The sequence below is a fragment of the Nymphaea colorata genome, chromosome 11 (assembly GCF_008831285.2).
Source record: "Nymphaea colorata isolate Beijing-Zhang1983 chromosome 11, ASM883128v2, whole genome shotgun sequence".
NCBI lineage: Eukaryota > Viridiplantae > Streptophyta > Magnoliopsida > Nymphaeales > Nymphaeaceae > Nymphaea > Nymphaea colorata.
In genome coordinates, this window is record NC_045148.1 from 20832243 (window position 1) to 20962449 (window position 130207).

Below are 130207 nucleotides of genomic sequence, written 5' to 3' on the forward strand. Positions count from 1 at the left end.
GCATGAAAGAATAAGCATTTAAACCTCAGCAAGCAAAACTCAATGGAAATGTAGCTCAACAGAAATTTAACCAGTAGTTGCACACGCCCGCAAGCATTTTAAAATGGAAGCCATGCTCGGAATCCTATCAATACTCTTTAAACAGAAAATGAAAAATCACCACAGAATAGACATACCCACAACAAACTTTTCAGCACAGAATATAACCAAAAGGCTTACACCAGGATATTTCTTACCACTCTTCTGGAAGACTGGAAATTACTCAGAAAGATTGCAAGGCGTAAATTAGTAACCAATCAAAAACATAATACATCAAGCTAAGGGCATGGAACACGGTGAAAGAAGAGAAAACTCACCTGGACTTTAGATTTCCCGAAGTGGGTAGAGAAGAAAGCAAGATTGGGCTCGCCATTTGGCTTTACCCAATCCTTGCAAGCCTGCCATCCATCCATCAAACCTGTCAGGAGCACTGGCTGATTTCTCTTCATATAGTTCTCGACGAAATCATGGTAACTCAGTTGCTTAGCGTCCAATCTCTCTATCTCCCCGACAATCTTGACAACCATTTTTCTCCAATGTTTGGAAATTCACACATCAGAGATCGGCGGCCGAGTAAACGGTGTAGCCCTCCGGAACCATTTTATTGCGTCTGGGGCTGACACCCGGTGGGACTTCTCGGCAGGCTGCGGACACCACGACTGGACCCAGACGTTGTCAACTGGTCGGACCAGCAGCGTCAGGCCCAAGCCGCAGGGGAAAAAAACACATTTATTTGAGAAACCACATCAATTCATTTTGAAACACACGTTTCTAATAATAATAATCCTAATGAAATGGAACACTTACGTTTGATAGCCTCAAATTATTTGAGATGACAGATTTGTCTGAATTTTTTTTTTTGTATAAGACACAAAATAAACAAACACCATACCTACCGCCAAAGATAGGATTTGAGATCTTGATTTGCTCGGAATCAATGGGATTTAAGAATTATTGTTCTCGTTCTTTGAAAATCGAAATTGTATTATCAAACAGATTTTTGGTTCAGGAATTATATGCTCATTTCAGAATCAAAATTTCATTATTATGATTCCACCTTGAAGGTTGAAATTATAATTCCAGATTGTAGAAATTTTTTGACCTTTCTTTAAAGTACAAGGCATAAAGATTTTAATTCACAAATTTTGGAATTTTAAGCCTTTTCTCATCAAGCAGGTCATTTTTAATTCTACAATCAAGAATTCCAAACTATCAAACATAAATGGAAACGGGAACTGAAATATTCATTTCAGGTCTGAGATCCTATGGATCTCAAATCATTTTAGGTTTGAAACGTATGCCGCCTTTGGTATTTCCACTATGGTTTCTAATGTCCTTTCTTACGAGTGATCGAGGAAAATAAACGATCTTTTACTCATGTCCGTGTGCTCGTCAGCCTATGCATCGTGAAATCTGATTCTCCTTATGATCTCCAAGAAGAAACATCTAAAATTTACCATATTATCGCCTTTTGAAAATATCAAGATAACTTCATTCTATTTTCCCAAATTATGGAGAATACTTGTGGTGAAAATCAAACGCATGGTAGCTTGGAAGACCAGTTAGTTGTGGAGATAAGAACTTGAGACTCTTGGCAACATCTGCTAATTGAAACGGCTGGATGGCTAGAATATTTGACCTGGTTGTCATAATTAAGAAGAGGCTTCAGGTTCGAATACGTAGAAGCTATCTCCCGACCTTGACAAGTCGAAACACATACATCTTCAAGATTGTGCTCAATCCGAATGGAATTTTCATGGCCCAGGGAAATTATCTGAGTTCTATGATCTATCCTGCATTATGGAAAAGAACAATTGATACACTGCATAACCGGAAAACTGGGAAAGAATAAAAAAAAAAAAATCATCCCATGCCCTTTACTAAAGATCCTCCAAAATCGTCGTGTAATCGAGGAACAGATTAAAAAGCCCAGATAAGTCGGAGGAACTGCCAATTGGTTTTATTGCAAAGTTACACAGGACTAATGTCACGAAAGGTCATTGACTACAAACTGTGTCAAGCAATTTCTCAGCTTCAGGAGCCACCTCTATGTTCTCCATCTTCAATCTTCGACGCATTGCTGGACTATTTTTCCCAGCAACAAAGTAAGTTCGAATCAACGACTCGTAAACTGCACTGTCAACACATTCAACCTTCTTCAGAATCTCAAAGAAGTTTTCAGCCCCATCTACATCCTTCTGCTCTTCGAAATATGTCATAACTGCCTCCACTGTTTCTTTGGTTGGCAACCATTTAACTTTTACACTCTTCCTTGATGCAGAAATTGCATTTTCAATGCACTTGACTACCTCATCGATTTGTTTAGTTCTTAAATAGTAATCAGCAAAAATCTCCCATGTTTTTGTGTTAGGTGCCGCACCTCGCTTTCTTGCTCTCTCGCGCATTGCCTCTGCCTTCCGTAGTCTATTGGCTTTTGCATATGCACCAATCAAGACATTAGGCAATCTAATATCATACGTTGAACAACCAGCTTCCCACTCCTTGAAGCAGTTCTCTGCACCTGATATATCACCAAGCTTAACCAATACCTGTATCATGTTGAGATAGCTCAGATTGACTGTTTTCGGGAATGCCAACTTTAGAGATCGCCAGACACGGTATACTTCCACTAAATTACCCGTTCTACCATAGAGTGTGATCAGATACTGGAATGCAGGAAGACAGTGAAGATCCATTCTATTCTCGAGTTCTTTCAGTGCCTTCTCTGCTTTATCATTCATACCTGCATCTACATATATGGAAGCAAGATTGCTGTAAGTAGTCCAATCAGCACCTACTCTGCCATCTCTCTTCATCTCATCCAATACTCTCTCTACTCCAGGAATGTCACCAACAGCAGCAAGACTCCTCATCCACACGTTGTATGAGAATACATCTGGCATAACCTCATTGGCTTTCATATCTTGAATTACTGCCGGAATCTTTTCAGGCTTCCCAGTCTCTGAGTAGAGGGTCATCAGGCTATTATACTCCATGGGGCTAGAAGCAAAATTAAGCTCCTTCATCTTCTCCAAGAGAGCTTCGGCATTTTCAGTCATTTTCTCCTTGCAATAACAGTTAAGAAGAGCTCCATATGAAAGATGGTTTTTTGATGGTTCAGGCAGATCCATAAAATATTTCTCAGCAGCAACAATCCCCTTGGTTTTGGATATAAGATCTAGATGAATTGCTTGATCACTCACAGTCAAATTCATACCCCTCCTGGTGGCTGTTTCCAGAAGCTGCACAATAATAGACAATGAGTATTAATATTTGAAGAAAGAAATGCTACGGAGAATAATTCTGTGTAATTGTAAGCTATTGACGGAAGAACCAGACATCAGGGAAAATATTTGGTAACCTTTACATAAATGTCATCAGGTTGCAACAAGTTGCACAAAATATCACTAGATGCTTGTGGGACAATTACAGCATAAAAACGATAATCTATAAAAAAAACTGTGCTCACCATTCACCATCGTTGAAAGGAGGGAAATAATTTGAGCCAACAAATAAGCGACTACTATTAAAAACACACACAAGGCAAGCATTTTTCATAAGAGGAAAACTCACACAAGATTTTGTCTGTTAGGTCAAACAAGAAATCAACCTTACCACAGGCTATCCACCACTAGAAGAAGATTATCAAGGAACCAACATTAACACACTTTTAAGTTGTATTAAAAAAATTACATGAAAATTTTTCACTTCACAGCATATGCATAGTTAGTTTGAGAGGCAGAACAAATAAAAATTCCAAATCAGAAAAGAACAAGCATGCAATTTTCCCAGAAATAATAACCCACCTTCACAACAAACTATTAGACTAAATGGCCAAGGCTAACAGTCATTTTATAATTCAGAGACCAGTTTAGTACATAGCATCACTAATCGCTGGGTTACTACTGGAATTTTAAAACGTCCTTGTCCATGAGTCTTTTTTACAGATTGACAGATGTAAGTTCTATCCACTCAATATCACACTCGAACTTCACTAAAAGGCTTTACATTCACCATCCAATGCCTTAAGGGGGTGTTTCCCTCGAATTTTGATTCTAGGATTAAAATTCTAGAAACAAAATTTCATCTCAAACTAGAATTGGAATGAAAATCCTTGTTCTAGTTTCCCTTTGTGTTTGATAGTCAGGAGTTTTGATTCCAAAATTGAAAATGATGTGTTTGATAAAACAGGAACTAAAATTTTAGAATTGATGAATTAAAACCACCATGACATATGCCTTAAAGAGAGATAAAAAAATTCTAAAATTCTGGAATCATAATTCCACCACCTAAGGTAGAATCATACTTCCAAAATTCTGATTCAAGAATAAGTTTATAATTCCTGAATCAAAACTTTTGTTTGATACCGCAATTCCCATTTCATAAAAAATAATAATTTTAATTCTAGAAGTCTACAATTCCAGCCTCATCAGTCTTCAAACACCTCTTAATGAATTCATCTTCCATACACCTCGGTGTCAGTCAACAGGCTTGCAGTTCCATAATTCTCATCTGGCAAGCATAATAGTGATAAAGGAAACATTATTTCCTTTTGTTCAACAAGAAAAAATATCATTTTAACGCCAAGTTATCTTTTCAAGAGAGCTTCACGGTACGGTAGCTGTTTGTTATGTCTTGAGTCTCAGCACATCTAACAGTTGTCCAGATAGGGTTCTGTCCATCCTTATCCAGACAATCAAATAAATATGTGCATAACTGTGATAAATCTTAGCACTCGCTCAGGGCTTCAAGGTGCATGTGTACAGTTAGACAAAGACATTGACCTACTGATTTTTATGCTCACATGAGATGCATATTGGAGGCTTAATGTCTAAATGTGAAACAACCTCATTTATCCCATTTTCCTTTTTCCACATACTCTATCACCTAACCCTCAGTCCATTCTTACGTTTCCGTACCCATCGGTTTCTCCCTTGGGCTAGAATCCCCTTATGAGATTTTTTTCTTTTTCACTTCCTTTGTATCTCCAACATTATTCTACTTCCTTGTACCCTTTCATAAGCATGATATTTTAAAAACATGCAAGTTTAAACTTTTTGACATAATGTATAATTCTCTTATATTTCCTTTTACATCACAAGTATTGCAGCTTCTGGCGCACAATGTAGTGAGCAGGCTTATTACATTTTCTCGATCTCTGGTGTATCAGAACACCCAGTAGAAGTACTCGATAGACAAAGAAACGAAAAGAACAAAACTTCAACATAGCTCCTGATGGAAATGATTTTTTCTTTAAAAAAAATTACCAACCCCAAAGAAAAGAACAGCCTAATCATTCTTAAGAAAGAACGATAAACAAGATTAAAGGAGTACATCCATAGCAGATGAGCAAGCCCAAACAGACACCATCATTCCCGTTGACATTCCATAAAGCCTAAACAACCAGACAAATTCTAAAAAAAGTAATCAGCAACAGAAATGCAGCGTGTCGACCAAGATCTCTTAATGTATCATCTGAAGAACAGAACGAGAAAGAGAAAGAGGGAAACGGGAAAAAGAAAACCAAAGCAAAGAAAGTTATATAAGGCGATGCACCTTGAGGGCAGGGTTGAATAGTTTGCGTTTCCTGAGATCCTTCACGGATTTGCCGACGTCCCATTTCTTGAAACGCCTGGAATCTTTCAGCCACTTGTTGATCTCCCCACCAACGCTCCTCTCAGAGGTCCCTCCCTTGAACAGCCTACGGTAGAGAGCCTCCCTCACCAGCCTCGCCGTTGGCCTCGCTAGCTTCTCTGTGGCCTGTGCCGCCATCGCAAAGCTCTCCCTCTCCCTCCCACTTGGGGTTGCCCATTTAAACTTGCAATAAATCGTCCTTGTCGGGAAAATATCGGACGAAATTAACTAAATAAAGATTACTCGGAGAGTCAGAGTAATAATTTTCAGCCTTCTTTTTTTTTTCAGATATTCTGCTCTGGGCAAAGACGCCTCTACCAAATACACTATAATTTTCATACAGAGATACATTTGAAAATTCATCAAATTAATTGCACTATTTGTTGCATTGTGCTAAAAACACAAATATTTCGTTCCTTTTTCAGATTTTTGTACAGAGTGATCCAAGTCACCAAATACACTATGTATCATTCTTCAATTAGGTATTTACTAGCCGTGTATATGTCAAAATCACTTGTTAGAATTTATCTCCAACCATAAGATTACCTTCATATGAAAAAGTAGGGATTACTTGAGTCATGAAAATTTTATAAAAGAAGACACTCAACGCACTCGAACAAAAGGCAAAGCAAATTCAAGTTTCAAGGTTTCCTCTTTACATACTTGAACTGTGGAATACGTCCAAAAAAAATAAAATAATGGTTAACATATTTTCTGTCACTTACTCAAAACGCCATTTGAAAGTGACATCCAAACATGACCTAAATGTTCTCACATTTAACCACACATTTATCTTTGAGAAGTCACTTGCTTCCATACATTGGACAACATTTTTTTTTGGACAACATTTAAAAAAATGTGTTGCAAAAACAAATTTTATGAGGTAACTAAGATGCCTCAAATGGCATAGCGTAGCAGGTTATGCTAAGGGCTTGTATAAAGACAGGTCCCTAATTTGATTCTCATGAACACTATGTTCCTGTGTCTTAGTGTTTAAGGTGGTAGAACACGATTGCTTTCGTTGACACCAACTGCAGTAGAATTAATACCTCTTGCTCACCTGAAAGAGGTAACTAAGACAAGCTTAGTTATGTCTTAAGGGGGGTTGTAAAACCAAGCGGTAAAGCGGGTCACACTCAAGGGGTCTAAGGTTCAAATCCTGTGTGCTACTTTTTTGGACCGCAAAAAATAAAGTGCAACATACAAGTTGAAGGATATAGGGTACGTCCACTTTGGCTCCTAAGTAACAGAAAACCTTAATTGTATAAAGGTTTACCACGAGAGCTTTATATAGAAAAGCAGCTTCCCTTAAGTAAACGTTAAGAAAAAAAAAAAAAAAACCCAAGACAAGCTTAGTTTAGCTTTTTTATTTTTGATTTCACAGGCTCCATCGATGCTGCCAGTATCAAAATCCATCTTGTTTCAGAAACCGGAAGAAATTATTCTAAATCAAAATTTAAACTAGTTTTCCTGTTATTTTGTTCAAATATTCTGCTGATTTAGGGAAGGATCGGCTGATATTGCTTAAATCGATTTTATATCGTCCGATATTTGAAAAAGCCTTGTCTTCTGTGCTCTTACCTGCATCTTTCATTTTGTTATTGTTATAATACATTGGTCTAGGCAAGCTTTTGTTGCAGTTGCAGATACAGTTCAATATGCACCAACATTGATAGCACTGGTCTTCAATACACTTGTGGTCAACAATTTTTTTAGTAACCACCAAAGATTGAGCATTTCCTTTTTCAGTTTTCATAAAGTATTATTTGCTACTGTGTACAAGTGAGAGTCTTACATGGCTTCATCTCACAAACCCCTAAAAGTCAAACTCAGAGGCCATTTGACAACGAAAGAATTGTGTTCCTGCAACAACTGTTTTTAAAATACACGGTACACTTCGTTTGGTTCTAGAAAACGTTATGCAAGTAATTCAACAAGTAAACATTAAACATAACATATTATATTTTATAAAACAAGAATAAGGTGCTTTTTGAAACATACATTATAGGAATATGTACTTTAACGATATAAAATCTTCTTACCAAACATTCTCTCATAGCCTCCACACAAAAGCACATGGTAAAGAACTTATCGACAAAGTGTGTGCATTTTTAATATAAGACAGGAGAGGAAAAAACGGGAAGAACAAGTCTGGTCACGCTGCTAAAACTGGGGGCTTGGTGGAGAGGAGCTATGGGGGAGGCGGCGAACCGGCAGTCAATCACAATTTCCCAAAGTACTAAGTGTAGTGTGGAGCACAAATCTCCATCAAGTTGCAGAGACTGTGGTGGAGCATGCACCGTCTCGTCAACTTGTGATTTCCCTGTTAAACTAATAGCTGAAAACATGAAAGCAGCCGGTGTCTCTGTATTATCCACGGAGACATCGGATAAAATTGGAACGATAACAAGAAGATTAGAATCGCCCCTGCACAAGGATGACACACACATATCCCTCTCTCTCTCTCTCTCTCTCTCTCTCTCTTTTCCAGTTACCCATGTGGTGTTCGACCAAGGTTTCCTGCCCCAAGCGCAATACAATTATACAGCAGACAGGAAAAGCACTGCGGGAAAGATATTAAAACTTAAAGAAACTTAAAGATGCAGGCGTTTTTTAAAAATATCTATGCGGTCCTTATAGAAAAGAATCCAGTACTTTAAATATGAAGCTTGTTTCAACACAACAATGACATGGCCCAAACACCAATCTCAGGGGTACAGAACAACCAGAACATGGTGCGCTAAGCATGTGGGTTGGCAAGTCGGAAATGGATAGACAACTGGGCACTTATGCTCATCATTAAGAGGGGAAGAAAGAAACAAAGAAAAGAACCATTAGCATCCTGATGAGGAAATGGCCAGATGCTTAAATAATATCTGACTGTGAGTCCAAGTCCCAGTTGTTAAAGCTCTTATCAGACTCATGAATTTGGTCATGGAAGACATACGTATCAGACAAAAAAATTAAGAACCTTCGTTTTGTCACTTGTGGTTGTTTACTAACTATTTCTTGGCAAACGTATCCTTTAGCATGGTTCACGGTTCAGAGACTGACAGCCGGAGCATGGGGTGGCCCCTAATGTCTCACAAGTTATGGACCTTTTGCCCGACTATGGAAGGCCCTGAACGAAAAATCCAAAAACCACATATCCGTGCGAGGAATCCTATTACAGGCTTTATATCATACTAAATATGCATCATGCAGATATAGTCATGGACGTAGTTTTGATAAATGAAGCAATAGCTTAAGAGGAAACTGACGGCCAACCCAGAACCTACAACTATCAACCATTAAATCTAGGCCAAAACAGGCTTAAGGAGTAAGAAAAACTGTTAAATGGGTCATATCCCTCTCTCATTCACCATCTCCTCCCCAAAAGCCAGTTGGATCATGCTTCTGTAACATGTGCACAATGAAAAATCCAAAACTATGGGAACACGACTTATAGTTGTCATAAAACTTGGTGAAGCAGAATCCTTTTGGTGACAAATGCATCCTTACAGCACTTGATGTTATCAACGGAGAAGAGAAAAACCAGAACACGATAAAAACCAAGCTAAAAGCCATGAATGAATTAGACAGCATGTTCAGATACAATTTGCAAAAGTTGGTAAATCAATAAAGCAATATAGGAGGAAGTAAAAATGTCACGCGAGCCTCAATTCATATTCACCAGCCATGGTTATGTATCTCACCCAAGGAAGGGCTTGATATCCACTCTTTTCAATGATTTTAAGGTACCGAACCTACAACATCAACAACAGGAAAAAAAAAAGATTAAACCATATTTCAAACAGATGGACAAAGAATCAGAATCATTTTCCATGATTTTGAACAGATTAGCAGATCATTCAGCTCCATTATCACCAACTTTTTTCTCAGATTATTAGTGGTGTTTATAATTTTACACTACTCCATGAACACTTAAAACTTTCATCAACCAGTTTGCTGGATGAGTCATGGCCAAACACCACTGATTACACACGAATACACAGAAACAAATATTCCTATATCAGTTCAGGAACATCCATGCACATGCACACATACAGAGGCATGAGAAGAGATACCTAGAAATAGAAACTATTGTGCTTCAAGCCATTTATATTTTCCCTATCTTCCTGGATGTGTGAGATGGGGATAAAAGAACCAATTTAAGAGAAATCAACACTTAGATGGATCATCACAAAGTCAAGACAAAAGAAATACAAGAATGTCAATATTTTGAATATATGGAAATATTTACTTGAGATATTCATAAAGTTGGGTTGCCAACAGAGGCCGTACTATCAACAATACATGGTTATATCTGATTTTAAATTTGTTCAGGAGGTTGATGTTTAACTGTTATAAAAACGCAGCTGCTCTTTTAACCTTACTTCCTTTGAGAAGGTTCTGAGTATATCAAGCAATTATTTAACTGTACACTTCCCAAACATTGTTCTAGCCGGTTTGACGATCCTATAACTGTAGGACTACACACGATATTGAATCCAACTCTAACTGGCACACAATAAGTGCTTATCATGGCTCTGGGTGATTCTGCAAGCAGGAAATTGAACACTATCAATAACAATAATTTGCCAAATTGTGAGAGTCATATGAATGGTTACTCCATGATTGGGATGAGCACATCTTTTTCCCTTATTCTGGTAAAGTTTTTCCTTCACTGATCATGTCCTTAGTAGAAAAATTAGTGAACTAGATGTGGCATTTTAACAAGGAACTAATAAATGCTTGTATGGAAATAATGAAACACAATTTACTGAGGTATGTCTTCTAAATAATGAATAATTTCTAACACCATGTTTGAGTAGTAATTGTCCTGCTATCTATATCTTTCCTGCCTGTTCAATATTTGCTATGTTATCATGCAGAAATAATCAGAGGAAATTCTATCTCCATTGAAAAAGTTGGAGTACCTGTGCCTTCAAGTCGGTGGAAGAAGATGTTGCTCTACATATACAACTATAACATACTCAATCTTGAGAAGCTAAGAACCTCGAGTCAATAGGCTCATGGAAACCAACTTAGTTCATTTCAGAATAATTATATAACCATTAAAAACATGAAATAAAATCCTCTCGAGATGTATCCATGGATTATTGTCCACAATTCGTGAGGTCAATAAGATACCAACAAGAGGCAAAATCCACACAGGGACAAGAAAAAACCTGTATTCCTGAGACTGTGAAGTATGGAATCTCAAACTTCACACGAATAGGAGCCTTTTTCTCTGGTGTTGCTTCTTCTGAAGTTATACTTGGCAAACTGAACTCTGCACGCAACATATACTCCTAGACGACCAAATAAAAGATCAATGTAAAACTAAAATGAGAACTTAATATTGCAGATGATTACATGGAAAAAAACCTCCAAACAGAGCCTAGAACAATGTGATTCAACCAAACATAACACACCTTTCCACCAGGAAATGACTTTATTTTCCATACAAATGCATCATTTTCAGGAGCATATGAAGCAGATCCCATAGAAGTCCGTACATTAGGGTTGGTGGCATCTGAGGGCACAGGAAGCTCAATTTCAACATTTGTTGCAGTGCTGCAGACAATCATTCCAGCAATACCATGAAGCAATCAGGATTGAATACTAGAACCAAAAGAGAATGCAAGCAAGAACTATCAAAGAACCTACCTACGTTCCTTGAATTGACTCCTGGCCTTAACCATGAATTCTATTCGGCTTCTTGAATGCCTCTCTACTTGAGCTTCCACCCATATCAAAGGTTTTACCTAGAACAGCTAACAGTTCAAGTTTCATGTGCAGGGGAAGGAAAGAGAGAGGGAGAGAGTGAGGGAGGGAGAGACAGAGGGAGAGAGGGAGAGAGAGAGAGAGAGAGAGGGAGGAAGAGAGAGAGAGAGAGAGAGAGAGAGAGAGAGAGAGAGAGACACCTGAGTGCTAAGCCTGTATGTCATCAGATCGAAAGATCCATCAGGAGGTATAAAGGATATTGTTCGGTCATTCTCAAAACGAGCCAAACGCACACATCTAGAAAAAAGACAAACTATGAGGTTAGAAATTTATGTTCCTTGTTATCTACTGAAACAAACATGCATGAGCCAAAATAGCTCTTAAGGAAAAGGAAAGGAGGGAAAAAAAAAATCTACATACTGGTGGAACTTTATGTCATCCAGATCAATTGCTTTGCCCTTTGTCGTTCGACCTTGAGCCTCCAAAAGTACACGATCATTCAGCCCTAGCTTACACTCTGGCATTCCACTGAGAAAATAAGGATACATTAGTTCTTGTTTAGACTTGCAAAGGATGGAGAGAAAAGTGGCACTTGTTATATGCTGACTATTCAATTAAAATTGAAAGTACTCTCAAATAAGCCACTGTCTATTCCTTTGTACAGCACAGATATATGCATAGACATATATGCACCCTCTTCAGGATAACATATTTGACAGAGACACTATTCTGCAGAAACAATCTCACTCATTTCTTAAAGCAGCAACCAGATGACCTTCACTAAGATGCATAGTGATATGATATATCCTCCAACAACTGTAAGAGGATCTTCTCTAACTTGGCAGATAAAAGAAGTGCTATGAGAAATCCAAGCACCACAGACAGCCCGACTGCTGCGACTCATTGGTAAGGGACATACATGGGTCTCTGCAATGTGCAGATTATGCATAAGTTTCCGCTCCAGCTCCCCCAGCACATAAGAAAGAGTCATATGTGAAAAGGTATTGGTTTGCAGAGATACTTTGGGCTTGACTCGGATGTGTCTAATACAAAGTCACCAATGGCTAACTGGAAACAAATGGCTGGAAAGAGAAGGATAAAAGGCTTGATGCTTATGATCCAGGCTATGATCATCAAATGTCTCAAATCTCATCGAAAAGGAAAAATTATAATGTTTTCTTTTTCTCAGGTTACATGAAAAAGAAAAATCGTTACATTATCTATGAGGGAAAGATTGGAAGATGCCATGCACAAACCAAGAGAATGATATACCTCAAATATGTTCTCATTTTCAAGGCACCAACAACATCAGATCGAATAATCTGGCCATTGCTATTTACAAGTATGTTGACACTTTCCACCACATCCAAAAACACCTGAAATGTGATAGGCTCTAAGAGCTTAAAATACAGTATCACTAATCAAATTTAAACAAATACTCATAGAGGAAATAGAAATTAGACCCACTTCATTTTTCTTGTATCTTATTCCCTCACTGCGCCATGATACAGCATTAGTGACAGCCATGGGAGGGCGTTGCATGACTTCCATCCTATAAGCATCCGTTTTGATAAACTCACTAAGAATCTTTGCCTCAGTATACTGAGGATAGCCAAAATCCATCATTTCATCAAGCAATTCATACTGCAAATAGGACCCAAATCAGTACATGCAAAGCAAGTGTGCTTCTGTAGGAAATGTGTGGAGCATCTATCATGTATTCATGTTTAATACTTCCAATTTTAGCTTGACTTGACATGGCAGAATTGCAGATACAGCTCAAGTTTCATGTATATATAAACAAGTTAACATTCCTAGTGAGAATGTACCTTTTTTGTATAGTTTTAGAGGATGATGAAGATAATAAAGAAAAGGGCTTACCACAACAACAAAATTATCTCTAAGAGATTCTTCTTCTAACTCCTCAAAGTAATGCTTGAAAACCTAGCACAGTGCAAACATGAACAGAAACGTCAAGGGATTGATCATAAATATTAAGCAAATACACTGTGAGATACAGAATACCAACTCATTTCAAGATGTTCTTGAACTACATTTTCTATATATGGTGTGTCCTTAAAACATTCTATTAAATGAAAGCAGAAAAAATGGAATACAAACTGTGAAATGCGAATGAAGGCTAATACCAAGAATCTAGAAAGAATTTGTATCAAGAAACCTTACATCAACCAGCCTATGCAGAAACAGGAGAAGACTTGCTGCATTACAATTCTGTCTGGCAGCTGTCATGAGATAAACATTATTATGTTGAATGAACATGTATGTAACACCATCATCATAAACAACTGGATTGTGAGAGTCAGGGTCCCCCTGTCATATGTAATAAAGAAAAAAAGAGTACATCACCATAAAGATGTAATTGAATTTGCCTTTTGGAGAGTGAACCTAGTAATCAGTTTAAATTTGTATAAAGAACCAAAGCAGCAAAGCAAATCCAAGAGAATAAAATGAAACAGGAACATAAAACTTTCTGAATGAGTTTGACATATTGTGCCAGAAAATGAAAGAGAACCATAACTACAAATAAGTAAACTAAAAGCAACAGTTACAGGTTACAAGAGGAATGTGTACTTGTATCAAAATCGTTAACCATTCTTTTGCAAAAGTGGACCATGTTAACATGATTGACTAGTTGTTAATCATATCTGCACATCAACATCACACCAGATCATAACCATGATGGGATTGTGTCTTCTACTTCTATGCTTGAGTGCTGAATATACATGTGCAGATAGCAAAATTTTGACACAGATGTCAGTTAGGGATTTTGACCATGATAAGCAGTTCACAGCATCACCTTAGAGACAAGATAATTGTGCACTTATTCATTGTATTTCAAAGTAATCATTATATAGTCAGTAGTAGAAAGGAAGCATAAATTTTTCTAGTATAGAAAATGTAATTCTGGGGAAAGGTAAAACGCCAGTAATGTGCAAGTTTTTTAATGTTTTCTTCTTTTACAATGAGCGGACCACTTAATGTCCCTGCTCCAGATAGGCAACCACGAGTAAGCAACGAGTCAACAACACCACGCGATACCACGACTTATGGGGGCAACACCGTGGACAATGTCCGGGTTCAGAGAAGATTTTCAGAAACAGCAAATGCATGAAATCGACTTTCTTGAAGCAAACCACGCTGTTCTCCTTTTAGCATGCGCTTCTACCGAGATGGTCTATCAGCTCTCAAAAAAGTTTCCTTCGCTATGGCGAAAACAAATATGTACATCATAAGCAAGATCTTAGAAATGAGTAGGACAGAGGTGGTTATTGATTGAGGAATGTTCTCCTGATCAGCAGTAGAGATAAAATAGATCTGAATTCCAGGAAAGCCTCCGACAGCTGGCAAACAAGAGAAGTAAAGACGAAAGTAGAATACTCTAAATCAATATACAGTAGATCGAAAAATATTGAAGAACCAGGGATGCAAATCATGAAGAACAAAATTCAGCATCAGAATTGCAACCGGCGAATCTAGGTGCAGCAAAACAAAAGGAAACGGAACGGAGCACAATTTAGACCATGATGCATTAAAAGTTACCATAGTTTCAATTGCAAATGAGATCCCAATCACAAACCAACAACAAAGATCCAACATATCGAAAGAAACCACCTCAATCTCGCCACTGCCCATCAACTAATCAGCAAAAGAACCTAAATTTTAAGCCAAAAAAAATAACAGAATATCCGCAGAATTCACCTCCTTCTCGATGAGCTTCATGAAAAAACGCTCTGCCTGCGTCGCCGAGACATCTCCGCGGTAGTCGCGCCACACTAACACTCTTCCCTTGATGTCGAGAAGGAAGAGCGCTGAGGTGGCCCCAGCCATTGATCCTCAGAAATTCTTTTCTTTTCACTTCCCTCTACCTCTCCTGCTCGATCAGATCGAAGGAGAAGGGTGTAAAGGAAAGCAACTGCTTTCGATGGCAAAATCCTGATAGACGGGCAGTTCAAGTGAAAGCACCCTCATTGGAACGCCTTCGATCACCCGTCAGTAGAGAAATGGAGCATTAGTAGACGCAGCAAAGAGAGGCAAGCAGCTTCAATCTACGCATGGCCAAACTGCAGAGAGAAAGAGAGAGAGAGAAAGAAGGGGGGGGGGGGGGGGGTCATGAGAGAGTATCTCGTATTTTTTTCACAGTGACTTTTCGTGTTTCTTCATTTGCGCAGAATAATTTAGAGAAGTTTCGTTTAACCGCAGAATGTTTTATCCCCATTCCATGACGGCCTTCTTTGTTCTAAATTTTTGACATAGCTCCTGCTCTCCTTTATAATTATTGCTGCTCGAAGGTGTCCGGAATTTCTTTCAACGACGACTCGACGAGTAGAATTAACAAGTAAAAACCAGACTACTCCATTGTTTTTTAGCTCCATCATTCGCAAAAATATTTATTTACATTTATCTTTTTCATTTTCTTTAGTTTTTTAGTGTCTTAATAGCATTTGCTAAAGGAAAATTTAATTTTAGTGGCCAATTTGGAAGTATTAATTTGTCACTCGCTATAACTAGGGCATGAAAATATAAATACTTCATAAGGTAGGTTTAATGTGAAAATTCCAAAATAAAAAACACGGCCGTCTCATTGTTTTCTTTTGCTTCCCGACGAGACGCTTGCAAGGGTGGAGAGCAGCCATCTTCCGGTGGCGGACGGCAGGCTTCCGGCGGCTCAACAATCTTGTTGTGTCCTACGAGAGGTAATCTCTCTTTCTGACTCTCTCTCTCTCTCTCTCTATCTATCTCTCTGACTCTCTCTCGCTCGCTCTCTTGAAAAGCGTATGGTGGTGACTTGTTTAACGTTGATTTCTTGTTAATGTGTAGACAAAGGGGATGAGTATGGCTGTCATCGAATTGAATGATGACATGGTCAGAAGCATGGCCGTGGGGGCGGTTTTCTCTGACTACGTGAGTTTTCCCTTTCTCTCTCTGCCTCCGCAAACTGCAATTTCTATGCAGTGGTAGTTTTCTTTTGATTCTCTGTGTTTTGGTACTGAAAGTATAATATACGGAATTCTAACGAAGAGCTGAAAGCTTCACTTAGTAAGAAGTAGAATCTTCCTTAGTGGAATATGCTTGCTGGATCTTTGCTGCGATTTCTCAACCGAGGATTACGCAAGGTTGGGTCTCTAAAAGAATAGAAGTCACACAGGGAGAAAATTTTCTTATTTCTTCTAGTGCTCTAAGGGAACAGAGGGCAAAAAAATGGGAAACTCGTTTTGGGAAGAAAATTTGCTATAACTAAGTTAATTGTCTAGGAACAGCTAAGGTTCACAGCTTGGAAATGTGGAGATCAAATTCCACCTCCAGTTTTATTATGACTTCTTTTTTATTAATACTTTGAGGTGTATAACTGTTGTTCTTCAAGTATCCACGATATTAGGAGAATTCTTTAATGTTTATTTTTTGGGTGAAGGCGAAGTTCCTTCTGCGGGTAGATTTACTCCTTTGCTGTTTGGAACAAATGGTCAGGATGGCAAATGGTGAGGGTGTTAGGAAAAGCAACCCGGACCTACACCAAGATAGGGACCAAAAAAGCAAAACGCCAAAGTGAAAGCACACAAAATGACATGGGGATTTACTTGGTTGGAAACTTGGATGAAAGCCCTTCTACTTCCACTGTCTAGACCTTTTGCTGTTTTTTGGGATGATCCTACGTCTGCAGCTGTACTACATACTTCTTTTTCTTTTTTCTAACAAGATATGAACTCTTTTCCTTTTAATGTATGAAAATGCTAATTCAAAATCATATATATGTCCCTCAAAAATTTGCCATCGGAGATCCACCTTGACCCCTGAGCAGAGTGTGCTTCTCCCTACAAGACCTGCTAACTAACTGCAAAGTTGGGACCGTGCAAATTTAGGAAACATTCATGAAAAAGAATTATACTTCATATTTCAATGTCAACATATCTCCCTCACAAATTTTTCTTGTTAGTCACAAATTTGATCTCCCACGTACTTCTTCCATTTAAGTATAGGCTTGCACCCACGTCTAGTTTTTACCATCTTTGCTTAATGAATTCATCTTGAGCTAAATAGCATGCATTCTCTTTTTTGGTTCTAAGAAAATGATTGTTTTTTTCTGTTTTTTTTTCTTCAGATAGGTTTCCTCCTGTACTTAATGGTTACTTTTCCTTTTTATTATCTCTTTTTCATGTTGTACAGGCTGGGAAAATTAGCTCAGTTGATTTTCATCGGAAAGAAGATCTATTGGTTACAGCTAGTGAGGATGATTCTGTGCGGCTCTATGATATTGCTAATGCCACGTGAGTCATTCTCTCTGGCAAGGCTGTTTTTTCATCTGTGCTTCATGTATCTTACTTATTTCGTACATTGATAACATTAGGTTTTTCATTCGGAAATTTTCCTGTTTTAATTAATATTGCATTTTTATTGGTTGACTTTTTATTTTCACCACGTAATGCACCTAGTCCTGCCTAGGTTCGAGGACGTTAGTCTGTTAAAGAAAAAAGCCTAATCTGTTGAGTGCTTAGGTGAGCCTAGGCACCCTAAGTGATGGCTTATGCACTTTTAAGTGGCTGTGGCCTAGACATTCTCAAGTGGCAAGTTGCTTAGGGACAACCAACATAAGTGACCAAAAAAGCCTATGGGGGCCTATCACCTAGGTTTGTTTTTAACAAAATAGTATGTATATGTGTATTTATGTGTCTATCATTTATCTGATATGTATTTCATTCTACTGTTAGAAATCTAGATATCCATTATCCTCTTGATAGAGGACTTGCTTCTCTTCATAGGATTGTTGATCCCATATGCTTCTTATTGAAATCAGGCTGCTGAAAATGACATACAACAAAAAACATGGTGTTGATAGAATATGCTTCACACATCATCCAAGCTCGATTATATGCTCTTCAAGGTACAATTTTGCTGCAACAAATGGTAAGCTTCACAATGCCCAACTTTATGGTATAGAATCTATATACTTTCATGTTTTATGGACAAATGACCATTTTTCTTCTTGGACTAGAATCACTGCGTTATCTTTCTCTGTATGACAATCGGTGTTTGCGTAACTTCAAAGGCCATAGAGAGAGGTATTATGCTGGAAAATCTTCATTTCTTTCTTTCCAATGCTGATTTTTTTTTTCTTATTCTCATTTCTCTTTTCTGGCTGCAGGGTGGTTTCTCTCTGCATGTCACCTGTCAATGATAGCTTCATGTCAGGTTCAGTTGATCACACTGTGCGACTGTGGGATCTTCGGGTGAATGCTTGCCAGGTTAATGTTTTATTGCTATATTTTTCCATTTTGCATTGCAGCTGCCTTGAGTTATCTTTATTTCCTGCCCATATTAACGTTCCCATAATTAAGGAAAGGGAAAATCGTGGGTCTTACAATCTTTGCTGTTAAGAGTGACGAAAAGCATCATCTTCAGATTGGTCCTTCCAATATTTCGTATCACCTGATTGTTATTCATGGATTCTGCTATAGTGTGCAGGGACTTCTACGATTGCGTGGCCGGCCTACTGTTGCTTATGATCAGCAAGGACTTGTATTTGCAGTGGCCATGGAAGGAGGGGCTATTAAGTTATTTGATTCACGGTCTTATGACAAGGTCTGTAACTAGATTGAATGGTGCACAACTCTTTTATAGTATTCCAGACTCATTGCTGCTATTTCACAAATCACAGGGCCCATTTGATACTTTTCTTGTTGGTGGAGATAGAGCAGAGGTCTGTGACATCAAATTCAGTAATGATGGCAAGTCAATGCTCCTGACTACGACAAACAACCACATTTATGTTCTTGACGCATATGGTGGGGAGAAGGTCTGTCGTGCATCTGCTAAGTAGCCTTTGGGTGTAATGTCTAGCTGAAACTTATCTGTCTGCTATGGTATCTTACTTTTTATGTAGTTCCTGTGGACCTGATGCTTACACGTGCTCTAGTTTCATTTTTGCTCATATTTGTTATGTTTGTGACATGTGACTCTGATGGTAATATTGGATTAAATGAATACAAGGTCTTCATAATAGGCAAGGATGGTGTCTGACATAACTTAGGTCTAATACATTCTATGATTGAGATACCTCTGTCAGTGTTAACTGTTAAGTACATTAGGTACATACGCATATGTGATTAGAAAGTAAGATCACCCTATAAAGTTTGATATGTTAAAAAATGTATGTAACAGGGACTCTTCGAAACAGTTGCAGCACTTGGGTGCGGCAACATACAATTTTTTTTTCTTTTTCATTAGATCACTGATATAATCATAGGTTTCCAATTGTTTTTTTTTTTTTGGTTTGTGGAATATATATATATATATATATATATATATATATATATATATATATATATATATATATATATATATATATATATATATCATCACGAAAAGCATGTATTTTTTCAGAAAAAGCACATTAAAAATGTGGAAAATAAGTTAACCGAAAAAGGCAAAAAACATGTTTTTTTTTTGTAAAAAAATGCCAAAACGAAAAGAACACATTTTTTTTTGTGTTTTTTCATTTTGGATGTTTTTATTTGTTTTTTCATGTATTCTTATCTTGTTCTATTTTTTTTTTGTATTTTTCACTTTTTTACATTTTCTACTACCACATCTTAATTCTTGCATTTTTCTTTTAAGATCTTCCTTTTTTATTGTTTAAAATTTATGCACATTTTCCCGAGAAAAATAACTCTGCCATATTATATCCGAGAAAACCCAAGTTTGTATCAACTGTATCTCGGGCTATAATTAGAAAAGAGGTAATGGTTAATGAAAGTTGAAACATGGTTCTCTTAGCTGTTGATAAACAGAAATAGATGGAAGGTAAAGTAAGATGTCAAAGCACTTGGCCATTCACAAACCAAAGCATTAAGGTTTTGCTCATTGGGACATAACTATCCTTGTTTCGTAAACATAACAACACCTTTCCTCACTTCTAATGTTTCTGAGTCTTCTGATTCATACCCCATTTCTTGTGCATAATGTCCTCTTCTAGTTACAAATGTAGATTGACTGATAGTTTCTTATTCCTCAAATGGTCCAAATTGCTAACCTTATTCATCAGTACCATCTGGATCTGCGATCTGGCTGTCTTGATGTATATGTGTTGTCTGGATTCTGTCCTATGCTTCCATTGTATATCTTGTTTCAACAACTCTCATAATGTTATCACGTGGCAATTTGCTAGAACTTCATTTATGTATGCACTCTCTTTGTTCTGTTGTGTTACTTCTCAAATAAAAGGTTTGCTCGGTGTTGAAGTAATGTTGTTTCTTTTAACCCTTGTGATGGCTAAGGAAGCTTCTAATGTTTTGTTGTTTATGTCCAGAAATGTGGATTCAGCTTGGAATCATGTCGTGATTCCACAATAGAAGCAACTTTTACTCCAGACGGACATTATGTTGTTTCAGGTAGCATATAATACTGGTTATGATTTGTCAGTTTCTCGCTGTTGATATTGGCTCTATGGCGTATTCTTATCCATAATTTGTTCTCTTTAATTGTTCTCTGAGCAGCATCCTGTGATTTCCTGCAAAGTAAGTTTGATGAAGAATCAGAGCTAGATTGAGAAATACTAGTCTTATGTCGTTTAAGTTTTATTTACATGCCCTGGTTATACTTTTTTCATGACATCTATGGACTGTTTGCTGCTTTCAGCAATTTTCTGTGGCGTACATTTTCTATACTTTCAAATTACCAGAAACCTTTTCTTCTGTTTTTCTAGGGAGATCATCAATAAGATTGCATGAATATTAATGTGAACGTTATACAGTTTTCTTTACCTTATTTGCCATGACTGTTTTGTTCAAAAGCTTGTGAGTCGTACAACTGTAACTGGCAAAAACCCATGAGAAAATGAGAAATAGGACTGTTCATCTTCTGGTAGGTTTTTGATGTCAAAAGTTTGAAGGTTGCAGTAAACTTACGTTGAATCAGAAGCTTGTTGAGTTCGTAAGATATGAATGGAGCAATCAGTTTGGTCATATCATTAGTGCTGTATTAATAGTGGGAAATTCTGTACATGATACTGTTTTCTTTTTTTTTTTGTTAAAGCTGCATGATTAGTAGTCCATTTCAGTTTCTTTAAGCCTGCTACGTTGCAGCTGCAATTTTAATTTGAGTAGCTAATCCTTCTTTGTAGAATCTAGGTTCTTGTGCTATGTTAAGATTTGCTTATCTTTGTGAAACTTACAACAATTGAAGGTCCCTGGAGATAATCTTGGACATAAAAAGTTACTTTTTGTACCTGATGCAGGATCTGGAGATGGAACACTTCATGCTTGGAGCATTGACACAAAAAATGAGGTAATGATGAACTAAATGTACCTGAAGCATGAAGTTCCATTAATATATTTGCACAAAGTTTATGGCCTAGGTCCCCAACCCTCCTCCTCGTCCCCCACCACCCCAGCCCACCACCCACCCTCTCCTCTTTCTGCTTGCTTCCTAAATCCTAAACATGGGTGAGATGGAATTAAGTGCATGGCTACATTTCTCTGCATCGGTACATTATCTGGGTTTGTGATTAATCAGGTCATTTGTGAACCAGTCCGAAACTGCTGGTCAAGGCCTTTAAACGCTATAACAGCAGTCTGGTTGTTCGGTGGTTCAACTAAACGGATGCATGGTAAGGAAGGGTATCATCATATGCCTAAGCAAGATTTAGGATGTCATAGTTGGAGATATGCTTCAATTGGATGACATTATAGTACTCTCTATGTCAGCCCATGCTGTGCAAGTGATCTCATCTTTGAGTTGGGTTTATATTTGACACTGATGACATTTTGGAAAATTTTAATGATGCCACCGTGTTGTTTCTTTTGCAGGTGGCCTGCTGGAATAATCATATCGGTGTCACACCTTCTGTGAAGTGGGCACCACGTCGGGTTATGTTTGTCACTGCATCTACAATTTTAGCTTTCTGGATTCCTGATCACTCAAAGATGAATTCTGGATCGACTAGCAATGATGTGGACAGTAGAGTATGACTCTGGTTATTGTTTCCCATAACAAGTCACAGTCGCGTGCCCCTGTCAGAGGCAAAACACAACACTGGCAAGTGGAAGATTAGAAATTCACTCCAACTGTCGGTTGTTTCCGTACATTCTGCTTGCTGAGGGATGGAATGAATAGCAAATAGTGCTATAAGAAAATCACAGAGCTCATGAAGCAAGCTCATCCCTCACCAAGAAGAAAAAAGAGAAGTAAAGGAACTCATGTTTATATGATTTGCCGTTTCTGTTTTTTGTTTTCCTTTTTCTCCAGCAGGCCCCCGTCAAAGAATATGTGAGTATTTAGAGGAGACACCGGGGTATGGAATTTGATCAGGTGATTAATTTTTGCATTACATAGCGTTGCGTCTTATGTGCAGAGTTAATAGCAGAAGAGTTATTTGGGTGTGCCGACTGTAACTGTTGGCAGGAATGTTGATCTTATGGTGAATGATTCTGTGCATTTTTGTCTCCATCCCCTTTCTTTTCATGAAACTGTGCATCGTCCTTCGCGTTTCCGCATCTTGGCACAGTATCATCATCATTTCATTAAAATGCCTGTGGACAAAGATACCTTTATGCACACATCCTTATTTTTATACTGGACAGTCGGAATAGTTCATCCAGGAGCTTGACCGTGTTTTTGCCTCTGCAGTTGTTCGTGCAGGTTGATTGAACCAACAGTACATGTTGGTTGAGATGTGTAAATAGACAAAAAAAAATTATCATATTTCCTTTGAAAAATCAATGAGACTAATAATAATGATAATAATAATAATAATAATGCCTGGAACCGCTGTATGGATCACTGAACTGAATTGGTTTCTTACTGGTTCTTGCAGAAAGAAGTCACCTTAAATTCCCGTTTGATGATTTTGTTTCATTCTCCTGTCCACCTTCAGCACGAGTTGAAAGTTATGCCTTTGTCCTGTAGTTCCCGCTGCACGAGACCAGAAAACAGAGAAATATAGAGCATAAACTATATTTTGTTAGGATAAAAAATAAAAGTAAAAACTAACCGCTTTCTTGAGGGGAAAATCCCTCCTTTTGGAACATGGGTGTTTGTCTTGATTCATGCACTGAAAAGGTAGACTCCAAATGGTTATTTTTCCTGTAAAAAATAGCCTTTTATACTTGAGGTTCATGCTTCAGGACTTTTTTATTTACAGTACAATACAAAAAAATAGTGCATTAAATCATAACAACAACCACAGGTTTTATAACATTGACCCTCCTTTCGAAAGGACTGCATCACTGCCCTGTGTGCGCCACCCCTCGTCACTTCAATTGATTACTCAAGTGACATGTCTGGTGTGCGCAGACAGGTGAGATCGGTAAGAAGCAAATGCTAGACAATAGGCAAGGCCTTAAACAGCCAACAGTTGCGAAACGCCATTCGTGGATCTGACCAGTTGGGTGTTCAGATCCATATTATAACACCCCACAAAGGGTCAAAGCCTGACATCAAGTATAGATCCTATGCATCCAAACATAACAAGCCCTGCAGATCTTTGATTTTATTCGTATTCTTTGCCCATAAAGGTAGGGAGACCTCTCCCTCAAGCACGCTTTTGCAGAAGAAACCCACCGGATCTACCCACGTTTCCCATCCCAATACAGCGTAATAGATTTTGGAGACATGAATTTGGATCCTGTCGTGTCCAACGAGATCAAAATCCATGAATGAGACCGTAGTTGGCATAGGACACTATGGTAACGGCAATCACTTGTCTTGGATAAGGACACAAATAAAAAACATTTGATAAAGAAAACAGACAGAGAGAATTGTCATATACCTTTCACTGAATTATATATAAGTTCCTTAGTTTATGTGTTCTTCAAATATGACGCCCAACGTGCTGTACGGCAACTTTAAGCTTTCTTTAACAAATAAATTGCACCAAGATGGACCTAAAAAAATATAAAATTCTGGAAAGAATCATAAAAAATCTGTTGTGTAAACTGATCCTTATGAAGATTTGATGAGTTGATATGGCTAAGAGATTGATATGAAACTCCTAGAAAGTTCATGCATTTTGAAACTTAATGATTTTTGTTAGACCTTATATTTCTAAAAGTCTAAAACCCATCCTCGGTTAGATTCATCAAGGAGATATTTATATGTATATAGTATCCGAATCAGATTTTTCAAATTCACAATCCGAATCTGGTATGAATCTGACTTTTAAATTCACACTGGAAGCCAATTTTTAAATACACAACCGAATTTGAACCACACTATGACATGTTAAGACTGAATTTTAAATTGAATTCAAATCCGAACCCAAATCCAATCAGATACTTATGTAAAACAAAATCTGAATCTGAATTCAACCAGATGTCATTACTTAAACCCAAATCCTATCCCATTTAACTTAAACCTTTTTTCCCTACCGATTTTTTAACGCAGTTTGATTGGAAATCTGATCCGAATTCAAGACATCCATTAACGCAACTCTTCTTCATTCCTCTCTCTCTCTCTCTCTTTCTCTCTCTCTCCTTTTTTTTTTTCTGCCATTACTACGCCCTGTACTCATGGACCCACCTGCCATGGTGGCAACTTTCATTCATGAAAATTTGTCTGATCGCTCCCTGGTCATCCCAATACATCATTGATGAGTGGTTGTTGACAGGACCCACTTCACGAGTAAGTGTGGGATCCATTTCCTGCCCAATCTACTTCACTGTGGATGACTCAGTGCGAGACCCCCACAAATCTTCTGGTCCTTTCCTCTATGATACATCATTTTACCTTCAGGCCTTGATTCAAATCTCATATGCGGACTGTCCATTGATTAACATTCCTTCTGCTCATTCTGTAGGGTCGCTCCAACTACAGTGGCATCACCCAAAAACAAAATCGTAAGGGCCAGTTGCATAGATTTATGGGTGCCCTCCTCTGAAGGTGGTAACCCCACAAAACTTTGTCCATCATCAATTTGTTTTTTTGCTCTAATTTGTTATCTGGTTTGAGTTTCCATTGCGTGTTTCCTTCTTATGGGGATGCAGATGAGTGGACTTCATGTTGGGAAGACCGATCATGTGATCTTTCGAAATCATCTAGATATGAAGATCTAGCAGGCATCTAACAGAAATTACCATAATGTTCCTTCAATGGCACATTCTGCCTTTTCTCCCCCATGTGATTGATGGAACTGAAGGATTTGGAAGCTCCTTTCATCGTCCGTTCATCATTTTAATGGCAGCATTCTTCTTTTCACTCCCTTTTGTCATTGATGAAACTGCAGGATTTGGAAGACCCTTTCGTCTACTTATGGAAGAAAGGGATCATTCTGACATATTGGCACATCGGCAATAATTTGGAAATAAGACATTTTTTGAAAAAACCTGCTCTTCTTCCCCTTATCTGCTCCCCAAGACAACAACGTTCTTGGAAATAAAGATTGATAACCAAATGGCTTTTAGTAGAAATTTATTCCTTCCCTCCTGCCTGTAGCGCGTCATTCAATTGAAGTATTTGGTCGAGCTTGTTTTCGGAGAAACGACTACGTTTCATCTTCCTCTCTCCATTGTTCAGAGAGAGAGAGAGAGAGAGAGAGAGAGAGAGAGAGAGAGAGAGAGAGAGAGAGGCCAAGTTGGGTTCAAATCACAGGACAGAATTTCTGGGTTGGTATCATTTTGGCCCCGATTCCCACGTCCCTCCTCTCTCTGACTAGTTTCATTACTTCGTTACAGTTCACGTACAGCAAGCAGAGGATGTCTCTCTTCCCTGAATCTCTAGTAATGTTGAAATAAAAATCCCTCTCTCTCTCTTTCTGTGCATGTGCATTTATGATGTACTCTCATGAGCGACTTGAAGAATATTGATGCAATTCACCGCTCTCGTGAGTCATGCCGTAAGGGCATTTTTTATCATAAATGGACTGTACTGGCCGGCTCTGAAACGTTTGGTGTGGTAAGTGTGGATTATCTCACCACAAGATAAGAACAGAAGAGGCACAGGGTGAGGGTAAAGCAATCTCTAGAAGGTCGAATTGTGATTCCCACATGAATCAAGAAACTATGTGCCGTAGGATGACTTTCACATGGTGGGAATGCAACAAAAGCAAGTATAATAACTGCTGGTTGTTACTGCTTGAGCAGAAAAGACAGTATCGCCCACTGCAGTTGCGGACAGGCTTGATCAGAAGATAAAAGACACAGTGCCACCATCACTTCCTTCTCCATTCGTTCTTGGAACCAGCAAAAGAAAATTGCAGTTTTAATTAGAAACTGGAGATCGCCTACGATTTTGTTTGGCTAGAGAATCACATGATGTTCAGTTTCGATCAGAATAGAAAAAGTCATCGTCTTTATAATAAAAAAGTGGAAAAGAAAAAAGGGGGTACGTGCAAACATCCAAAAGATGCGTTCCCTTCTTTTATGATAACTGGGACGCGACCTTTTTCCTATTCGACATTGAGAAAATAAGTGTAAATGATGGATCGACGATGGTTTGCATGATCTTTAGTTCTATTTATGCTTGACGAAGTGAAATCATCATTCATTTCTTACAAGCAGTCTGATGGTTCTAGATGGTTGGGGTGCTTTTTCTTAAATTAATTAAAACATTTTTGTGGGGAAATGTAGAAGTTGAAAGATTGCTGAGATGATAATGAAAATCTTCCAGTGTCTTGAAAGGTAGCAAATGGAATGATGCACAGTGCGATCTGCTAATAATTATTCTGCAGGAAAACAAAGAGCTCAGCCCGATTTTCTTTTAATGCCTCGAGACGGTCAGTAAAATGAAGCACATATATTTAATTAAGCACAACCATGTTTCAGATTTTGATTCTTATGTAACGTTCATAATCAATCTCGTGACATACAGACACATATACACACACCAGACGACCAAATCTAAGTTCTTTTTGTCTCTGCATGTGTTATATACATATAGAAAGTGAGAGAGAGAGAGAGCAAGTGGAAATGGTTAAATCTATATATCATTAATCCTTAACAAAGACAAATGCATGGAAATTGAACTCATTTGTCGTTGTTGTTGGGATTTTTTTTTTTTTTTTTTTTTTTTTTTTTTTTTAATGCAATGACGAAGTCACAAAACCGTTGCTGAAATTCTTTGCTTGGCTTTATGCTTGCATGAAACAGGCAAGTAATGCATCTGGTGCCAATGAGAATAGAAACAGGAACAGACTAAATGCTGTGCTAAGTTCTAACACTTTAGCTTGCAAGAAAATGGAGGACCCAATTCAGTGCTTGCAAAAGTACTTGGATTAAGTGGAGCTTTAGAACCATACCATTTGGTGCAAGCGTTGGCGAAACCAGAAGAGAAAACCATAAAATTTTCTATATTGGCGCAAAACAAGTCTTCTGTTTCAGCAAAACTGGAAAAACACGAATCTATATAATACTAACAAATTGCCGTCTTGTTGGTGTCTGCTCAGGCCACTGATCGCACACAGAAGCGGCATAAAAAGCAATGACAAACAGAAAAGACGAATGTTTTCTACTATATTTACAGCTGCATGATAGTCCAAGATAAATGAAGGTGAAGATTCTTTTTGCACGAGTAAATCAAACTGGGGAGTCATGATTGTTGATATTTATGGAAACGGGCCAGCCACAGTTAAATTACTGTAGCATATAAAGATGCAAGGACACTCGTGAAATAGCAATTTAAAAAAAAAAGAAGTAGCAACGATGGAAGTGATTGTCTGCAGATGTTACATAAATACCATGACATTCAATAGAAAATGACCATGAAAGCAATAAGCTATTAATGGTGGCTATGTGCAAGCTTTACAAATATTTCGGGCATTTTCAGGCAACTGAATCTGTGCAGAGAAAATGGCAGACCTCCATAGGCTATCCCTCTCTTCATTGCTTCACAAGGTCCTGGTAACCACAAGTAGTAACACGAAAGTGGTTAATTATACACAGTACAAAACTAATCTTAGAGAACACATTCCCGAGTTTGTATTAGTGATGTATCAGCTATAAGCAACGACGATTAAACCGTCTGAAGCATCATGAAAGAGAATAGTAACGTCTGTGCTCTTTAAAGTTTAATCTGTTCATAAAGAATCATATATTTAATATATTTAGCAAAGTACTTTACAAGCTGTGGGTTATTTTTGTGCTTAGGTGCGATAAAGAACAGTGGTGAATATCACACTGAAAAATGTTTGTGAAGAGAATCAACTTTCGGTCAAAAGTTTCAAGCCAAAACTTGAAGTTTATCTTACTAAATGCATGTAAAAGTTTCAGTGCAACGAGAAGATTACGGTGTCCTTTGAAGGTTGAAGTGTTTCACCTTCAAGAGATGAAATCTAGGAATAGCGAATTCTCAGATGCCTATGACTGCTTGCTGTGTAAGCGCGTGTAATGTACATGCCATGCCCTTTGGGTTGGGTTGGGGGGGGGGGGGGGGGGGGGGAGAGAGAGAGAGAGAGAGAGAGAGAGAGAGTTCACATGTCTCTTCCACTGCCATCTCTGGTGCTTCTCCAAGATGCATATGGCGGTGGATAATAAGAAGCTTGGTAATTGGGGCTCCCATTTGCAATCATCCTTGCAAGATCAGTGTGCCTACTCCTGGACTGTGCCATAGGAAGCGCGGCTGCCATGGATGGTGAAGGTATGGCTCTGGGGATTTCAGTTGGTATGCAAGCGTAGCGCATGAGGTCGGCGTTGGCTGCATCTAATTCCTTCTGCAACTGGTGAACTTGCCTGATGAGAAGCATTAGATCATTGCTTAGCCTTTCAAAGTTTGATCTAGCTCTTTTTCCTGTAATTTGTCTCTTATTCGCACCTTTGATTAGGATTTAATGCATGAGCTCATAAATTAAGTGAAAAAGTTTGAGAAAAAAGGGAAGGAAGAAAGAGAGGCGCATGCCTTTGAAGCACGGAGATGGCACCAACGCAACCATAGACGGGATCCTTCATCCTCGCTTCAGCCTCATAGGCAAGAGAATTCACTGCATCTTCTCTTTGATGAGGCATCAATTCATTCAACAGCTTGCTTACGTTGCTTGCGCCGAAGATCTTGTGAACATTAGCAAACTTCTGGGGCTCTTCTGGAGGGAAGTACGGTGCAAAAGTGCATCCTTGGATGCATTTCCTCCTCAAGAATTTGCAAGCAGCACATGGGGAGTTAGGGTTTGATGATGAGGAAGAAGATGTCGTTGTTGTTGTTATTAAAGATGATGGTGATGATGAAGACGACGATGCCATTTGGTACTGCAAAAGTTTGTCAAATCTTAGAATACTGGTCTGGATTATCTTGGAAAAGTGTTGGAACTCAAGAGTGACTTAAGACTATCGCAACCTTTCTTCTGAAACAACAGCATGCCTTGTGGGATAGTTTGCTTATAGAGTAGTTGAAACTGCATATGTATAACAGATTATACTAGTTGTAGCATTCAAAATCCCCTCCCAAACCGCGAAAGAAAGCAAGAACCAGCTTCATTATTTTCTTTTCAAAGAAGTGATAAAGTACAGAAGATCAGCACAGTAGAAAAGCACAAAAGAGAAACTCCATACCTCCCCTTGGTGCAGCCTGTGAACTCCCAAAATGGAATTTCCCCCACTCTCGCTATCTCTCTGTCTCTCTCATGCATACACACACACACAAACTCACACAGAAAGAGATGGAGAAGAACTTATAACCAGGAGGGGTTTAGGTTCAGAAGAAGAGAACAAGACGCAGATGGGGACTGGGGTTTGTGGTCAATGGAGGAAAGAGTGGGGTCAAGGGTTAAGCAAAGGAATCTTAATTGGAAAGGAAGACCTGCAACTGAGGGACAAATGGGGAGGCAACACCAACCAAGAAGGCCAAACGCATTTCTTGTAGGGAGAGAACCGAAGGAGAGAGAAAGGACAAAGCCTAATAAATGGTGGGTACACTAAAAAGCAGGACTATGACACTGCACTCATATCAGCAGCATAAAGACTCAACAGTCGCCATGCCCTCAGAGTTTTCATCGCACAACCCCCACCACTACCAACTACATCACAGAGTCTCCATCATCATCAACAACAAAAGCCCAATAATTGAATTACTAATTGGCCATGATGGTATCTTATTACTTTTTCTTTTGATAAGCAGTTTTGGATTATGCAGACGCGTACGTCTGGGGGGTTCGGGAACGAAACCGTCCAGCCCCTGCAACAGTTTTGGATTAACTTGGAAGAGCCTGTTCGAAGTCATCAAGCAGTAGGGTTCGCAAGCTAAACATTTATAGAGACCTACTGTTTCCTTTTATATAAGGATTGCAGTTGCACATACCGGGCTAGGTTCACGAGCTAGAAATCTTCCTGTTCGAGGATATCTTGGCGTTTCGGGTGTACGCTCTTCTCTGAGAAGTCAAAGCAACGAAATGACCTTTCTTGTAAGCAAAGTAAGGGTTTTTGTGTTTAAATTTACACTGAGGGATGAACCACACACTGTGCAAATTGCCAATGAACTTATACATATATAATCTTTCAAACCTCCATCCAATGACAGGCATCTAATATCAAACGGGTATGATTAAACATAATGTCTTATGCAATGCATTGGACAGTGTGTTGTGAAAGGTTGAAGGGTTTTTCTGTTCAAACTCAAGTGAAGAAATTGAAGGATTGTATATATGTATATATACAGTTAAAGGCTTTGGCGCACCATGGTGAGTGATAACTTTGAAACCAAGATTTTTTACTTCCTACTGTTAGGACTTGCAGTAGGTAAACATAAAAAAGTCCACGTGTTTTTCAGTGAAAACCAAGTTCAAGGTCAGTTTATTATCGAGCATCATCATGAGTTCGGGTTATGAGCTCAGACAGATCATCCTGGAAGGTCGCTGTCTGGCCATTACTGGTAGCAGCTTATTTTTTACAGAATGACAAAAAGATGTCTTTATGTCAAGATCCAGACTTCCAGTACAAAGTCATTTTACTTACAACATGAACATCGACCCTCGCTATCTTTGATATGATCTTTTTAATTGATCTATCTTCCTTTTTCAGGACAAGATATGCGAAGAAAAATTTGGCGGCCAACATGAAGTTGGTCAAAGCTGTAAACACCGGTCCCGCACGGCGATGAGTTCGAATACTCTGACCAAGCACCTGGAGTACCATCTTAATGCCTGATCAGGCTGTACTTGATGTGTTAGAATCCCATGCAACAGGTGGGCAACAAATATACACCAAAGAGGAATGCAGCCATTTTTGAAATTTTTTATAATAAAGGAGTAAACATTTTAGACATTTTCACTTTTTTACAATCATTTCTTACTATTTTTAAAAGTTTATTTTATTATTTTAATGAAGATATTTTAGTCATTTCCATCCCTGTGCACCAATTTTTCTGCACATGAAGTTTTTTATGGTAAAATTATTAATCTATGAAAGGAAAAAAATTTCGTGGAAAAAAGTGGACTTTTTTGTGTGGGAAGTTTTTTGGAATTCAATGAAAAACGCAAAATAAATTTCCTATGTTTAAAAAAAATCTATTGTGCATAGTATTTTTCTTGTGCATCAAACGAGGCTAATTTCCGAATTTAATGAATATGTTCCGTACAAACTTAAAAAAAATTCTATTTTGCATAGTATTTTTTTTTTTTGTGCATCAAACGAGGCTGAGGCTATACACATTGTCGAAGTTTCAACGTCATAGCCTAGCATTAGCGAGGTGATAATCCAGAGTTGCTCCTAAAAAAAACGGAGTAGCACAAGGTGCGTGTTTTGGGATTGAACACAAGTGTTTCAATGCACCAAGTTGCCTTTGACTGAATAAAATGGAAAAACAATTTTATCTGTTCATTTTATTTTTGTGGAAAAGGGGGGGAGGTAGTCCGCCTTTCTTTTTCAAGGGCTATAATGTAATTTGAGGTACTGAACATGTTCGAAGTAAAATATTCAACCAGCGGAGATAATGCAGTTGGCCATTTGTAAGGGTGTTTGGCCGAAACTGGTTATATGCATCTTTCTGTGTACCAGAGCGTATAATAGCCATAGTACCTTTGATAAGTAAAAAGAGAAAGGTAATGAGGAATTAAAAGCTTAAAAATGACATTTCTTTTTTAAAAATCTCCAAAATATCTCAACTTCAACCTTTTTTCAGTGCATATCCATATCATGCGCCACCTTAGTGCATGCAACGGATTTACTAGCTCTAATAAAGAAAAATATGTTTAAATGTCAACTAAACCTACATTCCAAGGTGTGCTTTGGAAGGTCTTCAACTTAAGCAAACTAAGTTTCTCAATAACGTGAATCTTAAATCTATGTTACATGTAAAAGACTGTGAATTTAAGGTCGGGTTTGAGGGGGTGTTCACTATTAAATTCATGGATCTCAAATCCTAGTGATCAATGTCTGCAGTGAAACAAACACACCATTAGAAAGGCCACAATTCAACTGCTCAATAACTAGCTTGGGTCGCCAATCTGTTGTTCCTGATAGGAAAAATCAAGTAGACCAGTGAGAACCTACGCCTAAGTGGAAATGGAGTAGGACAAGGGATCGAGGGTTAGGTTGTTTTCCTTGAGTCACCGATCGTGTGGTTAAACTCTTAGAGGCCGAGTTCTATGCAGCTGTCCCTTTTCAACACACTGTAGCAACAACGCATGCATAATGAATATGGAATTGCTTCGTACCTTTACTTAATTAAGAGGTTGGCTTTTCCAAACCTACAAAGAACAGTTTTAAGTCATGCATCCACAGAATATGGCCTTTTCAACTTATAAATGATAGGAATCTGACAAAAACTAAAAATCTCTTTCCCTCTCTGACACGCAAACAAAACTTTCATTCACCATCACTAAACGATGCTTTTATAGATAGGCGGGCTCACTAATCATGAAAAAGTAAACTTTTGATTAGGAGTAAAGGACAATGAATGGCTCTTCTCTCTCTCTCTTTTTAAATCCTCCTGTCCTGCCTCGATTGATAATACGCAAGTTGAGAAGTCTGGCTTTCTCACAGACGTTCTCTACCACTTTGTTATTGGAGGATGCAGTAATGAAGGAATGAAAGTCTACGACCTAGCAGTATCTGAATCGCCCTAGGGCTAAAGCTACTTGCAAGGCATTACATACCACTTATAGGAATCGTTCCCATCTTTTCTTTACCAAATGATAATGCAGAATATCTTTTGCTGCGTTCGTGTCCACCACCAAACACACCACATAAGCAGGACAAAGGGAAAACAAATATATCAAAAGGCAGATGGCGATAATGATTCTCCTTGCATAAACCAGGTTCATGCCTAACATATTCATGCACCTTCTTCCCTTCCAATCAGCAATAAATAATCATGGGTTGATGCGGCTGAGATCTGCCTTCATCTCGATCTTATTTAATAAACTAAGAACATTGTGGCGCGCAGGTTTTTGCTTTTCCTCAAGCAATGAACTTTGCGTGTATATTATGACAATTAGGTGGTAGGAATCTAAGGCAGATTATGTTATATGCCATAAGCTGCATTATATGTCGACATCATCTTAAAAAGTCATGAGGACAGAGGATGTTATAGTTATCCTTGTGTGTGTGTGTGCGAGCGCACCCGTGTGTGTGAGAGAGCTAGATCCCCTTATCCTTGTCACCCTCCTCACCGTGCGTGATCATTTCCTACTGAAAACTCGTTCTTGTGCATCAAACATTTCAATGGAGTGCCACACAGATGGATTCAGACGATTCAAGTAATTGAACAACAAGAATCAATGTTAAACCCACGTGAACGCACATCTGCGTGCCAATTTTTTTGGTCGACTACAAGCAAAATCTGCTGTAATTTTTCTAAGGACTGTGTACTCGTATGATGCATCTTGACCCAAACAAGGTGCAAGGAGAATAGCCGGTTGACAGATCAGTGAGGATGACGTCGAAGATAAACTAAGTCACATGGTACTTTAGAAAGATTCCCTTCCCATACCGACACATACCAACACAGTAAAACAACACAGCAAAACAGATACACTTGGTTACTTTTTAGATCAAAACAAATTCAAACTGCTTACTTCAATTTACTTGGTTTTGCTTGTTTTCAATTTAGCTTTCATTTGGATTATCTTTATTTATATTAATTCTTATTTAACTGTTGTTTTCATTTACTTGGTTTTGCTTGCTTTCAATTTAGCATTCATTTGGATTATTTTTATTTATATTGCTTGTTATTTAGATGTTGCTTTTATTTTGGACTTTTTTATGGTATATATATGTATACACACACTCTCTGTGCTTTTGAACACATATTTTTTAAAATTATCATGCTCGTACTTACATCTTTATAGCTATACTCAAAACCATACCTGCATCCATATAACTTAGACAATAAAGATCTCTCTCCTTCTCCATCTCTCTCCAATGCCAGCCCACGGGAGATAGAATGAGAGTACACAGGATGAACTTAGGATTTACAGAGGCAGGCTAATGGTTGGCCTCTACCTTGAAGAGATGGTAGTGATGGCAAGGCAGGCTAATGGTTGGCCTCTACCTTGAAGAGATGGTAGTGATGGCAAGGCAGGCTAATGGTTGGCCTCTACCTTGAAGAGATGGTAGTGATGGCAAGGCAGGCTAATGGTTGGCCTCTACCTTGAAGAGATGGTAGTGATGGCAAGGATGACATCAGACTGGCCCAGCCTGATAAGTCGGACTAGGGCAGGGCTGCAGCCCGTGTCCATGGCCTAAGCTCAGCTTTACAGTAGCTTAGATCCGGCCCAGCCTAGCCTGGTCATGGCGATGCTAGGACTGGGATCTGTCATACCATGTCCGTCTTTTCTAATAAGTGGATATCAAGAATAGATTTACTAAGGCCCTTTACATATGAGGAGACTTAAAAATAATTATCTCTTTAAATACAGACAAACATGGTACCAGCCTTTAAAATTTTGAACTGAAAGGGGCATGTGTCCGTCATCTAAAAAAGCAGACGTGAATTTGAAGGACACAAAAGAATCGCTGGTTTAGAAAAACTGCAATATCAAAGAAGAAAACAACACATGAAAAATTTATAGAGATGTTAGTGTCAAATCATCCCAGGTACACGTAACATGACCACAGGCCTTATCCCAGCAAAAGTAGCATGTGGTATGTCTGGAGAAGCACATTTATGCTACCTTTGATACCATTGCTTTGCCATCTCTATTTTGAAGCGACCACCTGGACTTTTTGTCTGATGTCATGATTTACCAAACACTATATTGGGTGTGTGTGTGTTGACAATGCAGCATTCTTTGATACCAACACTCAAACCTTGATTTAAAGGATGAAATCACCTCAACTTTGATCTTCAAAGGCCGAATTATAGTTTCAAAATTTTGACAAGAGTCAAAATATCATTTTTCAAAATTTTTATGTAGAATAAATGATTTTATTTTAAATTTACATGTGAAATTTTGAACAAATATTTTTTGAACACCGCCCCCCTCTCCCCCCTGCTTAACATCATTACGAGGCTAAAACTGCATGGTGAAAATTACACAAAATCATTGAAAAGCAAGAAAATTAGGTCATTAAACGGCAGGGGCAATAAAATGTTTCATCTACTCATCACCATCGACCTGATGTTGATAACTTAGGAAGCTGGTAATAAGGTTCAAAGATGGGGTCGCAGGTGAACTCTAACTGCTTGGTGACTAAAAGAATTTTAAATATGACACTGAAAACACCATAAATCATTGCTGCACCATAAACCGTCGCTAATGCCGCTTGTAGTGTCTGTCTTTTAGTGATCAATTTTTAACTTTTAATCATCTCGTAGATTTGTTTAAAGTGGGTGCTGCATGCAGCGTTCTACCTAGTAGATGATAACTAGACTGCTAGGCCGAGTTGGCTACTACAATTCGAAAGAAAAGCACAAGCATCACTGTGGCTAGTTCTGCTAAGCTTGATTGGAAGATGAAGGTGAAAGTTGCTTCAAGTCAAGGGTTATACTGTAGCTAGTGGGGTTAGAGTTGCGTGAAAAGGTAGGTTTCTAGTACGATTTTCATGAGCGCTGTACCCCTATACCTTAAGTGGTGCAACATGGTTTTGCATAAAGGCAGTCAGGCAGGTGGTAATAATGAACATTGATGCCTTTACATAAAGGACCTCTAAAACTGTGACCTCATTGGTTTCATATCATTAAGGTTGTAAGACATTTGATCATTACGCTGGTGGGTGTTTCCTTTTAGAACCTCTCACAATTAGGTTGCACCTACCCTCGCCATCGATGGCATTGGAGCTTTAATTTTGCTCAATTTTAATTCCTTTATAATTTCAAATAATAAACATGCTGTTTTTTTTAGCAATAATTGTAATTTTTAACTATTGACATTGGAATTTTCTTATATATATATATTATCATGCTCTTAGATATGACTTCTCAGGGATGCAAACAGTGGCAAACACAACACTTGAATTAGAAGACATACAATAGGACTGCCTATGCTCTAAAATAAGTTAGAACCCTGGAGGCATAAGAATGTAATCTTTGAGGTTTTGCGATGAAGGCAGTTTATCTTAAGTAAACATTACTTCTCTTTCCTCAATCTCATCACTTCTTATGCTTCGAGAACAGGAAGCTGCTGAGCTCAAAAGAAAATCTACAAATTTTCCATTAATGTGAAATGAAAGAAACACGGAAAGGTGTTTGAGCTGGACACAAGTGGGATTCACACTTATTTCACCTCCATCTCATGCTGGACGCAAGCATGAATCACACTTAAGCCTCATGCCTTTTCATATATTTTTATTATTTAAAAAAAAAATTTATTGGTTGTGAGAAACTGAGAGCCTCTTTATTCAACCTCAGATTCTTATTAGCCCCTTATTTTGATGTTTGTTTCATCCAATGGTGTGGAAAGTTCAAATTTTCCTTCAATCACAGCATTTTCCTGACATTTCAGTTTGAAAAATGTGAACCCAAAAAAATGGCACTATCATTTAATTTTTTCTTGAGAAAAAAAAAAGACATTTAGGCGGGGTGTTTATTTACATTGGATTTGAGATCAAATTAACGTGATTTGAAATCACTTTCATATGAGGATTTGAAGACAAACTTCTTGCAACCAAACATATATGAGGATCTGAGGTCAGACTATCTCATCCCTTTCAAATATGATATTTTGGCTACGTACGTTCAGATAATCGTGAAATCCGATACTGGTTTACCATATGGGTCTTATATAAAAGGGATTTAAGATTAACTTTGCATCTAAGAAAGAAGGCAATTAACCACACCCTTACTTTCAAGTGCCAATATAAAGTTATAAACCCCATGGGAGGGGCGTCTTCAAATTTTTTCAATTGCTGGGCTCTTAGAGAAGGCTGTCTATATGTTGTTCGTTGCATGTGCTACTGACTTCTATGGTTGCCGAATGATTAAACTGATTATGAAACTTGAGACCACCGGAAAGTAGCTTGCGAAATGCAATTCCTCAGTGTTTGGCAACACCACACAACGCATTGCCAAGCGCCAAGCCAACATTGATTGGCATCCACAATAGCCCTCTTACTCTAAGATCTCCACACGGGAGAGGGAAATGCTAATTCTCAAAGAATTGCAACAAGTTTGGGAAGAAGACTATCTATTGTAGAAACAGAGAGCCAGAAAGGATTGGTTTCAGGATGGTGATAGGAATATCAGATTTTTCCAGATGCGTGCAAGTGCGCGGCAAAAAAGGAACATGACCACTTCCTAACCATTGGTAGCCATACAATACAATCAATTCTTCTGAGTAGTTACATCTTGCTTTTGCTGATTTTATCGAGGACTTCTATACTACAGATGACTCTGATGGTATCATGATGAATGTGTGCAGATGATGGTTTTGCTGTCGCTGTTCATGAGACCCAAATGCTGAATAATCCTGTAAGAGATGAGGAAATAAAAAAAAAGGCAGTATTGGAATCCAAGAGTGGCAAAGCCGCGGAGGCATACGGTTTTCCATCTGGCTTTTTCAAAACCTACTAGGAGGTAATTGGGAAGGATGTACGTGATGCTGTCAAAGAATCTTTCAGGACAGGTAGGCTTGTGAAGAAGATTAACAGAACTAATCCAGTTCTCATACCTAGATTCTCGAGTGTAGAGAACACCAATGAATTTAGACCGATTGCATTGCGTAATAGCATCTATAAGTTCATGGGCAAATCATGGTTAATCGTATGCGAAACATTGTTTCACTTCCTTAACAATTATTGTTAGTCCTATCCAAAAAAGAAAATTAATTTATAAGCAGTTGCCAAAAGAAAAGGCTAAAAAATTGGTTTTATGAAAACTAGTTTTCTAAAGATTGGTTTTTTAGTTGGCTTCCCAAGACTACTAGTTTGGGTAACATGACGAAAACCCAGTTTTATTTATTTTTTTTGCTGTTATTTAGTCCCTTTTGAAAAACAGTTTTTGTCAAAAACTCAGCACTCATTTTTGGTGTCATCCAAACAAGCTTGAAGTATATAGTGTATTGAAGGAAACCCATTTTCTAAATCCAAAAAGTGACTTGGCGATGTCATTCAAGTTTTCCGGCAATTTTTCAGAACAAGAATTCCTTTAAAAGGGCAAACTGTGGTCTACAGTTTAGGAGACAAAAAGCCATGCTCCTTCTCTTTAAAAAAAATTTACGATCCTCTGTGATTCTATGTAGCCTGAATGAAGCAAGAATACCTCCATGTTTTTCTTCCTGAAGCAGCTATGAAGGTCGATAGGCCGAGCTTAATTTTATGAGCTCGAATGGCGTGGAAGCCACATGCAGCTGGTCATTTCTTTGCCCACCACATGCTGGCCCAGATTTGTCGGGTCAGAAAGGCCAGCACCACCTTTTGGTGGTTTCCTCTGCTAGACTGGTTCTTCCAGATCCCTTGTGGACCATGGCTGCCGGGTAGAAACATTCAAGACATGAACAATTCTTCAAAAAAAAAAAAAAACCCAACTTTGAGAGTAACCGGAAAGGGTGCTTAAATTTGGAGTTTTTTCATCTGAATAACTCTTCTACTTGTTATTCACACCACAGACTAAATCAAAGAAACTGAAGATTAAGCGTCTTTTCAGTTAACCATTCTACCAACTTTCTTGCCTTTCCTTCTTGTTGCGTTTATGAAGATGATGTTACTCAAATACAAAGATCCATAGGTGTACTAATTCATAACGTGAAGGGTGGGTTGGGACTCAAAACATCATATACAATCTCGTGATATTGGTCCTTTTTTTGCTGTGCCAAATTGGATTAAGTACTGAGATTGCCTAAATTTGAGTCTTCTACTAACAATAAGAGCTTTTGAAAAATGTTCCTCGGGCAATTAAATGTCTTCATGCTGTACACCACATCGACCAAATCTGATTTGAAGAGATTTGCACGAATGAAGTTGAATAATGCCAGGAAGTGGTTGATCGATAGAAAACAAGGCAAAAGAAAAGGGAAGTGGATAGTTCACAATATTGAAAAATCTAGATGCTTCCAGTGAATATCCTGAAAAGCGATGACCTTGTTATAAACAAAACTTTCCGAAACTGATTCTTGGGAGTTCATGCAAGCCACACAAAACCAATTACAAGCCAAGCCAACGGATCCATTGAAGCTGAACAAGAACAGCTAAGCCGAGCTAAAAAAAGGGGAAGGGCGGGTTCATGGTTGGGCCCATTATAAATAACCCTCCACCCCACCTCACAAATTTGAGGCGAAGCAGAGGTTCAGCCACATATCGGCTCAGCTGCTAGGGCTCAGCTGCTAGCCCCGTGTGGCTGAGCCATCGGTGGAGCCTTCTGCACCGGCTCCATGTCTGCCGTACTGTTATTGTTCTCCATCGTGTTCGTGCTTCCGCTCGCCATCCATGGTGACCTACGTGTTGGGTTCTATCAAGAGACATGCCCTTTAGCTGAAGCTATCACTAGAGGAACCGTTTTTGCAGCAACCGTATTGAATCCCGGTATCGTTCCGGGTCTCGTCCGGCTTCATTTCCACGATTGCTTTGTCCGGGTAAGTAGTCGTTTTTATGATTCTGATTGCTATGGCAAGCGACCAGGTTTATGCGACCAGGTTTATGGGGAATCTAATGAGCCTCGAGAACGACCTGATGTATCAGCTGCCGTTGGACCAGTGAACGGCTGAGGCCTGGATTGACCCACAAAGCAAGATACTAAAAATAGGCTTATGAACCGAATGGGAGGATTATCAACAAGATTGGTGCCTCGGGTGGGCTTAGCTGATAAGTAGCTAGTCTTTGTTTCAAATCTCCAAAAGGTGCAACGCGGATCTAACTGGCTAGAAATATTTAAAATTTATTTTTTAAGAAAAATAAAAAAATCATTAAAGTATTTTTAAATATATCAAAAATTCGCTAAGACACATGGCATTACTAAAATGGCCACGAAAATAAATTCGATTCAAATTAGCGATTCAGGACGATTCTAATAGCACTAGCACAAAGACCTCGCGCATTTGCATCTCTTACACTTACTTTGCGCATAAAAAAATTATGCATTTGTTTCTTCTTACAAGTTAATGTCTCTTATGTTTGGGATATACATTTAAAAAATTTTTAACTAACCTTTTACATGAAGCAAATGTGCATGGACACTTGTTCAGTGTTGCTTTCCCGTGATGCGTGTGAACAGTTCGTTTATTGTCCTACTATGGCGAGTAAAACCATTGAATTATAGAACCGGTCATATTGCCTGTTCTAGGTTATAGAATATCGGTTGGTATGAAACACCAACCTTCTTTCTGTTGCAGTATACAGGTCCACCATCTGGTTCAACAGCAAAGAATATGTATCCTGATTGTCAAACCTCACACCCCTTCCACCTTGAAGGCTTTACTAACCAATCCACCTAGCCAGGCGTGTGGAATCCCTGCAGACGATGGCAATTTACGAGACAGTGATGATCACTATGACCACTCTAGGGTCATATGTTGGCAACCCATCTTTCATCCTGCCTATACCTGCATGTTCGCACCTCATCCTAAAAGCTCATGATCACCTTCTTCTGGAAACTCATGATTATCAGTAGTTAGGATCAAATGAACGACGTAGATACATGCAGCATAGTCAAAACTTCAATTCTAGTTTTTCTCCAAAAGACTTGAATTTTTTGCTTTTCCAAAAGAGTGTCTTGCCGTTACAGCAGACTTTAACTTTTGATCAGAAGTTCGACACTTCTTATACTTGGCCTACAACTGGATCACAACCATGGGAGAGGGGATCTTTCATCTTCTAGGATCGTATCGTCTCCTCAAATGCTTCCTAAGTCCACCTATCCCTAAAATGAACTGTACGCGATCACTACTGCTATTACCATGGAAATATTGACCTGCATTTGCACGACAGGGTTGCGATGGCTCAATTCTTCTGGACAGCCCTACCGAAGCGGAAGGGGATACTGCGGAGAAGGATTCCCCATTAAATGGCGCCTCCCTCCGCGGCCTCGAAGTTCTGGACGACGTGAAGGCTCAGCTGGAAATAGCGTGTCCAGGAACCGTCTCCTGTGCAGACATCTTAGCTTTCGCTGCCCGTGATGCTGCCTCCTTCGCCGGCATACCGTACTACGAGGTACCATCGGGTCGGCTAGACGGCCGCATATCACTGGCTGACGAAGTTCCGCACAACCTTCCCATGCCCTTCTACAACCTGTCCACCCTGGCCAACCTTTTCGCTTCGAAAGGCCTAAACCTGGAAGACTTGGTTGTTCTTTCCGGTGCACACTCCATGGGACGAGCCCATTGCCCATCCTTCCACTATCGCCTCTACCATTTCTCACCAACACAACCGCAAGACCCTTCTCTCGACCCATCATACGCAAACTATCTCAAGTCGATCTGTCCGCCGACGGTAAAGCCACTTGGTGAAAGCTCGGCGGTGCCGCTGGATGCAATAAGTTCGAACATGATGACTAACACGTTCTACGTGGCGCTCACACAACACAAAGGGCTGCTAGGCACAGATCAGTTACTCATGAGCTCTTTGCCAACAAGAAAGATGGTAAGAAGATTAGCGCACAGCCCACACCTTTGGCCGAAGATGTTTGCAGAGGCAATGGTAAAAGTGGGAAGACTGACAACCAATGAACCAGGGGAGGTGAGGAAATATTGCCGATCTATTAATGGCTGACGCCTGCCGGGCAGTCTCCGGCTTCTCGGTCTCCAAGCTGGTGTAAGGGAAGATGCATATCAATTAAGCGGATATCCTCTTTTTTCTTTTTAGCTTCAGTACTTATTTTCGGTCATCAAGGTGTTCGTCCAGAAAGCAAAACTCGATGGTCATCTGTATTTTGTTGGAATCATTTTGTCTTAGTATATATGCTATGACGGCAGAACTTCAAAGACCAATTTGTGTAAACACAATCTTGTTTTTCTATATGTACAACTCGTCTTTTAGCCACCGTCTCTTACTAACAAAAAGCAGAAGACACCTCACCCAGGCCTATGGCTTGTAGATGCCCCCCATTTCGTCCAGTGCTTGCTCCACGCTGTGCAGGACATCTGATAAAACGCCACAAAAGAACTAGCTTCAGCACTGATAATTAGGCCCGTCAAAACACAAGGCAAGTTTTCATTTGATTCATATGGAACTGATTGGTAAACCAATTAATGCATACCTTGAAAAGAAGGATCCATCATGTAATCCTGCATATAAATATGACAAGGAAGATGCTTCACTGAACCTAGAAGTAAACCGAGAAGAAACAGGAGATGACATGAAACTGAGATCTCATGAATACCACAATCTTTGATTTGAGACCAGGCTTTTCAAGACATTTCATCTCCTCCATAACATTTTTTGCACTGTCAGCTGGAGTCAAACCTGCACCAGAAGATTCTATTTAGGGCATGATTGAGGGTAATCAATCATACCTCAGCGCCCGATGAGCAGCCAAAGTGGTTGGTTGGAAGCACTAGGATTGGTAAGCAAGCCTCCTCATGAACAACTAGAAGTGTTCATTTATTTCAACGGGATGAACGCATCTCATGATTACCACCAAAGCAATAAGTAATGCACCATCAGATTCTTGAGATCGCAACACAGTAGGGGAATAGAGGGCTCAGTCAAGGGTGGACGATACTGAAACTACCTCAGTGAAATATGAGTGGGAAAATACAAACAAAAAAATTGAAAAAAGAGAGCAATTGGATAGGCCAACAAGCAACTACTCCGCCTTGTAACAATAACCTCGATCCCATAAAAAATTTTTCTCATAGAAGTTGAGGAGAAACAGATAGAGTTATGTACCTGTAGGAGATCCACTACAGTAGCTGTTCAGCAAGGCAGCAAAACTAGGAGGCAAGGCTCCAAAGATCGATTCTAGGTCATCAACTGCATTCAGATTCCCAGGAGCAGAAACACATGGTGGTTTTTCTGTTGCTAAAGGTGATAAATGAGGATGATAGGCATCAACATGGCTTCCAAAGCTGGGTTCCTCTTCTGCCCTGCAAAATTTATGATAGTAATGTTAGCAGTAGTTACATTGCAAAACATTGTTAATTTTGGAATATGTTGTTGAAATTGCCAAGGAACTTACTAAATATAATTTAATCCTGAAGTTATCATGAACAAGTTCGACTTTGAACTGACAAACCTTCGGGCTTCAACTATGTAACGTTCTCAGGTTGTTGCACACCACAAGGTGAATGTTCACCCTGCCTATTGAATTGATAACATGGGCTTCACCAGGCCCAGATCCTTATTATACACAAGGGCATGAGAGAAGTTCCCATCGTTTTTAGTGACCAATAAGTGTATTTCCTTGCAACAATGTTAAACACCGACTTGATAATAGAGGAGAAAAGATACAATATTTAAAGAATCTTACCTATAACGTGGTCCAGTAGAAACAGAAAATTCAGTAGGACATGAATTTTCACATAGAAGACTGTTCCCTCCATAATCATTTGAGACTTCGATACCAACTTTTAAGCACTCCTGAAATAATACAGAATTTTTACACTAAAGAAACCATATGAAATTCACTTACGCTACCTCAGATTCTTATACAAAAAACTAATCACAGAATAATGATCATCATAGACCAAGACTGGTTCAAGAGGGTTCTGACATTCTATATTGCTAGTAGAATTTACAAGAATTTGGACCAAAGCCAAACTTTCTCCACACAGTGCAAGTGTATCCATGGATTGGGACCTTTGTCCTTTATAGAAAGCTCCAGTTAGAAATAGAAGAAGATCAAATACACCTTGTAAGGGATAAGGAGTAGATCAATTATAAGGAATTAAGGAATGACACTATATTTGGGTTCTTCAACGACTGAGAAAGAGTTCCAGAGTACGAGAGCTTTGCTATATTACGTTTCATAAGTTCATACAGAAAAGGAAATGTATCAATTACCTTCAAAGAGATCAAAAATGAGTGTGCATCGGAAGCTGTTGGGAATCTTAGTCCAAATTTTTGAACCTGCATAGTTCGTTGAAATTTCAAACAATATTAAATGCTTGGCTTGGAAATAAGAAATTTATCTAATAGCTTTGGTGGCATCTGATCCAACAGCTGACATGTCAAAATAAAAAGTGCTGTGATGGGTTAATCTCAGATTCTCCATAAAAGGGCTTCAATCAATTTCTCACTAGAAAATTTTTAGGTGCACGTTCATCTAAACATTGGTGGTAAATCAGAGTTTGTGTGGACTTGGTAAAGATGTAGATTCGCTCATCTCCTGTCATCTGAGTTGATGAGAGTGACAAACTTCTTTCATTCTTTTACATCTTCATGAATGTAATGGCACGCATTTTCAGAAAACATCTTGGTGCACGTTCATCTAAACATTGGTGGTAAATCAGAGTTTCTGTGGACTTGGTAAAGATGTAGATTCGCTCATCTCCTGTCATCTGAGTTGATGAGAGTGACAAACTTCTTTCATTCTTTTACATCTTCATGAATGTAATGGCAAGCATTTTCAGAAAACATCTAGAGTGCCCATTATCTTTTCTACAATTTGGGTTTCTCAATGATTTGAATGCAGAGGCACCTCTGTACAAAACTAAGGAGAAGCAGAGGAAAGCACCTGCATGATCATGTATGACAAGAGTAGAGAATAAGGAGAAACATCCTTTAAACCCCTCCTCTCCCCCCCCACCCGGGTCTTCATACTTCCTCAAGAAAAATGAAAAATAAAAGCATTTATAGTTTGATGGTGTCTCACATGGATATAGTGAACTACTCTGCAAAAAATTCACATAAAGGGACTGATTTCTAAAACAGAAATTTTTTAGCCCAAATATAGAATGGGGAAATTTTTCTTAATTTGAAACAGAAAAGTATGGGTTTCATATGATAGCTTGTGACATCCTTGAACCAAAAGTCACTTTCTTAATGGTTGATTTGAGGATAATAGCAGCCACCTTTCTTTGTGTAACTAAAAGTAGGTTCAATGAAATTGAAAACTTGCTTGGATCTGTTGAGTCAATTTGTTAAAGCCAAATGTAGACATGCATTAATCATGTGCTTCACCCTCAAAATTTTCACCTCTTATGGCAAAAGTTTCTATAGAAATTTCCATGCTCTTTTGAACATATTAAGATGGACAAAGAGATAAGAACTGATATTCTTAGTTGTCAAGGCCTAAAGTTTAATGATTTTGATCACATTCATGATCAAGAAATGTGTGCTTCACAAATAATCCTAACTTCATCATCACGAAACATAAACAACAGAAACAAGAAACTAAAATAATCTTCAAAACTTGCCTCATCAGTATGGTCTCTGTAGCTTGCAAATACAAGTCTACTTCCTCGGCAACATGATATTTTCGGCCAGCAAAAGTGAAGATTGGACACATAGTGTTCCTCCTGAACAAATAGATAAAAACAAGGAGATGAGATGATATTTCCGGCTTATCATAAAATTACAAGTAAGCTATATACTAATCCACACAGTAGTTAACTTGCAAATACAAATAAATATTCCGAAAGAGCCCAACTAACATGTCATGTAACTCACGAAAGTGCTACATTGCTATTGAGCCAAAATGAACATAAAGAATAAATTAAAAAACAATAAAAAAGATAATATTTAATGCAAAATATGTAAAAACTACAACGTTCCTTTTTCATCGTAAAATACATGCATAAACCTACTATTCCAAAAGCCAATGAGGACACTACCTACAGATGTGCCAGCAAATGTGGATGGATAAATCTGCTAAATTAGGATGTCCAACTGCACATAGAAATGGGACGAAATGCCAGTCATTTTACAAATGAAACGCAGAGAAAGAAACCGTCTTCTAATGGCTTGTTTAGTCCAAATAACAATAGAACAACTTCCCTGCCTCTTACGATCGACTAACCCAGTGCAAGTGCCGTAAAAAACTAAAGATGCGTTACAACAAAATCGATCCGTTTTCCCTACAGCATCCAAAAAAAGTTCAAATATACAAAGGTGCACACTGCTTCGAATTACATATTAGATAAGACAAGGTAACTATGGGATACAGAACCTGACCAACTGATAAAGACTGAAAAACAAAAAATAACTAACACAGCAACTTAAACCCTTTCAGGAGCAGCTGAAGAACGTGGAATTTATCTTAAAATCAAGAAACGAACAATAACTCGTTATGCATCGGAAACAAGAAAAAGAAGCAAATAAGTATCTAACCTGTGGTTACTATGTTGGAAAAGACGGATAAAAGAAGCAAAGAAAAAAAAAAGTAAAAAGATTAGAGGCCGGAATGTCCTCCAGTAAGCAAAGAACAAGAAAAGTGAAAGGTGAATTGAGAAATATTTCTAGAAATGGCAAGACTATACCATGTTTTTTCTCTCAAAAGAAAATAAATGAAAAAATAGGAGTAAATACTTCATAGAGAAATCAATTATATCAGGAAACCACAAAAGACAAACAAGAATATGAAGTGAAACCAGTACAACGAACAGACGATGAAGAAGAAGTGTAATTCAACATTTCGACTGTACAGTAATTGAAAGCGGTACCTCATTTTTAGAGGAGAAAAAAAGAGGAAGACAGAGAGAAAAACAGAGGAAAGTAGAACCCGTCTCCATTCATTCTTCAATTCCAGGCAAGAAACCACCGGAGCTATTCGTCTAAAACAAAATTTCGTCAAGACAGAGACTATAACGATACATAGCGAGCTTCGCACAAAAGCAAGAGATCAAACAAAAAGTCCATCAGTGAAAAATCTCTAGAAAGAATCCTCGAACTTTAAAGAAAAAGAAAAATTAAACAATTTCAATCAACGTTCGGAGCCAAAGTTCACCGAAAAAGAAGAACCAGAACAAAGAACTCGGAGAACCACGCGGATCATATCATGTAAGAAGAAGAGGAGGAAGGACGCCGGAGAAGTGAATCTCTATTTAAGGAGCTAATAAGAGAGCAAGTTCTTACGTGGATGTTTCCCTTGAGAGAGACAACGAGTACGGCGCCGGCCTGCTGCTGCAAGAGGAGGAGAGTGGCGGAGGAGGAGGACGCCAGCCATGTCCTCCTCCCCGACCGTCGGTTCGTCGCTCTCAGGTGAGGCGAGACGGGAAGCGTCACGGGAACCACCGGAGGGACGGTGATGAGCTGCGCCAGCTGCGCATGCCACCGGTTTCCGTTCCCTAACTCGCGCGTGCGGAGATCGTCAGTCGGCACGAGAGCAAGCACCTGATTCATCTCCTCTCACCCTCTTCTGCCACTCTCGGCGCCCCTTCAATTTATACAGACCAAAGAAACGCGCGGCATCAAGCAGCAGGTGTGAAATGGTGCGTGCGCATCCGTTGGGAGAAACCGCACGTCCTCCATGGGGACCACAATCCTACCTGGCATGTTTCTGCGGGGCCCACCCATCCGAATCGGTTGGGAGAAGCCGTCCTCAGGGGGGACCACAGTCCTAGCTGGCATGATTCGTGCCGGGGCCCACGTATGAAGCTAAAGAAAACGATTGAGGCCGAAGTTCGCGCCTTGCAAGCCTTTACAGGACCGAGACCGAGCTGTTGATCAGATTCTACGTATTATATTAAATTTCTTAGCAATTATGCATTTATTAAGCTGTTGAAATATTTATTTTGCATATTAAGTTTTATATAAGCTTAGTAGGCCTAGGCTCTAAACTTTTACTACTTTTAATCTTTAAAACATTGTGGTTCATGTGAATGGAAGCTAGTTCAAGATCAGCACGCTTAGTTCAATTTTCTTAATGATCTTCCTTGCTGTGACTGGTGAAGATGAGTAAAGTTTGTTAAGCTCAGTTAGTTAGTTTATTGACCAGCGACGTACGTAGTTAATTGAATGGCAGGGACTGCTCTTGCATCTTGGCTCAACGCTTGAAAATATCGCTTCGACAAGTAAAGCTAATTAACAGGTGTGCAGTCTCTGATGCTATTTCAAGTTAAAAAAAAAAAATTATTCAGAAACGATTTTGATTTGCTTAAGTGGTTATTTATAGCCGGAACTAATCTTCAACGAACACCTGTTTGCATGTTTTTTAACATTATCTATATATATATATATATGCTTGAATACGGAGAAATTAGGGTTCTTTCAGCCTCGATAGAACATACACGTAATGTGTTGTATACATTCATATTTTGGAGCTGCGATTCAATAGCAGTGCTACTTAAGCAAATTACATCCTCAAACAATTTTAGGAGCATTAAGAGCGATTGCATTTCAAATAGACCAAGTATCTTGTTAACATAAATTTCACTCCTGATAGGAAATTAATATTTGTTTCTCAAGGACACTAAAAAAGTATGAATGGTTGATCAGGATTTTAGGATACAAATTAAAGAAATGAAGTTGATCAGTTCAACTTCTCATCCAAGGTATCGAGGTGGCATAAAAGATTTTTTGGAAAATTTGTTGGAACTTGCACCACTGACTGAAATATATCGAGGGGCACATCTAGCTGGTCGGGCAAGCTTAGCCGTCAGAGCATTAACTTATTTATTAAACTGCAAACGTCAATCTAACCACCTGGAGAAATATATAAAGCTCCAAGGGACATAGTGTAGCTGGTTAGGTTTGCGGGTTGTGTGAGCCTATTCATCCAGCTCAATTCTCATAGGTGTTATTTCTCTCGACTGCAAATGAAGGGATTGCGACACTCTACTTAACAAGTATATCATACCCTAAAGCAGCGTTTGATCCAGAGAGCAAAGAGAAGAGAGGAGGACTTGGGTGCTTCTTAGGGCAGCTCGTGCTCACCCATGATGATATATAATACAATGGAAAAGCTGAAGCTGGAGAAGGACATGACTCGAATGAGGTCAATTATTTCTCAGCTCGTTACAACTCCCCCCTTACCATTTCTCTACCAGTAGGGACGATGTCGTGTTTTATTTTCGATTGAGAATATGTTCCTTTAGATCGTATTAAACGCTTGCATTTCATGGCCGTCGACTTTCTTGATGCTGTCAAAATCCTGAACTCAAGATTAATCTCAAGAGTTAGATGCCTATTGAAGCAACCATGTAATTCACATCGAGAAGACAAAACTTGACTAAAACAACTTGAAACCGTGAGACCTTAGGGGTGCTCTCACACATAACCTTGCGGATGGATTTTTGCCACATTTCACCTGTGAATTCTCCGGCATTTTATGTCTTTAATTCTATCAAAACTCCCTTATACCTCATAAAAAACTGATTTCACAAGTACAAGTTGAGATTCGAAAGAAATTCAGAGGTATATTCCAAGATCATTTACACCCAATACAACACATCCTGTTGCCATGTTCATTCTTGCTCCCAACATCAAAAAATATTCAACATATGAAAACAACCACTAATATCATGAGAAGAACAGGAATGTCTTTTCAAGATTTGCATACATTGTTTTACCTGTTCTATTATTCTCCACTGTAACACCGCTCAACATTTTCGCTCTTCCAACTCTAATATCTGCAATGGCAGGAGACAAAACCTTTCATCGGATACCATCCTTTTCAATCGGACACATTGAGCTCAAGCAGAATTCCTTCTGCTCTTACTCCCTCTTGATCTTTGGCGGGTCTTCTTCGATCCTGGACCTGGCGGAACTTTCTCTGATTCCTTGGAGGACAACACCGACAAAGATGATGATGGCGATGATGAATCCTAAAAGCACCTCCATCAATTTTCTTTTGATGCCACAGGAAAGGCAGTATACGAAACAATCACTTTCCGTCTGTCTCTCTCTCTCTGTGGCTAAGAGAAGAGAGAGCCCTGTTCTGACATCTGATTCACCAGTGCGTGGTATTGCAGAAGAGGCGGCTGATGAATGCGGGCGCTAAGAAAACAGCTGCTCGTTCGTCATTTGACGTGCTCCTTAGTTGAAGCCTCGTCAATTCCCGCTTCCTGCTCCCAACGTGCAGCCAAGTTCTTGATCTTCTCTTGAGAAGGAAGCCAAATTCTACGGCTACTTGTCCCTTAAAGGGGATGATCAATCATCTTGATCAGTTATACATGTCTGATGACTCTTGGCATGCTCCATATGTGGATGATTATTGGGTGTTCATAGAGAAACCCCTTTATTTATATATATATATATATATATATATATATAGCAGACTAATAAGCCAATAACAAAAATCAATATGATATGTAAAATGTCCTTTTTTACTTTAAGTTTATCAAGATGATGCTACAAAATATATATTAAGTTGATTGTTTTTTAGATTTTTATAGTACTTTTATAATAAAATAAATAAATAACTTTCACAGCAGCGATATTTTGATAGAAAGAACTTGATTCAAGCTCATGTTTTATATCAAAATAGCTTTTATAAAATTATATTAAAATGTTTATATTTTATTTAAAATAAATTTGCAAAAAAATAAATATTGTATATACATATATATTTGTAAATTGGAGCGTTTTAACGAGTCACCCAATGAGCCAAAGAAACTTACGAAAGTTGAACTGACAAATAACACGGACAACTAAGAACGCGTTTTCCAGAATTACGACGGAAAAGTAGGGCTCAAAAGAAATTTCTGACGCAGTGAAGGCCGGGTAGCTCCCGGTGGCTGGAGCGGTAGTAGCAGCGGCCTTTCCGGGAGCGAAAGGGCAACCTTCCGTCATCTTCGCGTGTGCGAGCGCGAGTTCACTAGTTCAGGCGTGAAACAGCCCCGTTTAAGAAGAAGAAGAAGAAGAAGGAGGAGGAGGGGCGGGAGTGTGTAGCAAAGTGGGACGACGCCATGGCCTCTGCAATCTTTCGCTCCCCGTTTCTTTCCTCCTCTTCTTCTTTACGTTTTCTAAGTTCCGGCGCTGGAAGATCTGTCGACTACCGAAGCCCGTCCACTGTTCGCTTTTCAGCTAAGATTGGAGGCCCAGCTGTTGCCAGGAGACGGCCGGAGCGCATTGTCAAGGTTGCGTTCGATGAAGCCGCCACGGCAGACGAGTTGGGAATTCTCGAGGTCGGAGCTCTGAATCCAGCAGTATCTTCGTCTTACCGGAACCCAGAGATCCCGAAGCCGAACCAGACAGTACTGGAGGCTCAGGCGAGGGTATGCACTGGGCCGACACAGACGAGGCCGCTATCGGAGGAGCAAGCTTTCCGCGTCCTCGATACGATCCTAAGATCAGGTCCTTGGAGTTCAGGGCTATAGATTTCTTCATTGTTCATCTTTGTTTCTCCTGCAATTAGTCATCGTTTCTCAGATTAAGGATTTATGTTTTCGCTTCATGTTCCTCTTCTTACGGATAAAATGTCGCAGGACCTGAAGCACCGATTCTTAAATTATGAATTTGAATCTTTATGTAGTCAATGGGCTGCTAGAAACCCCTGGTTCACACAGAATTAGGTGGAGGTGATCTTTTATGTAAACCTTTCATGTACGCTTTTCTTCGTTACGACTTGCACTCGTAATGCTTTGCACTTCACTAACAAGATACCTAGTGATCTCTTTCTTCTTGCGACTTATGAATGTGTTGTTATGCCGATAATCATTTAGTCAGATTTGTGTGTTTATTGTTTTGGTGGGCCAGTTGACCTCCAATTCCTTGTATGGTCATTTTTCTGCAAGGTCAAACCAATGGGTTAGATTTTCCTAGTGCGCACGAGAAGCATCACCCAAGGTTTCACACTAAGAAACAACTGGGAACAATGCATGGTAAATGTGCTCCTACTGTACTTGGTCCAAAAGTCTCTGCGGTTCCCTCCATTCTAAAAAGAGCACAATAAAAGCAAAGAAAACCTAGCCAAGTTAAACTTTTCTATTCTCATCTTAGGCTTTGAAATTTGGATTTTATGCACTAGGTTCCCATATAATTGTATATGGAAATATAGAAAAGAGAAAAGAGCAGAGTTGGTTGGCATCTTGAACAGCACACATTTAATTCTAAGTCGGAAGGTTCTGCGGTGAGTGGAACTGACCTAGCTCGTGTCTGCAGTAAGTGTGTACTGTGTTGATTAAGATATCAGCCTTTTGCTTTGATAAGTCAGTTTTTGGTAATGTGGAGAATAGAAAGTAAAGTTCATTGCGTGAAGTCATACTGCTTAATTAGCTTGATTTATTTTTTCCATTTTTATATTTTATATTTATTTATTATTTTCTGATGTTATTTAAGCTAGAGGAGAACTGGGAGATGAAGAGGAAGTATCTAAAGCACAACTTGGAGCATTTTTTGCTGGGATGACAATACGTGCAAATTCTTTTCCAGAGGCTACTCAATGGAGTGAAGGAGAAAGAAATGCTATGAATACTTTCTGGCCGCTTCTGGTGCAGTGTTTGCCACCAGATGTTCTTTTTATAGCAGATCCTGAAGGCACAATTATGGGGGGATCCAGTTCAGTTGGGCCTTTATATACTGGCCAAGGAACTACTGAGATGAGATTGGTAGGTGCCCTACGAGAAGTCTTGGCAGGTGGTCACCTTGGTTATGAGGAGGTTCAGGGGGTACTTCGGGATACTCTTCCTTTAAGATCAGATGATGTGGACCTAAGAAGTGTCAAAGATTCATTGTTATCAGCATTTCTTATTGGTCAAAGAATGAATGGAGAAACAGACAGGGAAATAAAGGCTTATTGCCTGGCTTTCGATAATGAACATGGTAATGCTTTTGTCCCTTTCCCGGTTTAGTATCTTTTACCCACGGAACAGGTGAAAAGATATTACATCATATGTTCAAGTTTGAGATTTTTTTTCTTTGACCAATTTGGAAGTTTCAGATTAGTATGTCACTACAGAAACGTCATAATGTGAATCTGTCAAAAATGTTTCTTGATCAGGTTTCCTTATGTTATATTGCAGACTTCTGTGTTCAGATTCTAGGTGTTCCCTTCAGTGGTCACAAAGTTATTAAAATAGTTCCTCTTTTTGTTTACATTCTTTTGTGATGGTTTATAGGCAGACTAAAAGATATAATTATAAAAGTAGTGTAAAGAGACATTCCATGCAGAACACAGTTTTCTGTTGCCTGTGTTTTTTGAGTTCTTATATATTGTTGTATTATCAATAACTGGTTGCACAATTATTTAGCATGTCACACATGGATATCACTGCTTCATATTTTCAATTATAATGTCAATCCTACTTTGTGGAATGCATTCTTTTTTACGAGGGCTCGAGAGTTCTCTCTGAAGATGCATATTGGAATGTAGCACTTTTCACTTGTGGGCCAAGTGAATTGTCAAATGGTACAAGTGAATTCAGTCTTGGGAAGCTATCCTGGGTGCATCTGTGGGTGCACAAGATTATATATATATATATATTTATTTATTTATATATTATGGGTACGTTTTAAGCCAAAATTGAACGAAAAAAAAAGTTATACTTACCAACACAAAAGAACAAGTTATTTAAAAGACTAACTAAACAACAAATTTATGACTGAACAACACCAAACCCTAGTCAATGGCAAGTTACTAATAAGCTTACACATGGTTGAACTTCTCATAATTGACAATTAAATTTAGTGGGTTGGAGCAGCACCAGCACTTGGTGCAGGTAAGACATGGATGCAGCTACCTCTTTTAATATTCTATGTTACTCAGAAAGTATCCTGAAAATTAATCTTTTTTATAGTAGAAACTTTTATATGGGGATATGCTGTAATTCTTGTTAGACCTATTTCATGTATTTAGGTTGAGTCTGGTGATTGAAGCTTTCTTCTGCGACCATTGCTTATGTTTCCAATTTTATCAGGTGCTTTACCAATGGCTGATGTTAGCTCTTTAACACACTATGGTGAACCCTATGATGGAAATACTAGATTCTTCAAAAGTACACTTTTTGTTGCTGCAGTTAGATCCTGCTATGGAGAATGCTGCCTGCTTCATGGGGCAGAATGGATGCCACCTAAGGTCAGAAAGTACTTTGTTTGGTGACTGTTTCGAAACAAAAGTTAATTTTGGTCTCTCATAAGACGTTTTACTTGAACTTCTTTAGTTTATCATGCCGTCTTGCCTTGGTATTTTCATAATTGTTCCCTGTATAATGCAAAAGTAAGCTTTGATATGCTAAAGGTTGTTTTGCTCCAAGGTTTCTAGGGGGGTGTCACTGATGAACAAATGCTTATGTTCATGGGAGCTAGTACTAGCTTGACCCCTATTGAGGCTAGAATGCTTCTTGAGGTATGTTTATGGAATTAAAGGCGCTCCATCTTGAAGCATCATTTTTCTTGATTTTCAAATGTTGTGCTATTACATAAACACAGGCTTTTCTGTTTCAGGATGAGGATGTTGGTTTTGCGTACATAAGTCAACGTGAAGCTTGCCCATCCTTGTATGCATATCTAACCATAATTCTCTGTTGAATTGACTATTGATTTTTATATTTGTTGACTTAAAAATTTTACGCTTCTGACTTGAAAATTTGGAAAAAATTCGTAAAAGTGCCTTATGTTCGCGGGTTCTGTACCATATTCAATCGAAGCATATGTTTTGGGTATGATTGAGTTTATCTTGTTAGTAGGTTCTATCACTTCCAATGCATCTCAAAATCAAATTCTCTGATTGTGAAAAATGTGTCATGGTACATGAGCATGAAAGTGTTAACCATGTTGACTTCGCTTCACCGTTAACACAGGAAGCAGTAAGTAAATCTTACTGAAAATGACCAGAAGGTAATATCTCCTTTTTGTGGTTCAAGATATATATATATATATATATATATATATATATATATATATATATATATATATATATATATATATATATATATATATATGTATTGACACACACACACGGAAAAGCTTTTTCTGAAAGCAAACATTCAACGATGGGAAAATAAGGGAAAACGTGAAAAAAAGGAAAAAGTCATGATATTTTTAAGTTCGTTTTAACATGTTATTAAATATTTTAAATTTAATCAATGTTTTGTAGCATATTAGAAGAAAAATCAAATTTCATGTTTTTCTATGTTTCAAAATATTGATGTTTTGAGTTCCGTAGATTTACCTTCAAAAACAAGCTTCTTGATTTACATTGAAAAAAAACCTTGCTGTTAAAAACCTGAGAACAACATTTTTTACATTGGTATTTGTAAAGTTACAAACTTGCAAATAATTTTCATGAGTGCAGAGAGAAAAAAAAAAGAGGCAAAGAGAGAACCAATAAAGAAGGAGATTTAGCATAGTACAGAAAGAGCATGTCTTAACTATCTTATGCTTTAAAATATTAATGAGTTCAGATGGAGCTTCAACCTTTTCTTACTATGTAAAAGAAGATGTAAACTTTGTAAATGTACCTTGCAGATATTCACTTGTTGGATTGAGGGAGCATATAAAAAAGCGTCCACCAATTGCTACTTCTGAGAAAGTTCAGCAGTATGTGCGGGTGAGCTGATATTCCTTTACATCGTTGTGTACAAATCAGGTGGATAACTAATAGTGATGCTATGACTGCACGTTGTTTGAGCCAATACTCTGACATTGGTAGGAAATTTATGTAGGATGATACAGGACGTTTACATGTGTTTTTTGGAAAAATATTTATAACGAAACTTGGACACTTCTAACTGTATCTATTTCATGTTGGTTGGCTCATGGTTAAGAAAATTACCTTTAGTAGTATCAGAAGCATGAACTACAACATGCTTTGCCACCATACTGGTTTGCTCATGGTTAAGAAAATTACACTTACTATTATCAGAAGCATGAACTACAATGTTCTTTGCAACCATACTAGTTTGCTCATGGCTAAGAAAATTACGTTTAGTAGTATCAGAAGCATGAACTACAACATCATTTGCAACCATACTATGTTTCTTCTCGAGAGGTGCTCGCTGCATCTCAGTAGTTGCATTATTCCACGTGAGGCATGTCCCAGCCTTTTCTCTGGTATCCTTTTCACAAGCCTCATTCTCGTGCTTCATCAAACATACAACTGTCTGTACTGGCACTTTGACTTATCATGTTCAAAAGATAATCATACTACAAATTTATGCACACACACACACACACAGACATTTGTATATCTGTTTATTTATTAGCTGCATAGCCATTTTGGAAAATATGTACGGTTCAAAAGCAGATGATAAAGAATGTCACTTTTACATTTTGTATGAAGCATGAAGATATATGAAATGTGCATGTTGCCACGAAAAAAATGCTATACTAGTTCAGTTATTATTAGCTTTATTTTTAAACTGTATGCAGACACATATCTAGGATTTTTTGCTGATTAGTCATATCTTCCATGCATGCTTTATAATTTCTTGGAATTAATGTTACTTGTATTGTGCTTCTTTTTAATCTTCCTATCCCCCAAATATATTGTCTTGAAAATGCTACTAAATATGTTGATGGAGATGATTTTAATCATAGGCACGGGGGAAGGAGTCCATTGTTGCTGGCTTTTACCATGAGGGTTATCTAGATAAACTGCTGACTCTTATGAGAAGACGAGGAGTTCATTCTGGTCTAGTGGTGAAGGTATAGTGTTATTTTTTAGCAAACTTAAGCACATTCCATAAGCCGTATACATCAGGATAACTACCTAGACGTGTGTGGATGTCCCCTATTTGAGTAACAGGGTTAGATTATGGCGTTGGAATAATCTGTCACCAGTACCTTTCAAGCTCTTTCATGGTTTTGAGTTTTAACTGTTTATTATGGTCATCTACATGCATCTTCATGTAAGTATGTATTTTGCCTTGGAGTCTTGTGTCCAAGTCTTATTAACTATGTTTGTGGCACAAACAGGGTGAGGAAGGTGGAATTTCAATGACAACAAAGCCACGCTCACTAGCAGCATCAAAAGGTCTGCCAGTAAACTACTGTGCAGGGTTTCGTTCACTTCAAGTCAGTGGAAGTAATTCAGAAGCCGATGGTAGGTAGTGATAGTACATATAAATGAACTTGAACATGTGAATTTTCCTTTTTGCCATGCTTTGGCTCGTCTAGTAAGTTCTTCTTCTGAAACAAATATAGCACAATATGGTGCATATGATATAACTTAAAAAATATGGGAATAATTTTGTCTATGTTATTAATATCAAGAAATCCTGATCAGTCTGCATTTTCAGGGGTTTCTCGTGAAAGTTTCAGTATTGAAGTCAATGCTAAGGATTACGGTTTTCAGCCAAGTGATACCCCAAGAACTGATAGATCGGTTAGTTCCTTTGCTTTATGGTCCTTCATTTTAATTGACGTAACAGCTGGTGCATGGAATGTTGCTCAGGACTTCATAAATTTACCAGAGCCATTGTTCTAATTTTTTATTCATCTCTTGGTGTATTTCACCAATCTAAGCTGTCAACAGCTTCCAAGCTTCTCATATAAGTCTTCCATGAGAATACATTTCCTTTTTCTGCTCTGATGGTAGAATAAGTTTGCCTAACCTGCATGAGCGCTCAGGCCTTAATTGTCCAAAAGAAATGCATTCACTTGGTTAATTGTCTCTTCAAATTGGTGCTATGCTGCCTAGAGGCTAGAGTTACAATGGATATTGTGGATGAATGCTGATAGCTGATCTCATTGATGCCCTTATGAACTAAAAGCCCTTTCTGGCACGGTTTCCTGTCACTTGTGCAGGTAACTGCTTTATCTTCATCATGAGGAACCCAAATATGTGGTGGACAATCTTGTTTTTGGTGATGCTATGATTTTGTGTTATCTTGTCCACATCTTTAAGTTCTTGGCCATTGAAAACTCGCTTCTTAGCCCTCCCATCACCATTTTTCTGCCTCTTTCTTGCTGAACTCGAACTGGTATCTTGTAAGATGCCCAGCTTTAATCAGTGAAAATTTCCAGGTTTTGCGATGTAGGTAACAGATCTTCAGTGTTTCTAGCTGCCTTGGGGAGAAACAAATATTTAACATGTTTATGTCGTCTCTCCACGTTGTGCATTTGGCATAAGCCATTACCATTTTGTTTCTGACATAGCGTGAAATAACTTGAGCACCTTGGGGAATTGCAAAATAGGTTTCGAAGAACATCGAATTGGGTATAGCTGCTCTTCGTGGAGAAAAAGGACCAGTCTATGACCGGATTGTGCTGAATGCCGGATTGGTAGACCACTTGCTTGGCTGCCCTGGTGCAGAGGATGCTTTGTCAGCAATGGAGAGAGCTAGAGAAGCAATTGACAGCGGCAAGGCTTTGAAGAGGTTAATGGCGTACATAAAGGCTACTCACCAAATGAAGTGATTTATCAGTTTTTCTTCTTTCGTATCATGAACGTGGAACGGAGGGTGGGGTTGGCTTTGCGATTTCCTCGGGGAAGGAACAATGTTTAAAATAATGTTCTCATCCAGACATCATGTGGCTGTCTTCCTTAAAGAGTGTAATTATGTCTTAAAGATGGTAATCTGTTTGTTGATTAATGACAAGAAACAAAAAATGTGCATACAAAATTGTACTTTTGGTAAAGAATGGGAATAATTTCCAGGTTGATAAAAATATGACTACATTTAAAAATATTTTTTTTTCAGGTTGTGCCTTGATTTAAATCTACAACCGAAATTCTGAACGGGGAGGCGATCAGTCCATTCTGAGGGAGAATAGTTAGTTTAAGAATTCCCTTACCTGCAAGTTGTCTATTACGTTTCGTTGCCTGTAGTCAACCTAGTTGCTTAAATATCATACGGTGCTCACTTAATGGTTTTGGAGAGATGAACCACCTGATTGGAACCTCTAACTTCGGTTGTGGATGATGTACATCTTATACTTAGGAGTTACAGGATTGCATATTTCTGCCACCAAACTCCATATGGCCATAGGGTGAGGAGTGACTGAAATCGGACGACAAACAAGAACACTGGAAAAACATAATCACGTTTACCGACCAGGTTGCTACCGTGAGCACAGGTACGGGAATAACGGGACAAGGTATCGACATATATTGAGGGTACACATGATAACGCGAATTTGTCAATTACAGCCTCGCAGAGGTGGAGGTTTCAGCTGCCAATAAGCCAGGGAATTTGGAGGAAACCAAGAAAAGAGAAAAAGGAACCTTAAATCTGCAACCAGACACGTCAAGTTCCATACAAGTTTTTGATGGGCATTATCGCCACCCTTTGTCCTTGCATTACAAAAGCAAAAATTGAATAAATTTTTATTCCCTGCAGGGAATTTTAAAACCTCTCATAAAGTCATACAGGAGCCGGCTTCAACTTCCCAATTGTCATACAAGAAAACAGAGCAAGTGAACAGACGAAATTCCTATGTCTGAAGTCCTACATTTTTACAAGGATTAAATTTGCAGGGAGGATGCAATTGCCTTGGCCAAGCTCAATATCTCAAAAGGTCGTCTGCTACTCACCTCCTTGACGGTGAATGGGCAAGAGTCCGTAATCCAAAAATAGGTGAAGCCATTCGCTGGACCAACTGTAAACACACACACACAGGGAGTGAATACGCATAGGTGCTTGAATTCACAAATTTTTGGTACATACAAGAACTCCAAATGGTCATAGAATAGAGAGAAAGAAATTCCAAACGGATTGGAGCTTCAAATCACCAGAGCTCGTCTAAGTTTGGTAAATCAGTGGCAATTTTAAGAAATGTGATATGCTTACCTCCACTGTCATGTTGAAATCTTTCCCATGACCTATTTGGGAAAACACCATGTGTAACATAAGCACTGATTTTTCCTGCTCCATGTGCCGCCAACATTTTCTACACATGCACGATAAAACAATCACATTCTATTTCCGGATAAGAACATCTGCATAAGTAAACAATCATAAACACAGTTGCTTCCTATCACAGGCAAAAAATTGGGGAGAGGTCAACTGACATGGTTCGCCACAATTTGCTGGTTACCAGGGCTCACTACAGGTCAGAAACCTAACACGCTTTCAGATGAGAAGGTCATAAACTTGGTTGCTCAATGTTTGCAACAGAATATCTATTCTTATATTCTAAAAGTATCAGATGATTGCTCTATATAAGCGACAAACACAACGCATGGCAAGCAAATAGAAAACAGATGAAAACAGACATCAAAGGCTGTGAGGATAAAAGGTCAGTTACAATCACAGACAAACACAGAGAGAGGGAAGCTCATGAAACCATGTTAAGGCTGAAATAAGTAAATTTTAACAAGTGATAATAATGAAACAGCATAGGAAAAAATAAAGCTGATGGTTAACAAATTCTCTTCCTTTATCCAAACATCAAAAGAAGAATGCAAACTTCAACGGAAAGAGACATTAACAACTCTAGAGAACAATCATATGGGCTCTAATCTGGATGCTAAAGTATGGAAAGTGAAAATCTCAATAGGTAGTTTTCCTATTAGTCAAAGTAAAAATACATTTATCCAAGACATGCAGTTAGCAAATAATTTATTTATTTCTCACAAAGTATCACTTATACAATGGGAATATTGCCATGTTAGAATCGAAGAAGTATTAGCTGGTCAGATATCCACAACAAATTTTTTTCTCAAGGATCACCACTCAGAATACCATAGGATTAAAATGAGGATTGCTAAGTGGTAAAGAAGAGGCTAGTAAATCATAAAAATCCAGGTGGTATCAGAAAAACAGTCTCATCACTTGTGTCAGTTCCATGTACAGAATTTAACGACCTGACAGCAATCTGTATACCTGGCACTCAATCAGTGTCCCCCCAGATTGCACCAAATCATCAACTATCACAACATGACGGTCTCTTGGATCTCCCTCCTTCAAACGTACAAATCGTTTATCCCCTTCACGAACTTTCGTGCAGATAATCTGGATGAATAAATAACTGGTTGTGATATGAGACGTGGATTGGATTACCTTAGGAACATGAAGAAATACTACAGCTATCTGGGTATATCATTGAACCCCTATGAGCGGAAAATAGGAATTTACCACAGGGAAATGTTGGAGCTGCTTGTGGAATCTCTTCCATGATCCATCATCAGGAAATGCAATGGTTATCTGGAATTAGCAAAGATGTATAAGATGAACACGGTTGAAATAGAGATGAAAGGAACCAACTTCTGATGTTCAACATCTTTCAGCATTGCAAGCATGAGAACCAACACAGTCAATTCAGCATTAGGCAGAACTTTCATGTGCCAACCTGATATACCATCATCAGGTAATTAACATGAGCATGATAAATAAAGAAAACATTGGATGAGTAACATACGGAGAAGAAACAGAGATCAGATCAGTTTACATTGTCTGAATCTGGAAGCTGCTGAAGTCTTTGTTTAAGCAAGGGGATCCCACTCTCAAAGCATGGAAGAACATTATCGCCAAAGTAGAATCTCTCCTGCAACAGTGGACATTGTTCAACTTTTAAATAGTAAGCAATTAACTAAAACAGACCACAATCAACTATGACTAGTTCTGAAAGGGTGGGTAATCTCATGCAAAGGGCTTCATGCATCATATCTCCCACTAAAAATCATAATGAGCACGGAGAACTATGTCACATCCAAAAACTATCATGGTATCTTGTTTCTGGGCATCATGACAAGATCATGCATAATACCATAATTTGTATCAGGTATATATAGGATTTGAAGGACAGCAAGATCATGCATAATACCATAATGTATCAGGTATATATAGGATTTGAAGGACAGCAAGGTCATTTAACTGTTTATATTTACTGCTTGTGGGACAGAATAACAACATGACAGGCATTGGCGAAAAGACATAAAGATGTCAATCTAAACAAAAATTAAAATCCAGTTATTGAACGATATCACCATATCACTTTTGCTTAAAGTTGAACAAGAATAAGGCTTATTTTTTACTTTTATCATGACTACAAAAGCAAGCAGAAGATAGGCAAGGGGGAATGGCAACCAAAACTGACAAACACCAGAACAAAATCAAACTTAAGCTCTTCAAGCTCCGTTCATTACATAAACAGCTTTGTTCATTAAAGCATACAGATAAAATCACGCTTCTCTTTCGTATTTTATTTCTTATTCGACATCTACAGCAGACAATTTCCCAACTGTTCATGAGAGCTTATTGCATTCAATTCTTGTTCCATGACCACAGTATCTTCTGATGCAGATACTTGGATTTCTATGAGCTCAAGAAAAGTTCAAGTTGGGTAAGCACAGGTCAGCTTGAACAGTTAATCGTAGAAAAAAACAAAAAGAAATCAACTACCACTTTGACAGCAAGATTGAAACCTAACCTCACCTCTGAAGAGCCATCATATTAACCGCTAAGGCAGTTTTGTTGGTGCTAAAAGACACAATATTGTCACACATGATGCCATGAACATATTTAATGAGACAATTCAAGCGTGACTCATTTTGTGTAGGCATCCAAGCTATAACTCGGGGAAGCAAATGGACAAACCAGAAGGAAACTCAGAAACATGGTTCAGTGCAGTTTCAATGAGCTAATTTCAAGTTAGCATAGCCTCATTGTGCACCCCAGTTTGAGTCCTCATTCTTTTTTTGTGCAATAACTAATTTTTTTTTTGTGCAATAACTAATTTATTCGTGGGAAAACAATCAACTTGAGGATGTACAGGGGATATGGAGAGCAGCAGAAACAATTTCATGCTTTTTCCTAAAACAGAAAGTATCGTCTAGGGATTTCTGGCAGAAGTAGCCCGATTGGCTAAATAAAACAAGAAGAGAGACAACAATGGAAGAAGAAGAATATTATAGAAATGCACTAACCCTTCAAGCTTTTAGCACCAACCTGCAGGGCATGAATGTCAAATATGACCAGGCTGGTTGGCCCACCTCTTGAAATCGGTATATTTGATAATATTCTAGCAAGAGTGAACGCCGTAGCCACATCTCCTTCTTCTTCCATACGTTCAAAAGATCCCGTAGGGAAAAAAGGGAGGACAAGTGTAAATGATGATACAAACATCCTTGGCAACGCATAAATAACTGAAAGTTGCTCAAATATTACTCCTGGAGAGCTAAATGAAGCAAGGAAAGCTACATGCTGCCCCCGAATTCCATGTGCATTAGAAATGAATAGATTGGGAAACCCATCATCGAATGTCCTGAAACATCCACCGAGAGAGTTGCATTAGGAGAATTCACAAGTTTGCAGAAGGAATATCAAAATCTTGTCCTAGGATCATATGGAATGAATATACTATCTATAAATTTTCTGCACTATGTACAATGATATGGAGTATTTATGTTTATCTTGTGTCCGTTTGCTACAAAAAAAAAGGGGGGAAAAATGTTAAGATGCGATCTACGCCATCCGTGTTCAAAGGAAGAATTAGGGAATCCCCTTAAGGGAAGAAATTTTGGCATCCCACGACCATGATCAAGGGAAACCGCATGGCTCGAGCCTACGTGTTGTTCTACATTTCGATCGATTGCGTCAGGAAAAGCCAGCATTGTCCATTCCATGCTTAAGCCTTTCTAAGTCAGGTTCTCACAAGCTCCTAATGTGCAGCAATTTATCCATTTTTGTGCTAGTTTCTTCGCCCGAAAATGACACAAAATGGAAGAGAACAGAGATACAACTCAGATTCGAGAAAACCCAGAAGCAAATAAGAGGCATAAATAACAAAAGAGAAAAGGAGAAGGCGTTTTTGAGGTCCTGCACCAGTATGGGCAAAATGTAAGGATTAAAAAAAAAAAAAAAGGATCTCCACATTCATAAACAAGTGTGCCTTCAAGTCCAGAAGAGACATCCGAAAATTCATTTGGAGGAAACTTCCAATATCATGAAAAAAGATCCATTCCACACTAGGGAGCTCACCGGAGAACCACCGAATTCTTTTCCAAGAGACTGCAATTCCAGAATATAAGTTCTTCTTGATCACTCAATTCCTCACCTCCATGTGATGTTCCGGAGCTCAATGGCGTCCGACTCGGCAGCTATTCGTTCAGCCAGCGCCTTCGTCTCCTTGCAGTAGAAAAGGAGAACCCTCTTCCTCGCCCGAATGGACGGCGTGATTACCAGCCCAGGCGAAGGCGATAACGACAACGGCGATGAAGAAGAAGAGGAAGCCATCGGAGTTGTTGCAGAGACGTCGCCAGAGAGACGATGCAGATGGCCCGCACTCTTCAGCTCGGATCTTATCCCACGATTCCTCCCCAGAGAGGTCAAACGGAGTAAGACTGGTGCGCGCCTCGGCGGCGCCACCGCAGAGCGGCAGGGCCTCGCAGGAGTGACCTCCGAGCTCCGGCAGCAGACGACGCGTGCAGACATCGCCATCACCCACCTGTTTCTTCCTCCGCGGTCCTCCCCCTCGATCCACGACCCTTTCCAGCTGCTTGATAACCCAGATCCTGGGCTAGCAAAGTCTCCGGCCGTAAAGAAAAACCGATTTCCCACAAAGAGACAGAGTCGGCTCTCGTGTCGGCCGCACCCTGGGCTGATCACTTTGTGAGTTATTCTGGCGATCCCTTTGATCATAACCGAGCGGTCGGACTAAGTTCGGCAGCATGTCGTGAAATCTTGGCTACTTATTTATCTAGGGAATGGATGAGCTCATTAACTAAATTTGACATATTATATATCTTTACCTACTCCAAAGTATATGTTGCAAGAGAAATAATGCAAGTATAGATAGAAAACATATGAGTATTGAATCGGAGATTGCTCACATTCATTTAGTGCTGGAGATATTAATACAGGGGACCAAAGAAATGACTCACACCCCTTAAACACACCCTTTTGACTGGTCAAGTAGGGGCCTATAAGACGGCACATCTCTGCTGGGCTTGGTTAGATTCATGTGAGCTATTCGGGGTTCAAACTTCACCATTCTAAGTTAATTTTTTTCTTTATTTCTGTTTTTTTTTTCCTTCTACTTAGATTCTATATTTTCCTTCCATTTTTCTTTAATTTTGAGATTTTTTTTTTGTAGATTATTATATATAATATACATGTTTATTTATACTCTTCTACCGTACCCTTGTACCTGGAAGTTGTAAAAGCACCAAGCCCACACCTGTTTTACCGACGGTACCCTTACCCATATGACCTTTCTCTTCTCCATTTCCATCAATGAACAAATGTTGGGTTCCTTTCTTCTCAAAGCTTCTCTGTCACCCTTCTCTCTCCATCACTGCTGTAGGTGTCTCTTTCTCTCACCCTCACGCTCTCCTACACACTCTCACTTTCTCTCTCTCCATCACTGCTCTAGGTTTGTGTCTCTTTCTCTCACCCTCATGCTCTCCTACACACTCTCTCTCTCTAGTCGTCCCTCTCTCTCTCTCTCTAGGGAAATAACTCTACCAAATGAAGTTTGTTTTCATTGTAAGGCATGTATCAGATACATTTCTTACTCAATTCCAGTGGATGCTACTCTCAGAATGGTTGTCTCTCCCTTTCTTCTATCCCTACATGTAGGAGCATAGCCAAGGGAAGGCCGGCTAGGCCCTCTCATTTTTTTTTTTAAATTTACATATAAATTTAAAAATTTTCATTTATTCTATATAAAAAATTGAAACGTTATAATTGGACCCTTGTTAAAATTTGGAAACTATGATTCTACCCATCATCTATGGCTCTACCCTGCCAGAAATTAATACTGCCGTATATGATTGACAAGATGGAAAGCTTATTATATGCCTTTTGGAATACCGTTAAAATGAATCTCATTAACCTTTTCTTAAAGTTTTATACAAATGCTATTCTACCTAGAGTTTGTCATGTTCCGGTCCTCCCGTTGATCCCAAGTGACGCACGGATATTAACAACTTGGTGGTATATTTGGACAAGAAGGAACGATGCATTATTTTGAGGACAGGCAGCCGAGGTAAATAAAGCGTCTACTCGCATCCTTTGTGATATTGGCAACAACTATAGAATGGGGAACTTACATGTTCCAAAACAATGTTCTCCACATTTTAAATTTAAAGTAATATTCTGATCCTTGTATCTTGGCTGTTGCTTCCCTCCTACCATCTTGTTAGTGGCTTGAAATAGAAGTGTTTCTCTATCTTTTATTTTTCTCTCTCCCTCTCTCTCCTCTCTCTCTCTCTCTCTCTCTCTCTCTCTCTCTAGCCTTCTCTATGACGATTTTAGTAAAACGAATAAAGATGAGAATGATTGAATGGATCCATTGCCAAACTTATTCCTCCCCAGTCGCTATTCTTTTGTAAGAGTCACAGAAAGAGCATCAGTTTATAAACATGCCAAAGTTGATAGTACCCATGGAATGTAAACATACTCACGCAGAATGGGCATCGTCCTCTTTCGTCTTTTGTAAACATGTAGGGGGGTGGGTGTTCAAAGAGTTGAGCCAACTTGGGCTCGACTTGAACTTGTTCAGCTTAGGTGCAGCTTATTTGATAATCAAATTGAGTCGAGTCGAGTTAGAGCACAAAATAAACTTGTTAAAAAAAAACACACACACACCTCGAACTCAAACTAAGTGGGCTGGGCTTCATCAAACTCAATTAAGCTTGTCGAGTTGAAAGACGTTCTGCAACATCATTGCCGAAGACCGTTCGTACAAATGGGTTTACTCGTGGCTGCCAAGTGTGAGGCTTATGGTTCAAATCCAAGCGCCTACTTTTACATGAAAAATACTTTTCTTATACAAACGGCTAGCCTCAGCTCGAGCTTAAGCGAACAAGTTGGAGCTTATGAAGCTCAAGCTGAACTGAGTTTGGACTAGTCACGAGCCAAGCTCCGTATTATGGTACTCGAGCTGAGTTCGAAAGGGCTCACTTGGGCTTGAACTCAAACTCAGCTCTTGAACAGCCCTCTATATATATATATATATATATATATATATATATATATATAAAAGAGGATATGTAAAGGCAGATTGGCGGTCTCTAGCATGTGTTCCCATGGTAGATAAACTTAGGGTCTAGGAGTCACAAGTACTTAGCAGGCAAAATTGTGTTAAAGCAGTTTTGGTTTCTTCTCCTTGCCTTTGTTTGCCTGTCCACTACATTTCAAAGCCTACGGTTTTATAGGAACTCTGATTTGAAAGCTCAAAACCTTTGGATGGATGGTAGGGGCAATCCAGATACTAAGAGTCACAGGTTGAAGAATCACAGTTGTGTGGGTATTCCAACGTCCATGCACGCCTCGAGGTGATTATGTGTTGGCCGAACATGATTCCGAACCAAGAACTGCTAGTTTCTTACTCTTCTGCATGCATTACAAATGGGTCGGAAACCATACTCCATTCAATACTTTCATCAGGAACACAACTGTTGGAAATAAAAGTGCTCAAAAAGAGCACTAGCGTACGTCCTTGAGCGGCCTCATTGAAGGCTCCCGTGGGCAATGTATGCAAGGTTCGAGTGAAGGCAGAGGAGGATTAGGTACAAGCTGTGGAGGAGAAGGATACGGCCGCCTGATAGAAGACCACGGACCTTGCACCATCATCGCTACCCGTGAGCATTCTTTAGAAGGTATTCCTTGTAAGATCATTTGGTGGGCCGACATATGTCTATGAGGAATTTCAGACATTATGGCTATCTTAATGTAAATATCCGCTTAAGTGATTGCATTTCGGGATATTACGTCATTTTAGATGGTATGGGGTAATTTTGAAATGCATAGATACCGGTATGGAATTACGGACTCTTTGATGGGTGGAATCCGTAATTGTCCTTATTATAAAATGGTAGTGGTCCATGAGGTCGTGCAATAGTTGCCTGAAACATTGGTTTCTAGGGTTTTCCTCTTCCCCATCTGAGAGAGACCTCAAGCGCGCTGCACGTACCCTGGAAGACCCTGCTGCGATCTTCCCGTGCACCAGATCAGATGGATTCAGGTACACTTCCGCTTCAGTTTAAGGTTTCATTTATTTCAATGATTTAGCATGAGCATGATCCTGTTTTAGGGTATATACGTTTGGTTTTGTATATGCGTTATGGGGAGACATCCCAATATTTGGTATCAGAGCCTATGCTCATTGTTGAATCGTTGATCTTTTGGATGATTTTTTGTGCGTTCTTCTCGTTCAGATGTTCCCCATTTGGTTCTTCGGCTGCAAGTTTTTCAAAAAAAAAAAAAAAAAAAATTTGGGTTGAGGGCGTGCGACGAAAGCCGTCGGGCTTCCGTTGCATCCATCAGGAGGATCGGAGAAGGGGACGAAAGGATCGGCGGGCGTCAGTCGCCGTTGGGTGATGGTGGGCCTCCGGCCGTTGGGGCGCGTCCTGCTGCGGCCACCCACACCGTTGGGTGGCCTGTCGGCGCTCTCCGCGTCTCTATTGCAGCGAAAACAGAAGAACAAGAAGGAAAGGGGGATAGCAGGGAAGGCGACGAGAAGGAGGAACGACCGCAGGGAGGGGCAACGACTGGGGCCGGCAGTTATGGCCGAAAGGGCGGGGGGGCGACCGCCGGTTCGGTCGACGGCCGGCCGTCCGCCTGCCGTGAGGCGTGTCCATTGGCGATCCTTGACGGTAGAGGCAGAGGAGGGGGAGGAAGGGCTTCGCCCGATTCCGGCTCCCACCTCCACAACTCCACCGCCGGAGAGTTCATCGTCGCCGGACGGCGCCGTACCACCTGCCGGCGCCCACCCAAGCCCCCCGGAGGCGCACCGGAGGCGATGTCGCCGTTCGCCTGCCGTTCGGTGCTTGGCAGGGCGAGCGGCGGTCTCGCTGCCTGCGAGCCGTCGAGCGAGGCAGTGGGTTGGACCGGGTCGGGTCTTGACAGACCCGATCCAGATCCATCGTGATTTAAAAAAAAAAAAACATTTTGCCGCCTCGCGCCCGAGCACCTGCGTTTGATTTTTCGGATCGGGTCGGGTCCTGTCGGACCCGGCCCGTATCCATTTGGTTTAAGTTATGTAAATTGGTTCATTTTTTTTAACCGGTTTTGGAAAAGACTCGAACCGGTTCATTCGGTTTCAGACCGGTTCAATACGATCCAGAACCGACTCGGCCCGATTCAGACCGGTTCGAACCTTCTAGGGACCGGTTCGGACCTTTCAAATTTGATTCGGACCATTTTGGGATCGGTTCATTCATTTCAGAACCGATTCGAACCGATTTAGGGCTTTTCAGAATCGGCTCATTCAGTTTTGGAACCGATTCTAGTATTTCAGAACCGATTAAGTTGATTTTCGAACCGATTCGGGGATTTTCAAACCGGTTCACTTGATATTTAGACTGATTCAGGGCTTTTCAGACCGGTTCATTGAGTTCTGGAACCGTTTTTAGCCAATTTTAACCGGTTCAGTGGGTTTCAGAACTGATACGGTCTATTTTTGACCGATACGTCTAATTTTTAGACTGGTTCAACCCTACGTAGGGGCATGTGGGTGTTCTAATTGTGGTTTAAGAACGATACGGGCCATTTTAAGGCCGATTCAGTAGTTCTTGACCCTCTTAAGCACGATTATGATACCGGTTTATAAATTTTGGACACTTTTGGTCCCCTTTTATTGGATCATTTTGGTTTTGGATTCAATATAGGGCAAATTTATGTGTAAATTTTTTTAATTCATGTATAATGTTTTGCATGTTATTAAAATTATGTATGTGCTTTAGATGAATGTTTGGATTATGAATTTGATCTTTGGCCATGTCTGTTGTTTCAAATGAGTAAGTTTGTATTTTATGTCGCCAAAGTGATCTCTATTGTACGAATTTGCTTGTTTTAAACATTAGATGATAGTATACTTGATCCATACGGACAATGATCAGCCCAAAAGAGGATTATTGTTTGGTCAGGTTTAAGTATACAGGGCAATGAATATGTGATAATTTTTCAGGTTTCCATATGAATAGCGAGTCAATCCAAAGATAGACTCGTTGTTTGACAGAGCTAATTATCTATATTCATTGTTGACCAAGAATGCCACTTGCAGTTAATATTTCAATCCAAAGATTGGATATTAGCGTTGCACCGGTACCTTGGGTTTTGGGCCACTGTGTTTAAATTCATTTATATTTGTTATTTCATCTTTGTACATGTATTGATTGTGAGCATGCTTTGGTTTGTTCTTTGTACAGTGAGTTCTGCTTATATGATATTTGCAAATTTTGAATACTATTCTTGAGTTAAATGATTCGATTTTTTCAAGTAAGAAAAGAAAGACTGTTAATGAAGTTGCAGTTGACCAATCATCCGTTAAGAAACAGAAGAAGCATAAGGAAGGTCTATCAGACTGCTTCTTTTGCAAAGGTGAAGGTCATATGAAGGAGGATTGTACTGAGTATCATGCATGGCGTGAAATGGAGGGTACACTTCTCACTTTGGTTTGTTTTGAGGTTAATTTAACTTCAGTACCCAGAAACACTTCGTGGGTAGATTCGGTGTTACTACTCACATAGTGTCTATGCAAGGCTGCCTAAATTGTCGAATGCCAAATGATGCTGAAAGATTCATCTATGTGGGCGATGGCAAGAAGGCGAAGGTTGAAGCCATAGCAGATTTTTGGTTATTGTTAAAGACTGGTTGCTATTTGAATTTGATAGAAACTTATGTGGTACCGTCTTTTAGATGGAATTTGGTTCCTATTTCCTCATTGAACAAGTTTGGTTATTATTGTTCATTTGGAGGAAGTAAATTTAAGTTGTTTCTGTACTCAAATTTGATTGCCACTGGTTCTTTGTCTAATAGCGATAACCTTTATTTGGTTGATATGGTTGCTTCATATAATGAAATCATGCATGTTACGTGTAGTGGTAGTAAAAGTAAAATTAGCAAATTAGAATTCTATTATGTTGTGGCATTGGCGCTTAGGACATATCTCTGAAAAGAGAATATAAAGGCTTATGTCAAAAGGAATTCTTGAGTCTCTTGATTTTGCAGACTTTAATGTTTGCATTGTATGTATAAAGGGAAAATGAACAAACATTAAGAGGTTATAAGTTTTATAATCCATTCAGTAAGTCTTTCTTTGAAAAGGGAAATGTCCATTTCTTTGAGGATATTGAGTTTGTGGAGGTGATTAGGTTAGAAATATTGCCTTTGAAGAGGGACCTGAGTCCACTCTATTCAGAAGAAGGCAATGATGTCGATCTTCATACTGAAGAACAAACTCAACAACCTCAAGAAAATCAAGTAGAGGTGCCGTTGAGGAGATTCACTAGAGAGAGGAGAAATATAATTTCAAATAATTTTGTCTATCTCTAAGAACATGATGTTGATATGGGCTTAATGGAGGATGATCCTGTCAACCTCCAGCAAGCAATAAAGAGTTCTAAATCTCTTGAGTGGATGGATGCCATGAATGAGAAAATAAAGAACATGATGGATAATGACGTATGAGAAGTTGTTCTCTTGCCTGAAGGTGTGAAACCCATTGGTTGTAAATGGATATTTAAAACCAAGAGGAATTCATTAGGTAACATCAAAAGGTATAAGACACGTCATGTCGCTAAGGGCTTTACTCAAAAGGAAGACATTAATTATACAGAGACTTTCTCTCAAGTTTCGTTGAAAGACTCTTTCAGGACTATAATAGCACTTGTAGCTCATTTTGACTTAGAGCTGCATTAAATGGATGTTAAGGCAACGTTTCTAAATGGAGACATTGATGAAACGATATATATGGTGCAACCAGAAAACTTTGTTTTAGGTAATGCAAAGAAAATGGTTTGCAAACTCAAGAAATCCATCTATGGGCTAAAGCAAGCTTTCCGTCAGTGGTATTACAAGTTTCATGAAGTTATAGTTTCATTTGGTTTCGAAACTAATATGGTTGATGAATGTGTATACCAAAACTTCAGTGTGGCAAATTTATCTTTCTGGTTTTATATGTCAATGATATATTGCTGACAAGTAATGATGTGGGCATATTGCATGAAACTAAGAATTTTTGTCAACATAATTTGACATGAAGGATCTTGGTTGTGCATCTTTTGTATTGGGGATCTAAATATTTCGAGATCGTTCTCAGGGTATTCTTGGATTATCACAAAAGACCTACATTGATAAGGTGCTTCAGCGATATGACATGAAGGATTGTAAACCAGGAGATACTCCAGTTGCTAAGGGAGACAAGTTTTGTCTCAAACAAACAGTGCCCTAAAAGTGAAATCGAATATAAGGAAATAGAAAGGATTCCCTATCAGTCTGTTGTGGGAAGCCTTTTGTATGCTCAGGTTTGTACTCGTCCGGATATTGCATTTATCGTTGAAATGTTAGGCAGATACTTAAGTGATCCTGGTATGGATCATTAAATAGCAGCCAAAAGAGTTTTTGAAGTACTTACAAAGAACAAAAGGGTTTTATGTTCACATACAGGAAGTCAGACCAGTGGGAGATCATTGGGTATTCAGATTTTGACTTTGCTGGGTGCCAAGATAATGACATCCAATCAGGTTTTGTGATTGCAGAATTTTGTCACGAAGCTGCGCATTATGTATGGTATAGAAAGACCACTAAGGTTGTTGTGTGACAATAATTCAGCAGTCATGTACTCTTACAACAGCCACAGTTTGTCAAAGTCGAAGCACATCGACATTAAGTTTTTTGGGCTGTTAAAGAGGGGATACAGAATGGTCAGGTGTCTTTAGAGTATATTGAGACAAACTCTATGATTTGCGGATCCACTTATCAAAGGTTTAACACATAAGGTCTTTCACGAACATGTTGTTCGCATGGGGGTGTTATCCTTGGATGATGTGCTGGTTTAGTAGGAGTTTGTATTTTGTTTGCTCTAATGTATAGACAGATATTCAGTTTTCTGCAGAATAAAGTTTAAAGTTCTTTGGTTCCATTCTGTGTTTATGTTTTGATCTCCATAAGGTTTTAAAGTTGGACCAATTGAGAATAGACATGTTGTAATCACATTGCATGTAATTCTCATGCTATACATCCATATCAGATCTATGTCATTGGTTATGTTAACATTTGTGATAATTGAAGGTTTAACTAATTTTGATATAGCGAAAGCCGCTTTGGTTCTGTGTTGATATGATCATGGACGAGATTGGTGAAATGACGTTTAATAAGATAGCAGTTATGAGCTCTTAAGGTTTTGTGTAATGTCTGAATGTATTAAGACATATTTGGCCCAAGTTGGAGATTGTAAGATCATTTGGTGGGCCGACATATGTCTATGAGGAATTTCAGACATTATGGCTGTCTTAATGTAAATATCTGCTTAAGTGATTATATTTCGGGATATTACGTCATTTTAGATGGTATGGGGTAATTTTGAAATGTATAGATACCGGTATGGAATTACGGACTCTTTGATGGGTGGAATCCGTAATTGTCCTTATTATAAAATGGTAGTGGTCTCTGGGGTCGTGCAATGGTTGCCTGAAACATTGGTTTCTAGGGTTTTCCTCTTTCCCATCTGAGAGAGACCTCAAGCGCGTTGCACGTACCCTGAAAGACCCTGCTGCGATCTTCCCGTGCACCAGATCAGATGGATTCAGGTACGCTTCCGCTTCAGTTTAAGGTTTCATTTATTTCAATGATTTAGCATGAGCATGATCCTGTTTTAGGGTATATACGTTTGATTTTGTATATGCGTTATGGGAAGAAATCCTAACATTCCTCCCTTGTCTGGCTTGCCGATACTCTTCATCGCTGTTTTCCTGTTGCCGTAATGGCAGGGGTCGTAGGCGGCTTCCCGTGTTGCGGTTGCTGCTGCACTACAGTTCATTACAAGTATAGTAGGGTTATCTTCACGAGATGATCCATTGTGTGTGTGTGTGTGAGAGAGAGAGAGAGAGAGAGAGAGAGAAGGGTTGAGGTTTTAGCTTGTTCAAGTGCATATATATAAGAGAGAACTCCAAAAGCTTCTGGTGCACATGGCTCTCCTTCACGGGGTTGGTAGAGAACCCGCAGTTCCAGTCTGAAATTGAATACTCTTCTAGACACAATTTTCTTCAATGAATTATTTTAACGCATACAATATTTTAAATACCATACATTCTTGTCGTTGACATTTTCAAGTTTGTCATCTCTTCTTCAGCTTGGTACCATGAGAAAATGCAGGAAAGAGTGGGGTTTATGCTCTCTTGTTAAGTGATAAGATAAAATACTCGGCAAAGAACTGCATTCAACTTTATGGTTTCATAAAAATATTTTTTGTATATAATGTATAGACCGGCCAACTGAAACTCGATATAACTAGCGACGTAAACAGTGATTGAAACCAAACTCGTATTTAACTATCTAAATATTTAAGACTGAATCATGACCATGAAGTCAAAAGCCTTCGCAAGCAACGAAACAGACAGACTTACGGAGTCGCTGTTGACGCTATTGATTATTCTTGATTTCTATCTTCTCCCAAATGGTTCTCGCCTCTGACTCTATCAGATTATGTCATTGATCATTGGTGCCAGATTCTACAAATTAAACACACCCGTCAGAGAACGATTTACCTATACAAATACTGGTATTAAAAGATTTCTCCATATGAAAATCCATTGCTTAAAGTGAGAAAAAGCCAGGGAGATTTTCGGTTATCGGTCGCATGACTACAAAAACAATCAGCAGATAGACAGGGGTAAGAGGCAACGCCGAACACCATAGAAATTTTAGACATTTTTTCTTTCTTACTCTTTTTAATTTATTTTATTATTTTAATGAGGGTATTTTGGTCATTTCTTTTCCTGTGTGCCCCTGTTTACGTAACCAGCTTTGAAGCTCAACTGAACCATGCAAAGCTCTCCAGGCTTGCTATGTGAACACAAATATTTGATGAAGCGACTTCTCGGTTCTGTATATTTTTATTTCTATTTCACATTAACGAAACAAATTTTCCCTCGCTGGACTTTGTTTCACACAGTTCTCGCTTCTGAACCAGCATATTTTTCGGGTGAAGGCCACTGGTTTCCTATGAAAGAGAGAGAGAGAGAATGGGCGGACAAATCCCTCCAGATACTAGCACAATGTTAATATGGTGTATTTAACCACACCTAGTCTAGGGCCGAAAAAGAGGGCACCGGACTGGCCCGATGATTTATCGGGCTGGCTTGGGTGGGCATGATAAGCTCGGGTGAGTATTATAATTTTTTAATTTTTATTTTATTAATTTTTATATATAATTACAATATTTTATTACTATTAATTATATATATTTTTAATTTAATCAGCCTAGACTCGGCCTCAAATTTCAATCGTAGGGCCAGCTTCGGGCGTAGGTTTCGGTGTCAAGCCTGGCCGGCTCAATGCACAGTCTCATATTCAGGCAAAGGTCAAGTCTTAAATCATGCAACATGATTATTGACACAAATAATCTGCTTCGTGGTTTTCTTGGTGAAAGTGACCTATCTTGTGCAGTTTATGCTTTATATTTCTACCATTAGAAGTAGTGGCGGAGCCACATGTGCATGGTTCATTGTGGGCATCTGCCCTCACGGCCATGCGGATTCTAAATTGATAATGCGCTAGCTGGATGCCAATCCTGCCATATGATGTGCTATGCTAGACTTGGTTGGGCCTATGAGGAGTTTTCATTTCATTATGTTTAGTTGTGAATCTCCTCACTCTTAATTTAGCTTTTTTTTTTTTTTTTTAATACTGGTTTTAATGGAACATATGTGGAGAAGTAGAAGAGTACGGAATGTTTTAGAAAACGGCCTATATAGAATAATCAGGGCCTTCCATAAGCGATTACAATTCGGCTGATTTGGTTGCACAGGATTGGAATAGCTACAACTGTTGGAGAAGGGTGAGCTTAATGCCTTAATTTGAGGTCTTTATGGATCTACAATAAGTTATTTTACCTTGAGGTCTCTATGGTGCTACAATACGCTTACTTAGTATTGTTTCTAGCTCAGAAAAATAATGCACCAGAGCGTCAACTACCTGGACTGCACTACGTACATTCCATCAAGCTAAAAAGATAGAAAAAAAAAAAAAACATGAAGACAGTTGGAACGAAAAGCAGCAGAAAAGTTTTTGAGTTGGCTCAACATAGCTGGTTGGACAGGTGGCTATGTATAGAGCATGAGCTTAAATTTTTGTGCGCTAATATGGTTAATGACTAAAATACCTTCAGTTCATAATTGAAAAAAAAAGTTTGTGAAGACAAAAATGAAACAAAAGAAAAGTAAAAAGCTAAAAGATATTTCTTTTTAATAAATTATTCAAACATCGTTCCTGCTTTCCACATGCAAAAGCAAAAACAGCAGGGGGCACTCAACCTTTGGTTCTATCACATCCCACAGATCCCTTACGTTAAGGTCTCATTTTCTTCTTAATTCGTAGCTATCATCTTTATTATTATTTTTTTTTTTCAAATTGGTTTATAAGTATGCTGGACAACATTTTCTCTTTGACATTTTTAACTTCATCTCACCCCCTCCAACAGTGAAAGTCACATCCAAATCCTGCTTAGCTACACCGCCGGATTAAACATTTCCGATAGGAGTTTGGACGGAGTATAGACACAAAGGGACTAAGCGGGATAAAACCATAGTAATTAGCCGTGGCAGCAGACATCTTTAAGGGATGTTGCGAATTTTACATGGTATAAATCAGAGACATAAAAAAGAAACATCATTTTTTAAAAGCAACATCATTTTTCTTAAGTCATGCGGCAGAGGAAAAGCCGTGACACGAGGTGACCCGACTCTCCTCGTGGTCCAACTTTTTTCAGTGCACTTTTTGGGTAAAATTATGGCAGATTTGGTGCACATAAAAAAGAGATTTAATTTTTGAAATTGGTTTGTAATCATGAATTAAGAAGGTAAAGACTGATCAACTCCGATCCACAATTTACCATATCCAATTAGTCGATCTTCCTTATTTAATTCAAATCGGACTTCAATTGATATTGAACGAGACTCGGAATTTTGAAACCAGAGTTCCAACTTTTATGTAAAAATTGGGTCTGATCCTTGAGAGATTTCCTGCTCAAATAGGAAACCTGATTCATATACACTAATAACATGATGACAAGGTCTTATACTAATTACTAATACTTATTGGGTAGAGTCTGAAACACACAAAATATTTTGATCACATCCCAAAACAATTTTCAAAGCCCCAAATCACAATAGTAAATCTAAACTGAATCTGATTTCCAACAAATTTGACTACTTCAACGACGTCTCCTCATGATTTTCCTCTTCTGCATGATCATGGCTTCAACTCCTAGCTGTATCTTTTTCATTCCTCGCCAGTAAAAGAAAAGGTCATGCCAACCGTGGTCAGGTTTGAGGCGTCCGCTGATACCAGAATTGTTGCACGACTGCCAGTCCTTAAACGCGCTTGTATTTCGTCTTCCTTTCCAAAATTGACTTCGTAATCGCTCCATACGGCGGAGCGTTCATGCCTCCAATGAATGAAGCGTGGGCAGCTAGCCGGAAAGTGTGGGACGCGGTTAGGCTGGAAGACCTGTATGATTTTTGGGCCATAAGCTCTGATCTCATTCCCACCCCCATGGTGCTCATCTTCAATCATCCCGTCACGACCTCCGCCATTTTCACGGCCATCTTCTGCCACCTCTTCAACTTCGTTGAGTACTTCAGTCTCCCTCTCTATTTCCTCTGCCTCAGTTTCTTTTTCATGATCTCCGCCTTCTTCGCGGTCATCTTCTGCCACCTCCTCTTCAACTTCGTTTAGTACCTCACACTCCCTCTGCACTTCGACCTTGTCAGCCTCAGTTTCAGTACCATCACGACCGCCACTATTTTCGCGGCCATCTTCCGCCACCTCCTGTTGAATATTGATGAATACTTTAGGCTCCCTGTCTGCTTCCTCTTCAGCCTCAGTTTCATTGTCACTACCTCCGCCGTCTTCGTGGCCATCTTCCTCTGCCACCTCTTCAACCTCGACCGCTTCTGGCCTCATAAGAGCATCAATAGACGACATCGCACACCTCTCGTGACAGGGGACTTCGATAAACCCCATCCCATCAAATAAAATTCGGCCTCGGTAACATATCTGAAAATTCCAAACTCTCGGTAAAGGGATCCAAATGGGACGGAAGAAGTTCTTGACTATAGGACGTTGAACTTCGAGTGTGGACTCAAAGACGACACGGTGATCGTCTTCCAGGAGTTGTATATGAATGGGTGATTGGACCTTATTTAACACTAGTCTCTTCATCATTAGCTCGGGTTTGGGAACGTTTGCTTCATTTGGAAACATGAAAGACAGCTGCTGATGGCCAGTAACAGACCCAGGGGACAGACTTCCCCATATCTCGAATCGACCCAAACGTTCGAATGCAAGTTCCTGCCACAACCAAGAACAACGAACAAGAGACTTTCATCAAAATTGAGCAACTTCGTACGGCAGCACCATTAAACTGCTCGTACTACTAGTAAATAAACCAATCGAGGACTAGCGGTTAATTTGTTAGACCATACATACCTTGAAAACTTGCTCTTTGAAATCATCACTGAGGGAGCTGCAACCGATGGAACCGTAGGGTCCTGGCAAGACTAACTCTTCTATGCTTTGAGCAACATTCTCAATGCCTTGTACATCTTCAAGCAGCCGACAACCACCGAGGCGTAACTTCTTCAAAGATTTCAAGTTTGAAATATCCAGTGTCTTCTCTAAGTCACTGCAGTTAGATGCATCAAGTATTTGCAAGGAAGAAGGGAGCAAAGGAACCAATCGGATCCTCTTGCAACCGTTTAATGAAAGCTCTTCAAGTCGAGAAAGGTTGCGTATGCACAATGGCAGCTCTGTGATGCTCTCACAAGCCTCAAACTTTAAAAATTCGAGGTTCTCAAGTGATCCGATCCACTCAGGCAAAGCTCTGAGGTTCTTGCATCTCAAAGTAAAGGACTTTAGGTTTTCAATAGAGGTTTCAGCCATGGTCGCAGGTAGCTCTTCGTCGGCACAGCATAGTGACAGTGACTCTATGCTCCTCAATGAGAAGATCTTATTGATGATCGGTGTGATAGATTCACAATCCGCTTCAAAGGTCTTGAGGTTCTTTCGATATGGAAGCCAATCTGGTAGAGTCATAAGATTCTTGCATCTCAATGACAATTCCTCAATCTTTTCCATTGCCTCAATGGATTCGGGCAACTCTTTAATTCTGCTATCAGTGATACAGAGAACTCTTGCTTTCTTCAACGAAGAAGACGGTAAAACACTAAGCCAGCTGCATGATGAGATCTCTAATCGATCAATGTCCATGAGGTCCCCACCGTTTATCTTCATTCCTTTTAAGTCAGTGCCTTCAACATTGAACACTTGTAAGGAATTCAAACTACTAATTGAATCAGGCAGACTGTGCAGCCTATCCAACTTCCTTAGATACATCTCACTGAGCTTGGTTAGCTGTCCTATTGAAGAAGGTATACTTGTGATTGCCAAGTCGTCAAGCTCAAGCGTATTCAACGATTCCAAGTTCCCCAACCGCTCTGGTAGAGATTCAAGTCTTGGGAATTGTTTTATGCAAAGAGTTTGAAGTGAAGTTAATTGACAAATGGCATCGGGCAACTTCTCAACGTTCAGAAATTGAAGAAACTTCAGGTACTTTAATTTTGTCAAATTTCCAATGGATTCATGAACTTCAGATAGTGAAGCACAGTACAAGAACACCAACGTCTCCAAGTTTGGCATATTGGAGAAATCGGGCGTCGCTTTTATTCTATGACAAGAAATCTTGAGGACTTTCAATGCATTAAAGAGCTGCAAGAGAGATTATTTCTTGGTTGAGACTATGGAAGCAGCAATGACCCAATTATTTGACATGACAAAAAAATGAGAAGAGAAGTGACCTTTGATGCGCTTTCCTTTACAAGAAGCTCACTCACACCGTCTGCTACATCTAATTCAAGGGTGATGAGGTTCTCAAAATTGCAGCTTGAAAGCGATTTGAATTTGCTGACTCTCAAGAATAAAATTTTGAGGTCCTTCGGAAGAAAGAAGTTTTCGCCTTCGAAGTTCACGTCACTTACTCGAAGAAGTTTCAGGAATGTCATCTCTCCAAAGGCTTCAGTTCTTAAACATTGTTCGCCAGTGCCATAAAGGCAAATGCTTTCTATGTGCTTGTTTCTTCCCTGTCGATGGATGAAAAAACTTGCAATTATTGTTATAGCTGCCTGATCAATCAATACTCGATATGCATGTGATTCCCAAATATGTTAAATTAAGAACGGTTAAGTAGCATGCAGCGGAAGCAGTGCTAGCAGTGGGAGTTTTGAAGTGCTTAGAATGAATGCATAGCTGATCGATTATCTGGAAAACGAGAGCAGAGCCGATAGGAATATAGAGGTACCATTAAGAAAAATAGACCACAATACAAGAAGTAATTATATCTAAGGTCGATTTAAAGTGCTCTATAAAAGAGAGGAAGAGGGAGAGGGAGAGAGAGGGGGCACTTACGGTATTTTTTGTCAAAATGCTCATTATGTCTTCACATTTCCATAGCCTGCTCCACTTCCAAGGTTTGTTACGCTCAACTTGCCGAACTATGTCTCTTGCCATGTCCCTTAAAAGGTCGTGCATCTCAAACTGTTCATCACCACCACTAATGAGGCTCTTTCTTTGGAGCTCCTTAATTGCGGATTTTGGTTGCCAACTTAAGTTTTCCCACAGCAAAGTGGCTTCATATCGAAAATGGCCGACATAGAAGCATGCTATGTCCAAAAATATCTGTTTGGCTTCCCACGACAATCCATCATAACTTATTTGCAAGCTTTTCTGGATTTCTTGGTTCGTGGTACTTTGGAGCTTTTTCAAATAATCTTGCCATTCAACCAAATCGCTAATACCACGGAGGTTAGATCCAAAAACTTTAAGGGCCAAAGGCAACCCACCAGCACATGCAACAATCTCTTCTAATATATTCGAAGATATGTCCTGTGGTTGAGGATTGTTCTGAAAAGCATATCTCTTGAAGAGAGAGGAAGATTGATCAGCATCCAACAGGCTTGGTCTATACATGTCTTCCTTCTCGACCCCGTACCCTAATAGAACTCTTTCATCTCTTGTTGTTATAATTATCCGACTGCCCGATGGGAAAGGGAGATCCTTAGCAGCTAGCTCATGGAATTGATTGGCAGGATCGTCAGCATCGTCCAATACTATTAAAACTCTCCTGGATGGAACTCTTTCTTTAACCAGACGCCGGCCAACATCACTGTTGTATATTGGTGTAACTTTATTCTTTGGGATCTCTTCAGCGTATTGCCTCAACAGTTGTGTCTGTGAGGCGGGGGCCTTCCAAGATTCTCTAACATTTGCCAGAAAGGTGGATGACCCAAAATCTAAACGTAGTTTGTTGAAAACAGCCTTGGCAATGGTTGTTTTCCCAATGCCGCCCGTACCCACAATCCCAACCTTCTTCTTAACACCATCTCCTCCAATTTGCAGCAGCTTCATAACGTCCTCCACGCGAGTGTCCAGTCCAACCGGATGGTCCGCCACATCTAGAAGACCACTGTCTAGATGCCGGTGAAGGTGGTCGGCAACTATGGCGACCAGTGTTGCTTCATGCCTGGACCCTTCTCCACGTTAAATTAAGTACACCATGCATCATTAATCTTGCTGGCAATCTATATGGGTATAGGGCATGCAAGGAGGAAAAATATGAGTTAACTCTGTGTTACTTTCTCGATGAGCTAAAATATCTCAAAAAATAACTGCAAGCAAATAACTGTAGTTCAAACTTAGGAGATGGGATTCAGTGAATGCTTGCATCCGGCTGTAAATTTCCTAATGAACTAATGATCCAGATCGCTTGTCATTTGCCAAGAGTAATAAGTAACAATGTTAAAAGAAGAAATCTCAATTCCAAGTACGATGATATTACCCGATGTTAGGGCTCATACTTATAATATTATGGATATTTATTAAATGAATTCAAAAACATTGAATTAAAAATTACAAAAAAATGGTCAACTTTTGAGCCAAATATCAAATTAATGAACACCCGACCTTTCGCGCACATGAAACAGGCACCTAAAGCTTCAATGTAATTCACAAACAGCCACTCCTTTTAAAACGTATTAAAATATGCTAGTAAATGACACATTTACCCTTTCAGTTAAAAATATTTAAAAAATGAAAATGAGAACAAAGTTGCCCTCGCTCCCTGCCAGACGAACGAAGAGGGCCCCGTCGCTAGACCCGAACAACAAATTATGCATATAGATGCACAAAATATTTCTGAAGAAAGTTACAAAAAGAGATTTATCCGCTTAAAAATTCAGATTGGGTTATGAATATAAAAATCAGATTTGGGTATCCGATTCGGATATGACTTTTATTTGAATTCAAATGTGAATATCTAAAAAAACGATATGATTAAGGATATATCCAATCAAAATCTAATTCGTTGACATCCTTATATTTGAGTTTAAGGAATTATTGAAGGATGATTCTAGTTCCACTTGCATGGATGGACAGAAAGAGAGGAAAATTAATCGATGAAAATTAAAAGAAAGGAAAATAAAGGGTGGAAAGAAAAAAAAGGTTGAAAAAGGAAGAGATTAATATAAAAGCATGTTTGAATAGAAAAGAAAAAAAAATTGTTAAAAACCATTTTATATGTAACTTAATTTTTATTCTATTTATTTTGTTTATTTTCAAAATGACTTTAGAATATTGTATTACAGAGACCATCTCATAGAAGTAATAAAATATGGTTACTACATAAAATATTTTACCATATAAATGTTTATTTTTAAACATTTAACTGTAAGAGCTCCAAAAAGAATATACGAGCGTTCGACAGTCCAATGTTAAAAGGTAAGGTCATGCGTATGAAAAAAAAAAAAAGGCAAAATCTACCGGTCTCAATTTCAAAGTGTCGTTTTTAAACTTAGCAATCTTAAGAAACTTTGGTTGTGAAAAAAAAAAAGAACTTGCATTGAGAAAGAGACTTTCTTTTCCATTTCACCCTCCATTTTTGAAAGGATTGGAAATGGATCCGCTTAATTTACTTTCTTTTGCCTTCAAACAAACATGATTTTACTTTCCTTTTTTTTCCTTTTCCCTATTTAAGTGGTTACCTAAACATGGTAATTCTGTCAAACACAGAAGAATCTTATCATTTTCATTCTTTTCCCTCTAACCGATGAGGGTGTTAATAAGGGTATGGTTCATGGAACTGAAAGTTGATTACTTGTATCCAGTGGGTATATGCAGAACCAGAAATTATACACCCGGGAAGAGAGAGAGAGATCGGGGTACCCATTTGCATCGTTCTTGAGGCTGTAGCCGGAAAGTCCTGCTACTTTAGTCAAGGCGTCCCTCCACTTTTTCACTTCTGCTTTGTCCATCTTGTCATATGATTTGAAAGCACGCTCAAAAGGCCCACTCTGGTGACGAATGTGGGAAGGCTCAACGCCAAAGAAGATGGGAAGAATCAGCCTCCTGCCCGCGCACTCGACTATCTTGGCGATCTCTTTTAGGCACCATTTTGAGTCCCCATAGCCCTTGGAAATGATTGGCACAAACACCTTCGACCTCTCGATGTAAGGAAACAGCTCCTCGATCGTTTCACCTCTGTGCAAATCTTCACTGTCTATGAAGGTTTTCAAGCCCCGTCTGCAGAGAGCCTGGTAGAGATGGCCAGTGAATCCATTTCGGGTGTCAACTCCTCTGAAGCTCAGAAAAATATCAAAATCATGCTGCTCATTGGGAGAGGGGGACAATGCTACTGTTGGCGAGGATGGCCGCTCTACAACTTCTCCGGGGTCTGGAATTGGAGCTTGAATGGCTGGATCAGACAGCCATGGCGATTGAAGGGCCTCGCCTATGGCACTTTTGATCCACTCAAGGATGGCGGCGACGCAGCCGGCGATGGGGAGGTATCTAGAATTCCTCATTTCTTTGGATACGCTTGCAATAGAACAGTTAACTCCCTTAGGGTTGAAGCTATTGCGGGGTGGAGTACCTATAAGGAGGACGGGGATGACATGGGGGAAACTGAAAAGTCTTCCTATGAGTACCAGAAGGTGTTAGTTAATGTGAACGTGTGAGCAATATGTGGAAGTGGAGAGAAATGTTAGTTAATGTGAACGTGTGAGCAATATGTGGAAGTGGAGATCGTGTAAACATGTTGTGGCTGCTTTTTGGCAAGTGGCATTAGTGGGTAGTTTTTTCTTTTGTTCTATAAATACTAGTTCCATGCATGTAATCCAAGGAGTGAGAAAAAGAATGAAAATGTTGAGGTCTTTTCAAGTTTTATTTTAACGTGCCCTTTTGTAGTGTTGTTTGGTGTGAGAGTTAGAAAGACTTCCTTCAGAAGGACTCGTTGAGTTGGGGTCAACTAAAATTTCTTCAATTTCAAATGTTTTTATTTTTTTCGTTCAAAATTAGTATGATTTTTCGAATGTGGCATCGATTAATGACAATATCAAGACAACAACGACTTTTCTAATAAGCCATTCAGGAACTTCACCATTGTAAACGATTTGCCGGAATGGAGACCCCACCTGCTATGCAGCCAACAACCACGTGGCCGATTGAGATGGTCAGTCAAGTCTGTCTGCTCGTTTATTTGACAGAACAAGTGGCCGATTGAGATGTTACTGGTCAGTCAACTCTGTCTTCATGATAAGAACAATATCTCGATCAACAACTCACCGCCTGCAACTTTGTGCAAGCGAACAACTTATGGGTCAGAAAAGAAGCACCACCACATGAAGTACGTTCACATGTAAGAGTAAGCGTTAGCCAAATCAGTAGTGAAGAAAATGGAGTCAATGTCAATGAGAGATGATGCACAAAAGAATATTTTTTTTTTTAAGAACTTTCCAATCCGTTGTAAAAAAAGCTGCATTACTTCTTATCGCGCGAATAATTATTGAATGAAAACACGTCAAGTGGCCGATTGAAAGTCGTAGGCTGTGTGTGGGACATCGTAGACCTTTCAGCCAAATGCCGTCATGAGAAAATGCAGTCGTTCAGCTTGCAAAAAATTGTGTATTTACATTTCAAAAAATTGAAAGTTCAAAGCTCCTTTACAAGATTCTACAAACCCACTTCTAGATCAAGTAACTTGAATACATAAAAAAAAAAAAAAAAAAAGATTTCTTTTTGTCCCCAAAATTTGATGACCTGAAACATTAATCCGAATTTTCAAATGTGATACCAACTTGCCACCACCAGATTTAGATGACATACGCACTCAGGCAAACATAAGGGTGGTTGGCTCCCTCTCATTCATTCAGAGTTGGTAGAGAACCCGCAGTTACCAGTATGAAATGAAATTATCTTTTCTGGACACAATAAACAAATTATTCAGTGAATTATTTTAGCACATGCAATATTTTAAAGATCATACGATCTCGTTTGTCAAGGTAAAATTAAATGTTCCACCTGGTCCTCCAACAAAAAGGACTGCATCAAACTGTTTCATTTTCATTACTTTAATTAGATCAATGGCTGCAATGGTGTTCTTCTTAAGTCTTGCAGCATAGGGAAAGCCGAGGTGACCCGACTTTCCTCGTGGTTCAACTTTTGTCAGTGCATTTTTTGGGTAAAATTATGGCAGATTTGATGCACACAAAAAAGAGAGATTGAATTTTTTGAAATTGGTTTATAATCATGAATTAAGCATGGCTACCTCATGATTTCCAAAATTAACATGATGCCATGGTACTTCATGCTAGTAACATAGTTTTATGTGCTCTTGATGATTTTCATTGGAGGAGATGGTGGATGAGTCTGTTTCTATAGGATCATCTGCACTTTCAGGACTAGCAATAGTTGCAGCGAACATGAATTAGTTGAGTAATAATATTGCATGTGATTTTTCAAACTTAGCATCTATTAACGACAATATTATTTGATAGAGTCAACAACGACTTTTCTAATGGGCCATTTAGGAACTTCATCATTCTGAATGATTGCTAAAAGTGAGAGCCCACCTTCGAAAGATAAGCCATTAATAGACTCTGCAACCACACGGTATGTCGAGTCAGTCTGTTCGTTGTTTAATTGAAACAACAGGTGGCCTACCTAGTTGTTCATGGTAAGTCAAGTCTGTTATCCTATGTTTGGGTGAAAAGCCCATCGCCAAGAAAAAAACAAAAATAAGGAAAAACTTTAGTGTTTAAGGAAGTAGCACAAATAGAAATCAAACAGAGATGTACCTTCTATGCGTTCGCCTGCTTGACTATGTATGTTGTACCCTTTATAACATAACAGGTGGACGATCGAGTTGGCCCTTCTTCGGCCATCGACCATTATTTGCATGATCATACCCAACAGTAAGATGGTGATTCATGGTCATGATTTCATCTTACTTTAGGTAGCCCAATGTGTCTGGTTTCAGCACTTATTGCCTTCATAAGCAACTGCACAAGTTAATTTTTATATATACAATATCTCACACATTCGTTATCTTAGCACAATATCTCAAACACGTTGTCTCTTACACATGACGGATGTTATGATACTATTTTAAGATGATTAAATGCAACAATCACTTTTATATGAGTTGAGATATTTGTTTTTTTTTTTACTAATTCACCTTTTTTAGAGCCCAAAAGTAGCCAAATTCAGTTGATTGATATATGTGAAGTGGACATGTTGATACTCGCAAAAAACATATATATATTGTCTTATATATACCTGTTATCACCCCAATTTTTTTTTTAATGGGGTGTAATTTATTTTCACTCAAATCTCAATTATTTCATCTGGATTTAGTTCTTTGGCCTTGAGCCCGAACCTAGATCCAAAACAAACTTCCATACCTTTACCTAAATTTAATTATCACTATTCCATCCAAAACAAATCTCTAGATCCATGTCTGAACTCAAATACAACATTCAAATTAAACCCAACTTTAAATGTGAGATTCATATCCAAAAAATAAAAAATTTGCACGCCCAGCGCGCCATACAAGTGCGCTTTTGCACGTTGCGCGGGGCAGCACACCATGCCCGCTGAGTCAGGGTGTGTGCACGCAGGTCCCTTTCTTAGTTAAAACCGCCCCAAGGGGCAGTTTGGCCTGGCTGGCCCCCCAAAGGGGTGTTTCACATGCCGAGTCGGGGCTTGCGCGTGCTAGCCCCTTTCTTAGTTAAAACCTGGCGGTTTTGGCTTGGCTGGATGAGCATTAGCCCTGCCCTCATCCCAAAGGGGAGTTTGCAGGGCTAGTGGTCAATCTCATTTGGTCAAAGCATATAAAAAAATATATAATTATTCAAAAATATTTGAAATTCGCATGATAATTTGTTAAAATAAAAAAACAATCAGATTTTGAGTTTTGGCTCCAAAACTCTTTGTAAATACCCCTACAATCATCCCTTTTGAACATAGGCTAACCCTTAAGGAATTTCTAGGGTTTTTTCACTTGAAGTCTTAGAGTTTTTCCTTAACTTTTTTCTATCCGTTCATCTTTTGGGGGCAGGATGGGGATGCCATAATCATTTAGGAGTTTCATTCCTAATACTATCTATATTCGAGGTATGTAGTGCTCATTTTCATTTTTTTCATTTCTCTTCGTCACATCCCTATGCCTATGGCTGTGCAAGAAAACTCAAAATGATTTTCTATCCGGAATAGAGAGCTGCATTTTGAGTACACCGGTAGCATTAACAAGGCGAAATAAATTCTATTTCTTCATTCATTTCCAAAAATATACTTGATATATTGCTTTATTAATCATTTATGTTTAAAATGATGTCCGTAATTGATGAGCAAGTACATGGCGAGAATGAGTGCTTGGGTTGAGATTTCTACATTTTTATGTTGATTTTTAAGTTTGAGATTGGTCCAACTTAAGAAAATTCTTCACGAATATGTATATGTTAAAATGCATTTTTATGTCATTATCACGCTTAATTTCTCTTTTAATCACTCGATTATAAACCCCAATGAGTGTTTTCTTACGTTGCATGAATGTTTGATTTTCTTTCTACCCAATGGTGGAAGAAATAGACTTTCTTGTAAGAAATGAAATAAATATAATTTTATGTTAATATATAAAATATTTGGAATCATGTTTCTAAAAAAGTTTCAAAAACAAATACCCTCTCTAATGAGACTTGAAGACTTAACTTAGGCTAGTGCATGAGTTCAAGTTCCTCTCCGGCCTATATAAAAAAACTAAAGTTGGATATTTTCAAGTTATTTCTTAATTTTAATTCTCATGAAAGGATATGCGTATATACATGATATGTATGTATACATGCACATGACTGTTTCTCTTTCTTTTTCTCTTTTTATGATTTAACATATTTTTTTATAAATATTCGTATACGTTTATATAAATATATATATATATGTGTGTGTGTCTATATCTCTATCTAAAAAAAAAAAATCTTTTTTTCTCTAAAATCTCTCTCTTTCTCTTTTTTTCTAAAATCTTCTTTTCCTTCTCCATTTGATTTGGTACTTTCTTTTCATAAAGCTTTAATATACATATACATGTGTATATATATACATATATTTGTATATATAAGTATGCATATGTATACATATCTCTCTCTTTTAAATCCTTTACTTTTGTGATTTTTAAAACCTCTTTCCATCTCTCTCTCTCTTTCTCTATCCCACTGAGATTAAAGTCTTTACCTTTTCCATTCTATTGAATATTTTTTTCTCAAGATCTTTTCATTTGCTGACTTCACTAAAACCAAAAAATCAAGTAATGACTTAATATTGCATCACACTTGATGGTCTACAACCTCATTCTGTTTTCAAAAACTTTTTTCTTTTTATAAAGATATTTACAACAACAATTATATAAATAAAAAATAAGAAACTTAGATGTATGTGATGGTAGGAATACTTTTAAATGAATGTTATGATATGAATGAATGATTTGTTTCCAACCATATAAGATCAACGTATTCATACATTCATATTCACTTAACATCACAACTGATCACAAGTATCTCTATAAAAGAACTTAAACAAGATGAGATGAAAATCTAATTAAGTAGTAATCGAACTAGAGTAAAATCTCAAACCTACTTAAAGTCCTAGAAAAACACTAAAATGACTTCTAAAAGTGAAAAACCAAAAGTTTCCAAATGATATTTATAAATATTACTAAATTCAAAATTCTCAAAAGATTCTTCAAATTTTTTTCAAAATCTTGAGACATCAAATCTTTAATATTTTCTTAAACACTACACTGCATTTAGAATGAAAAAAATGTTTAAACCAAAACGAAATGCATCAAGGATCAGCACAACCATTTGGTTGGTTACTCCTGTAAAGGTGCCGGAAATAGTCAATCCTCATATCGACGGGCGAGTCCCTTTCTCTCTCGTTTCAAAACAAAACCTTAATTTTATCAAGCATTCCAAAAACCAAAAATCTCTTAAGGATGCAAACAATACCAATCTTACTAACCTCCAAATCAGACATATACCTAAAGCATAATCTTTATGCATGGCTACCTCATGATTTCCAAAATTAACATAATGCCATGGTACTTCTCGCCACTAACATAGTTTTATGTGCTTTTGATGATTTTTAATGGAGGACATGGTGGATGAGTTTGTTTCTATAGGATTATCTATACTTTCACGACCAACAGCAGCAAACCTGAATTATTTAAGTAATAATATTGGATATGATATTTCACATTTATTATCTATTAATGACAATATTATTTGATAGAGTCAACAACGACTTTTCTAATGGGCCATTTAGCAACTTCACCGTTCTTAATGATTGCTAAAAGTGAGACCCCACCTTCTAATGTAGAGCAATTAATAGACCAAACAAGCACACGGTAAGTCAAGTCAGTCTGTTCGTTGTTTAATTAAAACAACAAGTGACCGATCTAGTTGTTCATAGTAAGTCACGGCTTTTATCCTATGGGTGAGAAGCACATCACCAAAAAAAAAAAAAGAAGCGAAGGACTCTCAATTCTTCCTATCTCTTAGTCATGGGTTGTATCCGGACCTTAGTCATGGGTTGTATCTCTCACAATGTCAGGAGAGCTCCTGCCAATGCCTTACGCGGATCTCAGCATCCATGTGGATATCAAATCTACAAACCACATATCCATGATCTGATAAAACACGTTGGATCCTACGACAGATCCGACCCTCGGATCTCAGATCCAGGGCAATACAAGAAAGGGCACATATTTTATACGTGGATTTGCACTATAAAAACCTCATTCCTTAACAGGGTTGCTAATTGTCATTTTCAAAAAGCTTTAATGAAGCCAATTGAATTTTGACTGCTTTACAACTGACCCACTTTTTCTACGAGTGTAGTATAGCTGATGCTAATTGTCATTTTCAAAAAGCTTTAATCAAGCCAAGTGAATTTTGGCTGCTTTAGGACTGGCTCACTTTTTCGTGTCCTTGGGGTCCAGAGTTTGACACCTCCAGTATATTCATCAAGTGTATCCATTGTTTACAATACAGAAAAGTGACTGAACTTTCATCAACCCGTCAATTGGATCAGCTATTCGAGTATCTCCTCTTCATCTGACAAACATTTGTTCAAATGAAGCCAGCTTTTTGCCTATATATATATATATATATATATCCTTGTGCTTGTGTGTGCTGATCAATAATTTCAAGAGGACCAAGTGAACTAGAAATTAGCCATTTTAGAAGATGTCAATAGTAAATTTACATTTTCGTTTAATGGATTATGTGGAAAACCGTGGATGCAAGAAAGGAAAACAATGGAATGTTGGGCACCCAAAAAGGGTGAAAAACTGTGGATGTCCATGCTCTTTAGCTCTCGGGTCGCAATCGGTACGATGGACCAGCCAAGTCTGACTTACACATTTCTTAGTTCGAGGCGTTCAATTGGGCAATGTCCAATGAATAGACTGGTGTGCTAAAGAATGTAAAGTGGCTGGTCGGCTAGTTAGTTCCAGTCTTATAAAAGCTATTTCTTTGAATACAAAAGCATTAGACGGTACTCTCCAGTACTCTCCTCTCCAGTTAAAGGATCATGAAACCCAAAGGAAGGGCAATGAGTAGGATTGAGCCTCTCACCGAAGATGTGGGTTCCTTTCCACTCACCCAAATCCCAAAATTTCCTGTGTTTTTAAACATTTGCTTCAGCTACCAAACATGGAATGGACCCTAGATCCAAATTCTTTCGTTGCATGATCCAGGTTCAAACATATGCTGGTGTTGAAATAGTGGTTCCAATTTCCAAGACGATGCAAGCTTTGTGGCTGCAATAAGGAGATTGCTGAAAGGAAGATATATGACTCTTGTCCACCTCATGGTATGATGTGAAGTGTGCAGAAAGTGATGCAGTTTATAGAGGGATGAAGTTTGATGTTGCAAGATCGCCATTCATGTCCTTAAACAACGGCAAGAAGTGTCATCCCCAAGAATACAGCATTTAGGTTGAAAATGATTAGATCAATATGGGAACTTGACGTGATCTCACATACGCTGTTCTTTTTGAAACAAATATGGGAAGATTTTGCCCACAAACGAATCAAGACAAAACGTGATTCGGGCCAAACCCCCCACCCTCTGCACCAATTAGAAGTCGATAAAATAAGCATACTAAGATCAATACTCCAATTATACATCCAAATGTTGAAAAAAAAAAAGATCAATACTCCAATTATGCATCCAAATGTTCAAAAAAAAAAAAAAAATCAATACTCCAATTATGCATCCAAATGTTCAAAACAAAAAAAGTGCAGCAGTGGTGTCCGAGGCTATGGGATCCCATGCCCGTATTGGTGTGGGTTGGCTAGGGGCTGTTCCGGTGGAGGATACTGCCGCTTGCTAGACGACCATGGATACACAGTATTAAATGGTAGAAACAAGAAAGGAGTGAAGACGAAGAAGAGAGGGAGAAAGTGAAGACGAATGAATTCTTCATTCCAAAAACTGTTTTGAAGCCTTACCAATCGTAAGGTATTTATACAACATTCAGTGCTCATCTTCCCTATTTACTCGAATATACAACAAGATGATAAGGTAGGAAATCACCAATGGGATAAGGCAAGATCACGTCTCAATCTGGCTCAATCCTTTCCTGAAATCACGACGTTGCTGATTTCTGATCTTCTTCCTGAAATCACGACGTTGTTGATTTCCCTCAAGTTGGCGCTCCGGGATCTAGGAGGCCTAACTTGCTTCTTAATTTGATGAACTCATCTTTACCTAAAGCCTTAGTGAAAATATCAGCAACTTGATTTTGAGTATCAATATGTTTGGTACGAATCTCTCCATTCTGAATTCTCTCCCTTATAACGTGACAATCAATTTCTATATGCTTGGTCCTCTCATGAAATACAGGATTTGCAGATATGTGAAGTGCTGCCAAATTGTCACAATATAATTCCATTGGTTGTTGATGTTTGATTCCAAGATCTCTTAATAAATATTTTATCCAAATCATCTCGCATGTCGTTAAGGCCATTGATCTGTACTCAGCCTCTGCTGTTGACCTAGAGACAGTGGTTTGCTTCTTCACTTTCCATGATATTGGATTTTCTCCAATAAAGACGCAAAAACCTGAAGTGGATCTTCGTGTCATTGGACATGCAGCCCAATTTGAGTCACAATAAGCTTTGACACAAATTTTACTAGATGAAAATAAAAATATACCAAAGCTTGGTGTGGATTTGATGTATCGAAGGATTCTAAAAGCTGCGTCCAGATGCGTGTTCCTGGGTTGCGACATGAACTGACTTAGTAATTGGACACTGTGCAAGATGTCAGGCCGTGTGATGGTGAGATAAATGAGCCGTCCAATCAATTTTCTATAAAATGTTGGGTCTTTCAATGGCTGGCCTGCTTCATCATCAAGTTTCAAATGTTGCTCCATCGGAGTTTCGCCAGGTTTAGCTCCACTATATCCAGCCTCGCTTAGAATATCCATGCTGTATTTCCTTTGAGATAAGAATATGCCTTGTTTGGAACGGGCGACTTCAATACCCAAAAAATATTTTAATGCGCCCAAATCTTTCAGCCGAAATTTGTTGTTGATGACAGACTTCAAATTTGTAATTTGCTCTTGATTGTCTCCTGCAATTATTATGTCATCCACATAGACGATGATAAAGGTATTGCTATGGGCAGTTATATTGGAGAATAATGAGTAGTCTGCCTTTGACTGAGTGAAACCTAGTTGTATTAAGGTTTCAGTAAGTTTGAAGAACCAATTGCGAGAAGATTGCTTGAGCCCATATAATGATTTTTTTAGCCGACATACCTTGTGCTCCCCCTGTCGGGTAAAACCAGGAGGGAGAGTCATGTAAACTTCCTCAGAAAGGTCACCATGTAAGAATGCATTGTTGACGTCAACTTGTAATATACTCCACCCTTTGATTGCGGCAATAGACAAGAGACAACGAATGGTAGTGATTTTAGCAATAGGTGAGAAGGTCTCTGTGTAGTCGATGCCCTCAGTTTGGGTATAACCTTTGGCGACGAGTCGAGCCTTATGTCGTTCAATGGTGCTATCAGCATGGTATTTAAGTTTATACACCCATTTGCATCCAATGGGGCGCTTGTTGGGAGGTAAATCAACGACGTCCCAAGTTGAATTTTCTTCGAGTGCACGAACTTCAGCAGCCATAGCATCACACCATTCTGGAAATTGCATCGCTTCGTGGAAGGATGATGGTTCGGAATGGCAGAGAAGAGAAGTGAAGAAAGCTTGGTAGTTAGGAGAGAAATGTTGGAGATGAAGGTAGTTAGCAATGGGGTACCTGGTGCCTTTAGTAGATGCCGACGCCAATTCAGATGATTGAGTTGGATGAATGGAGTAGCATTGGAAGTCCCTGAGGTGTGAAGGAGGTGCACGTACCCTGGTTGAGCGCCGCACAGGTGGTGCAGCATCAGGCTGGGTGTAGGGAGGGGCTGCTTGGTTGGTCATATGGTATGTATTTGGATGTTGGGTAGGCAAGGTAGGAGGGTCGACATATTCAAGAGGTTCATGAATAGGGAGAGGTATAACAACATCACTATGGGTGTCCTTGATATTGTGGAAAGGAAAGTTATCTTCAAAAAATTTAACATCGCGGCTTGTGAAAATTTCTTGGCTATTGAGATCATATAATTTATAAGCATTTTGGCCAAAAGGATATCCTAGAAAAATGCATTTGCGAGAACGGGCGTCAAACTTGTGAGACTTGCCAATGTTATATGCATAACATAAACACCCAAAAACTCCAAGATGTTCATACTTGGGTTTCTTTCTATAAAGAATTTCGTAAGGGGTTTTGCCATGTGAAGGTTGTGTGGGCAACCGGTTTAGCAAGTAAGCAGCGGATAAGATACAATCGCCCCAAAACTTGATAGGAAGGCCAGCTTGAAAACGAAGGGCACGAGTGATATTTAATAAATCTTTGTGCTTCCGTTCTACCACTCCATTTTGTTGTGGGGTGGCAACGCAAGAGTGTTGGCGCTCTATGCCCTTATTATGCAACAAGGTCTCCATGTGGGAGGAAAAGAACTCAGTCCCATTATCACTACGAATTTTTTTAATGGTTGTAGAAAATTGATTTTCTACGAGGTTAAAAAATTTTTCAATGTAAAAATATGTTTCTGATTTGTGGCGCATAAGAAAAACCCAAGTGCAACGGGAAAAATCGTCCACAATAGTAAGAAAATAATGGGCACCCGATAGTGAAGGTGTTTGATAGCCTCCCCATATGTCACAATGAATCAACTGAAATATGCTAGAAGTAGAGATAGAACTATTCGGAAATGGCAAACGTGATTGTTTGGCAAGATAACATGTAGAACAATGTTCATGTTTGGGAGCAGAATTAGAAAAATTGAAAATAGCCTTCAAACGAGGAAAAGAGGGATGACCAAGTCGAAGATGCCAGAGATTTTGCTGGTCCGATGAAACAGCAGCAGCACGTGGTCCTTCACCCTCAAGAACGTATAGTCCATTTGCCATCCTACCCTTCCCAATCATCTTCATCGAGCGTCGGTCCTGAATAATGCAAGAATCATTGTCAAATACAACTTGACATTGATTTTCATTGACAAGTTTAGGTACTGATATAAGATTAAAAGCAAAAGAGGGAACACAAAGAACATTATGCAAAGTAATGGAGGGGTTTAAGTGAAGCTGACTGACATGTGTGACGGGTGTAGAAGAACCATTAGGGAGCTTGATCGGATTTGATTTAACTAGCGATGGATGAATAAGACTGGATAATGAATTGGTGATATGGTGTGTTGCACCAGAATCGATTATCCAAGTTGGGAAAGGAGTTTGACAAGCAAGTGAGAGGCTAGTACCTGCGAGATTGGCTTTGGGAGTCTTGGAACTCATGAACTCTAGAAACTGTTGGAAAAGATCTGAGTTGGGAGAAACTTGTTGTTCTGGTTTGGTAGGGTTGCCGAGAGATGCAATATCACTTGTGGACGAGTTTGCTTGTGGCTGCTGTCGTTGAGCACCAAAGTTTTTCTTCTTAGGAAAGCCGTGTAGATGATAACATCGAGCTTTGGTGTGGCCTAATCGACCACAATGATCACATTGGGGTCGAGGGCGTCCCATGGATATAACGGCATTATCATGACTTGTATCTTGACGTTTTATGGCAGGTGCCGCAGAAATAGCGTCAGGTTGAAGTGGAGTATGAAGCTCTCGTTGTCTTTCTTCTTGAACCAATAAGGCATAAGCCTTGGAGGTGTCAGGCATTGGTTCCATAAGAAGTATCTGGCTATGAATGGGACCATAACTTTCATTCAAACCCATCAAAAACTGAATTAGTCTATCATGTTCTTGTATCTCAGTCAACTTCTTTATTGCTCCACAATCACATACCGGAGGACTAACATATGCATCATATTCATCCCATAAACCTTTGATGCGTGTATAATAAATGCTTATAGGAGACTGACCTTGTTTGCAATTGATGATTTGCTGCTGAATTTGATACAAGCGAGGAGCATTAGACTGTGTGAATCTGATTTGTAGCTCTTTCCAAACAAAGGTAGCTTCTTTGGCATATACTACCGTTGGCATCAAAGACTTATGAATGGCATTGAGCAGCCAGGAAAGGACCATATTATTGCATCTTTCCCAAGATATAACAAGAGATGCCGGGGATGTGGGTTTTGGTATGGAACCGTCGACGAAACCCATCTTGTTTTTTGCCAAGAGAGCCATGGTCATGGCACGCCTCCATGTTTCATAGTTGTCGCCAGTGAGAGGCTGAGAGACAAGGCAAGCACCGGGATTGTCAGAGTGATGGAGGTAAAACGAATTGTCAACTTGAGCAGTTGTTTCTGATCTTGAAGGGGACCCAATAGCTCCTTGGGTTTCTGCCATGATGATGAAACCAGTGCAAGCAACAAGCTTAATTGTTGGTTGAGAACAACAATGAAGCAAAACAGGGGATGCAATAGAGAACCCTGAAAATGCAGCAAAGAGGGGCAGCCGAAAAAGACCAAATTCGACTGGCACTAGCAACGATTCCGCCCGAGCACCATTTTGTTGGAAACGTGGTGCTTGGAGGATGTTGGTCGTCCAAAAAGCTTAGTGAAGAACTTCCGGTGGAGGCAATGCCAAGGATTTAGAAAAAGCGAGAGACTGTAGCAGGGGCTCGTTGCAAACAAGGCGGTGCTTCAAAGGTTGATTGTGCTCCACCCATAGCTTAAAAGAAAATGAGATTTCACAGATTTGTTCCTCAGATGCAGACGATTGTTTTGACTCCTTGCTCGCCGGTTAAGATGGCCGGAGTTGAGAACGCCAGCCGATCCCTTTTCCGTTAGCAACCAGTCTTCCTCTGTTCAGCAATACCACTCCGACTGATTACAGTCGGGTTACTTCCCAATCTGTCAACAGCGATAGATTCAACGGGAACGACAAAACTCTAGAGCAGCTGGCTCTGATACCATATTAAATGGTAGAAACAAGAAAGGAGTGAAGGCGAAGAAGAGAGGGAGAAAGTGAAGACGAATGAATTCTTCATTCCAAAAACTGTTTTGAAGCCTTACCAATCGTAAGGTATTTATACAACATTCAGTGCTCATCTTCCCTATTTACTCGAATATACAACAAGATGATAAGGTAGGAAATCACCAATGGGATAAGGCAAGATCACGTCTCAATCTGGCTCAATCCTTTCCTGAAATCACGACGTTGCTGATTTCTGATCTTCTTCCTGAAATCACGATGCTGATTTGTGTAACGTCTAACACACAGCTGCCTGATTTGTCTGTGAGAATTTCCCTGAGAGTACTACACCTCCATTCTGTGGCATGACGACGAGAATATTCGTCCCCACTTTCTGGTTTCTGCCAGAGTAGTGGTGATCATGGGCAGCTTTCGCTGTTAGGGTTGCTGGTGCAGAATAGCTCATTACAAGCATGCCAGTGGCCATCAAAAGGGATATCTTGAGCCAGCAACCCATTGAGAGAGAGAGAGAGAGAGAGAGAGAGAGGTCATTGATATCCAACCATTAAAAGGTTGGTCCGGTATAATAAAGTGTTCGTCTGTGAATATACGTACATCTATGCATAGCTAACTGTGAGAGTTTAGCTCCTCTGGTTGTGGGAGGTTCATCGAATCAAGGGTTATAGTAACCACAGAGCATGACGACGAGAATATTCGTCCCCACTTTCTGGTTTCTGCCAGAGTAGTGGTGATCATGGGCAGCTTTCGCTGTTAGGGTTGCTGGTGCAGAATAGCTCATTACAAGCATGCCAGTGGCCATCAAAAGGGATATCTTGAGCCAGCAACCCATTGAGAGAGAGAGAGAGAGAGAGAGAGAGAGAGAGAGAGAGAGAGAGGTCATTGATATCCAACCATTAAAAGGTTGGTCCGGTATAATAAAGTGTTCGTCTGTGAATATACGTACATCTATGCATAGCTAACTGTGAGAGTTTAGCTCCTCTGGTTGTGGGAGGTTCATCGAATCAAGGGTTATAGTAACCACAGAGTTTAGCTCCAGCTGTCCCTCTCTTTATGTTTTAGCTTTTGCATATGAAAAGTCCTCAATAGAAATTCTATCTTATTTGCTTTGTTTATTATGGTATTCTTGTTATAATATTTTCATGACTAAGGATGAATTACTCATCTTTATAGATGAAGTATTCTCCAAAAACCCTATAAGACTTTTATGATTAGTCATGGGTTATAGTTGAATTGAGATGTTGAGACCACTGATATGGATGTTACGCTTCCTCTTGAAGTACTCGATTCACAACCCCACAGGTTAGAATCTCTTTTTATGTAATGCATATTTTTTATTCGGCCATCAAGAGGAGAATCCTTCTTTATGGACATACTTTGTTACTCTGTTTCCTTCATAAAAAATATATTTGCATTGATTTTCATGAATCTATAATTTATGACAATGGATTATTAGCTTGATTCATACCAAACATCTTCGTGCATCATGTTTGTAATTAGTGATAATATAATTGTTTTAGTTTTGATTCCTTAGCATGCATCCATGAGTTATTTCTACTATTTTCGTTAAAAATCATTATTTGCAAGTATTTGTCGATGTTTGTTAATTCTCAATATGATCCACGTTTTGGAGACATGATTTCTTTAGTTCAAGCAAAACCCTTTTTCTTTTTTTTGAAGAATCCAAATTTTCGTTGAACTTTGGATACGTATTTCTTAGTCCATAAGTTGTATTGATAAACTGAAAAAGCCATTATTTTATCCCATGTGTCCACTAAGTTCCCACCAAATTTTATCAGAATCTAAGTTGTTGTGGTCTATCGTTATGCCATTTTCTAGAGTCTATTTTCTTTAATTTTCAGATTGCAGAAAATCAGATTTGAAAATCCACCAACTTTAAAACTAAATAAGTCAAGTTCTGTGATTTCAATTCTTGTTCTGTAGTAGCCGTAGGTTTTCTCTGTGTGTCTAGTTTGTCCACACTAATGTTCAGAAACAATCCAAGTTGATTTGATGGGTCATTGAATAAAAAAAAGTTGGAACAGGTTTCTATCATAAATTTCAATAATTTTCTATCAAAACATATTTCTTGTCAAGTTTCTCATGCGTTAACTTTTAGTTTAAACATAGCTTTCTCATGTTTTAAAGTGAAACTTGTCATTTGTTATGTTGAGATTCTATACCCAATATTTCAAGCCAAAATATGTCCATATGCATAGTGACATTGCATCTTGAATTAGGGCAATTGAACACAGTTTTTCTGCAATTTTTGGAGTAATCATATTTCTGCTCTATAATCTATATTCAACATGTCATAAATTTTCACCTCAACCATATTTTTAGAATCTTGCAAGTGCGCCTGATCCTATGTTATTTAGAGAGTCTAGCTCCTCCGGTTGTGGGAGGTTCATCGAATCAAGGGTTATAGTAACCACACTATGTTTTGGAACTCAGAAGATGACCCGGTCATCACAAACTTTTGGCACGCAGAATTCCGTTTTAAATGTCATCTAGATGAGGCAATGTTTTACAGCAAATATGTTTTTTTGAATCTTGTAAACCATATGTGATTAAATTGGGCTGGAGATTTACTGGGATGAAATATGAAACTGGAACTTGGGTTCAGTTTCATGCAAAGAGGCAGCGTCGTCTGGTGTCGCCTGCATCCGTTACGCTTCTTCTGTGGTGCTATTTCTACCTAAGTTTCTGAAAAATGTTTTCACTTGATTTTCAGTGTTTTATTTTCTTCTTGACTTTTTAAAAATACTGTGCAGAACCCTAATCCTAGTCAATCCAATGTCCACCGCCGCCTGTCATGGCGCTTTCTTTCAAGCGAGGTGTGGGGAACTTCCCTGCTTTCTTCGTTTTCCAACTTGTGCATTTGGAGTCTTCGTTGGTTCTATCACATCCTAGATCCCCATACGTTAAGGTCTCCATTTTTTCTTAATGATTTTTTTTTTTCCCAAATTGGTTTCTAGCTATGCTGGGAAACATTTTCTCTTGACATTTTTAACTCCATGACACGAGGTGACCCGACTCTCCTCGTGGTCCAACTTTTCTCTGTGCACTTTTTTGGGTAAAATTATGGCAGATTTGATGCACATAAAAAAGAGATTGAATTTTTTGAAATTGGTTTTATAATCATGAATTAAGAAGGTAAAGACTGATCCACTCCGATCCACAATTTACCATATCTAGGGCTGCACACGAGCCGAGTCGAGCTCGAGCTTGCCCAGCTCGAGCTCGACTCGACTCAACGAGCTCGAGCTCGAACTCGACTCGAACTCGAGTCGAGCTACCTAACACAAGCTCAAGCTCGAGCTCGAGCTCGACTCGATTAACTCGATTAGCTCGTCTAAATAAAATATGATCCTTCTTTTTAAAATATCTAGTAAATTTCATGACGTGGGATGAAATTTGTGAATCACTCAACCGAGTCAACCCTGCTAACAGTTTAGAGCTGCAAATAGACACCATTTGGTATTAGACTGTTCTCATTATTAACTATTATAGAATCATAAGCTGATGACTGAACAACTGAACAAAATGGAAATAGGACATAATGTATATAAACGAGTCGAGTCGAGTATAAACGAGTCGAGTTCTTAAAACTCGAACTCGACTCGTTTACTCATTCGAGTTTCATTGTAAACTCGAACTCGACTCGTTTATAAACGAGTCGAGCTCGAGCCGAGTTTAACCGGGCGAGTTCGAGTCGAGCCCGAGCTGGCTCGACTAGTTGTGCAGCCCTAACCATATCCAATTTAGTCGATCTTCCTTATTTAATTCAGATTGGACTTCAATCGATATTGACGAGACTTGGAATTTTGAAACAGAGTTCCAACTTTTATGTAAAATTGGGTCGGATCCTTCAAAGATTTCCGGCTTAAATCGGAAACCTGGTTCATATACTAAGGCTGACGGCATGATGACAAGGTCTCATACTAATTACTAATACTTATTGGGTAGAGTCTGAAACACTCAAAATTTTTTTATAACATCCCAAATCAATTTTCAAAGCCCCAAATCACAATAGTTACTCTAAATTGAATCTGATTTCCAACAAATTTGACTTCAACGACGCCTCCTCATGATCTTACTCTTCTTCATGATCATGGCTTCAAAAATTTCCTGCTCAAATAGGAAACCTGATTCATATACTAAGACATGATTACAAGGGCTTATACTAATTACTAATATTTATTGGGTAGAGTCTGAAGCACTCAAAATTTTTTGGTAACATACAAATCACAATAGTAAATCTAAACTGAATCTGATTTCCAACAAATTTGACTACTTCAACGACGTCTCCTCATGATTTTCCTCTTCTCCATGATCATGGCTTCAACTCCTAGCTGTATCTTTTTCATTCCTCGCCAGTAAAAGAAAAGGTCATGCCAACCGTGGTCAGGTTTGAGGCGTCCGCTGATACCAGAATTGTTGCACGACTGCCAGTCCTTAAACGCTCTTGTATTTCGTCTTCCTTTCCAAAATTGACTTCGTAATCGCTCCATACGGCGGAGCGTTCATGCCTCCAATGAATGAAGCGTGGGCAGCTAGCCGGAAAGTGTGGGACGCGGTTAGGCTGGAAGACCTGTATGATTTTGGGGCCATAAGCTCTGATCTCATTCCCACCCCCATGGTGCTCATCTTCAATCATCCCGTCACGACCTCCGCCATTTTCACGGCCATCTTCTGCCACCTCTTCAACTTCGTTGAGTACTTCAGTCTCCCTCTCTATTTCCTCTGCCTCAGTTTCTTTTTCATGATCTCCGCCTTCTTCGCGGTCATCTTCTGCCACCTCCTCTTCAACTTCGTTTAGTACCTCACACTCCCTCTGCACTTCGACCTTGTCAGCCTCAGTTTCAGTACCATCACGACCGCCACTATTTTCGCGGCCATCTTCCGCCACCTCCTGTTGAACATTGATGAATACTTTAGGCTCCCTGTCTGCTTCCTCTTCAGCCTCAGTTTCATTGTCACTACCTCCGCCGTCTTCGTGGCCATCTTCCTCTGCCACCTCTTCAACCTCGACCGCTTCTGGCCTCATAAGAGCATCAATAGACGAGATCGCACACCTCTCGTGACAGGGGACTTCGATAAACCCCAGCCCATCAAATAAAATTCGGCCTCGGTAACATATCTGAAAATTCCAAACTCTCGGTAAAGGGATCCAAATGGGACGGAAGAAGTTCTTGACTATAGGACGTTGAACTTCGAGTGTGGACTCAAAGACGACACGGTGATCGTCTTCCAGGAGTTGTATATGAATGGGTGATTGGACCTTATTTCATCATTAACTCGGGTTTGGGAACGTTTGCTCCATTTGGAAACATGAAAGACAGCTGCTGGGGCCAATAACAGACTCAGGGGACAGACTTCCCCATATCTCGAATCGACCCAAACGTTCGAATGCAAGTTCCTGCCACAACCAAGAACAACGAACAAGAGACTTTCATCAAAATTGAGCAACTTCGTACGGCAGCACCATTAAACTGCTTGTACTACTAGTAAATAAACCAATCGAGGACTAGCGGCTAATTTGTTAGACCATACATACCTTGAAGATTTGCTTTTTGAAATCATCACTGAGGGAGCTGCAACCGATGGAACCGTAGGGGCTTGGCAAGACTAACTCTTCTATGTTTTGAGCAGCATTCTCAATGCCTTGTACATCTTCAAGCAACCGACAACCACCGAGGCGCAATTTCTTCAAACATTCCAAGTTTGAAATATCCAGTGTCTTCTCTAAGTGACTGCAGTTAGATGCATCAAGTATTAGCAAGGAAGAAGGGAGCAAAGGAACCAATCGGATCCTCTTGCAACCGTTTAATGAAAGCTCTTCAAGTCGAGAAAGGTTGCGTATGCACAATGGCAGCTCTGTGATGCTCTCACAAGCCTCAAACTTTAAAAATTCGAGGTTCTCAAGTGATCCGATCCACTCGGGCAAAGCTTTGAGGTTCTTGCATCTCAAAGTAAAGGACTTTAGGTTTTCAACAGAGGTTTCAGCCATGGCCGCAGGTAACTCTTCGTCGGCACAGCATAGTGACAGTGACTCGATGCTCCTCAATGAGAAGATCTTATTGATGATCGGTGTGATAGATTCACAATCCGCTTCAAAGGTCTTGAGGTTCTCTCGATATGGAAGCCAATCTGGTAGAGTCATAAGATTCTCGCATCTCAATGACAACTCCTCAATCTTATCCATTGCCTCAATGGATTCTGGCAACTCTTTAATTCTGCTATCACTGATACAGAGAACTCTTGCTTTCTTCAACGAAGAAGACGGTAAAACACTAAGCCAGTTGCATGATGAGATCTCCAATCGATCAATGTCCATGAGATCCCCACCGTTTATCTTCATTCCTTTTAAGTCAGTGCCTTCAACATTGAACACTTGTAAGGAATTCAAACTACTAATTGAATCAGGCAGACTGTGCAGCCTATCCAACTTCCTTAGATACATCTCACTGAGCTTGGTTAGCTGTCCTATTGAAGAAGGTATACTTGTGGTTGCCAAGTCGTCAAGCTCAAGCGTATTCAACGATTCCAAGTTCCCCAACCGCTCTGGTAGAGATTCAAGTCTTGGGAATTGTTTTATGCAAAGAGTTTGAAGTGAAGTTAATTGACAAATGGCATCGGGCAACTTCTAAACGTTCAGAAATTGAAGAAACTTCAGGTATTTTAATTTTGTCAAATTTCCAATGGATTCATGAACTTCGACTAACGATGCACAGTAGGAGAATTCCAACATTTCCAGATGCGGCATATTGGAGAAATCCGGCGTCACTCTTATTGAATGACAAGAAATCTTGAGAAATTTCAATGCGTTGAACACCTGCAAAAGAGCATATTTCTCAGTTGAAACTTTCGAGGACAAACCCAATTATTTAAAATGACCAAAAAAAAAAGGAGAAATAACCTTCGATGGGCTTTCCCTAACAAGAAGTTCACTCATATCGTCTGCTACATGTAATTCAAGGGTGACTAGATTCTCAAGGTTGCAGCTTGAAAACGATTCAATTTTCGTCACTCTCAAGAATAGAACTTTGAGAGCCTTGGGGAGCATGAAGTTTTCGCCTTTGAAGCTGACATTATTGACCCGAAGAGCTCTTAGCCTTTTCATCTCTCCAAAGGCTCCAGAACTTAATTCTTCTTTAGCCTCGCTAAGAGTGATGCCTTCTGTGACATTGTTGCTTCGCTGCATGGATGAACAACTTGTAATTATTGTTATACACCACCAGACTCGATACTTCATATGCATGTCTTTCCCATGCATGTTAAAATATGAGCAACAGTCTGGGAGGAAAGTGGTTAGTGTCAATGTATAGCTCTAGACAACGAGAACTGATCAGCAGGCAGGGACATGGAGTAGGCAAAATTGTTGAGAAGCCAAGACCATAATACAAGAATGCTCTATACGATATCGAGAGAGTGAGAGAGAGACATCACTTACATTTTCTTCTAACATATTCAATGTGTCGTCAGCGGTCCATAGCCTGCTCCAAGGTTTGTCTGGTTGTCCTTGGCGAGCTATGTCTCTTCCCATGTCCCTTATAAGATCGTGCATCTCGAACGGTCCATCATCACGAACCCGCGAAATGAGACTCTTCTTTTGAAGGACCTTAATTGCAGATCTTGGTTGCCAATTTAAACTTTCCCACATAAGAGTTGCTTCTACTTCAGATTGGCCAACGAAGAAGCATGCAATGTCCAAAAATATCCGTTTCTCAACATTAGACAGTGCATCGTAACTTATTTGCAAACATTTCTGGATGTCTTGTTCTGGGGTCTCCTGCAGCTTATCCAAATAATCTTGCCATTCAGCCAGGTCGCTCTTATCAGAGAGGTAGGATCCGAAAACTCTAAGGGCCAATGGCAGCCCACCAGCAACTGCGACAACCTTCATTGTCATGTCCACGAACATGTCCTGTGGTTGATGACTGCTCTGAAAGGCATATCTGTTGAAGAGATCGAGTGATTGATCAGCATCCATGAGCTTTGGCTTGTATATGCCATCGACTCTACAAAGTGATAGCACATTTTCATCTCGGGTTGTCATAATTATCTGACTGCCCGATGCGAAACAGTACAGTAGTCTTTCACCAATTAGTTCCTTGAATTGTTGGTGATGATCAACGTCGTCCAATACTATTAGAATTTTCTTGGGAGGAACTCTTTCTAAGAGCAGGCGCTGCCCACTTTCAATGTCGTGTATTGGCGTAAATCTGTCGTCCAGGAGCTCTTCCACGAGTTGCCTCATCAGTTGCGTCCGTGCCGTGGCATCTTTCCAACGCTCCCTTATATTCGTAATAAAGGTGGCTGCCCCAAAATTTGAACGCAATTTGTTGAAAACAGCCTTGGCAATGGTGGTCTTCCCAATGCCGCCTGCACCCACAAGTCCCACCATCTTAACACCATCTCTTTCATTTTGCAGCAGCTTCATCACGTCCTCAATGCGAGATTCCATTCCAACCGGATGGTCCGCCACAATCAGAAGGCCACTTTGTAGATGCCGCAGCAGGCAGCGGACAACTTTCTCGACCAGTGTCGCTTCATGCCTGCAAGCGATCCAAGTTAAAATATATCATCAATTTTGGCGCCTGCCTGTCCATGTGGGTTGTCGGTCGTCACAGGAGAGGAAAAATAATCAAATCATATCTGCAATAACTTTAATTTGAAAATGAGCAATAAATGTCTCCAAAAATATCGCCCATGTACACTACTTGTTGTCAACTTGATTTCAATTCATATTAAGAGAGGAGGTTATTTATTATGCCCTGTTGCGGCCCCCCCCAACCTTTTAATTGGCACAACACTTGAATATACTGTCATGAACCTTGCATATGCTTCCTAGATGTCTTACTCAATACAAATTATGCAGAATAATTCTACTACTTAATTCCAATGTTTTAAAACTCAGTGACTTAGACTCGATTTGGCTGTTCTCGACTCTTAAGTCGGAGGGTCTAACTCGGTTATGCTAGATTCACTGATCTAATTTTTAGATTCAAGTTTCGAAAAGAGAAACAGATGAGTGCATACCCATTGGCGTCGTAGTTGAGGATGTAGCCGGAAATATTGGCTACTGTTTTAAGGCATCTCTCCACTTGCCCACTTCTGCTTTGTCCACTTTTTTGTCATTGTCGTATGATTTAAAGGCAGATTGGAAAGGCCCAGCCTGGTGGCGAACATGAGAAGGCTGGACGCCGAAGAAGATGGGAACGATCAGCCTCCTGCCCGCGCACTCGACTATCTTGGCGATCTCTTTTAGGCACCATTTTGAGTCCGCATAGCCCTTGGAAATGATTGGCACAAACACCTTTGACCTCTCGATGTAAGAGAACAGCTCCTCGATCGTTTCACCTCTGTGCAAATCTTCATTGTCTATGAAGGTTTTCAAGCCCCGTCTGCAGAGAGCCTGGTAGAGATGGCCAGTGAATCCATTTCGGGTGTCAACTCCTCTGAAGCTCAGAAAAGTATCAAAATCATGCTGCTCATTGGGAGAGGGGGACAATGCTACTGTTGGTGAGGATGGCCGCTCTACAACTTCTCCGGGGTCTGGAATTGGAGCTTGAATGGCTGGATCAGATAGCCATGGCGATTGAAGGGCCTTGTCTATGGCACTTTTGATCCACTCAAGGATGGCGGCGACGCAGCCAGCGATGGGGAGGCATCTAGAATTCCCCATTTCTTTGGATACGCTTGCAATAGAATAGGCAACTCCCTTAGGGTTGAAGCTATTGCGTGGTGGAGTACCTATAAGGAGGACGGGGATGAGATGGGGGAAACTGAGAAGTCTTCGTAGCGCAGTTTCATCGAAAAGGACCAATTGACTTACGGGAGCGTGCTCTCCATGGTTCACAACTTCTAAATTCAATGCAAAAGAAAAGTTTCTTTGGTAATGTAGACAAGAGCTCTTGATTCATGAAATTGCAAATGTTTAATATAGATCTTTAAATTTTGGCAACCATATGCATTCCCATTTACGTATTCAACCAACTCTTCCATTTGATGTCTCGGCATTTTCCTTTCCCTCCTTTTTTTTCCTTTTTTTTTTTAAGAACGCTTTGAAAGATCCGCCTGAGGAGAGGAAAGCTGGTCAAAAGCTACCTTATTTTTACCAACTTTGCTTTTATGTAAAAGGTCACATAAAGTTGACAGCGTTTTAGCAATTTAAGTCACATAATTCGAATACAATACAAGCTGGGGCCGCTATCAGTATTTTATCAAACTCTCGAAAAGAAAGTCGTGCAGGTGTTTTCAAAAAGTCATATCATATATTTGAATTTTTAAAACTTTAAACAGGGGTCAGACCTTAATATTAATATAGTATATTTATTTCATATAGATATACTGCTCCATTAACATATTCATATTCAAATTTGGGTTCAGGTTTGAAAGCAGATTAAGAAAAATGTAATTACCATGTCCAAATCTGTTTTTCGAATTTACAGGTTGGACCCAGTTCAAATCCGGCTTTTTAAATTTACATTTAGATTCAAATCTGAATTTTAAATACAGAGCTGAATCTGAAATAAATTTTATGAGATGTTAAGAACTTGTTAAGGTTGAATTCGTGTCAAATCCTATCAGATTTTCATTTAAAACCATTATTGAATCTGATCTACTAACTGGAACTCACTCTCATACTAGACTCGGACCCCTGGTTCGACAGATACCCAACCTCAAGTTTCGGTTTCAACCCTAAAAATGTTAATAACCAATATGACCAACTTTTTTATAAACCCTTAAATATCTCTCATTATTATCAATATGGAACTAAATTTCTCCAAGTATGGAGTTACAATCCATCCGTATGGGATCCCAGTTCCGTATTTTCCTTTTTTATAACTAACCTTTTTTTATATCCCAGAAGTAGCCAAATTCAATTGATTGAGATAACTGGGGATTTAATTTGATGTAGGTAACAACCATTGACCTGGAAAAGGATAGAATGGCATGCCTAGTTTCCTTCAAGGCCGCTTACTACCTTAAATCAGACATCTTCAACGTTCACCGTTTCCATCCAGAACCTGTTGTAGACTGTAATTACTCTTCACCATTTCTCTTCCAGGTGAGCTTGACGCTCACTTCTTGACACCAGAAGCATCCCTTCCAGCAGAAACAATATCCTGGACATCGACATTCTCTCCGATATATTCTTCCGTTTGGCAAGGTACCATCATTTACTGATTACAAGATTAGCTCTTGACAGAACTATAATGAAAGATATTTGGAAAATGGAAACAGATCAACCGCAAGTGGTAGGTGGGAGAAGCCCTAATCGTCCTTCTCTTTAGTCTTCACATTCATCTTTTTCATGGTAACGTAATGGTAAGGGACCGAGGTCAGCATTCATCAGGCCTTGTTAGTTAATAGGGACATCATTATATCCGATATAGATCGATCTCAAACAATTTCATATGAAAAAAATTTAATATCTGATTAAGAAATCAGATCGATTCAGATTTAATCGATTCAAATTTAAGAAATGACATCTGATTGAATTCAGATATATATAAATATGTGATTGGATTTGGATTTAAATTTAGTTTCGGATTTAGATCAAATTTAATTTTAAACAAATATCATATATCTAATGCTCTTACATGAGGCCAAATATGGTTCAAAATAATTTGGAGTCGAATTCTATGAATGTAAAAATGAATTCAGATCAGATATTCAAATGTACATTAGAACCCCCCATTCACCTGCCACTTGTTAAAAGCCTCCATTAATGTCAAAGGGTTCCAAAATTCCATATCAAGCGATAAGTTTCCCCACTCAACTTCGGCCTCTGTAGGTAGGACCTGTTGTTGCCCCAAAGATATAGTTCACTGTCCATTCAATGAACCTGGCATCAATTAATGGCAATATTATTTCACAGAGTCAACAACGACTGTTCTAATGGGAAGATCCCACCTTATTTTAGATAGATAAATGAGTCAGCACTTGATGCCTTCCTAGGCAGTTATGTCGCCTTACTTAAGCAGCTGCACAACTTGTTGTATATAAAACATTTTTATGTGGCTATTTGTCACTAGTGGCGCCTTTTTGGACATATATAAAACATTAGTATGTGGCTATTTCTCACTGGAGACAAATAGCCACATACTAATGTTTTATATATAAAAACTTGTTGCAGAGGCATATAGGTATGACACCATTTCCGAAGTCACTGTTAGTACTGTTGATGACTCCTTATTATGGTGCATATCCTAAATAATTGTCATTTCTAATATGATTTTTCACTAAATTAATCCAATCAAATATGTAAATCATGCATTCGCTATTTCCCACGTCTTATAGATATGCTTTAATTGGTTTTGATTTAGATTGTTAAAAAGGTGGTTTTTTTCCATCATCAAGTCTTTTTTTTTGCCTAATTACTTAGGGTCATTCCGTTTTTCTAGCTTAATTAGAAATGCTACTATGGGCATTAAAAATATTAACTATCCATATTAACATTTGTTGATTTCTTTAGTTAAATCAAGCTACAAAGTAGGTACTTAAAAGTTCTTGCTATGGGTATAAACAGAATTTTACAGGACAAAGCTGTAAAATGTCAAACCATTGGGTTTCACATACTTCTATTTAACGTCTTATTTGTACAATAGGCAATTACATTTTTAGGTATATCATTTCTAGGTTTTCACTAGATATCAATACGAATCACAAAGTTCTCGTGGAAAATTACACCTTATCTGTAACTTTTTATAACCAACTTCCAAAAATATCCATATTTTTCTCTTCAAAATTGTCCTTAAATTACATAGTCCAACTTAATGACTCTTGACCTTAAGGACGAATTTTTCTAAGTTACAAAAGAAAAAGGAGGATGGAATAGGATAACTTGACAAACAAGGAGATGAATCTGGAACATAGGCAATAAAGTCAAGACTATCTTACGAGACCGAGCATGTTCGACATAAAACAAATATCTGATACTTTACAGAAAGGCTTTCACTGCCAACTTGCTCAAAATAAAATTCAGTTCACTTGGAACACTTGAATTTTAAATGACAGCGAGATGTTTTTGTAATGAATTACAGAGAAGTGAAGCAAGCATTCAACACAGCAATCGGCCTGCCAAATGCCAATTGCTGCTGGCCCAACAGGTTTCGACCTCTGCTTCCAAGGCTTGGTCGACTCTTCGTCCATACCTAATCTCACGCGTCATTTCGGTAGCGATGATTCCTGTGTGTCACAGGAGAACTGTTTCATCGTTGCTACCGACAGTCGATTGTCTTGCCTAGCGAACGACGAGGCGTTGATGGAAATGTCCATCATCAAAGCCTTCATGCAGCGATGTTGGCGAAAATGAGGACCCTAAATATAACTTAGATCCAAACCTGAACAACTTATACAGAAAAAAACCGTAAGGTGTCTGGACGTTCAAAATAATTTTTAATAATAAATTTATCAAAGTTTACTTAATAAAAGCTCAATCCCCAAAAGAACAAGAGTTCACAAAATGATTCAACAAACGATGACATAAATGCACCAAGTACACTTAAATAAATACTTGCATTATTTGTCAACATGAAACTTACAAAAGTGAGGTACAAGAACTCACCTCTATAAGCTTACTTAGTGAACTATCACCCAAGCACCCAACATCCCTGCGCTTGAGCACACACTTGAGACACTCACACTCCAGTTCACAAAGTGAGCACAAGAACTTACTAAACTCTTGCTCAAGGCACTCACCACTCTCTTGATAATAGACACAAAGGCCAGCACCACTATTTATAGGGATTGAGAAGGTCGGTGGTGAAGGTTCCACCACTTTCCAACTATTACTTTTTATCTTTACATCATTAGTCATTGACTTACAAAAGAAGGCTCACGATTTTTTGAGAGAGTTGGTGATGACTCATTACAATCTCCCCCTCATTACCAACTCTCTACTCGTGACTCTAACATTTTCTAAGCTTCGTGAATGTTTGTACTGGCAAAGCCTTTGGTAAAGATGTCAGCTACTTGATTTTTGAAGTGATTGATTGCAGCTCAATCTCTCATTTGAGTACATTTTCTCTACTAAAATGATGTTTCACATCTATATGTTTCATTCGAACATGAAAGATAAGATTCTCTGCAAGTCTAATTGCAGTTTGATTATTGCAGTAGAGTCTCAATGCAATTCCACATCTTATTTAATGTCTTTTAAAAGGTCGCATCAACTACACACATTCTTTTGTTGTCTATACTCCACTTTTGTTGTAGATAGTAAAACTGTTGGCTCTCTTACTATGTCATGCAATTGCACTACTTCCAAGACTTGATGTATATCCAATGGTTGATCTTGAGTCAATAAATTTTCAACATAATCCACATCACGATGACCAGCAACTTGACAAGTTGATTCTATGTGTGCTTAAGGACTAATAACAAACTGTTACTGCTACCAAACACCTTTACGTATGTAATAGGTATAAAGAGATTGGGGAAAAAAAAAAAATCAAAGCCATCCTTCTCAAAGGGATCGGATGACATTATTAGAGGGTTGGGTAATTCTGGATAGCCAAAGTCACCATTCAATTTTTTCATATAGAAATATATCATTATCAATTTTTTCATATATAAATATATCATTATACATAGGTCGCATGCTGTGAGAAAACCTATCCAATGAGTTCATTAGGTGGGTGAGAGAGGAGTCATGGGGACCACGCCATGTGGGTCCACAACAAAGAAAAGCTGATTTTCAGCCTCTTTTTTTTAATTAATATGAATATCTCTCTCTCTCTCTCTCTCTCTCTCTAATATAATATAGTAATCACACCCTCTCAATTATTTAATTAAGAGCATCCCATTTATTTTTAGCATGGATGTTAGTTTAGACTCAATTTCAATAAAACCTTAACTTATTCCATAACATAACAACTCTTTCACATGAGCCGAGGATAATCAAAGCAATTTCTACATCTCATATGCCTATCTTTCCCCTATGTCTCTCATGCCATGTATATTTCTTAAGCAATTGCTATGGAGACTAAAACAATCCCCTAGAGCTCTATTACATGTCGGATTTGTTTGGATGGACAAGATTCAAACATAAAAGAACTTGAAGTTTTGAAATGATGTAATGGGAGATAATTTGTGCTCAGCCGAAATGTTTTTACACAATTAGAAGAAAACGAATATCTTCTGCATGTTCCATATTGAAAACATAGCATATTACATCACAGTCTAGATGCCATGCACGTTGAAGGAATGCGTGACAACATCATAGTTAGGCTATTGAACTTGAATAAGAAATCCAAAGATCATTTGAATGCTCATTAGACATGAAAGGAATGAACATAAGGCGCCATCATTTCATAAGCAACATGAGACAGAGATGCACCTTCTATGTGTTCGCCTACTTGAGTATGCATGTTGTACCCTTTATAACATAACAAGGGGACGATCGAGTTGGTCCTTCATCGGCCATCGACCATCGACCATTATTTGCATGATCATATCCATTAGTAAGATGAACTTCTTGGTGATTCATGTTCATCATTTCATCTTACTTTAGGTAGTTAAATAAGTCTGGTTTCAGCACTTGATGCCTTCATTACCAACTGCGTAAGATTTTATATATACAATATCTCACACATTTGTTATCTTAGCACATTATCTCAAACACGTTGCCTCATACACATTACATATGTTATGAGACTATTTGAAGCTGATTAAATGCAACAATCACTTTCTATGAGTTGAGATATTTGTTTTTTTAACTAATTCACCTTTTTTGGAGTCCAAAAGTAGCCAAATTCAGCTGATTGAGATATGTCCAGTGGGGATGGTGATACTCATATATACATACCTATCTTACTAACCTCCAAATCGGACATATACCTAAAGCATAATCTTTATGCATGGCTACCTCATGATTTCCAAAATTAACATGACGCCATGATACTTCTTGCTAGTGACATAGTTTCATGTGCTTTTGATGATTTTTAATGGAGGAGATGGTGAATGAGTCTGTTGCTATAGGATTGTCTATACTTTCAGGACTAGCAGCAGTTGTAGCAAACGTGAATTAGTTGAGTAATAATATTGCATATGATTTTCCCAATTTGGCATCTATTGATGACAATATTATTTGATAGATTCAACAAAGACTTTTCTAATGGGCCATTTAGGAACTTCACCATTTTGAATGATTGCTAAAAGGGAGAACCCACTTGGGAATGAAGACCAATTAATAGACCCAGTGGCCGATCTGTTCGTTGTTTAATAAAAACAACAAGCGGCCGATCTGTTCATGGTAAGTCAAGTCTTTTATCCTATGTTTGGGTGAGAAGCCCAAAAAGAAAAACCGAAGGACTCTCAATTCTTTCTATCTCTTACTCATGGCCTGTCGATCGAGCTCTCTCACAATGGCAGGAGAGCTCATGCCAATGCCTTGCGCGGATCTCAGCATCCATGTTGTTATGAAATCTGCAAACTACATATCCATGATTTGATAAAACACGTTGGATCCTAGGACAGATTCGACCCTCGGATCTCAGATCCAATTCAATACAAGGAAGGGCACACATTTTGTACATGGATTTGGACTATTTAAACCTCACTCCTGAAGGGTTGCTAATTGTCATTTTCAAGAAGTTTTAATGAAGCCAAATGAATTTGGCTGCTGTACGACTAACCCACTTTTTCTAAGGGTGTAGTATAGTTGATGCTAATTGTCATTTTCAAAAAGCTTTAATGAAGCCAACTGAATTTTGGCTGCTTTATGACTGACCCACTTTTTGTGATGGGTGTAGTACAGGTGATCCGATTGGCGGGTTGATGAAAGTTCAATCATCAATTCCATTTTAATAAGTGCTAATTTTTTGTATTGTAAACAGTGGATCCTCTTTCAAGTATCTCCTCTTCATCTGACAAACACTTGTTCCAATGATGCAAACTTTTTGCTCATCTCTGCTGTATATAGCCAACCTTTTTCTCATCTCTGCTATATATATATATGCATGCATGCAAGCCCATTTCGTTGTTCAATTAAAGGCAACATTGAATTCTTCCGTGTATATATTTGCTCATTGAATGCTTGAGCATGCAAGAAGGAAAATAGAGAGAGAAGCGGTCGTACAAATCATCTCAGCTCACGGAATATATATATATATATATATATATATATATATATATATATATATGAACTAGAAATTAGCCATTTTTGAAGATATCAATAGTAAATTTACATTTTGGTTTAATGGAAAACCGTGGATGCATGAAAGGAAAACAATGGAACTCCCAAAAAGAGTGAAAAACTGTGGACGAAAGGAAAAACTATGGAAAGTTGATGACAATATTCAAACAACCCCTTATGGGAAAGAAAAGGCGGACATCTCCTTTAGGATGAGCCCAAGTTACGTTCCGGACGATCTACAGATCATCTTACCTTCTTAACCCTGACCTCATGAAACTCATGCCTGTCCCCATCTTACCTGCTCAACTCAGGCCCCGTGAAAGTTGAATCTCTCAAGTTCCATAGTACTGGCTCTCGGGTCGCAATCCATATGACGAACCAGCCTAGTCTGACTTGCACATTTCTTAGTTCAAGGCGTTCAAATGGATAAAGGATCGTAATGACAACTATTTGCTTGTTAAAACCTGGTTTGCATGGGCAACTACTTTTGCCGGTGGGTTTCCAATCATAAAAACGTATCACTCTTCTTACTGCTGCATCCAGTTGCCTAGTGGAGGAACTACATAGTGTGCTAAAGGGTGTAAAGTGGCTGGTCGCGCCGGAGGGCCGATAAGAGTTTGGTAGTTAGCTCGATTCTTATAGATGTTATTTCTTTGAAGTACAAAAGGCATACTCTCCAGTTCAATGAAATAACCATAAGTTCACCGCTGTGAACCCCAAGACAAGGGCAATAATGAGTACAGGAAAGGATGTGGGTTCCATTCCACTCACCCAAATCCCAAAATTTCCTTATTATATTGTATTAGTGTTTTTAAACATTTGCTACAGATACCAAACATGGAATGGACCCTAGATCCAAATTCCTTCCTTGCATGATCCAGGTTCAAACAAATGCCGGTGTTGAAATAGTGGTTCCAATTTCGAAGACGATGCAAGCTTTGTGGCCGCTGCAATAAGGAGATTTCTGAAAGGTGGATTATTTGTTTTCTGGTCTTCCAAAGGTGGTCGCACGTCATGGAAGATATGCACTCTTGTCCACCTCTTGATGCTGCAAGATCTCCATTCATGTCCTTCCTGACTCCGCCTCACTTGTTCATTCGCCCATCCTTCTGTTGGTGGTCGTGATCATTATATCATGTCGATTCTTCGATGTCCCAAGTACTGCTTTACCTTCCCAACATTTTATTGGGAGGGTAAATGATTATGTTATTAGATGATTTCTCTCTCTCTCTCTCTCTGTGTTTGTGGTATGTCTATAACCTTCGGTTCTTAGTTTTCACCGGACTGATTCCATATCTCCAATACCATTAATTTCATAACATATGATTCTAAGATCAATGATCCGAAACTTCAAAATATTTCAGTCCTTAAACTAGTGTAAGAGGTGTAATCCGCAAGCATACAATATTTAGGTTGAAAATATTAAGATGAATATGGGAACTTGTCGTGATCTCACATACGCTGTTCTTTTTGAAATATGGGAACATTTCGCCCCACAAACGAATCAGGACAAAACGTGATTCGGGCCAAACCCCTGACTCTCTGCACCAATTATAAGTCGATAAATTAAGCAAATTTAGATCAATACTCCAATTACATCGAGTCAAGGGTTATGGTAACCGCACCATGTTTTGGAACGTAGAAGATGGCCCGTTACAACTTTTGGCACGCAGAATTCCGTTTAAATGTCATCTAGCTGAGGATATTTTTTACAACAAACATTGTATTTTTTAATCTTGTAAACCATATGTGATTAAATTGGGCTGGAGATTTACAGGGATGAAATATGAAACTCGAGCTTGGGTTTTGTTCTAGAACTGTAAATTAGATCCAAATCTGATTAGTTGCTGGATCCAGTTTCCCTTACTCCTTTCAAATCCCGTTAAATGTTTCTTCGTAGGCCTGGTTGCCGGGCCGGGTCACCACCGGGTACACGGTACCTGGTCCCGATGGTGTGGCTCGGTCCAGATTTAGTGGGCTGGGCTGGCCAGATTCCCACCCTAATTTTTTTTGGAACATTAACGAGTCAAACACCACATACCTGACTGAAAATTTATAGACCCGCCACATTTTTTTTACAAAAATTAGGGAGAAATTAAACGGGAAGGGTCCGGTTCATACTTGAAGACAAGTTCGGTGTAAAGAAACGGCAACAGTACAACTGGAAAATTTCAGTTGCAATCAAATATCGCCCCCCATATGAAAACCATATCAAGTGAAGCACGTTGAATTGATTGAACATATAGTTCCTGAGTGATGACCATTGCAGTCTGTGCTTAATATTTCTACCGTTACAAGCAGTGCGGGAGCCACATGTGCATGGTTCATTGTGGCAGATGCCCTCACGGCCATGCAGATTCTAAATTGATAATGAGCTGGCTGACGCCATCCAGCCAATGAGGTGCCCTGCTTTTAAGGAGTTTTCTTTCCATTATATTTAGATGTAAATCTCTTCACTTTTAATTAAGCCTTAATTTTTTTTGTAGTTTTTAAGGGGCATAACATAGTGGTCGTCATTTCTGTCATTTCTGTTCGTGTGAGTATTTTTTTCTTTAGAATGCAAATAGTGGATATGCCACAATCTTTAAGGGGGCGTTTGACGGGCAGGAAAAATCCTGTAGCAGCAGAAAAAAAATTCAAATTTTTAAAAAATTTCCGGTTTATCAAACGCAGAAAAAAATTTAGGACCGTTACGGTCGATTTCGAAAACTTTTTTCCGGAAAAAAATTTCCACCCAGAGGGGTGGAAATTTTTTTCCGGAGAAATATTTTTGCCCGTTAGGGCACACCTTGCTTCTCCTTGCTTTCTCCTCCCGCAGCCGCATCATCCTCTCTCTCGCCCGCAGCAGCACCAACCTCGCTTTCTCCTCTCACAGCGTCTTCCTCTCACCCGCAGCCGCACCAACCTCGCTGTCTCCTCTCACAGCGTCTTCCTCTCGCCCGTTTGCCCTCTCGCCTGCTCGCCCTCTCACAGCGTCTTCCTCTCGCCCGTTCACCCACCTGAGGTTTCGCCGGGGAATCCGTTGGGAGGAAGAATGTCTGCTTCTGTTGGGCGGTTGAGGCTGACCTTGTTGCTGCCGCTGATGGTGGTGGTACTGGCGGTTGTGGTGTTGGATTGGTGCTAGTGGATGATGGGGGAGAGAGGATAGATGGGGAATGGGGAAGCTTGGCAGGCGACGGTGCCTTCATCTGGGTAGGGTTCTGCATCATCATCTTCTCTTCCTCTTTCCTTTTGCTTCTTCTTCTTAACCCCTCTGATCAAACGAATCGGTCGTCAACTGTTAGGTGGAATTGGATGTGGCAGAAACCCTTTGAACAAGAGATGGAACGCAAAAATTTGAATGCGCAGGCGGATATGGCTGCCCTGATCCACAGGGAGAGACATAGAGAGAGAGGGAAAGGGAAAGGATGAGATTCCTACAGTTCCTCCCTCTTTTCTCGCGGGTGGAGTTCCGTCCCCCTTTTGCTTCCAGTTGAGAAAATCTTCCAGAGTATATCGGTGGTCATAGATCTCGACGGCATCCTCCAAGAGCTATTCGACCTCTCTGCAGAGGGTGTGAGAGTCGGGGCCATTGTCGAGCTGGGCAAACTTCGAACCCACAAAGAGGGCGATGTTTCTGGCCCACGAATGCCACTTCTGCAGGTCCGGGATGGTGGTGGTGTAGACCAGAGGGCGGAGGAAAAGACGACTCGGAGTTTCCTCGGTGATGGCGGTGGTCGTCGTCTTCCTCTCACACAGAACCGTCGTCCCCTTCCTTCTTTTCCAATTTTTTTTCATTTCCAGAAACATAATTCCTATGTAACAAACAAAACTTGGTTTTGGACAATTGAAATTTTATTTCCTATTCATTAATTCCAGGAATTTTTTTCTAAAAAGTTTTTTCCATTTTCATATTTTCTGCCATCAAACGGCCCCTAAGGATCTTACGAATTTTACATGCTATAAAAAAGAATATCAAAGCCATATTGTGCACTAGCTGAGCATTCCTAAAAGCAATATCATTCTTCTTTTAAGTCATGCAGCAGAGGGAAAGCCGTGATACGAGGTGTCTTGGTCCAACTTTTGTCAGTGCATTTTTTGGGGTAAAATTATGACAGATTTGATGCACATAAAAAAGAGATTGACTTTTTGGAAATTGGTTTATAATCATGAATCATCATGAATTAAGAAGGTAACAGGTGCAGACTGATCAACTCCGACCCACAGTTTTCCATATCCAATTTAGTCGATCTTCTTTATTTAATTCAAATCGGACTTCGATTGATATTGGTGAGGCCGGAATTTTGAAACCAAAGTTCCAACTTTTATCAAATAGGAAACCTGATTCATATACTAAGACATGATGACAATGTCTTATGCTGACTACTAATACTTATTGGGTAGAGCCTGAAGCACTCAAAATTTTTTGATAACATACAAATCACAATAGTAATTCTAAACTGATTCTGATTTCCAGCAAATTTGACTTCAAATGATGTCCCCTCATGATCTTACTCTTTTGAGTGATCATGGCTTCAACTCTTGGCCGTATCTTTTTCATTCCTCGCCAGTAAAAGAGAAGGTCATGCCAACCGTCGTCACGTTTGAGGCATCTGCTGATACCAGAATTGTTGCATGACTGCCAGTCCTTAAACGCGCTTGTATTTCGTCTTCCTTTCCAAAATTGACTTCGTAATCGCCCGATACGGCGGAGCGTTCATGCGTCCAAAGAATGAAGCGTGGCCCGCTAGCCAGAAAGTGTGGGACGCGGTTAGATTGGAAGACTGTTGGTGTATGGAACTTGATCCATACTGTTAGGTTGGAAATTTTTCTTTATGTAAGGGCATATATGTTATTTTATACAAATGCGGGTTTGCCATAATCCTTATGTTTTGAGGATGGCCGCCGCTTGTGTGTGTCTGTCTGTGTGTTCTTCTGAGAGAGAGAATACAAGAGATCTGCGCGACCGTGGACATAGGAGATTATTGTTCCGAACTAAGGTGACAGTTTTTCATCTTGCTGTCAAAGTGGTAATTGCTTCTTCTTCTTTTTTTTTTTTCCCAACTGTTCATGCTGAACTGGGATTACTCAACTTGAGATCAGCTTCTTTGTGCTCATAGAACCTAGCGGTCTTCACCAGAATTTATGGGGTTATGAAACGGGGATTGGAAGGAATAAGCATCCACGAACTTTTGGGAAATTTCCAGGTTTAGACGTAGAATAGAAATAAAATACAAAAGGGAAACATGATTTCAAGTATGTACTTAATTTATTGAACAGAGCTGTTAATGTAGTGAACTGAGATTGAAGATCCTAGGTTCGATTTCATGGTGTTTGGCAGTTTAGGTTGTTGTCTTTCCTCCTGTCTATCCGCTGCTAGCATTTGTAGTCATTATAAGAATAAAAAAACAGCCTCGTTTTTACTTAATGTTAGGTAAAAGAGGTACAGTGAAATTAATTGTTCAATAACTGGATCTGCATCTCTGTTTGGATTGACATCATTATGTCTTTGCGCAAATACCTGCCATGTTCTGGCCCACAAGTAGTAAATATATGCATACATTGCTGCCCTTCAAATCCTATATACAAGACTTGATACATTACGGTTGTAATCACCCTTAATTTTTCAAAAATCTATGTAGCGGTTTTGAACATTTTATGATAACTTTTTACTACAACCTTTAAAAATATTCAGCTTCAAACAGTTCAATTTCTCTTAATTCTAGTCAATTTTTGCTTTTATTTAACTATCAATGAAATTTGGGATTTATTTGGATCTAATTTCAGACTTTGAACATAAATCCCAATCTCAATTTAGACATATTTTATAATTCAAACGGGATCTGGATCAAAAACTCATATAGAAGCCTAAAACAAATCCCTAGATCTAAATTAGGATCCAAAACTCAACTCCATATCCAAAACAGAGCCTAGATCCAAATCCCAGCTACATGTAAGAAAAAGAGCTCTAGATCCAAATCTGGATCCAAATATGATTACTAGATCTAAAATAGATGCCTACATCCAAACCAGATTCAAGTTATAGATCTAGATCCAAAATAGTTCCATATCTAAATCCAAATGCTGGAGCCGCAACAGAACTTTAAATCTAGACCTAATCCAAACCTAAGATCCAAAATCTAGATCCATATTCTTGATCAGTTCTAAATTCATAATTTAAATCCAAATTTAAATCTAATTCCATGTTTTTACACTGTAGGGGACTTTGGAGAGCCAATGTAGGGCCAGTGAAGAATTGAAGCAGTAGATTGATGGTCGAGGAAATAGCCCCGACGCCAATAAAATGGTCCGACCACCGCTGCCACCCAGTACGATCGACTAGAAGGCATGGAACTGAAGAGCATGTTGATAAAATCATTCCCAACTTGATCGTTGAAGAATACTTGGATTTCTAGCTTCTCTCCTTCACCACTTGCTAGCAGCCCCCTAGCTTTTAATGCCATGGCATCCACAATTGTTTGCATTATATAAAATGTGTTAGGTCCAATGGCGCAGCCAAGATCCGCAATTCGGATAGTGCCGGCACAAATCGGGACATTATCAAATTTCACAACAATAACTTCATGCACCTTATTTTTCACACTCAAAATCCTGCTTTCCTACAAATTATGAGTAGGAATATCGTCAGGATCAGTTTTATCATATTTTGTTAATAAATATTTTTGGCATTCATGAAGGTCGTCTGAATGCAACTTATAAATATCAAGCAGGAACCAGAATTATCAAGATATATATAGCAAGGCACTACAACCAACTTTATCCGCTTTTTCAAATATTCACATATTCAGATTCGAATACAAAAAACCAAAAGTCATATATGAATCCAAAATCTGATTTCACAATTTGAATATGATCAGAATGCCATTTTTGCATTCACATCCGAATTGTGAACCAAATCTGGCCAGTTTTCAAAATGTAAGAGCATTATATATAGGACATTTACAATCTGATCTAAATTTGATTGTATATTTATGTAAATCTGAATCCGAATGTGATAGGATATCAGTTCTTAAATCCGAATACGATCTGATTTCTTAATAAAATATTAATATTTTTTCCATATCTGATTTTTTGCAGAATGGTTTGGTTGGTCAGATACCTGATTCAAATCAAAAGTATTAATGTTAATCCTATTGATAAAGAGAAAGGTGAAGTAGCACCCGTGCTATACTAGCTAGGTGGCAATGTAGGGTCACAAAACAAGTCTAGCCAGCTCGAGCTCAACTCAAGCTCATTCGTCAAAACCAGATTCAAACTCAACTCGTTTATTAATGAGTGGAGCTCGAGTCCAAATATATGCTTGAAATATTGATGTTGATTGGCTGTAGATGTCGTGTGGACTTGGAGCATGTTGAAATTTCTATAATTTGCTACACAAAGAGGTGGTGATACCAATTGATGTTGAATTATATTGTTCCGTGAGGCAAATGTTTTTCTCTAATATAATCTTAAAACAGATATAAACCAACACAGTAATCTCAAAGTATCAAATGTTTCTCAACATAAACAGTCTACCAAAAAAAACAGTAAGAATGAGGTCAATTTTAAACATATCTGCTACATAAACAGGGTTGAGGTCATTCGGTTATGACAATGGGATAGAAAGTAAAATGTGGGAGGAGAAACAAGTCACTTCACTCCGTTTCTGCAGTTTGCTCTCATGTCTCTTTTGCATAAAGCATAAGATAAATTAAAACCAAGGTACACAAGAAACAAGCACAAGATTAAAAATAATAATTTAGATTGAAGGCCATTTTGGGGAACTCGAATCCGATAAAACAGATCAGACTCTGGTGGCCATACTACGTATTAACTCACTATACAGAGCGAAGACTTGGTAAGTCGTCATTGATTTCACCGAATCATTCTTGAATTCCATCTTCTCTATGTTACTGTTGAGAAGTATCTAAGTCAATAAATATCGACCCATTCCTCAGTTCTTGTTTCTATAAATCATATGCAATCTCTAGCTTCCCAATCATCCTCACCCACTGTCTCTCTCTCGCGCGCATGGGCTATAACATGAAGAGGTTCATATTGGCAGTAGCCATCTTCTTTGCTGTTTTGGGAGTCTTTTATGTCCAAATGTTACTAAATCTGTGTTTTCCTTTGGCAAGAGTTGTTACGAAAGCTTCTGATGTTTCTTTCCTCTATATTGCTTGCAGTCGTTGTGAGCTTGCGGCCAAGCCCTGGCGTTACTGCATATCCTCTGCGTTTCAACTGTATCCACAGCATGGAACTGCCACAACACAATCTGTCCCGTGAAGGTCGCTAAGGACAGCGGTCTGAAAGAAGTAGCCAGAAAGTTTTACTGTCCGAATATGGAAGACTGGTTGACGGTGATTGTAATAAATAAACTTGTGATATGATTTTGAATTGGATATTCTTTTCTCTGCTGGCTGGTAAGGCCTCTGTTAAAGAATCAATTCATGTGGCTAAAGATGATCATCCGCATAAGTTGGGGAAATCAGAAGATGATAAGGTGCAATCAATTGCCAAAAAATCAGGAGTGGATGAAGAAGAGGACGTTGACGTCCAAATCTCTTTATCTATGGAAAGAGATAAAATAAAAAGCGATATTTTGAAGAAAACAAGTTGTATATCAGCTCCATGATTTTAGGAGTTCAATATTGTGTTTTGTATTCTTTAAATAGTGGAACCTCTATCTCTCGTTACATGTTGAAAAGAGAGTTGAAAGACTTTGAGAACATAGGTGATTTCAGCACCGAACGTAGGTGACAGTTTTTCATCTTGCTGTCAAAGTGGTAATTGCTTCTTCTTCTTTTTTTTTTCTCCCAACTGTTCATGCTGAACTGTGCTTACTCAACTTGAGATCAGCTTCTTTGTGCTCATAGAACCTAGTGGTCTTCACCAGAATTTATGAGGTTATGAAACGGGGATTGGAAGGAATAAGCATCCACAAACTGTTGGGAAATTTCCAGGTTTAGACGTAGAATAGAAATAAATTACAAAAGGGAAACATGATTTCAAGTATGTACTTAATTTATTGAACAGAGCTGTTAATGTAGTGAACTGAGATTGAAGATCCTAGGTTCGATTTCATGGTGTTTGGCAGTTTAGGTTGTTGTCTTTCCTCCTATCTATCCGCTGCTAGCTTTTGTAGTCATTATAAGAATAAAAAAACATCCTCATTTTTACTTAATGTTAGGTAAAAGAGGTACAGTGAAATTAATTGTTCAATAACTGGATCTGCATCTCTGTTTGGATTGACATCATTATGTCTTTGCGCAAATACCTGCCATGTTCGGGCCCACAAGTAGTAAATATATGCATATATTGCTGCCCTTCAAATCCTATATACAAGACTTGATACATTACGGTTGTAATCACCCATAATTTTTCAAAAATCTATATAGCGGTTTTGAACATTTTATGATAACTTTTTACTACAACCTTTAAAAATATTCAGCTTCAAACACTTCAATTTCTCTTAATTCTAGTCAATTTTTGCTTTTATTTAACTATCAATGAAATTTGGGATTTATTTGGATCTAATTTCAGACTTTGAACATAAATCCCAATCTCAATTTAGACATATTTTGTAATTCAAACGGGTTCTGGATCAAAAACTCATATAGAAGCCTAAAACAAATCCCTAGATCTAAATTAGGATCCAAAACTCAACTCCATATCCAAAACAGAGCCTACGTCCAAATCCCAGCTACATGTAAGAAAAAGAGCTCTAGATCCAAATCTGGATCCAAATATGATTACTAGATCTAAAATAGATGCCTACATCCAAACCAGATCCAAGTTATAGATCTAGATCCAAAATAGTTCCATATCTAAATCCAAATTCTGGAGCCGCAACAGAACTTTAAATCTAGACCTAATCCAAACCTAAGATCCAAAATCTAGATCCATATTCTTGATCAGTTCTAAATTCATAATTTAAATCCAAATTTAAATCCAATTCCATGTTTTTACACTGTGGGGGACTTTGGAGAGCCAATGTAGGGCCAGTGAAGAATTGAAGCAGTAGATTGATGGTCGAGGAAATAGCCCCGACGCCAATAAAATGGTCCGACCACCGCTGCCACCCAGTACGATCGACTAGAAGGCATGGAACTGAAGAGCATGTTGATAAAATCATTCCCAACTTGATCGTTGAAGAATACTTGGATTTCTAGCTTCTCTCCTTCACCACTTGCTAGCAGCCCCCTAGCTTTTAATGCCATGGCATCCACAATTGTTTGCATTATATAAAATGTGTTAGGTCCAATGGGGCAGCCAAGATCCGCAATTCGGATAGTGCCGGCACAAATCGGGACATTATCAAATTTCACAACAATAACTTCATGCACCTTATTTTTCACACTCAAAATCTTGCTTTCCTACAAATTATGAGTAGAATATCGTCAGGATCAGTTTTATCATATTTTGTTAATAAATATTTTTGGTGTTCATGAAGGTCGTCTGAATGCAACTTATAAATATCAAGCAGGAACCAGAATTATCAAGATATATATAGCAAGGCACTACGACCAACTTTATCCGCTTTTTCAAATATTCACATATTCAGATTCGAATACAAACAACCAAAAGTCATATATGAATCCAAAATCTGATTTCACAATTTGAATATGATCAGAATGCCATTTTTGCATTCACATCCGAATTGTGAACCAAATCTGGCCAGTTTTCAAAATGTAAGAGCTTTATATATAGGACATTTACAATCTGATCTGAATTTGATTGGATATTTATGTAAATCTGAATCCGAATGTGATAGGATATCAGTTCTTAAATCCGAATACGATCTGATTTCTTAATAAAATATTAATATTTTTTCCATATCTGATTTTTTGCAGAATGGTTTGGTTGGTCAGATACTTGATTCAAATCAAAAGTATTAATGTTAATCCTATTGATAAAGAGAAAGGTGAAGTAGCACCCGTGCTATACTAGCTAGGTGGCAACGTAGGGTCACAAAACAAGTCTAGCCAGCTGGAGCTCAACTCAAGCTCATTCGTCAAAACCAGATTCAAACTCAACTCGTTTATTAATGAGTGGAGCTCGAGTCCAAATATATGCTTGAAATATTGATGTTGATTGGCTGTAGATGTCGTGTGGACTTGGAGCATGTTGAAATTTCTATAATTTGCTACACAAAGAGGTGGTGATACCAATTGATGTTGAATTATATTGTTCCGTGAGGCAAATGTTTTTCTCTAATATAATCTTAAAACAGATATAAACCAACACAGTAATCTCAAAGTATCAAATGTTTCTCAACATAAACAGTCTACCAAAAAAAACAGTAAGAATGAGGTCAATTTTAAACAGATCTGCTACATAAACAGGGTTGAGGTCATTCGGTTATGACAATGGGATAGAAAGTAAAATGTGGGAGGAGAAACAAGTCACTTCACTCCGTTTCTGCAGTTTGCTCTCATGTCTCTTTTGCATAAAGCATAAGATAAATTAAAACCAAGGTACACAAGAAACAAGCACAAGATTAAAAATAATAATTTAGATTGAAGGCCATTTTGGGGAACTCGAATCCGATAAAACAGATCAGACTCTGGTGGCCATACTACGTATTAACTCACTATACAGAGCGAAGACTTGGTAAGTCGTCATTGATTTCACCGAATCATTCTTGAATTCCATCTTCTCTATGTTACTGTTGAGAAGTATCTAAGTCAATAAATATCGACCCATTCCTTAGTTCTTGTTTCTATAAATCATATGCAATCTCTAGCTTCCCAATCATCCTCACCCACTGTCTCTCTCTCGCGCGCATGGGCTATAACATGAAGAGGTTCATATTGGCAGTAGCCATCTTCTTTGCTGTTTTGGGAGTCTTTTATGTCCAAAAGTTACTAAATCTGTGTTTTCCTTTGGCAAGAGTTGTTACGAAAGCTTCTGATGTTTCTTTCCTCTATATTGCTTGCAGTCGTTGTGAGCTTGCGGCCATGCCCTGGCGTTACTGCATATCCTCTGCGTTTCAACTGTATCCACAGCATGGAACTGCCACAACACAATCTGTCCCGTGCAGGTCGCTAAGGACCAGCGGTCTGAAAGAAGTAGCCAGAAAGTTTTACTGTCCGAATACGGAAGACTGGTTGACGGTGATTGTAATAAATAAACTTGTGATATGATTTTGAATTGGATATTCTTTTCTCTGCTGGCTGGTAAGGCCTCTGTTAAAGAATCAATTCATGTGGCTAAAGATGATCATCCGCATAAGTTGGGGAAATCAGAAGATGATAAGGTGCAATCAATTGCCAAAAAATCAGGAGTGGATGAAGAAGAGGAGGTTGACGTCCAAATCTCTTTATCTATGGAAAGAGATAAAATAAAAGCGATATTTTGAAGAAAACAAGTTGTATATCAGCTCCATGATTTTAGGAGTTCAATATTGTGTTTTGTATTCTTTAAATAGTGGAACCTCTATCTCTCGTTACATGTTGAAAAGAGAGTAGAAAGACTTTGAGAACGTAGGTGATTTCAGCACCGAACGTAGGTGACAGTTTTTCATCTTGCTGTCAAAGTGGTAATTGCTTCTTCTTCTTTTTTTTTTCTCCCAACTGTTCATGCTGAACTGTGCTTACTCAACTTGAGATCAGCTTCTTTGTGCTCATAGAACCTAGCGGTCTTCACCAGAATTTATGGGGTTATGAAACGGGGATTGGAAGGAATAAGCATCCACGAACTGTTGGGAAATTTCCAGGTTTAGACATAGAATAGAAATAAATTAGAAAAGGGAAACATGATTTCAAGTATGTACTTAATTTATTGAACAGAGCTGTTAATGTAGTGAACTGAGATTGAAGATCCTAGGTTCGATTTCATGGTGTTTGGCAGTTTAGGTTGTTGTCTTTCCTCCTGTCTATCGCTGCTAGCTTTTGTAGTCATTATAAGAATAAAAAAACAGCCTCATTTTTACTTAATGTTAGGTAAAAGAGGTACAGTGAAATTAATTGTTCAATAACTGGATCTGCGTCTCTGTTTGGATTGACATCATTATGTCTTTGCGCAAATACCTGCCATGTTCTGGCACACAAGTAGTAAATATATGCATATATTGCTGCCCTTCAAATCCTATATACAAGACTTGATACATTACGGTTGTAATCACCCTTAATTTTTCAAAAATTTATATAGCGGTTTTGAACATTTTATGATAACTTTTTACTACAACCTTTAAAAATATTCAGCTTCAAACAATTCAATTTCTCTTAATTCTAGTCAATTTTTGCTTTTATTTAACTATCAATGAAATTTGGGATTTATTTGGATCTAATTTCAGACTTTGAACATAAATCCCAATCTCAATTTAGACATATTTTATAATTCAAACGGGATCTGGATCAAAACTCATATAGAAGCCTAAAACAAATCCCTAGATCTAAATTAGGATCCAAAACTCAACTCCATATCCAAAACAGAGCCTAGATCCAAATCCCAGGTACATGTAAGAAAAAGAGCTCTAGATCCAAATCTGGATCCAAATATGATTACTAGATCTAAAATAGATGCCTACATCCAAACCCGATCCAAGTTATAGATCTAGATCCAAAATAGTTCCATATCTAAATCCAAATGCTGGAGCCGCAACAGAACTTTAAATCTAGACCTAATCCAAACCTAAGATCCAAAATCTAGATCCATGTTCTTGATCAGTTCTAAATTCATAATTTAAATCCAATTTAAATCCATTCCATGTTTTTACATTGTGGGGGACTTTGGAGAGCCAATGTAGGGCCAGTGAAGAATTGAAGCAGTAGATTGATGGTCGAGGAAATAGCCCCGACGCCAATAAAATGGTCTGACACCGCTGCCACCCAGTACGATCGACTAGAAGGCATGGAACTGAAGAGCATGTTGATAAATCATTCCCAACTTGATCGTTGAAGAATACTTGGATTTCTAGCTTCTCTCTTCACCACTTGCTAGCAGCCCCTAGCTTTTAAAGCCATGGCATCCACAATTGTTTGCATTATATAAAATGTGTTAGGTCCAATGGCGCAGCCAAGATCCGCAATTCGGATAGTGCCGGCACAAATCGGGACATTATCAATTTCACACAATAACTTCATGCCCTTATTTTTCACACTCAAATCCTGCTTTCCTACAAATTATGAGTAGGATATCGTCAGGATCAGTTTTATCATATTTTGTTAATAATATTTTTGGCGTTCATGAAGGTCGTTTGAATGCAACTTATAAATATCAAGCAGGACCAGAATTATCAGATATATATAGCAAGGCACTACGACCAACTTTATCCGCTTTTTCAAATATTCACATATTCAGATTCGAATACAAACAACCAAAAGTCATATATGAATCCAAAATCTGATTTCACAATTTGAATATGATCAGAATGCCATTTTTGCATTCACATCCGAATTGTGAACCAATCTGGCAAGTTTTCAAATGTAAGAGCATTATATATAGGACATTTACAATCTGATCTGAATTTGATTGGATAATTATGTAAATCTGAATCCGAATGTGACAGGATATCAGTTCTTAAATCCGAATACGATCGGATTTCTTAATCAAATATTAATATTTTTTCCCATATCTGATTTTTTGCAGAATGGTTTGGTTGGTCAGATACTTGATTCAAATCAAAAGTATTAATGTTAATCCTATTGATAAGAGAAAGTGAAGTAGCACCCGTGCTATACTAGCTAGGTGGCAATGTAGGGTCACAAACAAGTCTAGCCAGCTCGAGCTCAACTCAAGCTCATTCGTCAAAACCAGATTCAAACTCAACTCGTTTATTAATGAGTGGAGCTCGAGTCCAAATATATGCTTGAAATATTGATGTTGATTGGCTGTGATGTCGTGTGGACTTGGAGCATGTGAAATTTCTATAATTTGCTACACAAAGAGGTGTGATACCAATTGATGTTGAATTATATTGTTCCGTGAGGCAAATGTTTTTTCTAATATTAACAGATATAAACCAACACAGTAATCTCAAAGTATCAAATGTTTCTCAACATAAACAGTCTACCAAAAAAAACAGTAAGAATGAGGTCAATATTAAACAGATCTGCTACATAAACAGGTTTGAGGTCATTCGGTTATGACAATGGGATAGAAAGTAAAATGTGGGAGGAGAACAAGTCACTTCACTCCGTTTCTGCAGTTTGCTCTCATGTCTCTTTTGCATAAAGCATAAGATAAATTAAAACCAAGGTACACAAGAAACAAGCACAAGATTAAAAATAATAATTTAGATTGAAGGCCATTTTGGGGAACTCGAATCCGATAAAACAGATCAGACTCTGGTGGCCATACTACGTATTAACTCACTATACAGAGCGAAGACTTGGTAAGTCGTCATTGATTTCACCGAATCATTCTTGAATTCCATCTTCTCTATGTTACTGTTGAGAAGTATCTAAGTCAATAAATATCGACCCATTCCACCCACTGTCTCTCTCTCTCGCGCATGGGCTATAACATGAAGAGGTTCATATTGGCAGTAGCCATCTTCTTTGCTGTTTTGGGAGTCTTTTATGTCCAAAAGTTACTAAATCTGTGTTTTCCTTTGGCAAGAGTTGTTACGAAAGCTTCTGATGTTTCTTTCCTCTATATTGCTTGCAGTCGTCGTGAGCTTACGGCCATGCCCTGGCGTTACTGCATATCCTCTACGTTTCAACTGTATCCACAACATGGAACTGCCACAACACAATCTGTCCCGTGAAGGTCGCTAAGGACCAGCGGTCTGAAAGAAGTAGCCAGAAAGTTTTACTGTCCGAATATGGAAGACTGGTTGACGGTGATTGTAATAAATAAACTTGTGATATGATTTTGAATTGGATATTCTTTTCTCTGCTGGCTGGTAAGGCCTCTGTTAAAGAATCAATTCATGTGGCTAAAGATGATCATCCGCATAAGTTGGGGAAATCAGAAGATGATAAGGTGGCAATCAATTG

General features: G+C 38.9%; 11 protein-coding genes and 1 pseudogene across 12 annotated transcripts in view; 4 read left to right on the plus strand and 8 right to left on the minus strand.

The window, feature by feature from the left end:
- LOC116265001 (uncharacterized) overlaps positions 1 to 714 on the minus strand; it is a 7063-nt gene extending 6349 nt beyond the window's left edge. Inside the window, exon 1 of the mRNA XM_031645501.2 lies at positions 357 to 714. Within this exon, the coding sequence (XP_031501361.1) occupies positions 357 to 566 (210 nt within the window). The 5' untranslated portion in view covers positions 567 to 714. The remainder of the gene's footprint in view (positions 1 to 356) is intronic.
- A 1177-nt stretch (positions 715 to 1891) lies between these two features.
- On the minus strand, positions 1892 to 5842 carry LOC116263754 (pentatricopeptide repeat-containing protein At1g60770). Its single transcript, XM_031643529.2, has 2 exons — positions 5596 to 5842; positions 1892 to 3281 (listed from the first exon to the last, which is right to left on the minus strand). The coding sequence occupies exons 1-2, from the start codon at positions 5809 to 5811 to the stop codon at positions 2037 to 2039; spliced, it is 1461 nt and encodes a 486-aa protein (XP_031499389.1). The 5' UTR covers positions 5812 to 5842; the 3' UTR covers positions 1892 to 2036.
- A 2192-nt stretch (positions 5843 to 8034) lies between these two features.
- LOC116265087 (U6 spliceosomal RNA) lies at positions 8035 to 8145 on the plus strand (annotated as a pseudogene).
- Positions 8146 to 9218: 1073 nt separating this feature from the next.
- LOC116265039 (AP-1 complex subunit mu-2-like) lies at positions 9219 to 15505 on the minus strand. The gene is made up of 11 exons (XM_031645559.2): positions 15103 to 15505; positions 13567 to 13713; positions 13264 to 13326; positions 12850 to 13026; positions 12655 to 12758; positions 11803 to 11910; positions 11583 to 11679; positions 11326 to 11423; positions 11091 to 11232; positions 10845 to 10967; positions 9219 to 9419 (listed from the first exon to the last, which is right to left on the minus strand). The coding sequence occupies exons 1-11, from the start codon at positions 15229 to 15231 to the stop codon at positions 9321 to 9323; spliced, it is 1287 nt and encodes a 428-aa protein (XP_031501419.1). The 5' UTR covers positions 15232 to 15505; the 3' UTR covers positions 9219 to 9320.
- Positions 15506 to 15958: 453 nt separating this feature from the next.
- Positions 15959 to 22966, plus strand: LOC116264834 (protein ANTHESIS POMOTING FACTOR 1). The gene is made up of 11 exons (XM_031645251.2): positions 15959 to 16097; positions 16222 to 16305; positions 17566 to 17666; positions 18194 to 18303; positions 18392 to 18458; positions 18542 to 18641; positions 18862 to 18978; positions 19055 to 19192; positions 20705 to 20786; positions 21632 to 21681; positions 22203 to 22966. The coding sequence occupies exons 2-11, from the start codon at positions 16231 to 16233 to the stop codon at positions 22362 to 22364; spliced, it is 1002 nt and encodes a 333-aa protein (XP_031501111.1). The 5' UTR covers positions 15959 to 16097; positions 16222 to 16230; the 3' UTR covers positions 22365 to 22966.
- Positions 22967 to 28049: 5083 nt separating this feature from the next.
- Positions 28050 to 30175, minus strand: LOC116264833 (LOB domain-containing protein 25). Its single transcript, XM_031645248.2, has 4 exons — positions 29868 to 30175; positions 29221 to 29564; positions 28800 to 29054; positions 28050 to 28223 (listed from the first exon to the last, which is right to left on the minus strand). The coding sequence occupies exons 2-4, from the start codon at positions 29556 to 29558 to the stop codon at positions 28214 to 28216; spliced, it is 603 nt and encodes a 200-aa protein (XP_031501108.1). The 5' UTR covers positions 29559 to 29564; positions 29868 to 30175; the 3' UTR covers positions 28050 to 28213.
- A 9763-nt stretch (positions 30176 to 39938) lies between these two features.
- LOC116263712 (peroxidase 5-like) lies at positions 39939 to 42659 on the plus strand. Its single transcript, XM_031643450.2, has 2 exons — positions 39939 to 40258; positions 41610 to 42659. Exons 1-2 carry the CDS (start codon positions 40058 to 40060, stop codon positions 42387 to 42389), a joined length of 981 nt encoding a protein of 326 aa, XP_031499310.1. The 5' UTR covers positions 39939 to 40057; the 3' UTR covers positions 42390 to 42659.
- LOC116263713 (protein POOR HOMOLOGOUS SYNAPSIS 1) lies at positions 42650 to 47946 on the minus strand. The gene is made up of 8 exons (XM_031643451.2): positions 47634 to 47946; positions 45977 to 46078; positions 44622 to 44687; positions 44089 to 44198; positions 43509 to 43705; positions 43000 to 43082; positions 42877 to 42904; positions 42650 to 42760 (listed from the first exon to the last, which is right to left on the minus strand). The coding sequence occupies exons 1-8, from the start codon at positions 47898 to 47900 to the stop codon at positions 42702 to 42704; spliced, it is 912 nt and encodes a 303-aa protein (XP_031499311.1). The 5' UTR covers positions 47901 to 47946; the 3' UTR covers positions 42650 to 42701.
- Positions 47947 to 51183: 3237 nt separating this feature from the next.
- On the plus strand, positions 51184 to 59048 carry LOC116264839 (uncharacterized). 2 transcript variants are annotated; one of them, XM_031645258.2, is made up of 10 exons: positions 51184 to 51794; positions 52779 to 53261; positions 54356 to 54513; positions 54700 to 54783; positions 54882 to 54934; positions 55905 to 55986; positions 56976 to 57083; positions 57354 to 57480; positions 57677 to 57762; positions 58575 to 59048. In XM_031645258.2, exons 1-10 carry the CDS (start codon positions 51407 to 51409, stop codon positions 58794 to 58796), a joined length of 1791 nt encoding a protein of 596 aa, XP_031501118.1. In that variant the 5' UTR covers positions 51184 to 51406; the 3' UTR covers positions 58797 to 59048. The 2 variants fall into 2 exon arrangements, with proteins under 2 accessions (XP_031501118.1, XP_031501120.1); XM_031645260.2 differs by having other exon boundaries at positions 51585 to 51794; positions 52783 to 53261.
- A 539-nt stretch (positions 59049 to 59587) lies between these two features.
- LOC116265037 (ribose-phosphate pyrophosphokinase 4-like) lies at positions 59588 to 64956 on the minus strand. The gene is made up of 7 exons (XM_031645557.2): positions 64377 to 64956; positions 63269 to 63584; positions 61770 to 61865; positions 61457 to 61525; positions 61205 to 61333; positions 60170 to 60269; positions 59588 to 59978 (listed from the first exon to the last, which is right to left on the minus strand). Exons 1-7 carry the CDS (start codon positions 64757 to 64759, stop codon positions 59845 to 59847), a joined length of 1227 nt encoding a protein of 408 aa, XP_031501417.1. The 5' UTR covers positions 64760 to 64956; the 3' UTR covers positions 59588 to 59844.
- A 12480-nt stretch (positions 64957 to 77436) lies between these two features.
- LOC116263673 (disease resistance protein RUN1-like) lies at positions 77437 to 84177 on the minus strand. Its single transcript, XM_031643404.1, has 5 exons — positions 83540 to 84177; positions 80729 to 81842; positions 80122 to 80403; positions 78755 to 80032; positions 77437 to 78616 (listed from the first exon to the last, which is right to left on the minus strand). Exons 1-5 carry the CDS (start codon positions 84175 to 84177, stop codon positions 77546 to 77548), a joined length of 4383 nt encoding a protein of 1460 aa, XP_031499264.1. The 3' UTR covers positions 77437 to 77545.
- Positions 84178 to 103784: 19607 nt separating this feature from the next.
- Positions 103785 to 106932, minus strand: LOC116264702 (disease resistance protein Roq1-like). The gene is made up of 4 exons (XM_031645051.2): positions 106181 to 106932; positions 104592 to 105696; positions 104058 to 104336; positions 103785 to 103973 (listed from the first exon to the last, which is right to left on the minus strand). The coding sequence occupies exons 2-4, from the start codon at positions 105603 to 105605 to the stop codon at positions 103785 to 103787; spliced, it is 1482 nt and encodes a 493-aa protein (XP_031500911.1). The 5' UTR covers positions 105606 to 105696; positions 106181 to 106932.
- Positions 106933 to 130207: the final 23275 nt, after the last annotated feature.

Coding starts and splice junctions, on each gene's coding strand:
- LOC116263754 (XM_031643529.2), bottom strand. CDS start 5,811: ATGGCGGCACAGGCCACAGAGAAGCTAGCGAGGCCAACGGCGAGGCTG. Junction 3,282..5,595: donor TATTCAACCCTGCCCTCAAG/GTGCATCGCCTT, acceptor ATTATTGTGCAG/CTTCTGGAAACAGCCACCAG.
- LOC116265039 (XM_031645559.2), bottom strand. CDS start 15,231: ATGGCTGGGGCCACCTCAGCGCTCTTCCTTCTCGACATCAAGGGAAGA. Junction 13,714..15,102: donor TGAAGCTCATCGAGAAGGAG/GTGAATTCTGCG, acceptor TACATATGACAG/GGGGACCCTGACTCTCACAA. Junction 9,420..10,844: donor TCACAGTCTCAGGAATACAG/GTTTTTTCTTGT, acceptor TTGATGTTGTAG/GTTCGGTACCTTAAAATCAT.
- LOC116264834 (XM_031645251.2), top strand. CDS start 16,231: ATGAGTATGGCTGTCATCGAATTGAATGATGACATGGTCAGAAGCATG. Junction 19,193..20,704: donor ACGCATATGGTGGGGAGAAG/GTCTGTCGTGCA, acceptor GTTTATGTCCAG/AAATGTGGATTCAGCTTGGA. Junction 21,682..22,202: donor GCATTGACACAAAAAATGAG/GTAATGATGAAC, acceptor TTTCTTTTGCAG/GTGGCCTGCTGGAATAATCA.
- LOC116264833 (XM_031645248.2), bottom strand. CDS start 29,558: ATGGCATCGTCGTCTTCATCATCACCATCATCTTTAATAACAACAACA. Junction 29,055..29,220: donor GCCATCTCCGTGCTTCAAAG/GCATGCGCCTCT, acceptor GCTTCTCATCAG/GCAAGTTCACCAGTTGCAGA.
- LOC116263712 (XM_031643450.2), top strand. CDS start 40,058: ATGTCTGCCGTACTGTTATTGTTCTCCATCGTGTTCGTGCTTCCGCTC. Junction 40,259..41,609: donor TCCACGATTGCTTTGTCCGG/GTAAGTAGTCGT, acceptor TTTGCACGACAG/GGTTGCGATGGCTCAATTCT.
- LOC116263713 (XM_031643451.2), bottom strand. CDS start 47,900: ATGAATCAGGTGCTTGCTCTCGTGCCGACTGACGATCTCCGCACGCGC. Junction 44,688..45,976: donor ACAGAGACCATACTGATGAG/GCAAGTTTTGAA, acceptor CGAACTATGCAG/GTTCAAAAATTTGGACTAAG. Junction 42,761..42,876: donor GATGGATCCTTCTTTTCAAG/GTATGCATTAAT, acceptor GCGTTTTATCAG/ATGTCCTGCACAGCGTGGAG.
- LOC116264839 (XM_031645258.2), top strand. CDS start 51,407: ATGGCCTCTGCAATCTTTCGCTCCCCGTTTCTTTCCTCCTCTTCTTCT. Junction 54,514..54,699: donor CAGAATGGATGCCACCTAAG/GTCAGAAAGTAC, acceptor CAAGGTTTCTAG/GGGGGTGTCACTGATGAACA. Junction 57,763..58,574: donor CCCCAAGAACTGATAGATCG/GTTAGTTCCTTT, acceptor ATTGCAAAATAG/GTTTCGAAGAACATCGAATT.
- LOC116265037 (XM_031645557.2), bottom strand. CDS start 64,759: ATGGCGATGTCTGCACGCGTCGTCTGCTGCCGGAGCTCGGAGGTCACT. Junction 63,585..64,376: donor CTCCGGAACATCACATGGAG/GTGAGGAATTGA, acceptor TGGATGTTTCAG/GACATTCGATGATGGGTTTC. Junction 60,270..61,204: donor GGACACTGATTGAGTGCCAG/GTATACAGATTG, acceptor GTGCATGTGTAG/AAAATGTTGGCGGCACATGG.
- LOC116263673 (XM_031643404.1), bottom strand. CDS start 84,177: ATGAGGAATTCTAGATACCTCCCCATCGCCGGCTGCGTCGCCGCCATC. Junction 80,033..80,121: donor TAAAGGAAAGCGCATCAAAG/GTCACTTCTCTT, acceptor TCTCTCTTGCAG/CTCTTTAATGCATTGAAAGT. Junction 78,617..78,754: donor TCAAAGAGCAAGTTTTCAAG/GTATGTATGGTC, acceptor TGGTTGTGGCAG/GAACTTGCATTCGAACGTTT.
- LOC116264702 (XM_031645051.2), bottom strand. CDS start 105,605: ATGGAATCTCGCATTGAGGACGTGATGAAGCTGCTGCAAAATGAAAGA. Junction 104,337..104,591: donor TGAATATGTTAGAAGAAAAT/GTAAGTGATGTC, acceptor TCATCCATGCAG/CGAAGCAACAATGTCACAGA. Junction 103,974..104,057: donor TTAGGGAAAGCCCATCGAAG/GTTATTTCTCCT, acceptor GCTCTTTTGCAG/GTGTTCAACGCATTGAAATT.